Source organism: Neopelma chrysocephalum, unplaced genomic scaffold, assembly GCF_003984885.1.
Source record: "Neopelma chrysocephalum unplaced genomic scaffold, ASM398488v2 Primary Assembly neopelma1_45, whole genome shotgun sequence".
Classification (NCBI taxonomy): Eukaryota; Metazoa; Chordata; class Aves; order Passeriformes; family Pipridae; genus Neopelma; species Neopelma chrysocephalum.
In genome coordinates, this window is record NW_020897704.1 from 2062168 (window position 1) to 2206346 (window position 144179).

A 144179-nucleotide genomic window follows, 5' to 3' on the forward strand; every position below is an offset into this window, starting at 1 on the left:
GGGAAAGCAATATTTCATAACTAACTGTCAGGAAGGAACTGACTGAAAAACCAAAGGTGGGAAATAAATTGGGGATGAAAGTAATAATGAAATAACAGCCTTTTGCTACAGGGCAATTGGGAAAACAGCTTTGACACAAACTAGGGAGCTGAGACTGAGACCTTCTGAGAAGATAATGTAAGGAATTAAAGATGTTAAGTGAACTGGAAACTTTTGAAACGGACTGTTCTAAACATATAATGACAAAACTTGTTTAAAGAGTTCAGGAACAGAGAGCAAAGAGAGACATTATGTGCCTGTATCAGGAAATCTCCAAATATAAAAAAGGAATTGTATGATATCTGGAAAAAATTGCATGTGCTTGAGGATTGTTGTAAAGGAATAACAAAAATTTAGACTAATAAATTCAGGAGGATTTTGATGTGAAATATATTTCAGTTGGAGATGTCAAAGAAAAGTTCTGTTAAAATGTCAGAACTAAGAAGAAAACAGAGGAGAGTAAAGGGATTTAGTAAGCAAAAGAGAAGACAAGCTGCAGACAGTGCTAGAATATTCAACACTTTCTTTGCTTGAGTCTTGACAAAGGTAAATGACAGTCAATTAAATTAATTTTGACATGAAAAAGGGAATGCACTGTGGGCACAGTGCTTGTGGGAGTAGTGAATATTTAGATTTAGTATATGTATTCAAGTCAACAGTTCCAGATGAAATTCACCCATAATTCATGGGTGATAATTCATACAGTAATCTGAGAAATATTTTAGAATATATTTGAAGACATTTTGTTTTGCCATATATTTGGAAAACTGTGTAGTACTACAAGTTCCTAGAAAATTGGTCACATAAATGAAAATGAAATATGGCTAATATGTCACATGAACGCAAACTTGTTTTCTCTTTCTATGGAACAACTAACTTAGTGACCAAAGATGTAAACTGCATGCATTTTATTTTACTTTAGTAAAGGTTTTAGGTGAATTAAGGGTAATTCATAAGGATAGAAGTAATGCTCTAGGGGAAATTGCGTCTGTGTGCACAAACAATTTTTAAAAAGTTGTTCTTGAAGAGCAGTTGCAAATGTTTTATGTTCATACTTAGAAGACATTTCAAATCTGGTCCTTAAGGGGTCTATTCTGCTTAATTTTCTAGCCCATATTTTTATTAGTGTTTTGAATCATAAACTAGCAATCAGCAGGACAAAGATTAAAATAATACTTTCTAGACAATACTAGATAAAAGCTGTTTTTTCAGCATTCTCTATAGCAAAATGCTGTGTGGAGATAGGGGTGCACATTTCAGAAAGAAAGAGAAAAGAGGAAAAACTTCCAGTACTAATTCAAGTAAAATATTGCTGATGGAACAGTAGAAATAGTCCTACAGAATTAGCATTGAAATTCTCAAGCTTGTCTGCAGGTGCCTGGTCTGAGACCTGCAGTCAGCCACCACCAGAGATGGCCAGGGCAGAACTAGGAGTTAAACCAAAGAGGTTTACTTCCAAACTTAAGCTGAGATGTTTCTGGAGCAGTCAGGCTTTTACAGGTAACCTGAGAATACTTAGGTTATTGATTGATACTTAGGTAGATAATGAATTTGCAGTGGAGTAAGTTTAATGAAGGAAGGCTGAAGTCTTTCTGAAAGACCATGGAATTTGGAAGAAAACTTTCCTTACAGGCAGGAAGCAGGAAACAGGAAGCAAGGGTATACAAAGCTACTTACAAAAACTCTAAACATACAGCTCTGCATTCGAAGAGGAAAGGTGTTCTAATGTGATTTGAGGTATTACTGAATGATTATGAAAAAAATTATAAATTCAGTTTGAAAAATAAGGATGTATTTGCAACAATGGAAAAAAATAAAAAAAGAGGGGAAGTTTGTAGAGAGGACGAATATTTCTTGTTATACTACCCACTGTTAGCTGGTCTGGCTCAGTATTGATCCCTTAATCCCTAGCCTTCTTGGAATGCTTAATTTACTTTTGTTATGTTTTGAGTTAACTGTGGACAACTCCTGTGTATTTTCTCGGTAGCTGAATTGAGTTTTGTGGTTCATCTTTTCAGATGATTGATTCTTTTATGTTGAAGCTTTGTCTAGATAGCTGTATTAGCAGCTTGACTGAGGACTAATATTTCATACTTGAAGAAGGGGTTGTGTGCTCAAAACCTCATCATTGCCTGGAAGCAGAAGAAGTGTTTGAGAAAGAGGAAAGAAAAATTCCAAAAGCTGATTTTTCCATAAAACAGAGAAAGATCAAAGGCTTGTGTGGGTAATGAAATGGCAAGATGGGCATCATCACACCCCAATAGATATGATCAGTAAGACACTAGTCACGTCCCCATTGGTTAGAAAAAAAAAGAGAATCTCAAACTTTCATAGGCATTATGAGATTCTGTAGAATGCATATTCCGTGTTACAATCAGCTTATGAGTCTTCTCTACTGAGTGATCTATAAGAACTCTTTTGACAACAAGCCATGGCACGGATCAAACAGCACATAGTTCATGCAGTAGCCCTTGGGCCAGTCCAGACAGGACCAGATGAGAGAAATATGCTACTGCCGGGAAGCATGACTCAACTGAAGTCTCTGGCAGAAAACACCTGCAGAAACCCAAGGTCAAGGGTGTGGGAGCTATGGATATAGGGCAATTTTCTGAAAGACCTGACAGTTGATGAGTAATGTGGAAGAACGGGAATTTCTATTGTATATCCTGAGGAGATTGAACCCTGGGGGAAAATAAGGTATGATTTGATTCGCATATAATCAAGAATAACGTGAACCAACAGAGAATGAGCCTTGCAAGAAGACAGGCAAATACGGCAATGACCCAGCCTGAGCCAATAATTAAATAAAATATGTCATCTTCCCTGTCCTGAGCAACCACCATAACACATGAAGCCCAAGTCATGCATTAAAGAATTCAAAGGACATTTTGTGAACATTTTACAGGGATGATCCATAGACTAAGGGAATGATATCTGTATATATATATCATGTGACAGGAAGGAGAGGGGTGCTTAGTAGGGTTGTATTGTAAGACTTGATCATGACATACATTATATGGACTGAAAGCTGGAGATTGCACTGGGGTGGATGGATTTTGTTCATAGTAGCCTGTATGGTGCTGGTTTGGATCATGTGATGTTTTGGAAATGTGACTAAAAATGTAGATAACCCACCTGTGTTTTGGTTATTGCTGGGAAGTCTTGACACAGCATCAAGATATTCCCACTTTGCCCTCCCAGCAAGTAGGCTGGGGGTGTTCAAGAAGTTGGGAGGGGACACAGCAAAGGCAGTTGACCCAAACTTATCAAACAGGATATTTCCTGCCACATAAAATCATGCTTAGTAATAAAAAATGAAGGGGAGAGGTATTATAGGATGGCAGACATTGCTTGGAGGCTGGCTGGACATCGATCTATTTGTGGGAGGTGGTCAGTGATTACCTTTGCGTTAATTGTTTTATTTAATTTTTTTGTTCCTCTTTCCTTTGCTTATTAAATGTTTTCAACCCACAGGTTTTCTCACTTTTGCTTTTCCTATTCTCTCCCCTGTCCTACTAGAGTCAGAGCTGGTGAAAGAGGTCAACCCACCACACCTTGTCAATGGCCTTGTAAGTTACATTACCTCTCTACCATCCCGTGCAGTTATCTTTTGGTTGTCACAGACACAGCAGTAGTATTACTGTACAAAGCCAAGAGGAACACTTTAGTTATGCAATACTTCATGGGAATTTCAAAGCATGCAGATTTTAGTACAACGTTCAGCAGGGCAGGATCTGCAGAAATGTGGAGGGGTAAGAAAATCAATATTTCCTTGTCAAAGGTTGATCATGTGGGATTAGCAGAATGCCTTTATAGAATGAGATAAGTACTATTTTAGACTGGCACTCTAATCTAGAAGGAAAGTATTTTTATACCAATATATGACTAATTACTGTAACATAAAGGCTATTACTACTAGAAATGTAAGACGAGTAAGGTACTGTCCAAAGAGAAGAAATCAGAGGAAGAACAGTCAGGGCAAAGAAATGTTATGAAAGAAGATTCTTGAAGTCACATGAAGGATTTATGCTTATACAAAATTTTATTAATCATTCTCAAAATTATATGTGTTGATAACAGAAATGAGAAACATTACCAAAAAAAAGGTATTTTCTTTATATAAGAAGAACTTGGGGACTGGAATTATGAAATTACCATGTTTCAAACCATGTAGGGGACAGAGAGAAAAGCTCCAGAAATGGCCTGAGTAAGCACTGTGGTGGGATTCACTTCTAATTTTGCACATCTATGTTTAAATTGGTCATCATAACCTTTGTTTCACAATCTACAGAGAAATGTGAGTATCCCCACCCTCCTTAATTGAGATGCTTATACCAGGCTGAGGTGAATTACACAGAGTTTCTCTGTCTTATGCAAGACATCTAACTTTTAGGTGTCTGTGCTAGGACAGACATGTTTTATCCTGTGCTTGTTTGGGAAAAAGTCTTAAGAAGCTATTGGAAATGAAGAATATCTGCAAAAGACTTGGAGCCCTGAGCAAAGAAAAACTCTTTTTCCTTGGGTCTTAGAGTTTAGGCCAATGGATATAGCATCATTAAACAAGACGATATTGGAATTTTAAACTTCATTATTATTGAGTAATTAGCTTTCACTCCCTCCTCATCATTGCAAAAAATGGAAGACATCTCTAATCTTATTTGTGTATTAATTTACCTGTGGTTAGGATCAAGGGGTTTCATTATTGCCAGAGAAAATTAAATATCTTTACTAAGAACCCAACATTGATCACCACCTTCTGAAAGATATCAGTGAGAATAAATATTTGCTAAACAGAAAGCATGGAAATTAAGTCACAAGCACTAATTTTCCAAGATCTTGCATATTCTGCAAGGTTTTTAAGCAGCTCAGGAAATTCTGCCTGGCTGTTTCCTATTGTTGTTTCTTATTATTTTTCCTCAAAACATAACAATGATAGGAAAGTGCTGGACCTTGATCAAGATTTGCTGCTCTAAAAACCACAAGGGAATCAAAGCAATAGATGTTGAGAAAATGCAATAGCATATCTAAGATTTAGCACTTAGGGGTGTCAGATGAAATCCCACCCTGAAGTGTTCCCATTTCTAAGTACGTATCCAAGATGATAACAGAAAACTGCTCTGACAACTCTGAATGCTCTAAAAACTCTCTAAGTTAGTAAATCTTTATAGAAATGCAATTTGATGTATTTTTAACTGTGTTTTTCCATTTTTCCATTGGTCTTCTTTTTTTAAACTGTCTCCTAAGGAACAGACTCTTCTAAGCTTAGTAGAATGCTGTCGGGGACAATGAGATTTGTATGGAAAATGTGGTAAACAATCAGAACAAAAGTACCTTTCTGGAATTTTAATAGAACGAAAAGTGAGATTTATCTCCAGATTGAAGATGGAAGCTTCAGAAATAATTTGGGTATTGTATTCATATGTTCTTGGCCTGATATGTCAGAGTGGCTGTTAAAAAAACCCTAACCCCTACTTTTTCTTTCCAATTTTCCTTGCATTTCTGTTTCTATGTGACAGAACTACTGAGAAAGTGCTCTTTTGAAGAGATTATTGACAATTTTTAGAGAAGCATTTCACAGAAACCAGATTAAATTGATTTTCATTATGTGATGAGAGAAGAAACACATTTCATACCTACATTCAGGCTATATTTCTGAATGGAAAGAACCTGACGTTGAACACATTTCCACACTTCTTACTGCATAAAGGCAAACAAACAGAACAGAAACAAAACCCAGTTACTTGACACTGAGAATTTTAAAGACTAAAAAGTTCACTCTTCATTGCAACCACCTTCCTTTTCATTTTGAATAGAAACCTGCTGTGCCTAAAGGACACTAGTGTCATGATTTTTCAAGATGACCTGCAGTCAGAGCAATTTTCTTTGAATCAGTTCAAGTTCTTCAGAAATTTCTATACAATCTTCTAAATTTCTGAAGCAGAATACTCTCTTCAAATGACACTAGATAGCACAGAGCTCCTCCAATATACTCACTATTCATCCTGGGTTCTCCATTCCTATGATACCTCCCCACTGAAATTACTGCCCCGTGACACAAAGGAATATTTTCCAAGCTGTACACTACATATAAACTTACTGTTCCTGTAGAAAAATAGAATACAAAGGAATAATGGGATTTTTAAACAATAAAGAGCCCTGGTCTCTTATATCTGACTCACACCTTGTAAACTTAAAAAGGCGCAGTTATTTGAGACTCATTATACTAAGTCTGTCTCTACATCAGTCTGCTTCTCCCAAACAACTTCTTGACAATGCTTCTCTTCACCTCTGAAGTAGCTGTAAACAAGTTAACTTTAGAACTGAAAGCAATTTAGTTTCATCAACTCAGTATTGTGCCTACAGTAAACAAGGTCTGCCAAGAGTGTTTCCTGGATGGAACATGACATTAACCAGGTAAATCCAATTCCGCAAATTCAAAACCCGTCCTGGACACCTGTCAGGCAAGCCTGATATTCAGCTTCCACAGCATGTTATTTACTTGGCCAGGGTCTCTGTTAAGTACAATCCTCTTGATGAAGGTGTTTCTATGCTTCCAGTTTGTCCAATGTTTTGCTCCACCCTCATTCCAGAGGCTTCACTGAATGCCTCAGCCTCCTCTACATGGTTGTCCAATGTGGTCCTTTTATGGACAACAGTTATATGCCTTTTGGCAATTGATACTTATGCTCCTACATTTTGACAACTTCCCTTGCCAATAATCAGTATGCAATGAAAAAACCCTGAAGCCTTCAAAATCTTTCTATTTTCCTTCGTGTCCTGCTCGCTGATTGAACAGGCAATAATACCATTATTTAAGAGACATATCCTCTGGGCTGCTGTCATGTGTGTAGTGGTTTGAACCAGGTTTTCCCCCTGAAACTAAGAAAGTGGTAACCACCAGGGGGTGGTGACCCTTGGGGCTTGAACAATCAGTGCTCCTGCAAAATATAAACATATCTCTGGAGACCGAAAAAGAAGCAGTGGTACTTGTTGGGAAGAAGAGGTGGCCATGTTGTAGAGGCCACGAGGAGAAGGGGCTCCGGCCCCTTGGGGGCCTCTGCCCCCCCCCAGCCCCCAGTTGGGGGGCTGCAGGGACTTGGAACAGTGTAAGCTGGGCTGAGTGCCTGCGGCTAGGAGCTGGGGGAGTTTCTTCCCCGTAAGTAGAAGTGGGAGACGCTGGGAGCAACGACGGAGCAGCAGCGGAGACAGCAGCGTCCGAAGAGCAGTGGCAAAAAGCCAACTGATAAGGACCAAAAGGAGCAACACAAGCCAGTATGCAGCTAAGGCAGACACAGAGGTGTCTGAGGAGAAGGAAAAGCAGCAACAGGACAAGAGAACCAAGCCAGCAGTAGGAAGAGAGTTTCGGAGGGTAAGAACTGGACAAACCAAAACCCCCAAACTCGCTAGAGACCCCTCTGAGAAAGAGGAGGGGGTGGTGGACTGAGTGGAGTCCTAAAGTGCAGTATGCACTACAGAGAGGAGCTAAGAAGCTCCGGCCTCCTGAGAGCTCAGCCAGGATGGCCAAAGGAATGTGTGTGGAGGGGGTGACCTTGGGCCTTTCCCCCCCCTTGCTGCAGCTTCAGAGAAGCTGGCAGCCATCTTTGAAGCAGAGCACAGAAGCTCTGTGAAGGGGCTTGATTTCCCCTGAAGATACCAGACTGTCACGAAGACCCCCGTGTTTCGTGATATGACCGTGGTGGAACGACCTTGTCTGGGGTTACGTAGTCCACGGAAAGACCCTTCGTTTGGCGTCGAGGGGCCGAGAGGGGCTTGGAGACCCCCCTCGTGTGTATTGGCAAGGATCCAGCTGCAACTGCTGCCTGAAAGAGAAGAAGAAAGCCTACTGCCTAGAGAGAGACCTGTTGCTCAGAGACTGGAAGGGGTCTTTTCTTCTTCTTCTCTCCTGGACTTTTATTTGGAGAGAGAAGAGATTTGGCCCACTGTAAATATTATTGTCATGGTAGAGATAGATATAGAGTTAAGATTGTTTGTAATGTATTATAGTATTTATTTATGTGTATAGTCTTTGTAATATATTCCTTCCCCCATATTGAGTCTCGTGTTTTTGTCTGGAAAACCCATCTCACATGGGGTTGAGATGTGGGTGGGGGGCTAGGAATCAGAATTGGATTTTGGGCCTTGCTAAAACCATGACAATGTGGCTCTGGCATAAAACCAGAATACCTACCCTGAAGCATTTATAGGCCTAATTCACCATTTAATAACTTTTTGCCTCCTTAAAATATGGCCCCATGTTTATTCTTGTTGAATGATGGCCAAGTAGTTGGTGCTGTGTGAGTCCAAGGCTACTGTGTGCACCAAAAGCTTGAACCTGAAGTGGATCTGCATGGACAAGTCTTCTTATCGGAAGAGACACTCTCAAAGCCTGGGCGAGTCCATGAGCACACGAGAGTGGCTACAAGGACAGATCTGTTTGCCACACACCATGATCTAACTCTCTTCTGGAGTTTTTGGTATAGCCTTTTCAGACCTCTTCCTACTGGAATGTGCACGTTCTTCATACAACAAGGTGATAGAGATTTTGCTTAAGTAAACACAGATTTATAAGACTCTTCATTTCATGAGGTGCTAATAATATTCCTCAAACTTACAAAATGTAGGCTTGGCAATGAATTTCAAAATATATGTCTGAAAATAGTGCACAATTGTTAGCAAATAATCTGAGCTACAAAAAAGCAGATGTCATCTGATAAAACACCACACTATACTTTTGATTGTTATCATTTCAGAGGAGGAATTTTGTTTTAAAATTAGTTGCACGATATGACTCCCAGATCATATACTTTTGGAAGACTACATGTTCAAGGACAGGTTGGATGAGGCTTTGAAGAACCTGGTCTAGTGAAAGATGTCCCTGCACACTGTAGGATGTGGACTAGATGATCTTTAAAGGTCTGTTCCAACTCAAACTCTTATATGTTTACTTTTATACAGAATGCAAAAATAGCAGTAAAAATTCTGCCTGGAATGGCACTATAAAATGTGTCTTTGTTTGCAGGTGATTTCCCTTCATGAGAGCAAAATCTCACTTTTGTGGTCTTCCATCAAAAAAATTTTAGTCAGTAGTACAATAATGATATTTGTTGAGAAGCACATGAGAAGGAAAAATATTTACATCATTTCAACAATTGTTTGCTGGCTTTGGGGGTTTTAATTATTTCAGGTCACGACAGCAAATTGGAAGTGGTAGAATTATAACTTGTGTAGTTGATGTTGTATATGTATTGATGACATGCTAATGCCATCAACCATGCTGGCTTTTGTCTAAGATGTTTGATCTGTTATTGTTGAGGAAAGATGTTAAGCATCCCAAAGCATTGACTATTATATTTGATTTATACTCAGAGAAAAGTTCAACTTTCACTTCCTTGGAAACCGCAGAGGATAAACCATGGCAAAGAAGACAACCAAATTTATTCTGGTGAAACACAAAATTTATTAAAAGTAGTTTGTAAAAATTATGTAGGAAATTTTAATTGATCAATGTAACCATATGAAATTTCTCAGTAGTGTAATCATTCTAAACTGATCATTCCTAGACTTAATCTTATCTTTTTTAATTTCTTAGTTACTAATTACTTTAACAGTTTGTTTCCTTTCAGTAAAAGACATTTTTATTTTCATTTTATTGTTACACTTTAAAAGCTCTTACATTTATTTAATATTCCTCTAGCATGTAAAACTTATGGGAAAATAAATGCTTTTTTTTCCTCCAGATGACATTTTTTTAATCAAGTTTCTGCTGTATTAACTATATACTCTCCAAATTCAAGCCATGTGAGTGTAATTCCATTTAAACTTCTGGAATGTTTTAGAATTATTTATTAGATCTTCTCCCATCTTGGACCACACTTCACATTAATACTTTGTTCTCTGAAATGGTATCTGTTTTTCATAAATATCCACATGTAAAAACACATGAAAAAACACATCCTATAATGTGTAAATGTTGGACCTCATTTTACCTTTGAGTTTGGGAGCATATCCTTGTCAATATTCTTATGTACTTTTTGTCTTAACAAAGTTTACCAAACTGCTAAATTACCTCATCCAGAGTCTTCACATTGACAGGAATATATTTTAGTTAACCTTCAGTCCTGTTTTCCCATTTTTCTTCAATTTTCAGTCATCCTTTGTCTCTCTTGAAACTTTCAGTGATCAGTTTATCAACAATAAAACTGTGACAGTCTTTTATGTCCGTAAGGTCCTGAGAATATTTCATAGACAGATCAAAGCCAGGCTTATCTCAATCAAGATATTGCTTCCTAATCTTTCACTAATTTTGGACAATAAAGGTACAAATATATTTACTCAGGAATTCTTTGCAATCCTGACTTTCTCAGAAAAAAATTCTATGACATCTACCAGGAAAGCAAACCACACAAGTACTCCCATTGCCCCACACTGCAGCAAAAAAACTCAACTGGCAATAAAATTGGCTTGTGAAGTCTTGGACCTAGCTGAATATATTCCTCTTTTTACTCGTTCATGGGAACTCTGTCAACACCAGTAAACGCTGTACTGAGTTTGGGTTGGCAGTGTCTCCTATGCTGCCAGGAGACTGAGCGCCTTGCTGATAGTAAATGTGGGCTCATAACATGCCCCAGGTCAAGCAGTCCCAGTGAAATGGGCCAGGCTCAAGGAGTAAGCCGCTGCTTGAAGAAGAGACTAAGGTACTAGTACACATTTCATATCTCCAGCACCATTCAACATGGCCAAGGAAATTTCCTGTTAATAAATTTCAGGCTGAAACTGCAGCAATGAGAGAAGTCTGCAGCCACACAACCTCCACCGAGGTGGAGTAGAAGTCGGTAGAGACAGTCTCTGCTCTCAATTTCACACCTGTAGCCATCTTTATTTTATTACAAACTGAAATTATGCATAGAAAATATGTCTTAAGAACAGTCCAAAATGCAGATGCAGTGCTGGGATGTCTGCACATACATAAGCATTGTCCCACTGTTTATACACACTGTCCATGCTGAAAAACTTATTGCTGCCGTGTAAGTGAAAGGCAGCTCGACTATTAAGTTCTGCATGATAAGAATGCATTTTCCTAGATATTGTTTTTATTATCACAGGGCTTCTCTGACCGAATAAGGGAGTGGCAGGAAAAAATCACCTGAGAAGCTATTTTTGAAAAGGTTAATGCTTCTGATATAAAAACCAACAAAGTGCAAATTCTCTCATATCCACAAAATTAATCCACATGAATTAGCAGGTGTCTTCCTTAACTTAGGTAAGAAAGTTTCATTGAGCTGGGGAAAACTCCCCTTAATGTGTCATAAGATAGGCAACATGAGACTTATGCCATGTTGAGAATGTTTTTTTCTTTTAAAAAATTTGTTTCTTGTGGGATACAAGAGCAGTGTCATAATAAGAGAGCATATTTGTATCAATGTAATTTAATCAACAGTGAAGAAAAACGTATTTCAATGAAAACATATTTCAAGGAAAACAGTGGTTAAAGACTAAAATTCAGATGTAAAATCATGCTTTAAATCCCACTTTGAATCCTGTGTATTAACTAATGCAGAAGAGAAAAATATTAATCACTAATTGCCTAATCATTAATATTTTCTTTTAAAATAGACCAAGCTCAGAGATCAGGTCCAGAGTTGCACTAAACCAGATTTTAAGGCTCTTCTAATTTGCCTCATTTGAATTTGAATCAGTATTAAACTCTTATCAGCGTGAAAGATCAGGGAGCACTAATCATGAGGTTTGGCTAGCACCAATCCACTTCTCCCTTATTCTGAGATAATTACTTATTTCAGGTTCAAAGCAAGCTGTAAATTAATATTGTATGGTCATGCCATTTTTGTGGAAAGATTCATAATTCTTCATAATTGAACTTAAGAGGATATATAAGAAATGCATAAAGATGCCATTACTTTGTTTTTAGATGTAATTCTGAGCCTTCCAGGGAGCCCTGGAGCACCCCAGCTCTGTGCCAGCCAGCTCAGTGCCATGAGGCTGAGCCCCCAGCTTCCAGGGTCAATGGGCTCATGCAAGTTTACATCAGTGGTGGGCAAGGCTTCTTCAACAAGTGCTTTCAACAAATTTTGAGAGATGGATTTAGAGCACATCACCTATTACCTTTGTGCAGCAGATATGAAGCGGGAATAAATGACTGCAGATCTTGTCATATTAGTGACAGTGATGCACAGAAACTTAAGGTAGCCAAGCTACATTCCCAGCAGCTGCTGCCAGTGTCAATACCAGCTGAAAAATTTAATTTTGGAAACACCTCATGCCTCAGAAATATGTGTTCCTCCTCTTAAATTTCTAACATGAAAGATTTTTTTGCTTTTAATCTAGCTTCAAGTGTGACTCAAAACAAAGGTAAGTTTGTATATTAACAGCTCCTGTGACCTGGAAACACAAAGTCTTTGCCAGCTCTACTGACCCACTTGACATCAGGGAAGTCAAATCATCAGATCCAGTGTGTGTAAATAAGGAAGAAAGTGGCAAAAACATACTTTACAGGTCAGAAAACAGAAATGTCTTTTGCGGTTTACAAATCAACAGTATTTCTCTTCATTTATATGAAAGGTTCATTAGCTGTATATTTCCCATTCCCAAGAAAATATGAGGGAGAAGGAAGAGAGAAATGCAACACAACAAATATGTAAAGTATGGCAATCTGGAATTCCTTACTGAAATTAGTTATGGAGAGACACTAATCACTGTACCCTCTAACCTGGCTTCAGGTCACTACCTTTATTCTTAATCTTTGCAAAGATTAACAATCAGCCAATTTACATATACATAGCTCCGTAAAAGATTTACAGGTTCAGATTATACGAATGATCTCCAGATACCCCTGTGAACTTCATGTCTTTATGGTTCTTCCAAATTAAGTCCTGGATTATGGTCTCTTCCTCACCCCCACCCCAAAAATAAAATGAAATTCATCCAACTATAGTGGAAAAATAATTAAAAATAACACAAAACCTTTGTATTTTGTTCTGACTTTTTCAGAACAGGGTCGTATTTTTCCTAAAACATATCCTGAGTGATTATAGCTTTACTCATGAAAAAGGAAGAATACAATTCAGGGAGAAAAGTTGTATTTTTGTGTGCTGCTGGGTAACAAGGCACAGCAGCACTGGGCTTTCAAGGATTGGATTCTTACAGAACAAACTAAACTGCAGTAGCTTAACTTCTTGGCCAACTGTTGGATACACTTTAAATAAATTGTCAGCATTTTAACAAAATTAACCTTTTCTTTACCTTCCTGTTGTGTGACACAGTAACTTTCATGGAAAAAAACCACCCATAGAATCCCTGGTCAACTTCCCTTATGTTATGAAAATTATTGTTTCCTACCAGATTCAACAGTTTAAAATCTCACTAGAATGCACTTATTCATTAATACAAAGAAAATACTTCTTGAAAACAAGAATTACATTGCCAGCCCTGGTACTCAAAGCCAGATTGATCCAGCATCAACTGTTTGGGGTCTTTATGTTTGAGTCCCCGATGAGGGCAATACAACTCCCTTTTTCTGTCTCCTGTATTGAGATTGGCACAACTCAATGCTGGCTCATCCCAAACATCAGCTTTTCCTATGGAACATCACCACTAGGCTTGCTGCTTTTCCCTGAGAAGAGACAACTGCTGGTTAACAGCAATCCTTGGCGAGCAGGCACATCTCTCCTGCCTACCCAGAGCGGCCAGCAGGGAGCAGAGGCCAGCTCTGCAACCCAGGTCCAGAGGAGGGCAGATAGCCTGACCTATGGTTTTCGAAACCAAACCTGTCTCTTCTAACTGATGAGATCAAGAGAGTTTGGAATAGAGATTTCTGCTGTGTGTGTTAACAGCATCCACTGAAAGGGCTCCCATTTCATTTGGAGTGCTTGTGCTCTAGCTATGTACAGATAGTAAGTACTGCTAACCCACTCTAACCCACTCAGCCAAGTATGCTGAGTGCCATGATGTCTCTCTTAAAGGATATATTTGTTGTGTGTTTATGCAGACACATAACACTTTCCCCAGGTATTCTGAACAATGACAATGGGAGGTTAATGAGATTTTCTGTCAGATTCTGGAAACTGTCCTGGCTAATCAAGCAGTCTGCAAATTCCTCTGTCACAAGGTTCACTGCCTCCACATTCCTTTGCAGAGTGTCAGGGTGATCAACAACAGGAAACCTGCTGCTGCTGGTTGCAGAGCAACCAAGGAGAGAAATAATCTGTTATTATAACAATTTTGTCTTCAACCGGGCTCAAGTTAGTGTTGCTGGGGATGGGGAATAGCTGGCCACAGCTGGGTGATGAGAATGAAAGCTGTCCACTGCATTCAAGCCTCCTCTGTAAACTGCTTCCTTATAGGTCTCCTCAAAGGCCACTGAGTGGCTTTAAAGCATTAAAAAACATCCAAAACAACAACACAAACAAACAAACAAAACCATAAACCAAACAGGCTTTATTATGATATAAAGTGGGTCAGATAATATTTAAATAGAAAAAAAATCAGCTACTTAAGATGGTAATAAAACTGAATATATAGATTTCAGCTTGGTATACATAGCTTTTCAACTCCAAAACAGTCCTTTATTCTGATCTTGGTTTAGCTAGTTTTGTGGTTTCCTGTTAATAGAAAATTCTGCACAGCGTTTCCTGATGTGGACAGTTTTTCCTCTGTCCCTGTCAGGGGCTAGCCAGCTGCTCCCTGCTCCTTGCAGGAGTTCCCATCTCTGAGCTACATGTTCCCTGCTCCCTTGCTAACCATCCCTGACAACTCGTGAACCTGCCCAGTCCCTCAGCACACTTGCTTGAGAGCAATTTCCCCCATCTTGCCTTCTTTCCAGCTGGCTGCAGCCAATTAGGTTGCTATTTGAATGATCAGCATAAATACATCTGTAGCAACAAAGCAAATGTTAAATATGCCTGGTTCAAAATTTCTCATCTGTGTGGACCAGCTGGCTTTTTGGTGGCCAGTATTCAGGGTAAGATTAGTTAGACCCTGCTGTTCAGCCTTGGAGGCAAAGAGAACTGTGCTGTCCACAGCATTGTTAAATTCTGTTCATTCTGTTAATATCTTCCTCACTTGCCTTCTTTCTTGACAGGCCATGTGGCAAACTCAGCAAACTCAGCTCTGGAAAATACTTTCAGAGAGAGGGCAGGTCTCACAGAGACCCCATCAGGTCTGTGCTGTTACTGCCACATTTCCGTCACCTCACAGTCTGCTTTGCATCCTGGTTGCCTCCTCCAAGGCTGAGATGACACAAATCAGCCCTTTTCCCTGCAAACAGACTGCAAAAGGGCTGATATTGTACCCTGAATTTGAACAGCATCATCAAACTTTGAGAGAGGCGCATGCAGACCTACAGGGATATGTGTTAGATGTCTACGGATCTCATTCTATTACCGCCAAGGAAAACCATCGTGAGACAATAGAAGAAAATAAAATGTTCGGGACACGTGAAACTATGAAAATTGTTCCTAACACCAAAACCAATTAGACAGTAGAGCAGATATTCAGGGAGGTTCATGGGAGTACTAGGTGGAAGCAAGGCCTGAGGACAGACTAAGTGGTGGTAAGACAATGACACAACAATTTTTTGCTGTGGCTCTGCATATGTCTGGGTGTAGCAATGGGAAAGCAGAGGCAGTGTCTCTGTGTCTAAGTGACAACAAGGTGTGTGGGTTGAAGTTCCACCTGAATAAAAGGAAGAACTTTACTGTATGGGTGACGGCACACTGGAACAGATTGCCTATCTGGATGTGATTCTGCGTGCTGTGGTCTGGGATGACCCTGCTTGAGCAGGGAGGTTGGACCAGATGACTCACTGTGATCCCTTCTGATCTGACCTATTCTGTGATTCTGGTAGATGTACATCCATCTACCTATCTATCTATCTATCTATCTCTCTATCTATCTAAAGTTTCCTGTTGTTTGCTGAGCCAGTGGCTTCTATAGCAGCCTTTGGGTTTTCAAAAATTTCTGTAAAGTTGCCTACATATTTAACTGAATAAATATGATCGAGGGTCTAGTTTTCAAGAACACTTTGGTTTTAGACCACACTTCATGAATTTATGCAGTTAGCTTATGGCTAAAAAGAGACAGGCTCCTTAAAAGGACTACAACAGTATTGTGTGGTTTCTGCTCTAAAACTGGTTTCCTTTTTTGGTTCTCCAAATTAACTGTGTTAAGAAAACCACCACATGAACTGAAAGCATGAACAACAGGAGAACTTGTCAGGAAGGATGTTGCAAGTTATTATGGGAGATGTAGTCTTTGGTACTCTCACGCATGCTCAGTAGAGTGCTCGGATGTTATTGGTTGAAGGATCATGTGACACGTTTAAGCGCTGTATTTAAACTGTGGTCCTTTGCACTAAAGTTAATTCTGCTCTGGCACTCGATGGTGTCAGCAGTGGGGTTCATGAAGCAAAAGCACCTCAGGAGAATATGAATTTGGTACTGTATTCTATGTTCTTACTATCTTGATGCAGTCATTCGGTAAAATATGATGCAATGATAAAATAAGAAGATAAAATTTCAGTATTTGTCAATTATTTGAATATCAGGGCACTTGTTCTTCCCAGATCTTTCTAGGAATGCTGAACACAAACACCCCCAAGCAAAAGCAGACAGAACTGTAATTTTATGAAGAACTATAAAGGCTTGCTCTGCTTCTCAAGAGCCAGTTAAAAAAACAGCTGGTGGAGAGGACAACAAAAGAACCCCAACAACCATGATTCATCACTTCCAAATACTTTCATATTGCTTCATGTTGAATCATAAACAAGGATGTAACTTGTTACAGATTCCTTTGAATTCTGGGAATCGTTGTTTCCAGCTACTAAATTTTCACCAGCAAAACAAGCTGGAAAACCTTTTCCCTCCAGAGAACTGTTCAACTTAGATAACACTATGGAACGGGATACAAGTTACTAAATCCACTGGAGTAACTTAGCTAAATTAATTATGATCAAGGTTTATGTTCTCTTAGGACTTTTTTTAATCAGCCTCATCTCTGTGCTAAATTATTTATATTACAGTCTGGCCTACAAAACTCAAACTGAAGTTGTGAACACATTGCATTGAAGGTTTAATGTCTAGTTTCCTACTAACTTGAAAGCTTGTCTTTATCTTGAAAAGAAAGAAATAAAAATCAAACCCTGCAATAAAACAACCGCAATAATATTAAAAGTTTCTTTTAATTTACTCGAATGAAACAAATCTTGCTTTACCACTACAATAAGTGAGAGGGAAATTAGGACAGTTGTCAAGAGTCGAAGTACCATTTAGTCTAAAATAAAAACTTCTTCTTTTCCAGTTTCTTCTAAATTAAAGCTGTTTCACTGGCACAAAAGAAATAATGGTTCAGATCCTCTGCCTGAAAAAAGCAGATGCTCAGCCATAAAAAGAATCACAGAACACTTTACAGTTGCTCAGCATCATTTACCTGAGCATCTCATGGCACATCTCAGTGATTCACCATTTTACTGAGGCAGAAATCAAGGCATGTGGAGAGGAAGGTCTACAATTTTGAAAGCAGCCTGTAACTGGGAGTGCTTCCATGTTAGGAGGGTTAGCTTTCAGCAAAGTTTATTGCCAGTGCCTGAAAATTTAGGTTCAACTGGCATAATGTTTGCTGCATTACACATCTGCTTTTATTAACCAGGCTGGTGTTTGAGGGCCTTTACTTCACCTCTTTGTCTAAATTCCAACTACAGGTATCATAAAATTGTGTCCAAAATTTGAGACTGATGATTTACCACCAAGTGACTGTTGTGGTTTAACTGCAGCCAACAACCAAGCCCCATACAGCCACTCGCTCACCCCCCAGCCAATAGGATCAGGGAGAGAATTGAAGGGTAAAAGCCAGATAACTCGTGGGTTGAGACAGTTTAATAGGGAAAGCAAAATCTGTGCACACAAGCAAAGCAAACTAAGGAATTAATTCATTGCTTCTCATGGGCAGGCAGGTGTTCAGCCATCTCTGGGAGACCAGGATCCCATCACACATAACAGTTACTTGAGAAGACAAACACCACCACTTCAAACATCCCCCCTTTCCTCCTTCTTCCCCCCTCTTTATATACTGAGCATGATGTCATATGGTCTGAAACATCGCTTTGGTCAGTTGGGATCACCTATCCCGGCAGTGTCTCCCCTCAGCCTTGCATGCATCCCCAACTTCCTTGCCAGTGTGGCTGTACAAAAAACATAAAAGGCCTTGGCTCTGTCTAAGCTCTGCTTAGCAATAATAAAACATTTGTATATTATCAACTCCGTGTTCAGCACAAATCCAAACCATAGCCCCATACCAGCCACTGTAAACAAAATTAAATCTACCCCAGCGGAAACCAGCACAATGACATATTGTAAATTGTCAACAGACTGAATGATGGTCAGAAAAAATGGAAATCTGCAGTTCTGAACTCTGTGTAATTTTGCCTCCTCTCTCCAAGTCTTCTGATGTACTTGCAAACCTCCTCTTTGAATAATTATATTTAGGAGTTTAATATTTCAAGACCTAAAGAAAATTAAGGATAAAGCATTTTATCTCAAGTGTCTGCTTCATATGGAGTAAATTAGAAAAGCAATATGAAATAGTAATGCTAGGGATGAACATCAAACCACACTGAGTATGAACATCTGTCAGTGACACCTACATCTACTCTGGACCAAACATTACAGCTCAGTACGGATTTCTGCAAAGGGAATGAAATTGCAGCCCCTTATCATGTTTCCTACTGTATACACTGAGATTCTTCAAGGCAGAGTATAAAACTGCATACTCATACAGACAACTTTTGAGGATCAGCAAGTTATTTTATTTACTCCTAAAGCTGCTTAGAAAAGGGTCATGGCAAGCTCTGGGGCAATTACCAGACTAGGCAAGGGTAGGAGCAAGAGCAGAAGGATAAGTCCTAGAGCTCACATGTCTGACTGTCAACCTTCTCAATTGGTTTGCATCACTAAATGCGAGAATAACTGAAAAATTATTTGGCTAACATGGCACTTCATTCCTTTCAGAAGTCAAAATTCACATTCCAATCTGACAGTCCCTACTTTGTTTGCTAAATATTACCAAATCTCACTGCTAACTCCTTGTTCTGCTCAGGGTGAAGGGTGTGCTGTGAGAGATATGACAGAAACATTCTTCAAGAATAATTGGTACATCTACGTGGTACACTTCTAGCAATAAACTTAATTGAAGTTAAAGTTTTAAAAGTTCAATCTTCACTTATGGAGCTACTTAACCAGTTACTTGCATCCTTAACTGACTACTATTTGCATGAAGTGAAGAATAAAGCCTGTTGTCTTTGGTGCTTTGCTGCTAGAGATGTAGGAGAGAAGATTTTGCTAATGAAACAAAATAAATTTGTTTGTATTGTAACCTTTCCTTTTCCTGCAGTATTTGTAAGTCTGATGATAAGCCCTTTGACGCATGGGCACTGTAGCTCTCTCTGGCGCTGCCAGCGTGAGCCAGCCAGAGGAAATGGAGGAAATGATGCTCATAACACGAGGAGTCAAGGAGTAGTCTTTTCCTCTCTTTGCAGTGACCAGATCTAACTTAGACTGGGAATATAAGGGGTTTGCCTTATAAGGAGGTTCTCAATCCTGTCACTTAGCCATGTGCTTTATTGACCTCTTACTCAGTAGACCATGCAATGGGCTATGCTGCATTCCTAAGATCAGGCCAAATCTGAAGCCCACAGAAGAAGACAGAAAAAATTCCAATGCCTTCAAACTAGGTAATCATTTCCAAATTTTGCAGCCCCTTCAATACACTTATCATAACAGGGCACCTGCTGGTTTGTGTGGGCAGAGGAGAGTAGGGGACACCACACTGTGCTGGCACATCCCCTGTCATTACAAAAACAAGGGATGCCTGACACCTGAAAGAAATCAATGCCAATTTGCTCATAACTGCTTGGCAGAACAGCAATTACTTCACTGATTAAATCATTGGTTAACTAACAGGTAAAATTCAAAAGTTAAAGGAAACTTCACAGTGTTACTATGTAAATTTTTTTCTATTCTGTTTTCAAGTTGTTATGTGTTCTGGTAAAGTCCCACTTTGTCTCTCAAAGCCTATTGCCATGGAAGTGATTGAAATATCACACTCTAGCCTCTATTTCCTAAACAAATAAGCAGCTTTTCTCTCTGGCAAGGACTGTAAGTGGGCCTTGTGCCGCTCTCAGGTACTCATTGCACTTGCCAAATGCTTTTAAGCACAGAACTCAGATCTAAGCAATTGGGTCACCAAACAGGAAGGACCAGCTAGAAGGTGATGTCATGTGTGGGCAGAAGGGGGATGTTCTCAAGTTTCAGACTTCAGAGTATTTCCAAATCAGATCAGGTCAACCCTCACTTCTGCTGCTTACTCACAAACAGGTTCACTTCAAACATGGAGAAAAGAGCTAAAAATGTGAGTTTCAACTCAGGCAAAGCTTAAAGTCAGACATCCAGGTGAACAGTATAGCTCCATGAAGCAACAGAAGGCTCAATATTCGGCTGCCAAACCACTTTTACCTGCTAGGGAGTGTAATAATACCTTGCCTTTTTGGAGAAGAGGTGTCAGGAGCACCACACTGCAGAGGAGAGAGATATAAATCCATATCATCTTTGCATTAGCTCTCAGTTTTTGGGGAATAACTTCTAATTTTAGTGTCTTGACCAAACCATATGGCCTACATGTCATTTCAGATATAAGGTGTGCTCTTCACTTAATAGAAAACATGCTGTAGCACACGAGTAAATAGAGGCTATATTCTAACAAAAAAGCTGCAGTTTTACATACACATGAACCAATTTCCATCAATACATCTTGATTTTGAGACCTTTTCTCTATCAGAGGGTTGTATTAATATTTGGTGTGAACTGACTACCACCACAGCACCACAGCTGAGTGACGTTACAAAGTTCCTTAAGAGACATATCTAATAGATAATTGTTTAACACTGGACTTAATATTTAAAGGGAAAATACCATCCTTCTTCCAAATACATTAAATCAATAATATGCAATGACAATAATGAAATTATTTCACTTAGAACACTAATGGCAGTCATCATCTCTGTTGTAAGTGCCTTTTAGACTCTCTTTCCTACAAAGGGTGCAAAGGGCTGGAGTACAGGTTCTACAGCAGCTGAAGTGTGCTAACACTTGGAGACAGGAGGCCCTGTATATTACACTATCAGAGAAGGGCAAAAGCTATAATTTTTATCACTATGTAATTTCCAGGTACAACATAAACAGCTCTTAGAATCAGAGTCCCATTGCACAGGAGCTGAATCCAGCCCTGGATTTGCAGAAGATGCATACACTGCTGATTAGACAAGGGACAGATTTACTTAATGAGTAACATGCAATCTTATTGAATCTTTGAAGTGAAACCTTTGGCTATTGCAGATGAAAACAATCACCCTACTGAAGGAGGTCCTCACCTTTCTGATAACGTAAAGCGGTAAAAGTAACTGGCTCAAGTGTTAAACATGAGTTTCATAGTAAACCAGAAATAGTAATTCATCAGGCAAAAGCCTGTGTCTTTCTTAATTTTTGGACACCAATTTTATACAGGGAATATTTTTGTGTAATTCAGAAAACTGATCATTAATCTTTAGCTCATTTACCTGTTGTCAGAAGCGTGCTCAGCACAGCAATCTATGACCACTAAGCCCTTTTTGCCCCCTAGAACTTCAGAGTGCTATAAAAGAAATTATAGCAGAAATGGATTCAAATTACGTCAGAATATGAGCAAACTAGAAATTCCCTGGTATATTCAATAAAGAATCTTTTGTGCTATTTAAGGAAAAAAAAAAAAACAACCAAAAAACCTCCATACTAATTTCCCTCCATTTAAGTATCTATTAGCCATTTTTAGACCACAGAAATTGGCAGCAGTAAGCCATTAAGGTCTAAATTCTGACCTCAAAACCAGTCCGTACACCAACAAAAAGTTATGTGAAATTCTAAATCAATGAAAATTGATGCAACTGCTCCACTCTTGCTGTATAAGTACATATCCATGAAAGCTCTACAAGCAAAAGTAGATCATCTATTTTGTAACTGTAATACTAATTAGTTATAAAAAGATTTTTCTACTCAGAATTCAACTTTCTGTTTCAAAAACTCTGGGATACAATTCTGACACTTCATGGAGGCGGTAAGATAAATGTGGTATAGCTGCAGGATTCCCTTCTCCCACTCCCTTTCAGCTACCTCAGAGCTTCTGGAGGGCAGCCAAAGCAGTGACTCCTGCCTTAGTTTGCAGACAGCCCCGAAGTGTGGTTCTGGGAGAGAAAGCCGAAGATTGGGCAACCTTCCAAGACAGCCCAGCATCACAGGTGTGCACTTCCTCTGGAAGTGGCAGGGCCCTTTGTTGCCAGCCTTGCTTTTCCAGGCAAGGGCTCTGGCAAACACTTAGAGGTGCAAAGATCCTCACTATTGAGGATCAGAGGATTATCTATTGAGGAAAAGAGGATGATCTGTATTGCCTTTCCTCTTCCACATTTTTCCTCTTTTCCTTTAAAAAGATGGGTTGAGACTGTTGGGGGCCTGGGACATCCCTGTTCAACAGTAGTCTGAAAGATACAGAACAAAAAAAGGTGGCCAGAGATGGATCTTGATGCTCTCTGTCTATCTTCTGCCATGGACAGTCTTTAGGAGTCTTTGTAGCAGGATATGAAATAGAGCACTCCTGAACTTGTCCTGGCACAGGTTATTATCTGAAATGTGTTGAGGCACACACAGATAGAAAACACATTCCCTAAAGTGGAGATAGTCCTGCCTCTCAGGCTATCAGTAATGTGGTCTTTGATCCTGAAAAGGCACCTGGCTATTTGCGTGCTTTGGTTTCCCCCTTTGACAGCTAAAATAAAAATCCTTCCCCAATATTGCTATAATATTTTAAGAAATCAGTGTTTGTAGCTATCTGCTTTGCTCCTCTGCCAGGATTTTATTACTCAGCAGCAGGAATGACAGACATAGACAAACATCTGCATCTCAGCTACTCTAGTGCAAAATATTATATCTTTGGTGGGAAAAGGGAGCCACAGCAGTGTGGATTTAACAAACAGCTGAAGCACAGGTATACATGAATGAAAGGCAGGGTAGATAGGGACAGTAGTATCTTAAATCAAGCCAGTACAGTGAAAGATATCGGTTAAATAGCTAAAGTGATCACTCTGCTATCTATATGCATCCATATTTATCCAGAATAAATAGGATATACAAAATTATAATTCAAGCATTCTATCAGAAAGTCCTTAACTTATCCATCTTCCTAAATTACTTCCATGAAAGCATCTGTTGGGAGGGTTTTTTATGTTGCAAATATTGCTTTTGCACAGTTTTCATTAACTAAAGATAGTTGCATATGATGTCATGGAGACTGTACACCATTCATTTTGTGTTGCTTCTACACAGCTAAAGAAGTATTAAGACAGATTAAAATGGGTTTCCCAGTCTTCCACTGGACATCCACATTGCTATTTGCAAAGCAGAAAATATACAATCATTCAGTAAACTATTTTCCATTATGGTAACAATGAATGACACATAAAACAATCTAAAACTAAGCTCAGCTATAATAATTCAAGAACATACCAGCTCCAGGAGTTACAGAGAAATCCAGATAATCTGGAGCAGGAAACATGTGTTCACACTAGAGGTATAAAAATAGAACACAAAGAGTTGTGGTGAGGAGAAGGAAGCCACTTCATTTGTGGGACATCAATAGCAGCCGATCTGCTCTTGGGTTCAGTCACTGTCGTAAGTCTCCTTTCCACCTACACAAGTAGGAAGATTAAGAAAAACACCATCCTACATTGTGGCAATGAGAGGCTACTTGCTTAGGGAACCACCCCTTGGCAAGATCTTTTTGCCTTTTTTTTTTCCTCCCCTCCTCTCAACAATTTTTAAGCCTGAAATCTGAGTCCTGAAGAAATTGTTCTTTTCTCTTTGATTTTGCATTAATTTTGATAGGGAATGGACTAATCCGAGAGTAGGACCTTTATTAGGAAACTGAAGATCAGGTTTCTTCACTGAAGATGTTAGACACTACAGGGTTTTTTGGCATTTGTGCAGGCTGAAGGCATTGTTTTAATTTTTTTTTTCACACAATCCAATTAATTGGTAATAAATTAATCTTCCATAAGTCTGTTTTACCCATAATGGTAACTGGTAAGTGGTGTCCCTGTCTTAATCTTGACTCACAGGATTCTCCATCTTATTTTCATCCCCTGTTGAGGAGGAGGAGTGAGACAGTAGCCAAATGGGCATCTGACAGCCAACCAAAGTCAACCCTCCACAGGATGCAAGAGATAAAAACAGCCTTCAGGGAATGGAATCCCTGGCCCTCCTGTGTGGGTTGTCTCATCCTCTTGTGCAGTGTAAGGGTAAAATTGTCACTACACTTGACCCCACAATCATCATCATGTACTGAGACTACTGCTGGGCCGTTTTCAATTTTTTTTCCAGCGCTGACCAACACTCAGGCTTCTTTTATCTATGATTATCTTAGGAGTTAACTTTTCATGGTCACTCCTTCTTTTCAGCATCAACTTTCTCCTGCTTGACCTCAATTTATACTAAATAATGACAGAATCCTCTAATGCTTGGGCACCGCCTAGTAATTCAGCTGATTTAGATTTGCATATTATTTAATCATTAGTCACACAGAAGGAAAGGAGGAGCCAATTACTTCATTGAGTTTTCCCTTGCAGATGGAATGACTTACCTTCTTCCTTTACTGCCTACATAAAAATACTACTCTTGGACTATTTCTATTATAACTCAGGGATTCTAGATGATTTGTGAAATAAGTAATTTTACAGGCAGAGAAACCAACAGATCTGGACACAGAGCAAACCTGCATCAGAAGAGGATGTTCAGATTCTAGCTTCATCTCAACTAGCCCTTCCAACAAATGATTACTCCTGAATTTTGCAATGAAATACCTTAACTTATGGCTTCAGTATTTTTGTGTTTAGATTTGGGGTTTCTCTGGTTTTTATCTTGATTCTTCAAAGTTAAATTTATTTTTTCAAGTTATGTCATAGTTTTTTGATATTTTCTGATATTTTCTTAATAAAATTTCATTTATTTATATATTTGAAAAAAAAAGCTTTTACTTTTCTAACTGATGCTTTTACCCATAATCTCCTCCATCTTTTTTTTTTTTTCAGTTGGTATAGAAATAAGATAGCACTCAGAGAGGTCAATACTTCTGATAAATTCAGTGAGTTCTGGTAAAAGTTCTGAAGGCTCACGCTTTCCAGACAGAGTTCATATTCTGTCTGGAACAGCTCCCAAACCAGGCATGTTTTAACAAGTACACCTATGATTAAGCTGAATTGTGGAATCAGAAGTACACAGAGCTGGAAAGCTTTTTAACTTCATTCAGAAAGGGAAACAAAGAAAGACAGGGGCCAAATCATCCTAGAATTTCCTGAGGCCCAATCCTATTTTAAAAGAAGGGATCCATCACTGCTAAAATAAATTATCAGTGTTCTGTCTTCAGCCACAGGGCAGCGTGATATACTGCTACAGTGGTTTGAGCGGTCATGGGGACTCCAGCAGCACACATGGCCTTCTGAGGTGGTGTATTGGTGTCTGTGTCCAGGTTTTGGCAGCAGGGGTGGCCTCTGTGAGAAGAGGCCAGAGGTGTGAGAAGAAGTGTCTGACAGCAAGCCAAGGTCAAGCCCCCTATCCTCCATGTGGACAGAGAGCAGTTGATCCTCTTCTAAGATGGACTGGCCTTGTGTCCAAAGTCCTGTCCACATGGCCCCAAGGACAGCTAGAGCTGTAGACAGTTCCTTTCTTTTTCACAATTTTTCCCAGCACAGATGTCACAAGGATAACCCTACCACATCAAGGGCTACAAAATGTGGTTTAATCTTTCTGTAACAAGGATATCCCAACTCACTACAGAAATAGGCTATATGCCTCCACAGACTCTACTTGCCAAAGCATTCATGGGATCATTTTTGTCAGTGAAGATAGAAAGAAAAAGCTTTTTTTTCATTAAAAATGCCTTCCCCTTCACCATGGCATGTGTAATATCAAACACAGCAAACAGCTCTTCTGGAAGACGCTTATGTTTTCCCCATGGTAGAGGGTATATGAAACTGTTTTCTTCTCCTCTTCTCCAGCGTCCATCCCAGGCAAGCAAGAGAGTATATAAGTATTTCCAGTGCCATACTACAGTCAGGACACTGTGCACTCTCCTAGCATCCACTAGGCTCAAGAGAAAGCTGAACAAATTCATGGGCTATAACTTTAGCCAGAGTTATTATATACAAAGGCAGCTTCTGGCTAAGGAAGTACCTGAGCTTAAATGGTGGAGAATGGGAGAAAATCTGCAGGAAGTACTACTAGGTGCTCACCATACTCATACCCCGGCTGGAGATAGTATCCTGAGCTGGATGGCCTTGTAAAGCTTTTCTTCAGTTTTTATATATCACCATTGTTGAACAAAATCTAATTTTGTTCTGAATTTTTTCGAAGCTAGATAAAAATCATAAGAAAGCTGTCTTCCACAAACCATGTCCTTTGTTATAGCCTTTCTCTCTTCTAGTGATCAGTTGCATGACTATTATGTCAATTTTCAGTTGTCTTATTCATGCAACTTGCTTTGAAAGGAGAATTAATAAAACAAGTCCAGTGGTCTCCCGGCAACTAATTTTTGCAAAGAAAACATGCCTTTCTAACACAGAGATTTTGTGCAGATCAAATGCATTATTGAGTTTCTGAAAAACATTTGAGAAAAATATTACAACAGAGGAGACACCTCTGGTAGTTACATGATAGCTTTCCTTTTGTTTTCCAGGTCAGGACTGAACAATTCAGGAGGAATAGCCTCAGACAGCATTTAATTTACCTTTTGGACTGCATAATAAAAATGTGACATCCAGAAACAATGGATAGAAACTGTGGTCTATCTAATTAAATAGTTGATTCTAAATGTCTTTCCGGTGTATCATTCTACTATGACATGGATCAAGATCAGAAAAGTTAGAATTTTTCTCATGTGACAAATGTAATTTTGTCAAAATTATATTTTTGGGGTTTTTATCTACTAATTGAACATACACAGTCACAACAAAATGTTCCAGAAGAAAGAATAAAGATGTTGTTATTACCATTTCTTACAATTTTGCCATTGCTCTTTTACTATTTCCTAGTTCTTTATAGCATTTAGTAATTCACTCCACAGTCAGATTGTCCAGTGAGAAGATCCAGTATCTTTATTAATTGCAGAATAATACAGCACACTGTGAAGGTTTTCGGGTTTCTGGAATCACTGAGATGACCATAACATTTTTAGGCTTAAACAGTACATTAGCACAGTGCTTCTAGTGACTTTATATAACATTATTTTTCTTTCTTTGTATGACCTTCATAACTACTCCAAAGATACCTGGGAAAGGCGAGATGCTACGAAAATGACCTTATCTCTGTTAAGATGCTGTCTGCACTGAATCATAATAGGTTCTGAACTTGAAAAGTTGCATTCATTGCCATGACATCAAGTTTAATTTTGTGATCAGTTTGGACAAGATGGATCTTGCTCCATCAGCTGTCCATGGTTAAAACAAATAGGAGTCAGTGTTACTCAACGTAACTCTCACAGGCATAAGACAACATTAGAGGGAAGCTAGGCCTTCATCTGCCCATTCTCCTTTGTGATACCACATCTGAACAAAGTGATGTATTTTGAAAAGGTTCTCAAGACCATTTAGTTAGTGACTTACTAGCTTTATTAGTTCTATCCATTCGTGGATGGTTTACTCAAGAGAAAAAATTACAAGACACAGTTCAGCCTTTTTAAGATGTAGCATCATCATGACATACTGAAGAGACTGTAGAGACACCAGTATTTTCAATATATAGTTTCCCATCAAATAAGTTATTTATCCTTCACAATTATCTCTGTCATGATATCCTTTCTTTGCCAATAATAGTTAATTTGAAGGCAATTTTTAATGGTCTTTCTAATAGCCAGAGAGAGTAATAACCTCTACAACCTCACTTCAGAACCTTAACACAGACAGGTGTTAACAAATGATGGTAATAAAAAGTAGATTTATTATTGTTTCCAAGCATAGGGATCATTTTTATATGTAGTTTAATTATCTCTTTCTGCTATGATATCTTTTTAGGTTACACATATTATGAAGTAGAAAGGTTATAAAAATCATAAATATCAGACTAGGAAAAGCCACAGCACCATTGAGTGAGTCCATGGTTATTCTGTCTGAGGAACTGACAGAGCCGGACCTTTGGGATCATCGAATCTGCTGTTTGTTGTGAGCTGCATGATCATATGGATTCCGTAAGTCAAGATCCACAGTAAAATTACAGATGTTATCAGGCCCATCCAGATTCCAGGAGTGAAGAAACCTGTACAGTCACTTGCATAGGAAAACTGGTTGTTTTCAATGTTGAAGCCTTGAATCTGAAAATGAAAGAAGCTAGATTAATGAGTGCAATTAAGCTTGGAGCGTAGTCCCTACTTTCAGGAAATATGTGGTAATTACAAAAAACCACACCTTTTAATTACCAGTCATACCCTGCCCATTAAAAAGAGTGCAAACAAATCCTCTGCGTAACAATTTTCCAGGTCTCCTTTTCACCCAGGAAATTAAAGATGCAGAATCCATCTCTTTGGCAAGAAACAGGTTTTCTGCTTCAGAAACTTGTATTACTTTTAGAAGTAAAGTCCCAAAGGGGAAATGTGATTAGTATTCTGCATTCATTGTAGTCAGGTCAGTGTATCAGTATTTGTTGATCATCAGCTCAATGACCACTTCAGAACCAGGAAACTCAAAGCACTCAAACTCATGAGAGTTAAGGCCTCCTCAGATCATGAGATTTGTTGAAATACCCTGAGAGATTTAATTAATAGCTCCTTCACAAACAAAACTCCTGGAACCTACTTTAAAACACACCTAATGAAGATGACCTTTTATGGCTGAGTTTTAGTGAAAGTTCAAGGAGAAAACAGTTGTTAAACCTTTCTTCCTCCCTTCTTTGACATCAAAGACTCAAAATGGGAGGGAGGACTTGCTTTATTGAGGTATGGGATATGTGTTGTCTACTAATATGAAACCTATATAAGCTTTTCCAGCAGTTAGAAAAATCTGTAAACTCTCTGCTTTGACTGAATTCTCAGTGTCTGCCACTGACTGAGCTCCTACCATACTATTTTCTTCAGAAAAACCAACTGATTTAGAGATATATAGCCCCCAATTGTACAAAAAGTGAATGCCTTTGATATCACTAACTTTAGACATTTTTTTCAAACTAAAGGATTAGAAAACTATGAAGAAAGTCAAGACAATGCCCGCTCTACATGCATGTACATAATGACATAAGCACTGATTCCTTCAGAGGGAAGGGAATCTAACTGGTTGAAGAAGAGGAAGGAAAGAATTAATCTGATCTGGTTTTGAGTCTTTCCTAAATAATTTCATAAAGAAAACTGAAGACTGGGATTCTTATGCATTTACAGAATCTTTGAAATGAGTGTGTAAGGAAAGCACCACACATCATAAACCCACTGTTAAAAAGTAAAAAAAACAAACTAAAAAAACCCCTTAAAAATTACTATTTCCTATAAAATATTATAGAATAAAATTAACAAGGGTTATCTTATTTAAATCTCTTCTCTCAGACAGTATGTAAGAAAGCAGAAGATCATGGATTTCTACTTTTATGTAGAAATGTATGTTCCCACTCCATGATTATTCTATAATTCACAACAAACTGAATAGAAAGCTTTAGTTTATTTGTGATAATATAAGAGTTTCTACTTCTTAGGAAAGCTGTTGATACAAACATTGAACAAATCAACTTGTGGCTTGCATACCATGCTACACCAGTGAGCACTCTGGGTTTGAGTTCACTCATAGCTCAGGTGCCTGAAGTTATTGTGTACATAAATATGTCTGTTACGACCAATGTCTGTACCTTCCAGAGTGCTCATTAATAAAACCATTATTAAACACAGAACTAAGGGCTCTTTAGGTAATATGGAGGTTAAGGAAATTTTAGCAATTCAACCTTTTCTAGGTATTTTAGAAGCATCTTCCCAAGTCAGATCACAAAGACTGTGCTTTCACCAAAGGTAGTCAGTCTTCTGATTAAAGCAGGATTAGCGAAAATAAGCTTTTGGGCTGGATAACTGCTTGCATTGTTTTAGGGAATGCAGGTGATTGCAAAAGCCTTTGCTTGTTAAGCCACTGCTTCGAACACAAATGAGAATGTGAATAGGAGTCATGAAATGTAACCTGAAAGACTTATTTACAATAAAAACAGAAAGCCGCTGATGATTTATGTCATTTGTGTTCAAAAAATGGATTGAAATTCTGGAAAACAATATGCACTTCTTATCACATTGACAAGGAATCTCTGAATCTCTTACCAGATATACTTGGTTAAGAAAGGCTTTGCCACTTCAGATTTAGTCAGAAACACTTAATTTTTTTATTTCAATCCTATTGGTCTTTTTTTTTTAGTCTGGATTGTGCTTATTGAACCTTTGAGGTGAAAGATTAAATTGTACATTCTTAAAAAGCTATGTCTACTTTTAGACAGGAGATTAAGAAAATGCAGGGTTATTTTATTGTTTTTCTGAAGCTTCGTCATTTCTGTGGGGGTGCTAGATCACAGGTGGGAACTAAAAATGTGACTCCAAGCAGCATTTCTACCTATAGAAAAGTTAAAAATACTTACATGTGGTTCTGTAAATTTTATGAATGTAAAAGTCTTTTGGATACAGGCCCCTGTACTGCAGAAGTTTCAAATTTAGTGTTTGGTCTAGCATCATTTCCCTTGGTTATACAAGTCTTTATTTACTGTTAGTTTTAAAAATATTTTTGAATGGAGTTTTCTCATCATTTGACCCTTGAAAAAGCTTTCAAGTAAAATATGTTGTTTTCATGGCTCTTAAGTGTACACTGAACATCTAATTTTTGAACTTAGAAATATTTTAGCCACAAAGAATCTGAACCAAACCCAGAGAAGTTTTGGTGCTGTGAACAGTTATGAGTGGTGACATCCTAAGCTATGAGAATGCCTAGACAGCATCCCACAGAGGTTCTTTAGATAGAAGTGAATGACCTAGCTCCAAAACTTAAATGAAAGGTTGCATCAGTTCAGCCTTGCCTTGGAACAAGCTATGCAAGGCTTCCCTGTGCAGCTGCCATGCCCCTCTATGATACTGTTTTCAGGACCCAGCACTGCAAAGTGCTGGGTACCGATTTGATTGGCATTGGATCCTAGTTTCTAACTCATTGCATAACATTGACATGAAAATCATGTTCCTCAGTTTCAGCAACAAGATTTTGTGCTGGTTGCAACCACTGAGCACATCCCACATGCTTTTTTCACCATGCAACAGAGTTTGGGGGTTTCTAAACCTCATTCCAGAACAAACTCTGATATTAAGATCACATTTCACTATGTATCAGTGGAAAATATCTGGAAAAGTATAATCTAGTTCAGACAGAACTTGAAAATGTGCCCGGAATGGTGACTTTCTGTTTTCTCACACAACAATAAAAATTAGAACAAGATTTTTCAGATTTTCTTCCATGCTTAGGGTTCAGTCAGAGAAAAAGGACTTTCTCAAGAGGAACTGTGAGTTCTGTTGTCTGAACAGTGGAAGCAGCTACTCCTTCAAATCAATAAGGAAGGTGGGAAACCTACTACTTCTGGTATTGATTAAGACCACAATGAAAGGATGCTTACTAGGGATGGAGTAAAGCCTCTTTAAGATTTAAGAAGGCATTAGTTTCAAAGCATATAGAAATTCAAGGAAAAGATAAGTGTAAGAGAATACTTTGTATTTTCATTGTTCATGTACTTTTATATCCCAGTGATGCAAAAGTCTAACTCCAAAGAGTTGACTAGGCAAAGTAGAGTTGCATGAACTTTGGTATTATCAGGCCTTTCCATAAAAAAATAACATCAGAAGGAACCTTCATAACAATGGTATATATTGGCACATTTTTTCTCAAAAAATTGTGAGACTCGATACTGGAATTTGTGGAAATCTCAGCAGCAATGATGTTCCTTTGAGATTTCCATTATTTAAGCAGAAATGTCAAGTCTGGAGCCAGATTATTGAGGTTTGGTTTGTTATCAAAATCATAAATACAATTATATCAATATTTGTATCTAGTTATCACAGGGTTAGCTCATGTTTGGCAAATAGACTACAGTTTCAAATTATTCCTATCTCTTTCATCAAAGAGATCCCTTAATGCAATATTGTTTTAAGATATAAAAGTTGACATGCTTCTCCTAATTCAAGAACACAGCTCAAAATAATACAGATGTAATCATCTACATCTCATGTATGTAGTCTATACTACTGTACTAAATGCACAGAAAAACTATGTCTCATTCAAAAAAAGCCAGTTGCTTTCCTTCTCGGCCATGCAGGGCCTATTGTTGCTCTTAATTGAAGTCCATGGCAAACCTTCCATTAAATCTAATTACACTGGCCTTTGTTTCTATCTGTAGGAGTACAGACAGTCTATGTCACTGGAAACAGCAACCACACTAAGCTGTATTTTCCTAGGTAAACAAAGTGCCAAGAAATCAAATATAAACAAAGTAAGCAGCATAAAGCCACCCACCTAAGAGGCCTCTGTTTCCAAGAGCAGCCCAATTCATTAAATCAGTCATTCTTTGCCTGATTAAGTACATTTGGTTTAGTTGGTTTTTCTTTTCTGTGGACAACTTCATAGTTTTGTTTTTCAAAGCTGTGCTTTCATGTTCTCCTTGTTCAGCAGCTGGTGTCTTTTTTACCCTTACTGAAAAGCTCACACAAGGGAACAGCTTTTTTTTTATATTTTCCCTCAGGCTGAAATGAAAGTAAGTGCATTATGAATGTGTGTCATTCAGCATCTACAATAGCAAGAAATAGTTCTTGCAGTTATCTCTGAAAGGGCAATGCATACTCACCTGCAACCTGGAAATGAAAACATCCCAATTTTTTGCCTCATTGTTGGCTGGAATCAGCCTTGCAGGATAGAGATTGCTTGTTCCCACCAGCTGACAATGAAATGAATACTCTGCAGGAGCAGAGATGACAGAAACATTAAATTTAGCAAACTTTTCTCCATCTTGTATGATCTCCACTGAATCTAAAGTGGACCATTGTCTAGCTGAACCTTCATAGAACTTGTTGGTCATTAAAAACCTAGAAAGACAAAGAAAAAAAGGCAAAAGGTTAGAAGTAAAAAGTTAATATCCATTTGATAAAGTACTAGTGGCAGATGAGGTTCACTATTGCTGGCTGCAAACATCACAGCTGCTGATGACATGGCCAATCACGTCATTGGGATTGATTCTGTGAATGTATTTACTACATTTTAGAGTTTCATCTCACAAGCACAGCTTTCCACAGGTGTGGCAAGCAAGGAGCAAATGCAATTTCATTTTTTAAGGGCCTCTGCCAGTGCTGTATTTCATAAGTTACCAACAGTTTATAATCAGTGGAGGAGAAGCTGAGAGACTGTCAGAAAGCCTGCAGTGACTCTGAATAAACATTTTATGGTATTTTTTTGAAAATTGCTTTTATGATAGGTACAGGCATGATAGCCATTCTAATTTATCATTGCAATTCTTTCTTGGCTCAAATGGCTAAATGGCATTTTCCTTTGCAAAGGTCTGAGTTTGACATAGAAGACAGCATTTTCTCTCACTGGAGGGTGGGGAGGGTTTTGTCAGCTCTAGTTTCACAATTTGTAGTAGGTTAGACACAAATAAGTATTCCTCATTTTGAAAACATCTGTGTATGTGTGGTATTGCAGCAGTGTCCAGTAGTTTACAATTATGGAATTTATATGTATGTTACTACCAATACTGTCTGATCACCTCTCAAATGTTCTGAAACAGAAATAATTGAGAACATCCAGAAGCACATCCTGATCTTTTACAGATCAGGACTATGTCCCAGTCTTCACCACTTTTTATCCAGTTCTAGGCATTCAAGCTATCTCATAAGGAAATGATAAACCTTTCTTCTTATTGTATGTTGCTTAATACTTTAGCCCTACTTGGTCTACACATGTATTCCCCTATACAGTTTGCCAATGATTTGTTTTGACTACTGGTAAGCACAAAGGATTTAGAAAAGGAATCTTTTAGCAATAAATGATACCTGTTACTAAATGAAATATTCTAATATGCCTATCCCCCATGGGTAACACTGTATATTGACTTTTAAATTTCAGGTAATACCTTAGTTGCAAGAATGATAGGTTCAAAAAAACAAGCATTCATCTATAAATGGGGCACAATGTAGGCTGTTTTATATTGTATAGGGTGTCTGCATATACAGGGTATATGTATATATAGAGAGAATATTCTCCATTGTAGAATGTTGCTTGTTTGTTCAAATTAGTTACTTTCAGTATCATATCTTCCACAAAAGACAGAGTCTAAACACAATTCTTGTCAGGTTGGGTTACTACAGTAATTGAACCCTTTCTGTCTTTTTTTTTCCTTTTATTAATAATCTGTGGCTTTTGATTCATGTAACTTCAAAAACCTCAAGAGTTTCAAAATGCTCAGAAGGAATCCTAGAACTCAAAGTGTCATTAAACTGAGAAAAGGATGTTTTTTCTTATGGCATTCCTTAAGTTTTAAGTCTAAACAGGTCTATCCAGACAACATTCAGCTGCAAGCATCAGTGAAAAAGAAAAAAAAAATCATCTAGTACACATTCACAAATATTTATGGACAAAATTCTATTGTTATAGAGTTACAAAATTAAAACATGTATTAGACCTGATATTAATTGCTAGAAGAAATGAATCTTTTTCTGATATACAGTACAATCTGAACAGAATTTCCATGGTGTCCCAGTAGCAATGCTACAGGCACTAGTGGAAAGCCAGTTATAAACACAGTTATAACCTTAAATGTTTATGCCAACCACAGATGCTGGATATGGTCTGTGCTTTTGCTGAGAGGATGAGAAAAGTGGTAAACAAGGCAATTGCTTGTAAACTTACCATATGAACAAACAAGTTTTATAAGGCCATGCATTCTCCAAGAGAATGCTGTCTTCACATTACATCAAAGACTAAAATGTTATGTTAACTTGCAGAACAGGCTTTTATCCTCAGCATTTTTCCAAACAACTGATAGTGAATAGCCTCCAATAAGCATGCACTAAACTGATAACTGATGTAACTATGACTCATTAAACTAAAAAAAAAAAGACAAACAACAAAAATCTATAGATTTGCTTCATTTAGTTTAATATTTTCTCAGATGAGCAGATAACAAATAGAAAGAGCACATTACAGCAAATGAATGACAAGGAAGGGAGAGAGAACAAAGGCTTTATCTTCAGAACAGAAAATACCTTGGCTTTTATAGGATGTTATGTTTGCATTAAACATTAGAGACAATTATGTATATTAGAGAATGCCGACGCCTAAATGGTTCCCTACAAGAGATATCGTGTACTTTATGTACGGTGGCACAAAATTTCCTGGTCATGGGCCAGGCTCCCTTTGTGCCAGATAACTATATGAACTCTGCCACCACCTGTTACTGATCACATCTCACATGGCTAATCATTACAAGCAGAGATATTTCTGAAAAGGAAGATAGCTAGAATTACTACTGTTTTAAAGATTCAGAAAGAAACATAACTGTTAGGTAAAAGACTTTAAAATGTGTGGTTTGCATCAATTCTATTCTTTACATGCTATGAACAACAATAACAGTCAAGTATGTATCAATGTAAGTGTGGAAAATACTAATGCTCTGCACTTCCATCCACTTTGACACTTTTTCACAGAGAAAATGACAGACAAGTGATTGAACAGCTGGTTATCAGTTTATGAGAGAGCTGAGACGATGCTTCTTCCAGCAAAAAACCTACAGCTCCCACTCCTGCTGCAGCAATAGTTCACTTTTCTAACACTATCACAACACTCTACAACCACTCCCTAACAGCTCCCCTCTCAGTGGCAAGTGCAGGAGGATGAGTGGGACTGTAGTTCTTGCTAAAGAGAGGGAGAGGGAGGTGACAGCTGTTTGCACAGGATGAAGCAGCTATCGCAGCTGCTAGGAGGAGGTGGGATGTGACCAGCTGCTCAGTACATGGGGGTAGACTGGTGTTGGTAATGGGGGCAGGCTCTGGATTTGGCTCATACTGATGAAGTTAGAGCCTCTTTTATTGAAAAATAAATTGAGCTACTTGAACATGATCCTCTCTGGAGTCACTCTGTCTCTTCACAGGATGCTCTCCTACACCTATAAAAGTGGCCTTTATAAGGTGAAAAAATTCAGTTATGGCTCTAAGCTCTGTTCCTTTCCACCTCTTTGCCCTGATTGTGTCCTGTTTATTAAGGCAGACCATAATCTTACTAAGGTGTAATCTTGAACAACAAAGATAATCAAAGTTTATCAGAAGGGGAAAGCAGAGGTTGTACTGTATCTCTGTAGATTTTAGAAGCCCTTGACAAGAGACATGCTAAACACGGTACACAAGGTGAATAAAGTGTTACTGAATCATGAAAAAAATCAGTGGCTTGCTTTGGTTCTGCTGAGTATATCTTATTATTTGCATTACCATGATACAATAGTGTATCATGGTAGCTAAGAGAGGCCTAAAATGACACCATTGTCTCATAAATCAAGTGAAAATCCAACAGAAAGCAGCACAAATAACCAGGTGAGTTTTTAGTACTATTTTTAATTTATAAAGGCTTCTGAGGTGCTGTGGGTTGAGACCAGACATCAGTCAAGCACCCATATAGCTTTTCCCTTACTCCTCATCCTCAACTGGATGGTGGGGGAGATTAGAAAGAGCAAAACTGAGGAAACTTGTGGGTCAAGATAAGGACAGCTCAAGAAGTTAAGGAAAGAGGGAAAAAAAGCAATAAAGGAACAATCACATGCAGGTCAATGCACAATGAATGTCCAAGCAATGGTTACTCTGGAAGCTACTCCGGAAGCTAGCCCCTACATTTTTTCTCTATTCCATTTTTTATTGCTAAGCACCTGTGTCACCCATAAAAAATTGTATCTAAATCCCCTGAGGGCCTATTAAAAACTTGGATCACACATGACTGCATGGAATAAATCAAAATCTTCTGCAAAACACAGCCAGCCTATGCTACTTGCTGGGCATGACAACACTCAGGACTTTACCTGAGCACTCTTTTCAAGTCCTCACCTATTGTGGAGCCTGAATTTTTTATTCCATCTTCAAGGGATGTTTATGCATTTTGGTACTTAGATATAATATGTTCAAGTAAAAGCAAAGGTCAAGAGAAACTTTGTGAGTATTTCTACCTTTACTAAAACAGTCTCAAAGAATATAAAAAACGTTCCTTTAAATTTCTTCTCTTAAATTTCTTCTCTTCAGATACACCTCAGATTCATGATCACATTAAAGTTTTCGTCCAATAATTAATTAAAACTATAAGTTTTTATAATGACGACTAAACATAAATGTGAATAACCTTCATTAAGTCCATATATGTGCACTAACATCACATCTGATCTTCTTATGCTTCAGAAAACAAAATGTAAGATAAATGTTTCAACTGCCAAAAGATTCTGTGTCTGTTAGTACTATTGACTACTTTAAAGAAGACAACACTTTTAAGATCTAGCACTTAAATAGTTTTGAAGCACAGGGTCATGCTCCATAGGATGCTTTATGATTCATATTATTTTCTTGGAACTGTAATTTTACTACAAACATGATATTATGCTGAGGATGTCACATTCAGGACAAATGTAGAAAACAACCAGATTCGTTCATACAGAAAGAGATTTCAGGAGAGCAGCTAAGACCTGTACTAGGATGAGCAAAGATGCAGAATGAAAATACAGAGCACTGTTTTGGAGGGTCTGGCTCTATGAGAGTGGAATAGAAACAACAACGAATAGCCAGAAAAGCACCAGGGCAGCATCAGAGAAGGTGATATTTTGGGACTTACAGTAAAAGGAAAAATACAACTTGCACAGAGACTTAGTTTTAGAACAGTATTTTTGGAATGAGATCCAAGGAAAATATTTACTTAATTCCCCAGGGTGTTTAGGGAAATACATGTCCCTTTGATAATTTACAGTATTGAAACCAAGGCATGCCTGAAACCATCACCAAGGACAGTTCTCAAGGATCCTATACACAGCTAACTATAACAGTCAAAAAAGTAAAAATACTGTACTAACAGCAATCTTATCTGTACACTTTGTTCTTTCACAAGGCTGCAGATGCTTGAAGGAGAGATATTAAATAACAATGCATGTCTGGTTTTTTGCCACCTGCCATGGTCTCTGATAATGACTATAAGTGTGTCTATAAGTGTCTCTATGCACTCCAAACACAACTTGAAACACATCACTGACTCTCCTCTGACAAGTTCTGGAGATTCTTTTACCTAAATGTAGAATGTCCTTCTGTCTCAGTGTAAATAATGGTATTTATTCATTCAAGCTTATAATTTTAATGTCATGTGCCTCTTTGGCTCTTTTACCAATATGTTGTTCAAGCTTTTGTTGTCTCCCTCATTATTACTTTATTTTCCTCTCTTTGGTTTCCTTGGATTTCAATTCCCCTTATTCAAGATGTGAAAAGCGTTTTAGATGGCAAAAGTCATGTGTCTTGCTGCCCAAGCAAACATCCAGTTCATAATCTGATATACAGAAATTTAATTCAGTGCAAGTTCCCTGGCCAAATCCTTCCCAAATAATTTTAAGCAACTAACTGAGGTACCAAAATGAAAAGAGCAGGCCACATTATCTTTGCCAGAGCTTAAGAAAATAATCCTTTACTGCTGTTCCTGCTGCTGAGGAAAGAATTTCTTTACCAGTAGCTGAATGACAGCATGCAAACACTAGCAGATGCTTTCCTCATCCATAGAATCCACTAGTGAGAACAACATCTGTGAATTCTCAGAGTGGCAGTGAATGAAGTTAAATCCAGCTGGCAGGCAGTCACAGCTAGTTTTCCTCAGGGCTCAGTGTTGGGGCAAGTTCTGCTTAATATCTTTATCAGTTATTTGGACAAGGGGATTGAGGGCACCCTTAGTAAATTTGCAGATGACACCAAGTTGGGTGGGAGTGTTGATCTGCTGGAGGGTAGGAAGGCTCTGCAGAGGGATCTGGACAGGCCGGATCCATTGGATCCACTGGATAAGACCAGTATGAGGTTCAGTAAGGCCAAGTGCCACGTCCAGCACTTGGGTCACAACAACCCCATGCAGAGCTACAGGCTGGAAACAGAGTGGCTGGAAAGCTGCCCAGTGGAAAAGGACCTGGGGGTGCTGGTTGACAGTCAGCTGAACATGAGTCAGCAGCATGTCCAGGTGACGAAGCAGGCCAAAGGCATCCTGGCTTGTATCAGAAATAGTGTGGCCAGCAGGACCAGGGCAGTGATTGTCCTCCTGTACTCAGCACTGATGAGTTCACATCTCAAATCCACTGTTCAGTTTTGGGCCCCTCACTACAAGAAAGACATTGAGGTGCTGGAGTGAGTCCAGAGAAGGGCAACGAAGCTGGTGAAGGGGCTGGAGCACAAGTCTTTTAAGGAGGGGCTGAGGGAGCCGAGTTGTTTAGCCTGGAGAAAAGGAGGCTGAAGGGAGACCTTATCGCTCTCTACAGTTACCTGACAGGAGGTTGTAGTGAGGTGGGAGTCAGTTTCTTTTCCCAAGTAAGTCACAGGACAAGAGGAAATGGCCTCAAATTGCACCAGGGAGGTTTAGGTTGGATATTAGGAAAAATTTCTTCAGCGAAAGGGTTGTCAAGCCTTGGAACAGGTTACCCAGGGAAGTGGCTGAGTCAACATCCCTGGAGGTGTTTAAAATCCATGTAGACGTGGCACTTAGGGACGTGGTTTAGTCGTGGACTTGGCAGCATTGGGTTAAACATTGGACTCAATGATCCTAAAGGTATTTTTCAGCCTAAATGATTCTATGATTCTCCTTTTGATTTTTCTTCACAAGTCTTCCCATTCCCTTGCTTTTCTTCCCTCTTCTCATGGTAGGAGAAACATTGTCTTGTGACCACCCATGGAGCAGAAAAATTAAGATTTTTTGCACCTTCATTAACCACAAGCTAGCACTAATAGAGTGCACTGGCAATCCACATTAGGAGTAAATACAGCCCTGCCCATGCAAGTAGACTTCACTCTCTAGAATATTTTACAAATCACAGTTAGATTTGTCTGAGACAGGATCATGGACTGATCCTATTAGTAAAACAGGATGCTGCATATACCAGTAACATACAGTATGGATTTTTGCCTACAATATTTTTTCAGAACTTTATCTGAGCATATTAATATATTTTCTATATAAAGATTGCATTATTGTTCTCCTGCACCCTAACTCCTCAGAAGAGAAAACAATAAATTCAAAAACATTTTCATTTAACTTCTCCTCTTTTTTTTCCTCCTAATTTACAAACAGGTGTTGTAAAGATCTATTTAAAAATAAATCATAAGTTACCTTATCTCTAGACTGCTGATTCCATTCACTGGCTTTGTGTATTTTAATGACAGTCTAAGAAAAAGAAACAGATTTTTAATGTTAGAGTAGTCAGCTTTAATTAGATCATTGTGACATTTCAATTGGAGGGAATATTCTAAATCAGTAAGCAATTACAAAAGTCATATAGCAAAGGTTCAGTACACAGAAAAATATGACTAAATATTTCTAGGGTTTCGTTTACCCAAAGTTTCAAAGGAAAGGAAAACTGAGATTATGTTTCATTAATGTACTTCCAGCTGAATTACTAACTAGTAATTGGCAATACTCCCCTTCAAGGGAATGAAATTATGATTTCATTAATGCAAGTACATTTCTGTGATTGTGAGATCAGGCACAGGGAAACCTGTTTGGACCAAATATAAACAATCAAGGAAGTAAGGAGCATAAGAGGGAAAAAATGTGAAAATAATAGGCTGCATCTGAGCAATTTTTGTGGTCTTGATTTAATTTTTTTCTTTTAAGGATATCCAGGGTTTTTTTTAATTTTGAATGCTTTAGAAGAAGAAAATTAAACTAGCACTAATTTGACATTGCATTATTTCTGATTAGTTTTCAGAATCACATGTATTATGAAATTTCTTGTGCTACTCACGTTGTGTTGCTGTCTGAGCACTCAGAGGCAGAAATATCCACATCCTGTGTTACAAATGTTGCATTTGTCAAATCTACAAAAACTGAACTGTTGGCTTTGAGGCTGAAATTACTTGCATAAAAAAGGATGCATGTATAATTTCCAGCGGTCATATTCAGAGGAGGATATGATAAATCATCTTCTTCCTCAGTGGCCATTAATTGACGTCTCAATTCTGCCACCACATTGGTCCTTCTAGAAATCTGGAATAACAGCACATTAAAAATTCATCTCCTTTGTAATAGTTAATATCAACTGAACACTGATCTTCACCATTCTGTACCATGAGCACCCATTCTTCTTAAATCCTCAATCACCCTCAGTGTTTGTTATTGTCTGTCTATTTAACTGGCGGTGTGGAGGCTAATGAGGCAGTGTTAACCTTGGTTCCCATGGCCAGGAGTCCACATGTGAAAACAACCACCACTGATACTAGGCAAACCATGTTGGTAGTGTTGCCTTAAGATAGCAGTATGCATTAGTGCTAACAGGTAAAAGAATTAATTTTCCCCCAGAAGGATATACTAAAAGAAATTAATGTTTTTTTCTGCACTAAAATCACGAGAAAATTTCAGCTTACCAGTTCAGAGACCATCACCCCTTAATAACAGTAATAGTTTTTGCACTCCTCATTTTAACAGGCATGAAAGCAGACTACTTAACTACAGCATGATTTTTTTAGACTCTTCTGATGGCTTCTGGAAAAAGAAGACCTATGCTTATTTGGCTGATGTGGTGAACTTCTACAAGAGACACATTTGCTTTTAGGAGATTTCAAGGAATTCCCTTTAGTAGGCAATGTTTTAAAAAACATGCCCAGAGCATCCTTGGTAAAACAGCCCCACTGATATCAACAGTTAAAACTAGCTGACCTTATTAGACAATAACTTTATCCTGTTCATGTCATACTCCTCACTTTTTACTCTGTTCATATCTGGGATATTCCACATATTTTTAAGTCCCATGTCAGCTTTACAACTTTGTATGCTACAAGTGGTCTCTACCCTTGTATAACTTTGGGGTACAAGAAATGAAAGGCATCCCAGGAATTACTAGAACTATAATTACATAGAGCTATTGTCTGGAACTACTTTTAATGGGTTTAGAGACAGTCAAGGACCATTTTCCGAGTCTGAAACAGAGGGTATAATATCACTTTATAACCTGCCTGTGGAGAGGAGCCCCAAAAGATTTTGTCACCTTAACCGCTGCTCTGTAAATGTTATTTGCCATCTGTTATTTATAACATGTCTTTGCAGATACCTCATTCTATGAATAAAACAGAATGGGCTACATTAAAACCCTTTGACTAAATGCCCCAGTGAAGACTGCAATCTTCCTCTCCCTTACATGCGTACTTTATGAATTTCTTTTTAATTTAGAGTAGTCTCTTTTCAAATACATCAGAACATGCATTATTTTAAATTAATACCATTTTCTTTAAAAAAAGAGGGTACAACAAAAGAAAATATTCAACTTTTGATATAAAACTTTTAATCTTTCCTTAGGCTTTCCTGAAATGTAACCATTTTATTTCAAACTGAGGGGAGAAGCTGAAGTCTAAATTATATCCTGTCTAACTATTGACTTCACTATGTGGGCTCCGTCTATCGCCTAAAGAGGGCTTAAAAAAACACCTACTAGTAGCTGAAAACAATGCTACATTGGATACTGTCATTGGGAGAACTTGAGAGATTAGGTTTAAGTACCTTAAAATAAAAAGAAAGCTATTAAAATACAGTCATAAGACTATGGCTTTATTTCTGTTGCTCTCCTACCAGTATTTTGTCATGAGGTTCTCACATAGATATTCCCTTCCAGCTCTGAAAAAGCATATGAACCAAAAGAGTGTTTGTCCAGGAAGAAGGCGTTTCAGGGACAAAGAAATCCACTAGCTTTCCATTATTAAATCTGTTTTAAGGAATTTGCCCATGCTGAAGAAGGAAGGCAACACAGCTTCCCAAAAACACTCCTAAAAAGGCTTTTGTTTCCTTCATATTTGTGAATGACAATATAGGCATCCGTGGACTGTGCAGCCCAGAGAGTCTTTACTTGCATAGCTATAGGCAGGTAGGATCACTACACTAAACAGGAGCCTGAAATTATCAGCTCTCTGAAGAAATGTCCCCCAAACACTCACCGGCCTGTATATTCACCCCTTTAGCCTGGAGATGCATTTCTCTAACTTACCTGTGGGTGAGGTAATTCTTACACTGAGTTATTGTACATCAAATTAGATTATTTAGGAACAATCCATAGTGGAAGTGTTGCTGATCATTAAACCATACTTAATTCTGTTGTTTAGTGTGCCCTACACCTTTACCTAATCTGAGCCATAGGATGTGTGAGTCACCGTCTTGTTCTCTGGATTTATCAACGGCATTTTTGATCTCAGATGTGCAATGAACAACCACAAGAACTGATTAAATAAGATACAGAAAAGAAAGGTTGTCATTTACATTTTCCTAAACCAGAACTTAGCTGAACCTGCAGTAGAGGTAGCCTGAACAAAATTCTTCCTTTTGACATGTTTTGTAATCCTTCTAATTCAGATTATTCTCTCTAGGAAAGGAGAAAGGAAGCTGATCTGGCAACATCCTGATGCACCAACACACTAATCTTTTTCAAAGCAAACAGACCTTACATCCAAAATTATTCACTTGTTTTGTTGCTGTTGCCACAGTTTTATTAGCTGTTCCAACATAGAATGTCTAGAGACAAGAAAAAAAGATTTGGGGCCATTTCATGTAATTGAAATTACAATTGAAAACAAATATAAATCCAGTGGTTGTAAACACATATGAGAAAAATACAAAATGCTGTGAAAATGAAACTTTCATTCACTGAAATGATGAATAGTAACGAACAGCAGAAACAAGCCACATTTCACATGAATTTTAACATAGGACTTAGTGCAGTATAAGAATGAGATATTGCTTAATAACATTAAATTTCACAAATGAAGAAAAGAACCTGGAAATATTTTGAGAATGTATGTATAGGCCAAAGCTCAAAATACATTGTGAAAGAGGGGGCCAAAGAATCCTTTGGGGCCACTTGTGATGGTCTGAATCCTGAGGGGAAAGTTCCAGTAGGAGAGGGCAGGCACTGCAACTGCTACCCAGCACCTCAAATACCTGTCATCTGAATTGGATTTTGGGTTTAGCAGCTGGAACTGCATCTACATATCATGTACCAACTGCAATTCTATTGACAGGATACCAAATTGACTGTATGCCTGCATTTGCTGTTAAAGCAATTTTTCATAAATTGCTTTAACAGGGACCACTAAAATCTTTTTTTGCAAGGTATCCTTTAAAAAATGTCACTAGGAAGCTGCTAAGTGCTCAGTGCAGGGGTACTGCAGAATGGCAGATCATACTGCTTGCTGGGGTATGGCTGTGCCACATCAGAAGCCACTCAGCATTCACATCCCAGCCAAGTATCAGCACATTACAAGTGCTTTTCCTGAAATTACCATTTCAGATTTCTTCCCACGCAAAGCGGACAGTTTTCCTCCATGTTTTCTAGCTGATGTAGCATCATAGCCTCACTATGGATAGTATCACCACGCCCTCTCCTAATACATCCATTTTTCTGAAGGATAGTGTACCACAAATCTGTGGTACAGGCAATGGCTGGTTGTATCTCACTGCTAAAGGTCAACAATTTGAAAGTCAAACATTAGAATTTGGTATAACTGTAAAAATGTTCTTTGCAGTGTCAAGTTTATAAAATCATGCACACAACAAATAGGAAGAATGTATTTGATTGCACTTATTTCATTCATCTGTCAGTGCAAGACTGTAGCATAACAGTGCTTTAAGCTGTCAAAATCTAGAATATTAAGCAAAGAGTTACCAATTATCTCTATTTTTGAAAGTTTGAACTGTTTACATTTTTATGATTTCTAATCTTTTGGGGGTTTTGGTTTTTAATTCTCCTCTAGGCTAACTTGCGGCTGCCGCATTCTTGGAAGTGCTCAAGCCCAGGTTGGACAGGGCTTAGACCAACCTGGTCTAGTGGAAAGCGTCCCTGCTCCTGGCATGGGGGTTGGAACTGGATGATCTTTAGAGTCCCTTTCAGCCTTATTTCACATATTTGTACAACAACTGTAAGCCTAACCAAGATATCAGAATAAATGTCAATAGCAGGACATTTTGTCCAGAAGAATCCTTCATCTCTATTTTCCATCTTTATTAATATTTTGATAAAGCAGGAGAAAAAGAATACACAAAAATGAGGTACATCACATAAATAGCAAACATTTACTAACAATGATTAACATCATTTTAGTGTCTTGTAGGATATATGACCAACCTTAGTATCTCACATTATTATCTGATGTCCTGTCAGACATCACACGCCCTGTCCAAGCACACATACTTCTACCAGAAAGCCAAATGGCTTGGGCACTGTGACACTCAGCTTGTACCTGGTTCTGCATCTCCCTGGGTTTTTCACAAAAGCAAGGCTGGGACATGAATGTTTAAGTCAGAATGTACACCTTACAGTAAGGGATAATGATCTCACTGTAAAATAAAATATTTTCTTATAATTGATAGAACTTCTGTGACTTGTGGAGAGTACCCAAGTCATGACCAAATGCTTCAGGAACTTCTTTTAGAAGGGACAATAAATCTGCAATACTTTTTATGCTGCTCAGTTTAGCCATGGCCTAAATAAACACAATCTACAGTGTCAGCTCACATGCTTAGGGGCCAGATGGGCTTCTTCACATGCCTGTCCTTTAGCAGCACTGGGCTATACAAAAGATCTCTTGACTGTGATATACAGAAAGTGTGACTACCCTGTGACACCAACATTTTGCAGAGACAAGTGAGTTAGCAGTGACCATGAAAGCAACAGAATCCACTGCAGAGGAAGGTGGTGCGATGCAGCACTTGTGAAACCAATCTTCTTAAAAGGCCTCACAAATAAGGCAAGGAATTTTTGCATGTATGGCACAAACACACACATCCATAAATGCCAGAGTAGTCCCAATTTTCTAAAGAATATTATATTTCCTGTTATTTTCTTGCTACAATTTTTATTATGAAATTCTTCATCTAACTTCAGAAAGAGCAGGAATTAGTCTATAAAAATATCCTGAATTTAGAAAGTAAAACAGAATATGTATAACCTGTAGTAGCACCTAATTCTCCACCATAAATTTCACTTCGGACAAATAAACCAAACACAATTATTTCAATGAAAACAATGTCTTGGTCATCTTCAAGAGTGTTAAAATTCATTTACACCTTTTTAGTAAATCTGATTTTGCAATGCAATATACAAAAGAGAAAAAAATGTATTAGGAGCTGCACTGTAAAACAGAATTAATTCTGAAAGGAATCTACCAGTTGTGTGATTCAAGGAATATTTACTGATGACAATCTCCCCAGCTTTAGCATTAGATTTCTGGTGCTGTTTCAGGCAATTCTGCCATAGAGATTAAAGAAGCTACAGATTTTGCATAATTTTAGACTGCCAGGGGAATACCCACTTCCAACTGGTTGTTTTCCCCACTTTCTTATGTCCATATGTGGAATTCAAGTTGCCATGGGAGATGTGAAAAAGGATAGAGGAGTGTCTGCTGCAATAAAAGGAAACAGATACTTAATGAGAGTTGGACAGAGGTTATGTGGGATCTGATGGGTTACCTAATTGAAAAATGCAGATAGGAGCCAAAATGTGTTCCTCACAGTGCTAGGAGAGTTGCCAGCACTGTTTGTCCCAGATGTAGGCTAGTCACAGCAAATTAAAAATCTGAAGACCCCTAAAATTTTCCCTTCCTCTACTTCATATTCTGATCCTGCAGCACTTTGGAGGACTAATCTGCAAAACTGGGGAGCCTGTCTCCCTTTTTTCCTAACTTGAAGAGAGATGTGTGGACAACAAAATAACATTACATATTACCTTCAAATTTTTATTGATAATTCAAGGAATTTACTTTTACATCTTTTACTTTAAAAAAATTACACTTAATTCCTACAATTCCTCGGGTCTGTCTATAATAAATTAGCTGCATATTTTTCAGATTCTCCCTGTAAAAATACTGTGTCCAGTGTGACACCACTTTCTTTGCTTTCTGCAATTCTATCCGTGTGTGACAACTCTTTTGGAGAAAACAGAGAAAGACAGACCTTGCACTGCAGCAACTTGCCAGGGGAGTCTAGCTCTCTCTTCTGAGTTTTACTGAATCAAAAGGTAAAAACCAATAAATCTAGAAAGATGGATTTTCTTCACAGAAAATCTATAAAAAGGTGCTTCTACTCTGCTTTCTTGCACTCAATCTCCACGTAATTTTTCTGACAGTAGTGTATGTCAGATAGAAGGTATCCATATAAGTAAAATCCACACCAGAAAGTCTAGATAAAGATAATCTTAGACATAATATCCATGCTTTTTTGAAGGATATTACCATGCTTTCATTTCTCTTGATAAGCCTTTTCATTTCTTCCAAGTTTGTCTCAAAATAGATGTGTTTCCACCAACCTAGGGGAAAAGTCTAGTTAAAACTTCCAGTTAACGGCTCTCAACCAATGTCAGTAATCTCAGTTTCATAATTCCCTTCATCTCCTACCAGTCTCTAGCCCAACAACCAAACCAAGACCTAAGCATGCAACCTTTGCCAGCAGTTAGGTGGAACTGCCACATCTGTGGCTGCCAGCTACTGATCCTTGTCATGATGCTTTGATATGAGACTTTGGTAAATTGAAATTTATATGGTGAGGCATTTTAGAAAACAAATACCAACTTTCTTCCTGCATTCCTGTGGGATTGGTTTAGCAGCTTGGTGCCCATTGCTGTTCCTACACCATAGCCAAGCTTCTACACCACGTAATGGCAAACCTGGTTGGGAATTTGCCTCAACCATAATCAGTTGCTCCTGATGGAAGTTCAGATCCTGAGAAAAACTGTGGATCAGGACCAAGGAATATTGTTACGGTCATAATTTGATTTCCTACAGAGGGAAGGAAGACAAGAAGTACTGCAGGTAGATATTTAGGGCAAGGCTGCTCTGACCACATTCAGAAGCTACCTAGCTGCACAGCCACACATCTCTCAGCTCCTGGCTTTTCAGCCCTAGGGCTGTCTTTGGAGGATACACATACACTGTGATTCTCTGGGTAGATGTGATCATTTCCCATTTCTAACCCTTTGCTTCCCCAAAGTGCCCAAAATGGCAACATATGTCTGCTTCTGAAAAAGATCATGCCTATGGGCTTTGGTGACTGGAGATGACACCGAAGACACCAGTCTCTCTGCTCACCAGTAGCAACGGATGGTGAAAAGATTCAGAGGTCCCCCAGGCAATTTGCAGATGCTTAATCACAAGGATCTCGAGAATCCAGCCAGTTTCACTTAAAGTAGGGAAGACTGCACCAAGCTTGAGCTGCCACCTACCCAATTTCCAGCTGACAGTCACTTCTTGTTATAGATTTCCTGATTGCCAGCAGAACAATTATTTACGTGCAGCAGGCTTTTTCTTTTTGTACGATGTGGCAATTATTTTCATTTTCAAAGGTGGAAATTCTACAACAACCTAACAGGTGAGCATGAGGAGGAGAGTCTGTGAGATTCTTTTAGTACAGCTTTGCTTAGTCTGTTGGCTGCCTCTTCCGGCTCTTGGCCTTTAGTTAAATAAGTTACATATTACTTTTCACAGTCCTGTCCCAGAGAAATGCTATGTCAATATCCCAAACTTCCACTGCCAAGACATGAGAACTGTTAAACTGCTTGAGAGCAAAAGTCCACCTAGCTCACAACCAGTGTTCTTGATTGTAACTGGCAGCTAAGATAAGGTAAGGGTAAATACAAAGAATACTTGTCCTGGGATGCCCTCTTTGAGTTCTGTAATCATTGGGTTAGAAACCTTCAGAGCTGAAGGTTGCATTCAAATGAACACATGTATTAGGATCTTCTTTCCATCCATCTTTCCTATTTTTCTTCCATTAGTTTATCTAGTCACTGAAAGCTATGTGCTTTTGGCATCCAAAACCAGTTTACTTTATTTCTTTAAAGGAACTTGGTTCCCCTGAATTCCTATGTTATGATCTGTGAGTGATGACAGTCATGAATACTGTCCAGAGACAGTAAGTAATTATTTCGTGTTTAGCCCATCCATGTTATTGGTGGTTTTATTTATTATTTCCCTCTTGAATTGTCACTTTTTCTGCCTAAAATATTTTAATCTTATAGCTTTATTGTAACCTTTGGACACGGGAGCCCAGAACCACATGCACTGTTCCACTGGCAGACTTGGACTTACCAAGGTCTTAGTGAATTAATTGACGCTTGCTACTTTGCCCTCCTCCTTTCCAAATGATGGGTAACGCTCTGCTTGCTATTCATCCAGCTGCTGACTGCTGGGGTGTTCCAAGATATCTACCCACGTTTGCACTGTGATCCCTCTTCTGAGAAATAGCAGCCACTCACTACAGTGTAATATGCATATTTAAGGTTTTCCTTATGTATTACTTCTTTTTCAGACCGGATTGCATCTGTATTTCTATCACCCAGTAATGCAGTGCTGTGAGTGGTTTCTACAACTTGTCAGTACATCAGCAAACTCTGGCACCTTCGTATTTCATCCCCCTTTCCATAGTAATGACTCTCTTGAACAGCACAGGCATCAGCATCAATCCTCATAGAATCCCACCGGCAAGTACTCTCCAGTATGAACATTAATCCTTTATTTTTACCCTTTGCTTCCTATCTTTAATTTTTTTTACGTCTTCTTCAAAATAATTCTACTTTTTTACCTTTTTCACTCTAGCAACACAATTACTTTTACCTGCACATTTTATGCCTCTCAGAGAACACTGAATCCATATTGTATTTTCTTTATATATCCACATATTTATGACTTCAGTTTCAATGAATTTTGTCAGTATGGAAGGTAGGCTTTCTGGCTGTATTTCTCCAGAGATACGGAGCCTCTTTCCAAATCCCATGTCATGCTTGAAAATTCCTCATCCTCTGAGATGAAGGCCAAACTATTTTATAATTTTCATATATATTATACAAATTATAATTTAAAAGTTGTATATTAGAAATCACGATGACAGTTTGGCAGTTTCCTATTTTAAACTTAGGTGAAAAATATATGACCTTGATCATATGACACTATTAATTTTATTGATTTATTCTGAAATCTCTTCTATTGCCACCTCAGTAGCAGAAAAAGCTCTTGATGCTCAATGATTTTTGAAAAAAGTCTTTGAACTGAGAACTTGTCTATGTTCTACTATAGCAATAATCAGCACACAGGTCATTTGGCTTTGCATTGTAATTCATTTTTCTGAGTTCTTCTTTTTTATTAGATCCAGACCTCTCTGAAAGAATTCCTGTCTAATGTGTTTTTATGAATAGTTTTTATGTCTTGTGCATGTTATTCCTCTGAAACTCTTCAGGTCTGTCATAAAATGGTACTAAATTTGCAAGAATTTATATTCCTTTTAATTTTCCTTATCCATACAGGAGTGTGCTTTTTGAAGCATGGCTTTATTACTTCTATCTCACTCTGCTAATTATGGCACAGTTTGGTATATTTCCATGTGGGGAGGAGGGTGAGGGGAAAAATGCTTTTTTACATATATTTTGACCTTTTAATATGTTGTGTTAAAACTGTTTGTATTCCAGATAGAAACAGTGTCAGTCAACATAATTAGTAGGGACTACTGGACAATTCATCAGATCACAGATAGATGGATTATTTAGATCTTTAGGTTAAAGTCATATCACCTGAATGCTGTGTTCAGCCTTAGTCTTCAAAGACTGTTCTTAGAATAGGACTCTAGAATTCTCAGAATATTTATCTTTGTCTCCTTGAATCCTAACTTCTTTTAAGATACAACAGCAGTCCTTTACAGATCTATTCTGTCACTCTAATACTTTTTTAACCTTGGAATTTTCCTTCCTGAAAGTTTTTAGCATGCCTACCAACATTTCATATCAATATGCTTGTTTACAGTTACACACTCCATATATTCTATCCTATTTTAGCCTTATCCTTTAATTTTATTCTAAATTATTAATTTATGACCTCTGCTCATATATGAGCATATATATTTATCTTTTAGAGTATTCATTGAAATTTTTATACCTGCATTTTACAAATTCCTTTTTATTTCTTAGGAGACAATTCATCCTCACCTGTGTCCTTCTCCACCATCCCTCCTCCACTTCAGTTTTCCCAGTCCTTAGTTTTAAATGCAAAATAAACACAACTTGCTAATTTGATCTGTATGGAACATTTGTACAGGCCTCATCTATGCCTTAAAAAGTTGACAGCAGAAAATAACAAAATTGTTCTGATCAGATAAGAATAATAGCTTACTTCCATGCTGCCCTTCATTTAGCAGTGAAGTCAATAAGCATATATATATACAAACATAATGTAAAATGTAAGCTAAAGTTGTAAAAATGCTTAAAGTAAGTGAATGTTAACTCACCCTAGTGCAAAGTCTAGAGTTAAAGGTTTTCAGTTAAAAGTTTTCAGTTATTTCTCTGAATTCCCCACTAACACATGGTATGAATCATACAGAATTGCTAACAAGCATGTCTCACATCTGTATCATTCAATTTCAAAACTAATTTTGCTAAATGTTTTCCTCTTTCTTTTTTCCCTCCTAGCATGACAACTAACTGGCTACAACCAGCCTTAAATTATTCTTTTGTAATTATTTAAAAATATTCTACCTGTATTAGAAAAATATACTCAAAACTGAGTTCTACCTGTATTAGAAAAGAATGCTCAAAACTGAGTTAGATAGGAAATAATCAAGTGTACATTCTTCATCTACAAGTCAAAGCTTATTTTTAATTATAATGGCATTCTTTATGTGGGGAGAGGAGAGGACTAAAGGATGAGGAAATCCTCTGGTTTCTTCTTTTAGGCTGGAAACACCGATGCTTTATTATACTATGTTAAACAATAATTGCTCAAATGTAAAAATACAAGACTAAATGAATAAGGCAATTCCTGTATTCAACGATGAATGAGGATATTAAAGCTACACCCCTGCAACTCCTGCAAATGGTATTATAAGCATTTTTCTAATGTTTCATTCATGGGGAAGTTCATTTTATATAATGTTTGAGTATAGTAAATGGCCAAAAGCATTCCATTAACCAGAAGCCGTGAAGTCAGTGGGGTGGCTGTTGCAGCATTTAGTCTCCTCAGAGTGGTAAAAGGAATAGTCAACAAAACAGAGAGGAGCTGGATCTAAGTGGAAGATGAAGCAGAGCAAAATGTGATGCATTTTAAAAAATATGTTAGGTAGAAGGTAGAAACAAAGAAAATGTAAGCACAAGCACTTGCCAAAGAACATAAAAACTTTTCATACTCTTTTCAGCTGGGGTGCACATCAATAGCACCTCAGGATATCACCAAGAGATGTTTTTTAAGAGTCAAAAGCAACCACTTGTGCTGCAGATTCCAATGTTACTTTTGGCTGAATAAAGTTTCTATAACTCATATTGCTTGGATCTGAGTGGAATCAAAGACTTAACACACAGAAACACCAACTAGATCAGAAAGCTTGTAAAATGAAGCAGCCCAAAACTGATGGTAGCTGAAGCTCTCTGAAAATGTGGAGGCAGCAGAGAAGGTTCTCAGTGCATTTCACAGTGCATCTGTAACAAGTGAAATCACCAAAATGAATATCAGCTGGGACATAGCCATAAATCTCCTTTTAGCAATTTGTAGTCCCTTAGCATTCAATTTAACTGGAAAAAGATGACAACTATAAAACTCTCTTGCAGCTTCAGAAGAAAACTAGTAAAACTAGTAAAAATGGGCACCATGAAAATCTGAAGGATGGGAAACATGATGAGATTTATGATTTGAAGCATTAACTTTAAATCACTGCAGCCTTTTTAACCTCTCCAATTACAACAACAGGGTAAAATTATGCATTACAACCACAAGCAAAAAAACATAACTAGCAGCAAGCACAAGTAGAAGGGTGACCTTGATCAAAGACCCCAAGAACACAGAAATTTATATATTCACAAGAACTACTGATGCAAGAGTGGAACAAGGACTGCAGAGGCGTTTGGTTCTCCAGAGGAAAAATAAGCTATCAAATGAGTTTCAAAGGAAAGAAAGGTTTTGGCAGGAGACTCCTCAATTCTTGGGACAAGTTTCTGTTTTTTAATGGAAAAAAATATGAGAAATGTTGAGTGAGAGTTGTCTGACTAAACATATATATCAAGATCTGACCTAAGCATGAGGACTGCCTTTATGGTTGTCAGAAACAAAGGAGATTATCATTCTGCAGCAGTCCCCTACAAAACAGTCAGAAGGATTATACCCTAAAAAGTCCTTGATTGTAAAGAGAACCTTGATTGATAACTTCAGATGTAGACCTATACGCTTCACTTGCTCAGAATTAGGTGTTACAAGTCACTCTCTCACTGTCACCCCAACTCAGCCACACCTAGAAGGCAAAGCATTTCAGAACAAGAGTCATAAGTCTTGGCACTTGCTTTGTTGGAGGAAGGCGGCTCTTTTATGAGATGATGGGAGGAATCATGAACTGCTTAGTGAAACCATTTCAAGCAGGTCATAAAGTAGTTTCTCTTTCAGAGTCTTAATTCTGCCTTCCAGCTTCAAATCATAGAATCACAGAATAGCTTGGGTTGAAAGATACCTTAAAGATCATGTAGTTCCAATCCCCTGCCGTTGGCAGGGACATCTTCCACTAGACCAGGTTACTCAGAGCCCCATTCAACCTGACCTTGAACACTTCCAGGGATGTGGCATCCACAACTTCTCTGGGCAACCTCTTAAAGTGCCTTACTACCCTCACAGTAAAGAATTTCTTCCTAATATCTAATCTAAACATACTCTCTTTAAGTTTAAAGCCATTCTGCTTTGTCCTATCACTACATGCCCTTGTAAAAAGTCCCTCTCCAGATTTCTTTTAGGCTCCCTTCAGGTACTGAAAGGCTGCAATTATTTCACCCTGAAGCTTTCCCTTCTCCAGGCTGAACAATCCCAATTCACTCAGCCTTTCCTCATAGGAGAGGTGCTCTAGCCCTCCAATCATGCTGAAATTGGAACAGAACAAGAGCCAGCCTGAACAAATCTCCATCATGCACTGGAGTAATGAACTGATAATTATGATAGCCCAAAGGCATCTGTGTCTGCACTGACTAAACCAAGCAGCTCTTTCTCATCAAATCAGAAAAGAGGCTCAATCATAGGGGAGTTTTGCTTCCTGTCTCATTAATTCACTTTCTGTGAAGTCAATATCAGTCTGGAACCTTTTCCAACATATGCATTTCTCACGTTTATTTTTCTCTGCTTGAGGCAACGGAAGAACAAATGAACATAATGTGATGAGGCTTTTAAGCCATTAACTGCCCAACAGCAAGGAGGTAGAGCTTCTGGGAGAGAAGCGTCTCAAAAATGCCCATTTTTGGGAGCTTCATCGTATAAAATTAATTTAAGCGACTAGAAGGAGCTGTCCTTTTATTTCTTTTAAAGTGTAATACCTAAAGCTGATCTCCTTCATCACTGAGAATAAGGCAACTTCGTAAATGCAAATCTTTCATACCGAATGACTGCTACCGATTTGCAAATGCACTAAGTAATCTAAACTCTTTCTCAATATGATTAAAGCCTTTTACTTCTCATATATATTGATCTTGGCTATCACTATGGAGCTTCTAGATCATACAATAGAAACTTTATAGCTTAAGTGAAGGGAGTCAAGTACTTTTGCTTATGGTTATTAAACAGTTCTTATATTTCATGGTTCAAGCACAGCCAAGACATGCAATACATGCTAAGAAAAGTACAGACTGATGAACCCTCAAAGATACATTATGCTGCCTTTTCTAGCTCTGTACAGAAGTACCTTGAGTGCAGTAAAATAACTTAAAGTTGTCATGAGGGGAAAAAAATGTTTCAAATGGTTTTATATAGCATTGAATTTTATACAATTAAGAAAAGTTTAAATTGTTAATTTTTAAAAAATGTAGAACATCTTAAAAGACATTGATTTAATTATTTAGAAGTGCTTCAGTTGCTCGAACTGTTACTTTAATTTAGAAAGCCTTTGAAATATGTAGAGATTTAAAATTCAACAAACTTTTAAAATCTATCAAAAAATTCCTTCTCTTAACTCTATTCTTTCATTAATTAAAAATATTTTTCATTCCAATTGTTCTAAATGCAATTTTCAGCTAAGAATGCCCATGTGCCTTTGGTTTCAAACAGTAAAGAGCCACAATAATTAAGTAATTTTAATTTCTATTTTGGATCTTTGTTAAAGAAAACAAAACAAAACAAACTCAGAGAAAAAAATATTTTATGACCTTTGCAAGAACAGGCAGGCAACTCAGGAAGAGTACAAGGATGTCATTAGGTCACATAGAGAGAAAATTAGAAAGGCAAAAACTCAGCTAGAACTCAATCTGGCAACTGCTGCGAAAGATAATAAAAAGTGTTTTTATAAATATATTAACAACAAAAGGAGAGCCAAGGAAAATCTCCAGCCTTTATTGGATGCAGGGGAAAGGGGGGAATGTTGTAACCAAGGATGAGGAAAAGACTGAGGTACTTAATGCTTTCTTTGCCTCAGTCTTTAAAAGAAAGACCAGTTATCCTCAGGGCAACCTGCCCCCTGAACTCGTAGACAGGAACTGGGAACAGAATAGAATGCCTGTAATCCAAGAGGAAGTAGTGACCTGCTGTGTCACTTGGACACTCACAAGTCTACAGTACCAGATGGGATTCACCTGAGGGTATTGAGGGAGCTGGTGGAAGAGCTCGCCAAGCCACTTTCCATCATTTACCAGCAGTCCTGGCAAACCAGGGAGGTCCCAGATGACTGGAGGTTGGCCAGTGTCACATCCATCTAGAAGGGTTGGCAGGAGTATCAAGGGAACTACAGGTCTGTCAGCCTGACCTCAGTGCCAGGGAAGGTTATGGACACAGATTATCTTGAGCGCAATCACATGGCGCGTACAGGAGCACAAGGGGATCAGGCCCAGCCAGCACAGGTTTAAGAAAAGCAGGTCCTGCTTGACCAACCTGATCCCCTTTTATGACCAAGTGACCCACACAGCAGATGAGAGAAAGGCTGTGGATGTTGTCTACATGGACTTCAGTAAAGCCTTTGATACTGTCTCCCACAGCATTCTCTTGGAGAATCTGACAGCCCATGGCTTGGAGAGGAGCAATCTTCACTGGCTTAAAACCTGACTGGACAGCTGGGCCCAGAGAATCGTGGTGAATGGTGCTACATCTATTGGGGTTCCCCAGGGCTCAGTGTTGGGCCAGTCCTGTTTAACTTCTTTATCAATTATCTGGACAAGGGAATTGACAGCACGCTCAGTAAGTTTGCAGGTAGCACCAAGCTGGGCCAGAATGTTGATCTGCTGGAGGGTGGGAAGGGTCTGCAGGTGGATGGGGACAGGCTGGATTGATCGGCTGAGGTCAACTGTAGGAGATTCAACAAGGCAAAGTGCTGAATCCTGCACCTGAGTCAAAACAATCCCATGCACCACTACAGGCTTGGAGCAGAGTGGTTGGAAAGTGGTCCAGCAGAAAAGGACCTCAGAGTGCTGGTTGACATTCAGATGAACATGAGCCCAGGTGGCCAAGAAGGCCAAAGGCATCCTGGGCTGTATCAGAAATAGTGTGGCCAGCAGGACCAGGGCAGTGATCGTTCCCCTGTACTCAGCACTAGTAAGGTCACACCTCGAGTGCTGTGTCCAGTTCTGGGTCCCTTATGACAAGAAAGACATTGAGGTGCTGGAGCAAGTCTAGAGAAGGGCAACAAAGCTGGTGAAGGGTCTAGAGAGCAATTCATATGAGGAGCAGATGGAGTTGTTCAGCCTGGAGAGGAGACTCAGGGGGGACCTTCTCTCTCTAGAACTATCCGAAAGGAGGTTGTGGCCAGGTGGGTGTTGATCTCTTCTCCCAGGTAACTAGTGACAGGATGACAGGAAATGGTCTCAAGCTGCACCAGGGGACGTTCAGGTTGCACATCAGGAAGAATTTCTTCACTGAAAGGATTGTCAAACATTGAAACAGGCTGCCCAGGGAGGTGGTGGAATCATCATCCCTGGAAGTGTGGAAGAAACTGGATGTGGCGCTTAGTGCTATGGTTTAGTTGATAGGATGGTGTTCAGTCAAAGGTGATCGGTCAAATGATCTTAGAAATCCTTTCCAACCCTGATGATTCTATGATTGTGTTACCATATCAGGAGCTCAGATGTGTTAGCACTGGAACAGATGGATGTGTTTCTTTCAAAGTTGCATTTTTTAGGATTCAGCACATCCCTTGTATGTTTCTCTTTATAATGGCAATTGGATTCTGTTTTCCTCAAGGCAGGACTGTCTTCCATTTAATCACATTAAAATTAAAAATTGAATATTTTTTGATTGCAACCTGAATGTCATACAAAAAGGTAACTCTTCATAAATAACTATTCTGCATTGCTACTTACTGTTAACATGATATGATGTGATCTATAAATGATGTTCTGATTATTAGCAGACTTTACCTTGCAGTTGTAAATACTAAGTACTGACTAAAAGGAATGAAACCAATTAATTTAAAAATGGATACATTACTAGCCTTAAATTAATTAATAATACCGTTTTTACTGACCAGCCACTCCAGGAAGCTTGATAAGGTTCCATGCAGAACTCACTATGAAACCATTAGACTTAAATGGAGAAAAAACCCCTTAATTTACAGTTCCTAAAAACAATAATAAGTTCTAAAGACAATGGCAGATTTATGGTCTCCTAGAACAGTAAAACTTCTATAGTTAGGGGATATAGCTATTGTACATGAAAATTCGTGTAATATTTTCTGGTCAAAACCTCATGTAATACAGATTGCTTTCCTGTGTAATCTTGAAAATCATCTACAGCATTTCTCCGTAAACATTAAGTTGTTGAATGATAAAAATCTGACAGTTCTAGGCACTGAAGATTACTCACCCTTGAAGGTCTCACTGCAGTATAAATTACTGAAAAATGAATCCCTCGTTCCTGCAGATCCATGGTCACTCTTCTGATTATTTTGTCTGTAAATAGAAATATGCATAATTTAACAAACTCTGTAAGATGAGAAAGCTAAAATCTTACAGTAGTTGGAGAAGTAATGAGCTAGATGTTTAAGCTTATTTGGTCTATTTAAGCAATTTAAGTGCTCATACCATTTATAGGTCAATAGGTAAAAATGGGATGACGTTCATTGTCTTGACAAATGAAAAATTTCAGTGAAATAATACCAAAAAAATACATTACAACAGTGCAGAAAAAGGAGTGATTTTGAAACTGAAAAGTAAGTATCACAGAAACAGTACCCAAAAGTTTGAACTTTGGGCAATTGAAAACAAGAGCAGAAGAAATCACTTAAGAGATGAGAGTGGGATGCATATACTGTTAGTCAAGGGACCAATTAATAAATAAATAATAAAGTTTAAGAAGTATTATTCTGTGAATTACAAAGTATACAGAACCTATCTCTGAGAAACAATACTCAAAATACAGTGCTTAGTGTGGAGTATGATATGCATAATATTGGCAGCAATATTTCTTTTGGCTTCAGTGGATTTAAAGCCTGATTCTGCACCCTTAGTAGGATACAGAAAATTTTGCTGTTGACTGCAGTGGAGGCCAAAGGAGAAATACAGTGGAATATTTCTGGAAAAGGAAGGAGAAGTCTAGTAAGGAAGAGAGGACCTTTCAAAGAAGTCAATTATGCCTCTACAGAAGATCCTCCTTTAGTTCTGAAACTACAGGCAGTTGCAACAAATACTTAAAACGAGTAAGTATTTTCAAGGTCTATGCAGAAATATTAACATCTGCTTATGATAAGGAGCATAATAGTTGTAAATCGTGAACCATTATTAGTCTTGTTATTTGGACTGCTAGAGAAACAAGCAAGCAGACTCACTTTTACTGTTTCAGTGCCTTCCCACTTTTCATTCATGTACCAGCCTGGTGAATGGATATTTTATGGCCTGGACACACAGATTTCTCAGGTTTTGAGGTTACATTTTACAGAAATTGTGTTTTATTTTCACGTACTGGAAATGGAGCTTATATTATTATCCTCTTTAATCTCTTCTATTTACCCTAATTACGGTCTCCTGGCTGAGTAAAATGTTTAGCTTCTGTAAGAATGCAAATGCATTGGTTTTTCTGCAGGTTTTAACCAAACTGATTGCCTCATATCAGTCAAGAATCATAGCTATGTAAATTTTCCTTCTAAAAATTATTGTTAAAAGGATCTACAATAAGAAATATGCTTATTAATCAGAAAAACAACTGCTTAACTACTACTAATGTAATTATATTGGTTGTGGAGATCTAAGGCATTACATAACATAGATTCATAGTTTTTGGAAATGCTCATCAGATTCATAGATTTTGGAAATTCTCATCAGTCTCAGCCAAAATTTGCAGAAGAAAAAAATAATACTTATAAAAATGCATAGATTGACTTTGTTTTTTTTCTTTCATTAAAGAAATCAATTGCTTTCTGCAATAACATGTTATTTGCATTTCACTTCAGAAAGGAGCTACATGTAACTATAGTTACCAGTAGCATCTATAACTCTTGCCTTTGGGAAGATTCTAGAGGCAATTCCTTCATTCAGAGAAGCTTTTGTGAACAGAGTCGATATAGATCTTTGTCTGTGATCAGAACTCTACCTTGCTCATGAAGTATTTTCAAATTCTCCAAGGAAAAGGGCCCAGATTGTCCACCATACTTTAAAGCCCCTAAATTATATGCCTACATGAGAACAGTAGTGCAGATTTTGCACTTGGCCATGCAAAGTGGCACATCTTCCCTGATCCACACATCTTTTTCCCAATTAACAGTTAGCTGACACTAACCCAAGAATTGGGTTAACAGGTCACTTGTTAACTTTGCTTTTCCAAAGCAAAGTGGCCTGAGACAACAGTGGCATGAGTAGACAGTGTGCCCTGGCCTCCAAAAGGGCCAGCTGTGTCCTGGGTGCATCAGGCAAAGCATTGCCAGCTGGTCAAGAGAGGTGATTGTCCTGCTCTGCTCTGCACTGGGGCGCCCTCACCTTGCATATTGTGTGCAGTTAAGCTAGACATTAAGCTATTAGAGAGTGTCCAAAAGAGGCCAATGAAGATGGTGAAGGGCCTTGAGCAGAAGCTGCTTGAGAAGTGGCTGAGGGCACTTGGTTTGTTCAGCCTGGAGAAGCGGAGACTGAGGAGAGACCTTGCTGCAATCTTCAACATCCTCACAAGGGGAAATGGAGGGGCAGGCACTGATCTCTTCACTCTCGTGACCAGTGACAGGACTGGAGGAAACGGCATGAAACTGAGCCGTTCAGGTTGGAAGATTTAGGTTGGATATCAGGAAAAGGTTTTTCACCCAGAGGCTAGTTGGATACTTGAACAGGCTCCCCAGAAAAGTTGGTCACAGCACCAAGCCTGACAGAGTTCAAGAAGAGTTTGGACAATGCTCTCAGGCACGTGGGGCTGTCCTGTGCAGGGCCAGCAGTTGGACTCGATGATCCTTGTGGGTCCCTTCCAACTCAGCATATTCTATGATATGGGAAGCTTATTCTGCAGTCTGTCCAGCTGATGACAGAAATGTCCCATAAAGAAAAAGCCAATGTTTAGCCAAGGCCAACATTAAGCCAAGGCTTAATTAAGCCAAGGCTTAATGTTCTGGGGACAAGAAAAGAGAACAAAATAACTCCTCTGCCATTCAGAGATGGAAATTCAACTGCTTGTTTGAGTATAAAACCCATTCATTTTGGAGTACTGCAAAAACATAGAAAAGGACTCACCAATGATTTCAGTACTAAGGTACTTTTTTTCTTCATTTCAAATCTCCTTCTGATTTTACACCCCCAGTTCTAAACAGAAACAGTCATTGGCACCAATAACACTGTTTAATTATCAGCCCACTACACTACACTGTGTATCCCCAAAACTACCATGTCAGTGATTTGCAGACCTTATAACTCAATCCCTAATTTAGAGTTGTAAGTGAAAGCCCTGCAAAAAAATGAGATGCCTCTCAGTGCCTCTTTGGTGTATGGCACCTCTTTTTCAACCAGATGCTAGGGAAGAAAAAGGTTTTTTTATAGTGTCATATGGAAGGATTCAACTCTAACAAGTAGTATTTAATAACCGCAATTCTGATAAAAGACTTTGATATCAAAGGCAATGAACTGTTTTACAAAGATTAGAAAAACATTTCCTATTCATGCAGACACCCTCTGTTGAGATCAAGGCCTTGGAACTGCTGGATGAGCCTGGCATCTTCAGCTCCCAGTGTGCAAGATGAGAAACAAGGAGGCAGTCCAAGCTGCATGGAGACACAGGGTTCCTACTCAGAGCACGAACAAAGGCCCATGCCTGAAGCAGAGAGGAATTATCACTACATTTCAGGTCACAGAGCCGTATCCAGTTTGGTGGATTTTGAATCAGACACTGTAGTGGTTTGAACCAGGTTTTCCCCCTGAAGCTAAAAGTGGTAACCCCCGAGGGGGTGGTGACCCTTGGGGTTTGACCCAATCAGTGCTCCTGCAAAATATAAACATATCTCTAGACCGGAAAAGAAGAAGTTGTACTTGTTGTTTGAAGAAGTAGTAGCCATGTTGTTGTAGAGCCACGAGGAGCCGGGGCAAAAGCCCTGGGGGCTCTGCCCCCCCCAGCCCCGGTTGGGGGGGTTATGGGGACTCGGAACAGTGTTAAACTGGGCTGAGTGCCTGTAGCTAAGAGCTGGGGGAGTTTCTCTCCAGTAAGCAGCAGTAGGAGACACTAAGAGAAGCGGCAGAGCAGCAGTGGACGGAGAAAAAGCGGCGGCACAGAGCCAAGAGATAAGAACTGAAGAAGCAACAAACAAGTATGCAGCAACACAGAGAGAACTCCTGCAAGGAAAGAGAGAAAAGAGCCAACAGCAGAGAGCAGGATTAAGCCCTGCAGAGAGAGAGTTTCGGGGTAAGAACTAACAACCAAAACTTCCCCCAAACTCCTTTGAGACCCCTCTGAGGAGGAGGGAGATGGAAGAGCCTCAGAGTGTTACAACACTGCTGAGAGAGGAGCAAGAAGCTCAGGCCTCCTGAGAGCTAAGCCAGGATGGCCAAAGGTATGTGTGTGGAGGGGGTGACCTTGGGGCCCCCCCCCCCCTTGCTGCAGCTTCAGAGAAGCTGGCAGCCATCTTGAGGCAGAGCACAGAAGCTCTATAAAGGGGCTTGATTTTCCCCTGAAGATACCAGACCGTCACGAAGGCTTCTGCACTTCGTTGATATGAGCGTGGTGGAGCAACCTTTGTCTGGGGTAACGCAGCCCACGGAAAAACCCTTCGTTTGCATCGAGGGGCCGAGAGAGACTTGGAGACTCCCTCGTGTGTATTGGCAAAAGTCCAACGACTGCTGCTTCATGAAAGACACAGAGAGACTGCTGCTCTAGAGAGACCTGCTACTCAGAGACTGGAAGGGGTCTTTTCTTCTTCTTCTCTCCTGGACTTTTATTTGGAGGGAGAAGAGATTTGGCCCATTGTAAATATTATATGTCATGGTAGAAATAGAGTTAAGATTGTATGTAATGTATTATACTATTTATTTATGTGTACAGTCACTGTAATATAATTCCCTTCCCCCCATATTGAGTCTAGTGTTTTTTGTCTGGAAAACCCATCTCTCACATTGGGTTGAGATGAGGGAATCAGGAATTGGATTTTGGGCTCTAAAACCATGACAGACACTCAGTATTTCAACACTATGATAAGTACTACAGATGGGGGGGAGTAAAATCTTTAAATAGTAAAAAGCAAAGACCAAGAACTGGAGTACACCATCAGCTCCAGTGACAACACAGACTTAAATGATGAAATGTTGGTTATATCTTGGTCATATTACTTACCATTTTCAGCAACTGCTTCTAGGGTGGAAATCTCTTTTAAACCACTACAGAAAGAGTGGGAGAAAAATAATTAAAAATCTTTTCTAGGAAAAACAATGAGAACCACAAATGTATGAAGACACTGATTAGTAAAAGCATTACTGTCAGTGTCAGTCCCTCCATCATGCTCTCATCTCCTAATGACCCTTTTCTTCTGCAAAGCCATTAGAAGTACAAGGACCATATCTTCAGCTGATTCCTTAAACCCCTCAAACTTCCTAAGCTACTGATGTTATTTCAATCAATCTTCGAGCAGCTTTCTTTTCATTTGGCATTGGCCCCTTGTCTACCATTAGTACAAGAGCTCCTTAAAAAAAAGTATCATGCCTCTTTTTGTGCAGTTATGTGACAGCTAGAATTGCATTTCTTTCGGACACAGATATATGCACCTTACATTGATGTGTGTGTCATGATGTACAAATGCCCAAGTTAAAAGGCTGGGAAGAAGAAAGAGCAGGAGCAGCTGCGCAACTATGCCTTATATTTTCTAATTATACATTCACCTGAAGGAACAGTCTCACTCTCCATCTGTTAGATCACAGTCCTCATAGGGCTGGAAACATGAAGAATTATAGCCCATCTCTTCCTTCCAGAGTGATGAAAATCAGTCTCTATTCATATTAGCTTCAGGTTTGTCTGTATGATTAGTTGCTTGCTTATCCTGTCAGGTTTTTTTGGCCCCTGGTATGCCTTCTAGCAATTAATTCTGCAGGTTAATCATGTGTTGAGTAAAATAATTGAGCCTTTCTGCTAAAGGTGTGTTGCCATTTAGTTTTATCAGCTGTCCCTTTGTTCTCATATAATGAGTCAGACAAAATAGAAATGCCTGACTACCTTGCTCAACATAATTCATCTATTACACCTGGTAAGCTCATCAGGGGGCTTTGAAAAACACTGAATTCACCCTTGTAAGAGCCCTGTAAGCTTCTATTCTGTTTTTTGAATTTCCTGAATACAACTGATGTTTTCAAAAGCTCTAAAATTCATGCACACATGTGGGTCAATTCTGTTTGTGATAAGCTCCTACCTGACAAGTGGTTGTAGTTGAACCACCAGTAAGTTTCCTTCGGATGCATTCACTTCCAGTTGAGACACATTGAGATTAGTTACATTTGTTAACTTCCAATCTCCTGACTCCTGAAGAAAGCTCAGAAGATACCTGGTAGCCTCACAGTCAACAGCTGGCAAAACTAAAGATGAAGGAGAAGACTGAAGAATTTCCTGTAATAAATTTATGAACAGTTTATTTACTTGCTTAATATTTAGTTGCTTAATAATTACACACAAACCTTCTTTTTTTTTTAAGTATCCTTAATTTAATATTCAAGGTGAGGAACCACCATGGTAAACATCACGTGAATTCTCATCAGCCTGATGCTGGCTGCAGCCTGCTTCTGGAAAGGGGCAGTGGAGAGACACTTGTGTTGCTCTTATTCCTGAACATTCTTGCAGCAAGCTTAAAGTGCTCAGTAACACCATCTTCTTACTTGTCCTTTCCACACGTGTGATGTAAGAGATGATGTAGAAGTTCTCAAGCTAAGAGTGTACTGGAGATGAGTGTACAGGTTTTGAACGCTCACACGACCCTCTAACTAAATGCCCTCATGAGTGACAAGGAACAATGTCAAACATCTCCAGTTCCAGCAGCTCTGTTCAGTAGAGTCATACTTTGCATAATGAACACTGTACATCCTAGTGGTACAGCACATGGTACAGACAAGTGCCTAATTTGTAACTACTAATTAACAAAAGCTACATATTTCAGGATGTACAGAGCCTCCAGACACAAAAACAAACAAAGCTCATGTCATGTACTTTCTACTTGAAGTAGAAAAGTAGCTTTGTTTGTTTATAAAGCTCAGGCTGAATTGGTTCAGATGATAAAGCATCAGGGTATCCATCAGCTTATTTACAATTCTCATATCTGAGTTTCTGAGTGAAATGAATTGAAAAATATTCTCATTCTGTAAATTTGAAACCCTCATAGTCAAAAAAAAACTTTTTCAAAGATTTTTCTTGATAATAAAATTAAATATTTGGGGAAACAAAATACAAGATGAAGACTTGAAAATTATCAAAATTAATGTACCCCAGCTTTAATGTTGTGGTAGGTTGACCCTGGCCTGATGCCAGATGCCAACCAAAGCTGCTTTGTCACTGCTCTCTTCAACTATACAAGGAAGAGAAAATAAAAGGCTCATGGGTCAGGAAGAGGTCACTCACTAACTACTGTCATAAGAAAAACAGACTTGGAGAAATTAATTACAACTTGTTAACTTTGCTTTCCCATTTTCTACATTTAAGTCTAGACTAAGTCTGTCACTTAATCCAACATTCAGATATTCATGTTGTTACAGACTCTTTCTCTCCCTCTGATGCAAGTGTTGTAGTGTTGCTAACACTTTCCTCCTACTGTTCTTTTTTCCTTTTTGTCTCTGGCTGCCTACCACTTTTTTGACCTGCTTTGGTTCTTTCTAATTGTTCACATGTTTTCCTTCCTAGGAAAAGGCTAGTTATTTTCACATTTCTATAGATGATCATAAGAGAGAATTATGCATTATTGTCTGACTTGCCAGACTGATAAATAAAAAACTGCAGAAATTGAAATAGAGCAGAAAGCACTGATCTTGTTCACAAGTCTTTGAGTAGTAATTTTAGCACCACCTGGAAGGAAAAGATGAATTTTGTTTTGTTTACAGATATGAATTTAGGGCTGAAATTCTGAGCATTTCAATGATTTTATTTTATTTTCAATATTTTAATCCCTTGTCCCATAGTAGCAGCCAGAATGACAGCAGTCACTTTTTCCAAGGATATATATTAAGCAGATTATTCATATATTGTAGAATAAGATATAAAATGCATCATTACTGAGTAATAACTGAATTGTGCCTCTGCTCCTAACCAATCCTACACTGCCACCTGCCTCAGCATCCAGCCATTGGTATTCAACTGTTTTCCATCTGAAGGGTAGAAACAGCTGGATATCAATTCCTTAGCCTCAGTCATTCTAATCACACACAGCTTGTTAGTCCATCTTGACATTTGGCAACAGTGCACTTTTCTCTTCAATACCCCTATGTTGCTTTACACATTTTAGGATTTCAGTTACTATGCTTGTTCAAAATATGAGAACTCCAAAAGAGGGTGGAGAATGAAGAGGACTACTGAGAAACACCTGATTTTTCATTGTGCTAAAGAAAAGAAGTACAGCCACACAGCAGCTAGGAACAGGAGAGGGAGGGGGAGATGGAGAGGGAGAGACGGAGAGGGGAAAAAGGAAAGGGAAAGGGAATAGGAAAGGGAAAGGGAAAGGGAAAAACCTCCTATTGACCTGTTGGATTGACAGCAGAACTTCCTACACTAAATGCAGTATCTATAACCTGTCTATGGGCAGCTTACTCTGATTATGAGCACATTTACTTTCTTTAGTGTCCCTTCAAGCAATCTCCTTAGTGAAATAACAAGAAACATCACTCTTGGATGATATATACCACTGTTCAGGGTTTTTTGAAGGTAGGTTTGGGACGGCTGTCCACATTTCTAGCCATCCTGAAGTAGCTGCATTAGGATAAATCTGTGCCCAGACTTACTTGCCCTTACTTCAGTGTTATAACTGCATTGATGTTACACCTAAGCCATTTGAAGCCTGAATGGAGTAAATTTAGGTCTATCACTAAGAACTTATTGTTAAAATCTTTGTTAAAAACTTATGCATTTGTCTATAAAAGATCATGTAGGCCTACTCATGGTTCTGAATTAGTTCGTTTGGCATCAAAGTTGATAGACAGTCCTATAATAAAAAATATTAGTTGGGAAAAAGATTCCTGTTTGAACTGCAGAAACATCTGGAAACCTATGTTTGAAGCAGGCAGGTTCTTCCATGTAAAAGAAATAATTTGATTATTTTTTTTAACTGTATGTCATTTGAAATATTAAAGTATTGTATTTATTTTCTACAGCATTGGTCAGTGGGTTATCTGTAAAAAAGAAAAATCTATTCAAACAGATTATCAAGGACATTTGTTTCTACACATAGTGATAACTGCAAAGAAAGTTATAATTGTTTAATTTTAACTTTCCAATTACTATTTATCTTACAAACTCTTACACTGTAGGTGTATCCTTCAAATGTATGCATAAAGATATACATTATGATTTTAATGAAAACTGGTCTGATGTTCTGCTAATAAAGTGTATTGCAAATACAGGAAGTACTGTTGAACAAACCTCCATACTACTATGCTGTATAGTGGGAAACATGAAATGAGATTTTTTTTTTCCAAGGGTTACAGAACGATCCAAGGAACTAGAGAGAAGAAAACCTGAAGTCCAAGAAAGGGAGGAAGTATTCCAAAGAATTAAATACAGACTATAACAACAAGGAAGGATTATACTGGGGAAAAGCTTGACATGGCTTTTGCAAAAAGTTTTGCCTCACAATTCTGCTGAAAATCTCCAAAGGAGTCAATAGTCATGCACACTAGGAAGCTCTAACTGGCACAGTCCACTTGGATCCACAAAAGGCATTTGGCAGTCTTGAAGCAATGACTGTTAAAGAAATGAAGCTGCTTTGGCGAGAGAGAGGCAGTCTTCACAGGAAGGTAGGTAAAGGATAAGTAAAGATACAGCAAGCAAGGGGTAGAAAAAATATGTGTTACTGCACTCGAGTCTGTTCTGTTCCATGTGTTCATAAACTATATGGTAAAATGATATAAATATTGAGCTAATGAAATCTACTCATTATGCTGAATTATTCAAGGCAAGGGCTGACTGATGAACTACAGAAGCAACTTCTGGTACAGCCTCTCGGGCAACAGAATGATTGATAAGATTCAATGTAAACTGATTTTAGCGGAGCGCAGGGTGAGAAGAAAACAAACCTAATTTTATCTACACAATAGTAGGTAACAGAACTGGGTGTCACCCTTCAGTAATGAAACCTTGAGAGTTACAACAGTTCTTTGAAAATGGCAATTCAGAGGCTGATAGTGATCAGAATTGGAAAAATCAAATATTAGTAATGTTTTAGAACAGGCTAGAGAACAAAACATCATGTCACAAAATAAATCTATGACGAACTTTTATCTTGATTATTATGCAGTTCTGCATGTTTCCTTGTCAAAAAATAATATAATAAAACTAAAAGAAATGAAATAAGGAAGATCAAAACTATACTAGGACCTCTGTATCACATGTGACTAAATAGCACTTCTCAGTCTATGACCACTGAGTGAGGATAAGATGGAGTTATAGGACCACGAATGGCAATGACTTAAAATCATAATTATCCTGTTGCACAGCTGGCCACTAATTGGAATTTGCTACCATACATTGTAGTTCTAAGGAGCTGAGCATTATCTAGGGAAAACCAAAGCTAATATTAAAGAAAAACAGTTTGTAGGGTAGGTGACTGCTTGACAAAGAAGTTCCCCAAATGCTAATCTTTGTATTTTATTATTTAATTTAAAAGTTGTTTGGAAGTTCAAGATAAATGATCTACCTATAAGATTCCTTTTGTATTAACTGGAAATATAATTCTTTTATAGCATACAAACCCACTGATACCAAAAGCTCAAAACAGCTGCTAATGTAGCTGAACAAATCTAATATCTGAAAATGTCTCTGAGGTTTACAAGCTTATATCTCTTTTACAAATAACACTTTCTTATTGCAGTACACATGCTGCTACATGCACATATACATTCTAAATGAAATCTCCAGTTTAGGTTTATGAATACAATTGCAGTTCTGTAGTTCAAAAGGAGAATACTTGAGAGACATGGAACTTCTGTTGTAGCTTAACAGATCACTTGTATAATGTAGACTGTGAAGGTAAAAAAAATTGTGATTATGCAATATCAAAGATTCTAATTTCCTCAGTAAGAAAACTCAGACGTGACCTTCATTTTGTCCTGGGTTGTGTGAATATTATAACAATTTTTCATAGCAAGATTAAGAAAGGATTTCTTACCCAAAGTATCTCAAATTAAGTGCAACTAATACAATAGCAACTGAGCAAACTTTTCTAAACTCTGTTACATCCAATATGGAACTGGATGATTGTAAAGATCCTTTTCTGGACCTAAAAACTAAACCCTATGCAATAAAAACTAAACTCAATGCAATAGATACTGACAAAACTCTGTATGGGCACCTAGGTGAAAAAGAAATATGCAATTTATACATCTCATTTTCTCTCACTCATGTTACAGCACCTCACCTCCCCCAGGCTATGCTAGAAAAGCATCAAGATTAAAAAGTCCAACAGAACAAATCTAGGAAGTGCTGGAGTTAAGGTGAGCAATTTGTCAAAAAAAAAACCTTTCCAGTTTTAAAGAAGCCACAATGAGAAAAAATTTCTTAGCTCTAAGACAGAGAGGGGACAGAGGCAAGGTTAGAAAGCAAACAGTAGCTGACATTTATTGACTGTTGAAAACTTGGGTTTAAATCTTTGCTCTGCCAGAGACAGACCACAGATTTACTTCAACATGGTCTTTTGTTTATCTGAGGACCTCCTCACCAGCTCTCAGTAAGTCTCCAATCCACTCAGCATACTGCCTGACTTCTAAACCCGTTAGTCTCTGGACTCATCTCTAGCCTTTAGAGCCTCTAATCTCTATCTACAGTACTGATGGAGTCCTGATTACAAGGCAAAAGAAGAAATTTTTATATACTTTGATACCCCTTCTCTTAAACATCCAAGGCCTACTTAAATAAGACCACCACATCATTAGGAACTTGCAATGCCACCCATTGCAATGCATTTCACACAGCTTCTGAAGTTAAACCAGTTTTGCAGTCAGACAGCAACAAAAATTTGCTCCAGACACAGCCTTGCAGAGATGTTAAACCCAGAGAAAATAAGGCATACCAGAGAAGTACCAGTGCATCTGCCTGCGGACACAATCACCGATCCTTACACTGATTATGACTCCTATTCATTCCTCAGAAAACCCATGTATGTACTCTGAATAGTTGTTTTTTTGTTCCAGCATCAGTGTTAAAATGCTGTTATGTGGCAAAGAGATAAAGATCTCCAGTTTCAGCCATGCAAGGAAGATGTGAGATTCCTAGTATAGATGTAGAGATAGGTAATGTGTGAATATTTATGTATTTAATTACACATAGTGCTTGCTGTGTAATGCTTGGGAATTTACACTTCTTTGTGTGCTCTAATACCATTTACATTAGCTCTGTTCATCCTGCACTGCCTCCAGGAATATCTTTATCACTTCCATGTGTGAACATTTTGTCTAATTACACTTTGATAAACTGTCATATAAGTACAATCATAGATGCTGTGCCCAAAATCTGTAAACCTTCTCAGTGAGGACAGAAGTTGAAGTTGCTGACTGACTCAGGAGCACTCCATTTTAAATTATGTGCCTGGAGTTTATTTCAAATTAATCAAGTAGTATTATATTTATTATAGTATCTATTGATATCTTAATTCAAATATGAAACAGTTAACTCCCTGCATGAGCTTCAATTGCTATGAAAATAAAATAGGTATTAAATTCTGAAAGGAATAAATGATTGATTCCTATAACTTCTTTTCTTCCTGTGGCTTCAAAATAGAATTCTGGGGTCTCAGTCTTGAAGTTTATATTGTTTTTTACAATAGAAAATTGCAGCATGTTTAAGAACAATTTTGTCAGTTATGATGAATTCTGAAAACTTTATCTTTAGAAATAAAAGAGCTACAAAGTACTCATCTGCAAACTCAGTTGATTTCCTTTAATATATCTGCTTAAACTGCAAAAATCTCAATAAATAATTTAAATAGAAAAACTTCTGCAATTCAGTTCCATTTTCCCAATTATTATCTGTTTGCATCTTTCTTACTTGTTTTTTTCTTTTAATTTTAAATACCGCATATAAAGAAATAAAAGAGAGAAATGCTTGCCTGAACATTTTCAAACGGATTCTTGTTGCCATAGGATTCACTGAGGTATGTGAAATCATCTACACTAAGCTGAAAAACAAAGAGAGTAGGTTGGTGAGAAGGAGCCATGGCATTTCATTTAGGTAGACTTGTACTCAGCATTGGTGAGAGAAAAGGAATTGATGTCACATACCCTATCTTGCAGAAACAAGACGAGGTTTCTGGAGTTCTGGGTAAAAAGAGATTGCAAGAGTACTGTCAGCTCCTGTGCTGAGACAACGTGCCCTTCATGCATAGCAGTGTCTGGATTCCACTGTGATCTACAAAAGAATAATTTTTTTCTGTAAAATTTCCTACCAATGATGATACCTCTTCTTTCTTTAAATATGCAGCAGCAGATAACGATATCCTCATTTTTAGATTAAGTTTACAGTTCAGTTTACTTTCATTCTACTCAACAGAAAAAACACTTGCCCATTTATTTCTGTATCTGACTGATTGTGTTAAAGCAGGAATGAATTTCATCCAACAGGGTAATGTCTTTCTCTATTTTCTTGTTTGTGTGCAACAGCACAGTTGCATCTTTCCAAAAAAAGTTAGTTACTAAGTGGAAAGAAGAAGAATATGTTGAAAACCTTCAGAGAGAATTCTCAGAGGCAATCTGAACTCCCAAAACACTTGCCAGCAGGTATGTTGCTGGTCAAGAAGAGTAGAACTCAGACTAGACCACAAGTTGTCATAAACTAGTACTTTTTAATAAAAGCTTTTGTTATGTAGAAATGTCTCTTCAGTGTTATTGTAAACATGTTCTCTCTTAAGGTTTTCACGACGAAGGAACCATTCTGCAGAAGCCACTCAGAAAAGCCACCTTTCCAGCACCAGAAGCTCTTCTGAACGGAATGGTTCAAGACACCAAGAAAAGCTCACAATTCTTTTGCCACCTTGCTAGTTGGGAAAAGAGATCAACCTGCCTACAACCTCTATCAGATAGTTGTAGAGAGCGATAAGGTCTCTCATCAGCCCCCTTTTCTCCAGGATAAACAACCCCAGCTCTGTCAGCCAGTCCTCGTAAGACTTGTGCTCCAGCCTCTTCACCATTTTTGTTGCCCAGTCAGTATGTTTTACTGGCTGGTTTACTGTGAATTGCAGGGTGAAACAGAGATATGTGACTGCCACAGATTGTGGATACACTGATGGTGTGCCTTACTGAATGCAATCAACCAGTCCATCCCTTTGAACTCTTCACCTCAAGTGATCAGCAAGAGATCAGTAAGCAATGACATGGGGTGAAATGGGCAGTTGGCCAACACACATATTGATTGCTATTATTGATTGCTCGCACAAAATTTTATGTCCCAATATGCAACAGCCTTGTGCAGTCACCCACACAGCAGGTGCATCAGACTCACCACCACAGAACCATCCAAAGATGACAAGCATCTTTGCTAATGTAGGTGGTCTCCTGCAAATAAGTTTAAGGAAACTTAAAGCAAAGTATTAATTTTTCTATATAAGCATAGCATAAATGAAGGCAGTAATATATTTTCAATTACTATAGGCAAAAATCATTCCCAAAACAAACACATGAGGGGGCAATTGCAAGACCTAATTTTAATGAATTTATTTCCTCAAACTCCCTGTCTTATCTATGGAGGGAGAGAAATTCTTTTGAATATTGGTTCAAAAGGCTAAATCAAATTTCTTCTGTCTATCATATGCAACAAGAATTTCTCAATCTCTCCTGCTTTGAAAAGCAACCAGAGAATATTAGTTAAAAGGCCAATTTTAGGTAAAGGCAAATTTTTCATGCCAAGGTTATTTGGAGAATATCCAGTGATACATTAGTATTTCTTTGTGAAAAGTACAACATTGTGACCTACTGAGTTATTCCCAAGTTGAATGGAGAAAGATTGTTGTTTTTTAAAAATCACTTTTCTCCAAGTAGAGATCTGCATTTTTTTTTATAGAGGGAAGAGGTATTTGATTTACTAATGTCTCTGTAAGGACTGATATCACACTTCCCTTATGCTTTGTGCACTACATGTGTTTGTCAGCTGCAGGTTTCATCTCTAACATTATCTTTAATAGCATGATTATAGTACAATAATAATGCATAAAAGAGACTTTGAAGTGTTACATTTCATAATACAGCTGAGATATGGCTTTAAAAACTCTGACTATTTCTAAATAAGAACAAAATGTAGTATGCTTCAACTATTCAATATCAAATCCTAACAGATAATGTGGCAAAGGGTGATGGAATAGATCAGTGAATCTCAACTTCTATTGATCAATGAAGCATTAAACTTTTAAACTAGTGGGACATGTTCCTAAAAAGTAAATAGAAATCCATTGATAATTGCTGCACTTCTGTAGTTAACTTTCCTAAAATTCTTAATAGTAGTTTCCAGATTTCATGGGCCTGTAGATCCCACACTGCAAACCTTGCATCACTGCAAAGTACCAAGATGTAAAGCACAGAGTTAAGGGTTAGCAACCAAAAGTTGCTGTTAGAGTTAATTTATTTTAGAAATAAATAAATGAATAAATATATAAACCTTCTTTTCAGTTGCTTCATTGACCTTCACTAGAACTAATTTCAGCTCCACAAGAACTTCTCCTTTCAACATGCAAATGTTGTGGCAGGAGGAACATTTCTTCCAGAAAATTTTCTATTTCTGAAAACATGAAACTGGCTTAACCAGTCCACTATCCTGATTTTCTTACTCTAGATCTGTATAAACCAGAACAATCTGCAGTAGAACAAGCCAATAATTGCATCTCGATGGAAAGTTTGCTTTTATGACCATGAGGGAGTAACTGATAAGATTTTGTTTATATTGACAATAGGTGTGTTGCTTATAGAAACTAGGAAGTAGGACAAAGGATCTTTTCTTAGATGCTTAGGATCACTTTTATGCTAAGAAGAGCTCTTTCCAACACGTATTTTGTTTTTAAATACAAAGGTTTATTACTCATACATATGCCCATCTTATATAGGGGTGAATCACTAAGTATTTTGAATATAAAAAAAACCCTTGATGTTGAGATATCCATTTATTTTTTTCAGGAAAAAAAAGTCAAAGCTACCAAATCAAACTTTTTCAAAATTTTCAGATTTCTATATGCAGTGGTCCCCGCAGGGAACAGAGTTTCAGGTTTTGGAAATGCATAATAGATGAGTAGACATATGTCAAAGTCAGTAAATAAGTGGCCCATAGTCTTCTGACAACTTTACATATCCAGTATCAACCTGAACTTGCCCAAGTTGCCATATTTCTGGAAATCCTTAGTAATTACACAAAATCCTTAAAGTCTGCATGAATAAAATTCCTGGTTGGAAAAAGAGGGGTCTATATCCAGTTCTTTTAAGACAGTTTCACTCTTATTTCATAAATTATACACAAACCCCTGAATTTCATGTGTCTCTTTGGATCTGTCAAGACTGCAGTTGTTTCTAACAACTGGTACATATACGTTCAGCAGTGTATTCAAAAAACTGTATTAAAAAGAACATTAAAGTGAAAAGTCAGAGTTCAGGAGTTAGGAAATGCAAGGATTAAGGTTGCCTACACAGTTTTTGGTCAGCTCCTTTTTGTGACACTGCCTTATGGCGTGACTTTGAGTCACGATGTCTTCAACAGTCATGAGACAGACATCTCAAGGATGCCTTAGGGTGAATAAAGCACATCTACTTCAGATTTTTAGACCATGGATTTTATTTACTTCTTTCTGCCCGGTTTAGAACACTAAAATTATAAAAAAAAATGGGTAAAATGATCTACTGGGTTGTTTGATGGCCAAGAGGGAGATTTATTTATCGGAAAATTTTATTGCCATGAGCTGATTTACCAGAATCGATGCTACACAATATATAATTCTGCGCGCACACACACAGAGCAATAGCATAAGCAGGAATGCATTCTATTAGATTTCTTACCTCTGAGTTGACCAAAGCAGCATCGGCACATGGTCCACTGACAGAGACATTTTGAACAGCATAGCAAGGGTGCACAGCAGCGAGGCTGGAGCAGTACAGTAGAGCTGTGCCATGGCTCCAGGCAAGTGCACACGGAACTGGCCAGCCACAAAAGAAAAGTCTGAGCGTGTGCACAGCTGCACTTCCCGGTTGGGTTGCTGTTATCCAGATTCAGCCAGGCTGCTGGGTGACGTAGCTCTCTAACAGCAGGGGGAATTTTCAAAACATGAACTTCCTTCACTTGAACTTAGGAGTTACACATATTTTTAATACTCTTGGGTTTGGGATTTAAGCAGCTCGTAAAACTCTCTGCAGTAAAAGCATAGACTGTTGCCTCTAATGCAAGGGAGAGTCATAAGTCCAAACTCCTGTCCTACACAGGCTGATAAGAAAGTTGTGCAACTTCAAAATGGAGTTTATAGAAAGTTTTCTCCACTGCATAAAATGTATCCTGCAGAACTTCTCTCTTCTTCCCCTGTTACATATTATCATGTCCCTCAGCTTAGTTCTTTCACATGTATTGAGAGCTGGTGTCACACATTTGGGTGTTGACAGGTTTGAAATCTGCAACAAATCTACCCATTGCAGATTCCAGCAAGAAGCAGGAGAGAGAGAAAATGTTCAGTGTATCCACTGAAATATGGAATTGTTAAGCTATCTTTTGCATGGAGGATGCTATCCCAGAAATCAAAAATATCTAAGTCAGGGGCAAATTATAATCACTTCAGAAACTGACATGAGTTCAGTATTTCACAAGTCTCATGCATGATCAAAATAGTCACGGAGAATTCCTTCATGCCAGGAAGCAAATTCCTCTGGCACACATTTTTGTGCCTGCCAAACACTGAGCTGTTTCTACACCCCGTGACTACATTAGGCAGCAGCAGTCTTGACACGTGTTAGGTACTGGGCACTTCACCATCAGAACAGGATGTTAGAGACCATACACAAAAGAAATTCTGAGGTTTGTTAAAACAAGTTGTGATAAGGGAAAAATAAGGAACCACAATGAAAATTGTACAAGAACTCACAAACAGATATCAGAAGACATGCACGTCTGGATCTGAGCACACATAACTGGATCACTTAAATCCACTTGCCTTAGCCCAAAGCATACTGTTATAGTAAGGTTGTCTAATATAAGGCAATTTGTTCATCAATTCAATCTGAAATCAAATTTCTGGGACAAAAATAAAAATTTTGAGGGAAGCAATAAACCAAACTTCTACATGTTCCTTTTCTTTTCCATATTGATAACACAAAATTTAGCTCTTTAACTGCACTTTTCTCTCTTTTTCCTCCTCTGAGATACATTAGAAATCCTACCTCTTCCCTTTAACAAGCTAGTGTTTGTTCCCCAATAGTCACATCATGTGACTGAGAGTATAATCTAAACGATTCTTGAACTCTGGCAGGCTTGGTACTACGACCACTTCCTTCCACTGGGAGCCTGTTCCAGTACCCAACCACCCTCTGGGGGAAGAACTTCTTTCTAATATCCAACCTAAACCATCCCTGTCACAACTTCAGGCCATTCCCTCAGGTTCTGTCACTGGTCACCACAGAGAAGAGATCAGTGCCTGCCCCTCCTCCTCCCCTCACAAGGAAGTTGTGACTGCAATGAGGTCTCCCCGCAGTCTCCTCCAGGTTGAACAGACCAAGTGACCTCAGCTGCTCCTCACACGGCTTCCCCTCAAGGCCCTTCACCATCTTCGTTGCCCTCCTCTGGACACTCTCTAATACCTTAATATCTTTCTTATACTGCAGAGACCAAAACTGTGTACTGGGTCTGTACAAAACATTTCTGGGCAACAAGTAGAAGAACAAGACCATGTAGTTTCTACCCTGCTTCCTGTTCCTCCCCAATACCATGGCAACACAAACCACAGGACCTCCATCCAATTTCTGTATATGCTCTAATCACTGTGGGCCTCATCATCACATACTGAGCTTTGGATTTTCTTCACTGTTTTATGCTTCCAACATGGACAGTTGGTGGGTATACTTTCCGTATTCTACCTTATAAAAACAGTCTTAAAACCTGTTGAAACAAAACTAGATTGTTTACTCTCAGATTACCACATTACTTATGAACAAACTTTTAACCAAAACCAAACTGACTTCCTTTTTAGTATTTCTCCACAAACCACAGTTTAGGAACAATTGAAGTGAATAAAGCTTTGAAAAAAAGCAATGAAGAGAACCTATTGAGTGAAATTTTAATTTGCCTCCCTTGGTAAATTTAGCTCATAAATGTATCTGCTTATATTTTCTCCTTTTTTTTTTACTCCTAAAGGGTTTTTTTTGCTAAACAATAAGAAAAAATATACCTATTGCAAAGATATTTTAAAAAATATTACTTTCGTTCATTTAATAGCAATTAGATGATCACAGTGGATCTTTTATCTGTGAGCAGGAATCTAAACCCACTTTTGATTACTGTAAAAAATCTGGATTCAAAAAGAAGTGTGAATGATGAAGGTAAGTCCTGTAAGCCAGACTATAAGGGATGACTCTTGTTACAAGGACAATTGACAGTACAAGATAAGCCAGAGAACTGTGCATACACAGGTGACAAAAGTAAGTCCCATCCATTTTGCATGCAAATTTGATCCTTAAGCAATAGATTTGGGAGCTAACATGATACTACAGCAGCATATTAAAGAACTTCTGGTGAGGCCACATCTCGAGTACTGTGTCCAGTTCTGGGTCCCTCAGTTCAGGAAGGATATTGAGGTGCTGAAGCAGGTCCAGAGAAGAGCAACAAAGCTGGTGAAGGGACTGGAGCAAAAGTCCTATGAGGAGAGGTTGAGGGAGCTCGCGTTGTTTAGCCTGGAAAAGAGGAGGCTCAGGGGAGACCTCATCACTCTACAACTCCCTGAAAGGAGGTTGTAGCCAGGTGGGGGTTGGTCTCTTCTCCCAGGCAGCTATCAGTAAGACAAGAGGGCATGGTCTTAAGCTGTGCCAGGGGAGATTTAGGTTAGATATTAGGAAGAAATTCTTTACAGAGAGAGTAATCAGGCATTGGAATGGGCTGCCCAGGGAAGTGGTGGATTCTCCATCCCTGGAGGTTTTTAAGATGAGACTGGATGTGGCACTTAGTGCCATGGTCTGGTAACCATGGTGATGTTGGATCAAGGGTTGGACTTGATGATCTCAGAGGTCCCTTCCAACACAGCTGATTCTATGATTCTATGATTCTTCTCTCAGCTCAGATAATACACATATTCAAATTTAGGCTCTTTAAAAAAATAAATAATATTTAAAAGAATCCATGATTTGGATGATTTTTTGTTTTTAATCTCAGTTACTATTAGTATAATTTCCTATTGAAAAAGTATTTTCTATATGCCAAATAGGAGTCAGCAACTTTGTGCTACCCTGACATATTTAATTTATAATCCTGCTTTATCACTGTTTACAATAATTTTATTATCTAAGAAGGCAACTAATATTTTGTTCATTAGGACATCTTTTTAGGGCAAGGAGCTGGGGGAAACAATTACTCTGAGTTCTTCTTCCTTTGAGACATAAATAGGGAGATTTACATCCTGGAAAAAGCATGGATTTTCCTCTTGGAGTGGGAAGGCAAAATGCATGTGTTTCCTTGCAAATTACCATATTACTCACTTCTGCATGTGGGAAGACAGCTAGAATTTTCCCTCTGAAAATGGATTGCCAGTGGTGTTGGAGGTGGGTCAAAGGCAAATTTTGCTCCATGTTCCAAAACTCTTGCTCACAAGAGTCCTGTGAGGAAAGCAGTAGGTGTTGATGGGCCTCATGTCTCTGCTAGTGCAGAAGGAGCAATACAGGCCTTATGGGCCAATCCCCTTTACCTGGGAGTGAGAGTCTTTGTCCAGGAAAGAACTGAATCAAACACAGCATCTTTCATCAGCCTTTCAGGAGGGTTTCAGGAGTGTGAATTCCTCCTGAGCTTAACCTCTGAGCTATGATTTAAGAGACTTAATAAGCTTATCACTTCAGCCACTTATCAGAAGTGAATGGAGAAGGTTAGAATTTCACCTCTCCTTTGAAAAGGCACTGACACTTTACAGTCATTTGTTCTCATTATCCTGGAAGTATCTATGCTCCAAAGCAGAGGCCTTTGGATCCTAAAACCATATTCTGAGTAACTCTCTGAAATTCAAGCAAAGATGATCAGCTGTGCTTGTAAAGAATTTGATCAGTTCTATTAGAAATTGTCAGGTCTGACCTTTTATCTGAATAGTTTTCTTTTCCTGATAAAATGCAATGACTACTCCTAGAACTGTAGTATCTTTACTCTTCCTCTGATCTTTTCAGTCAGCTTTCCCAGTATTCTCCATTGTCTGATACAGAGAACACTTTCATTCTTCATACTTGTCCAGTACCATTTTAATATCATACATAATCTACACAAACAGGGGAAGCAATTCAGTAACTATGGGAGAAAAGTTTCAAATTAATTCCTTTTCAAACGCAATACAATTATAAATGCTACGGACAAAAAGTGGTAAAAAAATCATTGGTTTTAAATTCAGTAACAATATCAATAAAGCATTTATAATGATCCAAATTAACAATTAAAGACAACTAATGTGAAGGATTTTATAGTGATTTCAATTATGATACATTTTTTAAAAAGCTATACTATTGTAATTATGTTGGCTTTACTTGGCTTTGCCCTAGCAAGAGAACTCAGATATCTGATGTATTGAAAATACTTTTCCATTTTGCAACAGCTCTCTTTCCATACATTGTATCCTCCAAAACTTTCAATCTCTATGCTTTCAAAAGCCATTTTTGAAACTGATTTGAAGGACATTAGTATTCACTTTATACAGGCAGATACTTATTTTGCAGACAGCCATGTCCCAAATATTAGTCAAGTATCCAATTCACTATAATTACAAACAAATTTTAACTATTTACACAAGAGCTTTTACAGTGTGATTAAATGGCACTGCCATTGTTAGGAACTACCAAATGCTGGTGATGAATGGAGTTACATCCACTTGGTAGACAATCACAAGAGCTGTTCCCCAAGCCTCAGCACTGTGATCAGTCCTGTTTAATGTCTTTATTGATGATCTGGATGAGGGATTGAGGGCACCCTCAGTCAGTTTGCAAACAACACCAAGTTGGATGGCAGTGTTGATCTGCTGGAGGGTAGGAGGGCTCTGAAGATGGATTTGGACAGACTGGATCAATGGGCCAAGGCCAACTGCAGGAGAATTAACAAGACATAGTGCCAGGTCCTGCACTTGGGTCACAACAACCCCCATGCAAAGCTACAGGCTTGGGGAAGAGTGGCTGGAAAGAAGCCCAGTGGAAAAAGACCTGAGCATGCTGGTTGACAGTGGACTAAACATGAGCCAGCAGTGTGTCCAGGTGGCCAAGAAGGCCAAAGGCATCCTGGCTTGTATCAGAAACAGTGTGGCCAGCAGGACCAGGGCAGTGATGGTTCACCTGTACTTGGCACTGGTGAAAATTTCTCAGTATTAAACTGCATTTGAATACGGTTCTGGGCCCCTGTAGTGGGTTGCTGTGGTTGGGTTTTGGTAGCGGGGGGGGTGTGGTGCTACAGGGGTGGCTTCTGTTAAAAGCTGCTAGAAGCTTCCCCTGTTCCATGGAGGCAGTGCCAGCCAGCTCCAGGACGGACTTCCTGCCGCTGGCCAAGGACGAGCCAATTAGGAGTGATAGTAAGGCCTCTGTGATAACATATTCAAGAACAGAAGGTTGTTGCGCAGAAAAAATTCCAGCCAGGGAAGAGCGGAGTGAGAACATGGGAATAACAACGTAGACACCAAGGTCAGTGCAGAAGGAGGGGGAGGAGATACTCCAGGTGCTGGACCTGTGGCCCCTGCAGCCCACAGAGGACCATCAGGGTGCAGAAACCCACCTGCAGCCCATGGAGGAGCCCACGCTGGAGCAGGTGGATGCATGAAGGAGGCTGTGACCCTGTGAGAGGCCCAGGATGGAGCAGGGTCCTGCCGGACATCTGCAGCCCACGGAGAGGGAAGGTCACGCTGGAGAAGTTTTTCCCGGGTAGGACTTGTGGTCCCTGTGGGGGATCCATGTTGGTACAGCTCATCCGTGAAGGACTGCAACCCATGGAGAAGTGACCCATGGGACAGCAGTTTGGGAAGAGCTGCTGCCCGAGAGATGGACTCATGCTGGAGAGGTCCATCAAGGACTGTCTTCCATGGGAGGGACCCCAGAGGAGCAGGGGAAGGACTCCTCTCCCTGAGCAGCAGCAGAAACAACAACTGACCGTAACCCTCATTCCCCATCCCCCTGCACCACTGGGGGGGAGGAGGGAGAACATGGAAGGAAAGAGGTGTGGGGGGAAGGTGTTTTTAAGACTGTTTCATTTCTCACTCTTTGGTTCTTGTCCTGTTAGTAATATATATAAGTACTATACTTTGAATCTGTTTTGCCCATGAAAATAATCAGTCACTGACCTCTCCCAGCTCTTATCTCTACCCATGAATTCTTAGGTTTTTTTTTTCTCTCTTCTCTGTCCAGTTGCAGAGGGAGAGTGAGAGAGTGGCTTTAGTGGGTACCTGGCATCTGGCCTGGGTCAACCCACTACAGCCCCTCACTACAAGAAAGGGATTGAGGTGATGGAGCTTGTCCAGAGAAGGACAACAAAGCTAGTGAAAGGTCTGGAGGGACAAAAGGAGATGGCCTCAAGTTGCACAAGACGAGGTTTAGGTAGGATAATAAGAAAAATTTCTTCACCAAAAGAACTGTCAAGCATTGGAACAGGTTGCCCAGGGAACTGGTGGAGTCACGATCCCTGAAGATATTTAAAATACGTATAGATGCAGACCTTGGAGACATGGTTTAGTGGTGGACTTGGCAGTGTTAAGTTAATGGTTAAACTTGATCTTAAAGGTCCTTGCAACCTAAATGATTCCAAAAAATTCCACCACCACATTGCATTGAAATCAATGGACTACTGGCTTTTCGCATTTGTTGGAACTATTTCCTTACTGTTTATTTAAATCATCCTTCTGGGGTTGTAAAGTACATTTTTAAAAATCTGTTTGATAAGAAAGGGGACAAAGTTATAAAGAGGCAGATTACTATCTATGAAACTCATGTTTTCTTTATTGCCATTCAACCATAATTTACTTCAAAATTCTTTTTATCACTCTGGAGGAAACTCAGTATTAGCAGCCATTCCTATCTTAAGGCTCAGATCTTGGAAAGCACATAAGTCCACTGTAATGATCATGTGCTCCAATTCTACAATTAGTTCAGTACTAAACTAAAATTCAGAATCTGAATAGTAAAATCAATGGAAAGGCTCCACTGATGTTAAAATGCACAGTCAGACCAGTACTGGTTCTACAGTTCACGTTCTTTTGAGGGAGTCAATACAGTTTTCAGCTGTTTGCTGCTAAATACATGCTTATTTCTGCTTTCAAATGTTACTGGTTTTTCCTAAACACTTTCATTTGTCAGAGCAAAAGACTGGGTCAAAACAATCTCTACAACAGAGGTTTCAAGCAGAACCTTGCAACTTTCCGTAGAACTTTTTGAATTTACAGTATATCATGTTTTTCTCTGTAACTATAATGAAACATAAACATAAACTTTTAATTATGGAGGGAATTTAGTTCTTCAAATAACACAAGCTCCTCAAAAATAAGCATGTTCCAGACAGTCTGCACTGTGCACTTCAAATTATAACTATGATTAACAATCATTTCAAGATCTTGCATAATATAATATAATTACATGCTGGCAGTTCCACTATGGCCATCCAGATGAGCTAAGAAATTAAAGTTTTCTTTTGCACAAATGTTTGCCAGGCAAAGCAGCTACATTTGCAAGAGTATATCTATTCTCTTCTCATGCTGGAATTTAGGGTTCAAGAGGTTTTCTGCCTTACATACTTAAGATGAGAAAAATAAATTTAATACAGTGCTACAGTATTATTTTTCTAATTAAAGGGTGACAAAGAACTAACAGAATTCACCCCACAAGTATATTACACTATAGACAGAATGTTCCAAGCAATGCAGGCATATACAGAAAAAGAATCATTGCTCTAAAAATTTAGAATTTACAACATTCATTAAAAACATTTCATTTTTTAAATAATGAGGTTACAAAACTTGAAATGCAGTTATAATAACTGACCTAGATCAAATTATTTTATCCTCAAAAGTTTATTTTGATCACTGTAATATATTTAAAGTATTGATGAAAATGTGTATTTCTTTAAAACCTAAGAAATGGTATTAATAATTTAGTGAACTTCTTTAACTTCAGTAGACTTCATCGAAGAATTATGCGTTTTGTAGGAACTTGCATTAGCCTGATTGTCACTCCTATGCAAAAATGATGACATCGCTGGAATCTGAGCAAAGTAGTTTTTTGCCCGGATATGCTTCTGTTTTATTCTGAAAATAAATGCAGCTTCATAAGCCTGAAAGGAAAAATAAATTCAAATCCCATCAAATACAATTAAAATATCTAGAAATCTGTATGTTGCTTCATATTTTAGACAGTATAAATAGTGACCCTTTAATATACTAAACCCGATAATTTATTTATATATGATAAATAATGAATTATTTTGTAGTTCTATACTGCTATCTTATGGCCCAATAGTGACAATTACTAACCACTCCTTGTGAAATATCAGTCACATTTTAAAACCAGAATAACTTTTTTTATCAATTCAAGATAAAATTCATTTATTTCTCTTTTTCAGGTAAGAACATTTGTACTTACATTTGAAAATTAAATAAGGCAATGCTTAAATATCAACATTTGCAAGGTGATGAGTACAGGGAAACTCTCTGATAAGAACCAAAGTCATTATCTACAAATAATCATGGCAGCAAGCATTTTGCAGCATTTCAGTCAGCGTTTGCATGCAGTGGTGACATTTTCCCAAATTTCTAGTGATTAGCAGTAGTTTGGATGATGTAATAAACCTAGAATATTTAGTTGAAAAAACTCTTTGCTATTGCAAAAGTCATCATTATCAATAACTGCTATTAATGAAAGTGCATGAGAGGCCTAAATTTTTGTTTCAGTGAATGAGAAACAATGGTTTGACTTACAACACTTTAACTTTGCCTCAATTTCCTTATCTCACACTCTGTTGTTTTGGGTTTTATTTGAAACAAAGATTTGGTCATTACCAGTGAAGAAAGCTGACTCCTATAGCTGGCTCACTTCTGTTTTTGTAACAAGAGCTAAAGAAAATACCTTACGATTTTTAGGTAAGGTTGTGTACCTTACCTGCTGCTGTTCTGACCTAACTCCCACCTCCACTGAAGCTCTGGACCTAATCAAGTTAACGGCATCTCTTTGATTACGATACCCAGACTTGTGGCATTAAACTAGCTAAGTGCTTAATCAGCATCTCTGCCTGCCATAATGCTAGTAACAGAAATTTATGGGTGCTGAGGAACATTGATAGATTCAAACTGTCTGAACAGCCTTATTGACTCAAAGTGAGACAGAGGAGGCAATAAAGGAATTTTCAGTTTCAAATTGATTTTACCTTCTAAAGCTAAAGTTCACATAAATGTGTCTGCTTGAAGACACAGGTTGGGCACACACACACGCAAAATACCACGAATGGCAGAATTCCCTTTACATTTAGAATTCCCTAACTGATATATTTCATCCATAAAGCAACTCATTAAGAGAGCAATTAACTTGCTCTGTCAGTTTAGTTATCACATCTTCTTAAGACTTCCAAAAAGAAGGGCAATGCATAACAGCTGAAGCTGCACTTCTGATGCACACATATTGCGTTAGAAATTGAAGAACACCCTGAACAAAAGGACACTAGGCAAGAATGACCACAGATGTCTACATACATAAATCAATAACCTAGAGGTGAAAGCCTTAATAATCCATTGCTAACTGCAGAACAAACACAGCTCACAGGATTCTCCCGTGCCTTACAAAACTAAATACTTAACATATATTTTCAATGGAGTGAGATACTTAATGGACTACCATGTTTAGACATGGAATTTGGTGTAAAAATACAGTTTTGATGATGACTAACACATTCTAACACATTGAGTTTTTTTAACTCAAAAGAGAAACTATGTTTTTATTGCCTAATTGCAAACTGTAAGATTGCATTGTCAGGGGTACTTAAGTGACATCTACTTAAGAAAGTAAACTGAGATCAATTTTATGACAACAAATGGATAAGTTCTAGAAAAAGAGCCATTCTGCTATTTGATGAGAAACTTATAAGGCCAGAAACTAAAGAGGCCAGAGCATGTGCAAGAGCTCAGGCACACAACTGTCATAGTATTTATGGGTAGTCTTTACGCTTTTCATCCAGGCCAGCTGTTGTCTGACCTCATCTGAGGAAAGGGCATATGCATGGCACTGTCCTCAATAGGCAGCATGGATGAAACCACTTCTTGCATTACAGGAGGGAGAATCAGGGCAAGACAGAGTTCATGTGCATGGAGTGAGTGGTACATGCCAGATGGCTTCTGGATTGATGTCCATTTTGTTTAACAGTACGGATGTAATCACTTAAATAGTCACTATGAGCCAATCTAAACATGGACAACTGTAATTACTAAATTTGGTCCAACTAATTAGTCACAAGATTCTATTAAAACATAACATAAATAACGTAAAAAATCAAGCCCATCAAGTTTTACCTCCTGAAGATTACACAGCTTAAGATGTGCAACTGCCTCTTCTTCAGTGAGGAGAATAGTGTTCCATGGAGACCACTCATGCTGCTTATCCCATCTGACCATAACCAAATCATACAGTTCACCCCAGGCACTGAGAGCTGACTGACAGTTCCATATGTTCTCAATCATGTACTGCAAATCTGGAAGCTGAAATGAAAAACAGGGTTAAGAAGGAAGAAGCATGTTTCATCTAGACATACACATCTACTTTCAGCATGGTGTAGCAACTAACAACTGCATTTTTCTTGTATCATCTCCAAATGATGCTGCACTGCACAATGAATGAAGCAGTCTCAGCTGCTGCAAAAGAGTTTTAGCTGTGCCCAATTCATCTCTAGGTGCCCCAGAACTGTTCTGGATATAAGTGCAGAAGAGGATGGGGTTGTTGGGAGGGAAAGGGAAAAAAAGGCAAGTAGCTCATAAGAAAATGTTAGGAAAAAAACTAGGAAATTAGTGATTTCAGTTACAAACCTCTGTTGTTTAGATACTTACAATTCCAGAGAAAATAAGTTAATTTGGAAGAAAATTACACAGTATCTAGAGATGTTGCAATGGTACAGTCACAAATGGAACTGCAAGTGAGGGCTTATGGTCTCAGCAGTTATGAAGCAGTCATGTTTCAGTGCATCAATACCCACCAGCCATCACAAGTGACATGAGAGATTTTGAAGGATGTTTACATATTAAGATGAACTAAATTAGACAGAGACAAAAAAATTTTCAGCTTTGGTGAAAACCAGTATGGACGAACAACATCTATGAAATCCAGGTTTTTTTGAGACTATTTCTTAATTCAGGCATGATAATTAAGAAATTCCAAGCTTCCTTTTGGCAGCACATTGGCAAAGTGCTAAACCACAGCATGGCTTGTTTTGGTAGCAGTAGGATATTGATGACTGGCTTTTGATTGCTTGGTTGTTGTTTCAAAAATACTGAAAATATAGCTCAAAGATTATTCTATGGATGTTGATACCGTAGAGATTTTTACTGCTAAATCTCAGAAAGTTCAGATAAATCTTGGCTGTTCAATAGTTTTAATACTTTGCAAATATCTAATATTCAAAACTTTCTCAGTGGATATTGGATGTCAAATTCATTTGCTGACCTAATAACAACTAAAATAGAGATTATGCTGAAGATAGATGCAAGAATTTTTTTTAAAATGGACCTGTTCCAGTAATGATTATTACATATTGAAACATATTACAGAAGATGGTAAAAAATGCAGAAAATTAAAATATTTAGTGAAGCCATCCCCTAATGAATGCACACAGCAAAATTTCCAATTACACGGATATTCTACTGACAAAGAACAGGAATGTCAAAACCTAAGTTCCATTACTTTTTTTTCCAACAATTCAGTTGTGTTACTAAAACCGTCCAAATAATGGGGCTCAGGAGGTGCAATTCAGCTTTCAACTATGCTTCAAGAGCTTAAGCTGCTTCTTTATGGTATGGAACATCCCATACCACAGGAAGAAGTTGTAGCTTTTAGCCTATTTCTCAAACTCTCAACAACATAACACCAAATAAAGGACAAATAGTCAAAGCCACTGGTTTCCATTATTAGCAATGCTCTTTCCAACAGTACCTGAACTATGGAAACAATTTTACTATCATCCTGATAATCAGCTTCAGACTTCCTGAGATTTTCTAGAATAAGTCTGTACTTCAAATATGATTCTCTTCGCCGAGCCTCATTATCAAGCTTGTAACACAAGCGACATCTGCCAATGGTGTGGGAATTAGCAGGAATAAGAAACTCAGTAGATGGTAAGTAATTTTCACAGCTATGACAGAAGTACACATTTTTATAAAGCTTTAAAGGATCTTGTGGAACCTAAAAAATAAAAAAAAAAAAGTTAATTTACCACAAAGTATCTTTGTATTACTTGTGTGTCACAGTCTGTCAGAATACATTTTGCATATCTTCATGCAAGTATTCTAATATGCAGCAGCTAGTAATATTTAGTTTTGAAAATACCCAAGGTGTTGTGATTTTTCTTAGATAGGATACCAAAAACAACTGTGTTTTCTAATTGTACATGTTAAAATTGGTTATATAAATCAGTCAATTCATTTTTAAGCTATACGAAGATCCTAAACATCACCCTCCAGTGTTCTTGCTGGGGCTTTTATGTATGCAGATTGCCAGCCATTCTGGAAAGATGACAACACAGAAAAAACAGAAACTACATTTTCTGCATTTAATTTTTCACGTACAATCTGCCCTTTATGTCAAAGATAAAACCCTGAGATTATGGGCATATTAGTATTTTGGCATAAGAATACAAAATCGTCAGAGCCACATGTCCTAAAACAACATAGGGGAAGACAATAAACTAAATTTGTTAGTGACCTCCTCATTGTCATATTCCTTCATGGGTTCTGGAAAGAATAGAATGTAGTCTGTGAAGAGGGACCAAGTCTGTAACTGGACAGTCTAAGTAGTCTGATAATCTTCAGTCTCTGCTATCACACATGGAGGTAGCCCTGCTAATAAACCTAGTGTAAAAATAACTGTTAGTTGGTTCTAAATTCTGACTAACATTTATCGACAGATTCTATGCTCCTAAGATACCATCAACCCCTGTACAAAGAATCCTCTTCTGATAGGTGCAGAACAGGTGTTGCTACTTAAAGCAGCAACATATGATAGTGAATCATATTTTTCATTGTAATCTGTAGTCAGAAAAGAAAAACAATCACACAAATCTAATTACATCTTCTCACACAGTAGCAACTGATTGTACAACAGAAGCCTGTAAGAGTTCTTGCTTAGGTGCAAGTCATTAGACGTTACTTTGACGATGGCTATGTTCTTCCCTCCTGGAAGCATGGTCTGATGCCCCTTGACCAGCGGAAGAAATATGAATTGCTCTATCTATTGGTACCCCTTTGCATTTTATTCATACCATCCCATAACATCTATCATTCAGAAATGCTATTTCAGACACAAGAGTTCCTGAGCCTTCTCAGTAGTAGCAGCCATTTGTCAGGTTCTTATAACCGTGTCCATGCCCCATGCTTCCTGTATGACTATTTAAGCTTATTTGTGTGAAGCCTATGTACTTGCTATATTTTAGTTCTTGAGGAACTCCTCCACCAATTCCACAGGAAAATGTGAAATAAAAAAGCTTTTGATGTTTTCCATTCCCCTTCTCCTTATTTCAATGGCCACTATGTCAGACTGCAAAATAGGGATAATACCTTAAGTAACCCAGCAACTTGAGGGTTAACCTTTGGAATTTTAACATACTGAAGAAATAATGTACAAATTCTTTTCCTCAGTCCTTCTAAGTTGCATTCTTTCACCTCTCTTGACATAAGATCAACTTCCCTGTCAATTAGTTCCACTATTTCCTGTGTTAATTTACATTCATGTTCCTGAAAAAAAAACCACAAAGAAAAACAAATTTCACAATAATAAAGAAGCAAGCAAACAAACAAAATAATTCGATGCATACATGAAAGCAAACTGTGGATTCTATGCCCATTACTATTCATACCTCTATGTTCATGCAAGAACATGTCCACAGAAAAACCCATTCATATCTCAGGGAAACAATCTCCAATCAAACTAATATGAAGAACTACAAAAGTGAGAATGCTTACAGATTCTGTTTTAAGAGGCCTGTATATATATACCAAAGCCGTAAGGAACTGTAAGCATGGAGGCACTAAAAAATGCTTAGCAGAGATATACAATACATGCAAAATTTTCAGTCTCCAAAAGCCCAAAGAAGTATCTCCCTAAGAAGCTTCTTTTTATGTGCTTGGAGGTGTAATGAAGATGGTTTAAAAAAAAAAAAAAGCCATAGAAAAAAAAAAAATCCACCACACAAAAGGCATGGGGGACCTTGAGAGGATGCCTGGAAATTAGTTATTTTAATATTTCAAATGCTTGTCAGGAGATTCTTCAGAGAGAGAGATGAGAGGTGAATGAGTTCAATTTTTCTCAGGTAGAAGAAAGTGCTAATTTACAGAAATTCACTTGTTCACTACAGCAATGTTAACTTGTATTAAGATGGGCAGGAGTTCATAAACCAGCAGTGCTCCCAATGCCATATTGACTTTAGATCAAATACTGGCACTACTAAAGCAAACAGCAAGATGTTTGCTTGTTTTAATAAGACCAGGAAGCAGCATTCTATTCTAGTCTGATGTCAATGGTATCATCCTAAAAGGAGCTTAAAGCTCATTCTTTTTGTATGTGAATAAATAAATAAAACAAATACAAAAGACTACAAGAAATGCAATCAACTTCTAATTCATTTGGAACACCGGCAGCACCAGTGAGGGTGGGGGATGAGGGACAAAGAGAAGAAGACAAAAATCAGTATTTGCCACCCCTAAAACTGATAATCCAAACCAACAGAGAGATAAGGTTCTAAACAGACATTTCAAAAAACTTAAAAAAAATAAATGGCAATAGCCACATATATTTCTGCCATGAATCTCATAAGGTTGCTATAAGTAATTAAACTACACTTTGTACTAAAATTGTATTATGTATTAATATACCAAAAAGTCTAAAACAACAGGGTTAAAATTCTAATAGACTTGAAGAAAAATGCGCACATAACAAAGTGAAATATGAATTCTGAGTATATCTGGAATGTAAATTATGCTCTCATGCCAGACAGTACACTAGGCTCTCTTGCTGCCAGCTGATCATCATGGCACCCATCTGTCAGAAGTAGCATTACTTGTGCACCAACATAATTAAGTGACAGTATCCTTGGGAAGCACAGCTTCAAGCTAAACATAAACAGAAAAATAAAACATACCTTCACTGTACATCTAAGTGTTAACAGCACAGCTGTTCTCTCATCTTTTGGGATGTCCTTCGTGCTAATGCTGCGGTAGATTTCAAGTAGTTCTCTGGCACGGAGCGTGTCCTGTGTATCCATTTCAGTGATTTTTCCATCATATGCTTTCCATCTCTTAGGTTGTGCACACTTCAGAAACAATTAGTAGAATTCTGAGCTATTACAATCTGACCACCAGGTGAACAAGTGCATTATGTTATATCACGTTTCATCAGAGCAAACAGGACTTAACATTAATGCCTGATTAGTGCAAAAGGCTAATTCTAGTGACGATATTGATACAGTACTTCTTCCACCAGAGTAAGCATTCAATTGCACACTTTATTTGAAGCTGCAGGCCATGAAAATTTCGACTTACAGTATATTAGAAGTAAATAATTCTTCTACAGGGATATGCTCTACCTCTTTAAAATGAATTTACTGACAGTAGTGTTAGCATACATTTGCTCTATACTTCACCTGGCAGTTACGAATCCCTCCAAACTATCAGTAAAAATCAATGGGTCGGTTGACTGTGTAAAGATTGCAAATTTAAGACCTTAGAGTCTCCAGGGAACTGTTCTATTTATGCTAGTTGCAGAGACAGATAGAAGACATAGACTTTGTTAAAGCTAAGACAAGGTATGAGTTTACAGCTTATCAGACACTTCACCTAGCTTCTTGTTTCTGAATGTAACCACATGCCATATACCTTATGCTTCAATTACCTCTTCACACATCTTTAACTTTTAGAGACAGTGAGAAGTTACATGATGTCAGCTGCCCCAATTTGTTTGAAAAGTCCAACCATTCTCCTCTTTCCAGAAGACTGGGTTTGGTTGCCAATCACACTGTTACATAAGGAGACAGGTATCCAATTCCGACAGAAAAAGAGTTCTCAAAACCCTCACCCCATCATTACCTAATTCTATTTCTTTTCCTTAATTAGGACAGGTATTTGAAACCTCATTCTGTGTATTAATTAAATTATTCTCTTTACTATATTTGGAACTTGAATGTTCACAAACACTCATGAACTTCACCTTGCAGTCTCAGCATGAGTTAACAACAGCAACGCTTCATGAAGCATTCACATGACTACTAGTTTTCTGGATATGACCCCAGCATTGATGTAATCATTATTTTAATCACATAGGCTTGCTATGGTGCTAAATCATAAAAACACCATAAATATTAGATAGTTAGAACAGATATGATTAGTCATCACCACAATCAAAATAGACTTTTCCTCATTTTGAAATAAATAAATTATAAAGTTAGGTAAGCAAATGAAAGACAAAATAATTGAAAAAAGGATTTAACACTGAATAACTGACAAATAATTATTTTATCAGTGGGGGTAGAACTCTAGTTAAAGGGGGTATTGCTAATCAGAGGTCACAATTTAGAGCCAAAACTAAGAAATGCAATAGCAAAACCAGACATTAAAAAGAAAAAACAAAGCAACTCTTAATTCCTTAATGAAATCTTTGAATTTCTGCAAAACTAGAAAGATGTGATTTCCCCTCTGTCATAAGTAGGGAGCATTCTACTGTAACTTCATTCCTTTGTTTCACTATCTTTGTGCAGTGCTAGAAATTCTTTAAAAGAAAAAACCCACCCCACACATAGCCAAGCAAACAAGAAAACTCCAACCAACTTAGGTCTATCATGCTGTCACTCCTTTGTATGCTAGACTGGGAAAAAAACACTTCTTTCCACATAGCAGTTAATTCAGTACCTACATTTGAATCTCTTCAATGAAATCTCTTACAGTAAGAGAGAAAGGTCATTTCCTTATGTTAGGGACAATCAATGGGCAGAGTTTACCCTAGAAAATAGTTCCTAAAACTAGATTTTTCTGATAAATTTGCAAACCCAAATATGTGTAAGCAGTCTTGTTCTCCCAGTCTGCAAATGATCTTTAACATACACCAATTATATTATGATAACTAATTCTTCAAAGATATATCCATAACTTCTGTAATTTTTCTTACTATCTCACTATAGATGGGTATTATATAAAATAAAACCTATAAAAAAATATGCAGTTTTTTACTGAAAAAAAAAACAGAAGTCTCATTAATATGAAGATTTCCTATGTTTCAGAAAGAATCACAAGCTCTCTGATTTCACAACTATTTTTCTGTACTAAGACTGATGCGAGAAAAACTAAAACTTTGAGATCTGACAGCTTTTTCTTGTCTTTTAGTCTGCTGGCAGTGCTGTGAAATTTGCAATAATTCTGTTATTCGTACTACTTTAGAAAGCAAGGCTACTGTAACTGTACTCTGCTGCCAACACATGAAAGCAGAAAAAGTGCCTGAGGAGAGAAACACACCACCAGAGACACAGAGAGAAAAAGGTAAGTAAAATAAAAAAAATCCACAGAATGTGTGCAGAAACAGCACAAAGCATGAAGGGTATGAACTGAGCGATAGTTTATAATTACACAAATCCCTTTAAGGAAATATGATTGCTGTACAAAAGCTTAATCAAATACTTTCTCTTCAAAGTACAAATCCTGAAGAAGAACGAGCTCAGCATAAAAGAGAAGCCCCTAGAATGTAGTGCACACACAACCAGTAGCAACCTTTGTAAAAGCACACATGCCTTCAGAGATACATGCTTAAAGGAGCAAAGAAGGGAACAAAGGTTTCCATGGAGAAGCAAGTTTCAAATCACCTTGGCTATTGCAGCTTGCAGCCTTCAGATGTGAAAGGTGTTATTTCAGCTTTAACTGGCAAGTGTCCAGATTAACATTATCAGCAAAAAATCCAAGAAATAACTGAATAGTCTGCAATCTAGCACTCCAACAATAAACTTCATACTGCAATTTAAAGTGCTTCAATTGTACTTTCACAGACATAGCAAATGAGCCACTTAATTTTGAGATTTCCAAAATGGTATTTATTATTTTTAAAGCAGAAATTATTTTTTCTACTTCTGAGTTAGGCTGTTATCTAGCAGTTTAGAACAACACTGTTACCCTATAGCCAACAAGATAAAAAAACATGAAAAGCTGCAGTAGTTCAGAAGCTCATTAGATTTTCAAAATAAAAAAAATAGTCTCTTTAATGAAAAACATAATTTTAAAATTTAAAATATGAATAAATAAATTAGTAGTGCTTTAGAAATATGTCCATTGTTTGGAAAGAGGGAGCATCTCTTGTCTCTGATGTGTCTCCTGAATCTCCAAACATCAACTGTCACTAAGAATTCTGGTACTGCAAAACATTTTGATTCTGATTCTAGATGTGAGAAAACATCTTGTCAGAATATATACTAGAAGTAAACTGTATGTGGTAGGACATTAGAAAGCAGTCCTTAAGGGAAAAATAATGACAGAGAGTCAGTTAAGAGAGAAACATATTTGCTTTGACTGTTTCAGGCTTCTTTTTCTTTGAAGAAAACAGAATATATTTTAAGTAGTAGAAACAAGGCTTTGATATCATTCCTAACCATTTAGTTTTCTGGGCTTTTTTGCATTCTTGAAAGTAGTAATACAGAATACAATCACACCACAGCAAAAAACTTGGTAACATGCCACCAACTTTTCAGATAAGCAATTTGTTCATAATTAAAAATATAACAGATTTTATCACATCACCTTTTACAGTATGGTTCCCTGGCATCAGTAATGAAAAGAATGAAAAAAGTCTCTTTTGGATAAAATTATTACTTTTACTTTTGATCACTAAATAGTCAAAATTAAAAAAAAATATCAGATAAAACCCATTTCAGCTGCAGTATTTATTTTCATAATCACATCACAATACTATGAAAACAGATAGAAAATAAACTATTTTTTTTTCTGAGGGGATGGATTGCTGAACATCTACCTAAAAAGGACTGGGTTTTTTGTATTTTATATTAAGGTGCCATTGAGTCTAACGCCATACTAAACCACTTTGTGACTGAAGGAATTCCTGTATTTGCTTTATAGAGTAAAGCCTGAAGAACACTTGCCTCAAATATCATCCCCAAGATAATATAAGAACAAAATCTCAAGTTCTAATGGAATAGAAACTAGTGAGTTCAATATAAGAATTAGTCAAAGTTCTTCTTTGTACATGAAAACAGAATAAGTGTTTTCTTTAAAGGCAGACATGATGACCAGAGGCCTGTGTTCAATTGCGAAATTAATGGCAAATTTACTTCCTGAGGGATAAAATTTCCAAGGGAAGAAGAAAAAAACATATATTAATCCATTCTGCAGGGTTAAAATTTAATTTTACAAGTACTTACTTAAACATTTGCATTTAATTTGAAATGAAATAGCAAACTTTTCATTATAGAGAGCAATGAACAGAACACATCAGTGAGAAAAACTCTTAGTCATTACTTTTGATGAGTATTTTTGAAAGAGAAGCTAATAGGTTTCCTTCAGCACTATAATGCACACAATACAGAATATTGAATGGTATGCAAGATCCTGACAGTTTTTAACCTCAAATTAACCATGCTGAATTGTTAGACTGAGCCTTTAATGCTGTTAGCAGTACCATCAGAATCATGTTCTTTATGCAGAATAGTTACATAGTATAAAATTCATCCATTCAGGGCTATAGTTTTATATTTCTTATTTACATTTTTTATGGTTAACAGTTTTCATGATGCACTGTTAATCCCTCAATCATTTAGAGAGCTACAAAATTCTCAGCTTGGAAAAATAAATTTACTGAACTGTACTGACATGAATAATTACATAATTTGGATAGTTGTAACATTAGCACTCAAGTGATTAACCATCAAAAACTACAAAATTTACTTTTGGTGCTTTGCATGTGTATTTTCTGTTCTTGTACTTTGGTATTCTTTATGTTCAGCCTAATGACAGACCTTATCCAGAAGGTGCAGTATTGCTTTGTGTTGATTCTCCTCATTGGCATTTAGTTTGTGTCTCCCAAAGCAAGCAATGAGCTGTGCCTCTTGTTCCAGCAGTGCACAAAGTGCTGCCTTTCTTTCAGCTCCAGTAAGAGTTCTGTTAATCCGCTCAGTCTCCTCCTGCATCCATACTGCAGATACAAATATTCTGGGTATTTGTTACAAGATACTTTCCAGTGAAACTTTGGCTTTCACATTTAAGAAATAACATAACTGATTTTTAATATTCACTAAAAGTCAGTTCCTATGCTACGGAATTGATTCTTATGCATATTTTCAATACACGTAAAATGGCCCAGAAATGAATGTAAATTATACAGATGTTCTGTGAGAGTATGTGTGTGTGTACCTCAATTCCAGATCGCCAATTTTAAACTCAAGGATGGGTAGGAGAAAAAGCAGCTCTATGTGAGAAAAGGAATTTAGCTCCTGTGGAAATGTGTGATGTAATGATTGCTTCAGATTTTGCATCTAAAAATAACTGTTTGAGACTCAAACAGCTCCAAAAGGTATGAGCAATATGAACTTTTTAAACAATTTCTCATCAAAATCACAAGTAAAGGTACTATGGAGATCTCAACAAATTATCTTACTGTGGCACCACTAGTACTCAGTGCTGATAATATTCCTGCTTCTCCCTGCATAAATTAGTAAAATCTAAAGAAGCTTGAAGTCCTTCAAAATTGAGATAAAACTTGACTGACAGTCACATTTAGCACTCCAGGTCTTACACTGAATATTGCAGTGGTATCACCTTTTGCCATCCAATGGATGCGCAATAATTATTAGACAGTCATGGCTTTACTCCCCCTTTCCTCTTCTACAACATAACCCTTCGCATGTGGCAAGAAGTGGCATGGGAGCCACAGGATGGTCATGACAGCAGCACATGGATCAGTACATGTTGTATAAGAATCTGGCCTTCTGACTCTTATGCTGCTGATACACAGACAACACGGCCTTAGAGAAATCTGTTAGTAAAACCAAATCGTGTTTATCGAATAGAGTCTACCTCTGCTTATGTTGTAACAATTCTTGGCTTCTCTGAAGAGCCTGATCCTATTCAAATATCTCTGGAGTTTTGTGAGGAATTTTCTAAAATCCAAAACATCAACATTTCTGAATAATATCTCAAAGTGTCGCTATCATCCCAGAACAGTTATGCAAAAGCAAAACCCGGTGTAAAATGAAACAAACCAACATGTGGTGCACTGAAGAAGCCTACAGCATCCTGGATCAGGTAAGATTAGAGGCAGGATGAGGCAAAGGAGGAAGGTTTATTTTCTGCCTGTGCCTTTCTTGTCTACAATACCTTACATTTTCCAATTTTAAATATTTCAAATCATTTCCTTTAGGTTCTCCAAGCTGTGGTATTAATATGACAGCTGTCTGACAAGTTCTGAGAATGCAAAAATATATTTTTAAATAAAGCCATTTGAGCAAGCAAAAGCATTATATAGAATTAATTTACATGAAGCTTTTTATGCCTGAAGGGGGCAGAAACCTCTAAGGTAGAGGTAATAATACAGTAAGCCATTTTATACTTTCAGAAATGAAGGAGCTCTCAGTTATCATCGATACTCAGCTCGTGATTCCACACATACATGCAACCAAGTTAAAATATTCCTTAGATTATGTGTTCTACAGGTAAAGATTTTACTCATTACATTTTACTTATTATTCCAGTTTTTATAAAACAAAGTAGTTCATACTTTTAAAATAATGAATGCCCATATGCAGACAAACTGAATATATAGATACATCTCATTTGCACCATATAGTCATCAGGCATGTTTTTGTACCACCAGGAATTGCTTGTACTGGCTGACCCTGTAATAGTACACCTGTTGTGATCAGCAGCAATAACCTCCACAGATTCCTGGAGGTCAACAGTCTCATTCTATTACCGTCACAATGATCTAGCTTGTGTAGACCGTTGGCACTATAAGAACGTAAAAGTAGTTTCAATGCAGGTAGGAAAAAAATCCCAACTTCCTAGAACCATTAAGCTCTATTAAAATGAAGAGCATGACTGCAAATCTCCATGTAGAGAAGCAACTAGTCAACGTCAGTAAACAAAAACAAAACAATAAGATTGATACCAGACCATTACTTTTAAGAAAATGTTAATAAGACATTTCAAATACTGAAGTTGGCTCTGTTCTGTTTTGAAGTGGGACATATTTTTTCATTGCCTAGATATGAAATTCCTGAGTATCCATTGGTGAAAGTTTTATTATTTGAGAATCCAAAGGCATTACATTAAGCAAGAGACAGTTATATAACCATAAGTTTCAAATCTAAAAATTTTGTGAGTATTAGCACTCTTCCACAACTTTGAATCAGCTTTGCTGCTTTTATTACAAATAAGACACTTCACACTTAAAAGAAAAAAAAAGTGGATCATACATCTGATAGCACATTAGCTATGAAGCAGCTTTTCAAAGAAAATATTACAGGAAATTAGATGCCAAATATTAAGTCTTGGTATAAGTGGTATGAAAAAAACTATTATTTGAGTAACCTGTCTTTTGATTACCTAGTCAGTCACACCTTTAAAAGGGCATGATTCTTGTGAAGTGAAAAGCTAACTATCTACAAAGAAAAAGGAGGGGGGGAACAATCCCAAACAAGACACAAATCTCACGAACATACCATTCCCACAATTCTAAAGTTCAAGACAAGCAGTAACTTTTACATTTGTCACAAACAGTGATATTTATAAGTAATTTATTCATTCAGACAAAGCAATTTGTTCAATACCACACAAAGTATGACAGCATTAAAAGATTAGTGTATAACTTGGGAATTCTTGGATCGTGATCTTAAGCTCTATAAATAACACATGCCATCAAATTTATGCTCAGTGTGACACTGAAGAAATAGCTGAGATGGTTTAAGGTAGGGCAGGTGGCTTTGCAACAAAGTAGATAATCCATTAGATCAGTTCTGCTACAGGGACAACAGTAACCAAATTGCCAAAGAGCTAGACCATAAGCAAGCACTGTAGCCTAGATAACATAAGAGTTGTTACAAGTCACAGCGCAAGACTCTTGCTTTATAAGAGACATTGTAAAAAAAAAAAAAAATTGCCATTTCATTATAGATTGGTACAAGTCTACTGCTTTAGATTGTTTTTATTTTTCCGAAAGGAGATACTCTCAGTTTTTTGTTCCATTTGCAACACTAGTTTCCTGGAAGGCTTTATATCAATTATCTGCAGCATTCACATTATTTTTTTCTGGAAAAGTTTAGAGGTACTTGCCTGTATTAGACATCTACTCCAGGAACAGGAAAAATATGACTTTTAGGATGCTCTGTAGGACTCTTAAGAGATTTTTAAAATTTTGACAACACAGTTTTGTGAAATGTGGAATGAATTAGAAAGGAGAAAAAGCATCAGTAGATGACTAGGACAAAAGGAATAACTTCTGACATATGTTCTAAAATTCTGTGCAAAAATTTAACCCATTATAAAAAATGTCTATATCAAATGATGAATTATGGATCTTAATAGTAATTTCTTCATGGAATTGTTTTCAGCATCTTAAACGTAGAGTAAAAGATCAATCAAGTCTGAGCTAAAAAAACAACTTCTGTTCCTCCAGCTGACCTTAGGATTAGACATAAATTAAAAAAAAATTAATAAAACTGCCAAATAGCACTATTCTACAAGCTGATTATTTCTTAAAAAGTTGTACTGGTTTTGGCTGGAATAGAGTTAATTTTCTTCATAGTAGCTTGTAAGGTGCTATGCTCTGGATGTTAATAACAGAAGGATGTTTAGTTATTGCTGAACAGTGCTTTTTAATGTTTCTAGTAAAATATGAAAATAAAATAATTATTTTTAAATTAATGAAATTTCATTGTAAGTGAAAAAAACATCATGGAAATATCTATAGAACATGTAAAAACATAAGTTTGCTATAAACAAACTGTACTATTTTGCTGATTTAATGGTATCTCTTTAAGACAACTTACATTCCAAGTCATGGTACAGTAGCTCAAAGTCTTCTTTTGTTTTAGGGTTCAGTTTTCGCTCATACTCCCTTCTCAATTTTCCTTCTTTCTCATTTTTTTTCCGTAATTCTTCATATGCCTCCCACGCCAGCCTTAACCTCTTCTGTTCCCTCAGATTTTGTACTACATTTATAGCATGCCAACGACGGAAATATTTCTGTAATACTATTACCTATATGTGATACAATACCAAAGAATTGTGAATTTAAAACAAAATAGATGTGGCACAACACCAAAGAACTGTGAATTTAAAACAAAACAGCATAGTATTTTGCTCTTAACTGTTCTTTTTTTTGTAGATGCCTAACTATGTTTTCTAAGATTTGTCTTGTACTGAAACTAATATAAATGTTACTAAATCAGTCATGTACTACTAGTTTAAGCATTAGCATGCTTACTCATTTAGGTAACTGCCAGAGTCTAACCAGTGAGTACAGTGGATAAACTAGGTTCACAAAATCAAGTCAAAATATAAACTACATTTAAATATCCATTTTTCTTTTTCAAATATCCCCTTAAAAAATGTCTTTTGTCATGTATTGCTTTTATTTTTTTCTCTTCCTCATCGTACTATCAATTTACACAGTGGGAATGTAGACACATATTTGCAAAGTTTCTTTTAGATTCCTAGATACAAAAATGAACACACACACAAACAAAATCAACTGCATTTTATTTGTAAACAAATAATGAAAGTGAAGTTACTAATGCTGTTATGACAAAACTTAAGAAAGAAAATTAAATTATCTACCTTCCCAAGCTGTGGGTATCGGAGACTAAGGAAATGTCTACACTACGTCAAGGGAGGATAATGCACAAGCCTCACCCTCTGCCAGCTGAGTTAGCACTTGCACTACAGTCAGTTTAGTCAGAACAATACCATGAGCTATAGCATGAAAGCTAACAGGCACAAAATTATACTAATGCAGTTACACTGTCTCTAGTGATATCTTAACCTAACACTTCTCTTGAATACGTCTTCGGATTTCAATATGGACCTACACTGCACTGTGCAAATCCATCAACTTGAACCAATACCAAGTTGATATCTCTCTATTGTGCATTATAAATTACTTGAGAGATACGTTCCAGATTTCAGTAAGTGTCACTAAAGATCATAGTAAGACATATTGGCAGTCCTGAGAAAATGGTTACCTATTTGAGTTCTACAAGATGCTTATTGCCATCAGCTGATGCTGACTGATTCAAGAAGTTCTTACAGAAAACTTCTACCCAGAATATTTCAAAGATCTTGGCAACCACGTTCAATACAATTATCAATACAACTATCCTACTTAGACACTTGGGGAATCAACTGTTAGTCCATTCAGTTAGATTTAGACTGCCTATTTTAAGCAATCAAATAAATAACTAGAGCATTTACAAAGCAGTGTCACACCTAACACAATTTAGAGTGTTCCTGAGTTCCATGTGCAGTCACTGAACACATGTTTTCCAAAAAGCAATTCAGAATGCCTAAATGGCATCCTTTGCACAATGAACATACAGAATCTGTAATCAGAATCGCCTGCACCTCAGTGCACTAGAAAACCCCATAGACCCACTGCATGTATTTGAACAGCCCAGTTCTACCTTAATGTCAAAGGAGGGACCTTGAACAGAATCCAAAATGGATCAGTTTGCCCAAGGTAACCTACCAAGACTGTTAAACAAACAAACAAACAAACAAACAGAGAACACAAAACCCAAAAGCTGGATGCAGATCTCGTGAATCCTAATCCAATACTCCATCCATTTCAGGCCATACATTAAGCAAGTACCTTAGGTTCTTCCAAAGAGATCGTGAGAATATTGTAGGGACAAGCCTGTTTAATCCCTAATATTCTACATGGAAACTTAACTGTCAGTGTAATACAGAAAACAATAAATTCAGAATTCTTAATATTTAAGAAGTCACAAGGTGACAAATGTCACTAAAATCACCGAGCAAACACAGGCTTCCCCCATATCTAAATTTTTCAAAACATGAAGATGAGACATTTTACAGTTCACTTCACAATCTTTGAACACTCTAAATACTCTTTAAATATTCAGATAACCTTTGTAATACATTGCTTTACAGATAGTTTGAAACAGATGAGGACTTACTGCTTCAAGTCTACGTTTATGATATTCTTCCGCTGTAAAATACTTTCCAGGACTTATTAGTTTGTCAGTCGTGTTTGACACATAAAGGCCAATTTTAGTCATCTGTGTTGATGTTGTATTTCTTGTTTGTTGTGGTTTATTTTTTTCCCAAACCGTCTGGGGAAAAAATGCATGTCAGATTATAAAAAAATACACAGAGATTTTTTGCCTCATTAGAAAAAGTGGTAAAATTAGTTTTTTGTAATAGGAATCACAACACTAATATTTATCCACTAAATACTTCCATTTGCATGCTTATTTCTGATCTACTTCCTCTTTCCTATCAGAAACAGTGTCAAAACCAACATTCTAAAAAGACAATACAAACCCATTACCTGTGTTTCCCTACAAAATGACTGAGTTCCTTTGTTAGGTCGTTTTTTGCATCTTGTTTGCGATCCTGCATTATGAAATTCCACTCCTGTTCTCATGCTCCTAAATCCACCAAGAAAAGGTTTATTATAGGTAGGTCTTTCAATTTTTACAGCTACTTCTTGGAATGAATCAGAATCTGTTAAAACGGAAGTTCCAAAATAGAACTTTTAGTTTCTTTTAGTAACATGTTGAGATTAGAGCAGAATTTATACATCAATACACGTGCAAAACCAGCATTTACCTGTTTGTACTCTGACAGTTATGACATCAGGCATGTGGTAATCCTGTTGAATGACTTTCCCAGGAAAATGTTCCTGATTCTCAGACTGCATAGTTTTCTCAAAGTTAGGCCCAGTCCTTCTAATTGTTTCATTATCCTCAATCATGCTTTCTAAAAATAAAACCAAAATTAATTCCTGATCAGCTTCTCAAAACAAACACGTAAAATCACTCCTAATTTACCCCAGGATGATTTTATTGAAACACCACAACACAGAATAATCATAGTTTTTTGAGCTGGAAAGACAGTCTACTTGAAAGCTGAAGCAGTATTATCACACAATTTTAAAAGAGATAAATAATGTAATACTATCACCACATAAAGTCATTCCAAGCCAACTATTCAGAATGAGAGCATCTGAATGGAGCCCAGACAAGAGGAAGACAGTGAACAGGCCCATACTCCGCAAGATTATTCACCGTGCTTACCTGCTGAACAGGATTGCTGCCTTCTGCTCTGAAGAACTAAGAAAATGGGGTGCTGAACTGGGAAGAGGAAGTGACAAAAGACACCCAGAACACAGAGGAACAGGTGCAGGAAATGATAGAGCATTTAGGGAACTGCAGAAGAAAGGCATGGATAACAAAAGAGTGGCATGTAAGTTATAGAGGAATCTGAGAGGTAAAATAGTAAGCGATTGCTATGATCTAGTTTAAACTGGTTAAATGCACATACAAAATGTGTAAACACACACATTTCTGGAAATAAGGATCATTCTATAAAATGCCATCTATAAATTGCTACTGTAGCTTGAGATAAAGAATACATTCCTTACCTTTGGAGTATGTTTTATATGAGAATTTAAAAAGTACTTCAGGGCCAAAACCCAGCAAATAAGAACAGAATGAGGGTAGGGGGGTGCAAGAAGCCATAATCAAATTGAAGAAAAAATATCTCTTTAAAGCCCTAATGTCCAACATTTTAATAACTTCTTTACCTGTTACTGTCCCCCTTGCTGTATTCTTTGGTAGCACTGAGTTTTGAGAAGTTTGTTCTTCCCTTCGCATTTCTTCAGGTCGTTCCCACTGTGCTAAACTTGACTGCTCCTGTTCCTCCAAAACTGACTGCTCTTGAGGAGACATCTGCTCGCAGCCCTCCTCTGACTGTACAGTGCCTGAAGATTCTGGAAGCAGAGGCTTCTCTGCTGCATCCCCATTCTTGGCCTCTCCGACTGCATTTCCCTGTGAGGATGCAGGTGGTTGCTCTGCACCTGAGCCTTCTGGTGGAACTTCAAAGCAACTATCACTTGCATCTTCCATGTCCTAAAGAATTGGTTGCACGGTTTAACCTTTCTGCAAGAATAATCACAGGATCTATTAAAAATTAGATACTAGTCTATTTCTACTACCAGATTTACGGGTAACTATATCCTGAAAAACTTTTCCCGTATGTATTCCCAAAGAGACTATTCAGAACAGCATTAAGTCTTTGCTTCCACCAAACAGGAAGCGCTTCTGGCAGGTGTTTATCAAACGTAATACTCCGAGGCAGGCAGTCAGCACAGTTCGTTGTGTTTATCTCTCGCTCTCTACCTATAGAACAGGACTGTCCAGGGGGGCATTACCCAGAGACAGCACACCTCCAAGGTTTTCCGAGCTGCCACTGAAATGACACAGGTTGGAAGAATCCTAAGCCCATATTCCTGGAAAAAAAAAAACAAAACACCCACAACCCCCCCCAAAAAAAAACTCAAAAAAAAAAAAAAAACCCGGCACCAACGGGGACGCAGCTCCCGGCAGGAGCTGTCGGGTGATGCCCAAACAACCGCCCGGGCGGTCCTTGGCCCGGGGCGCTCGGGGCCGGGGCTGCGGCCGCCGCTCGGGGCACGGGTGGGACCCCTACACACCCTCCCGGCCCCGCTCCCGCCATTGCCCCCCCGGCCCCGCAGGACCTCCCGCGGCCCCGCAGCACCTCCCGCCCTGGCGGCGCCCCGGGCGGGCGCGGCTTCCGCAGCGGCGGCTTGGTATCCACAGCAACCCGCGCGCAGGAGCCTGCGCACAGCGGAGCGGGCCCGGCCCGTGCTGGTCGCACACGGCCCGGGGACGAGGGTGCCGGAAAGAGAGGAAAGGGAAGCGGTGCCCGGCGGCCCCGCCGCACCTGGGGCAGCCCGCGCTGGCGGCTGGGAGCGGCTCCAGTGCCGGCACACCCACACAGGGGCCGTTGCTGCGCTGTGACCGACGGAGGGAAAGGTGGTGATGAGCTCTTACCAGCCTATAGCAGCATTAATGTTTGAAAACACACTTTTTCCTTGCAATTTATACTGTAGATAGTAGCAGAAGTTGTACTGACCCCCAGAACTGTTTCCTGGATATCATGAAAGGTTGTATTTGAATGTTGCCAGCCCTTCCACTACACCATCATTTCCCAGCGGTGTGTGGCAGCACCTACCTGTGAGATGGGTTCAGCCTAAGAGTGGTGTTGTACCCTGGAGGTCTGTGGTGTGAGGACTAAGGCTGTTAACTGGAAATTAAAGACACTTAAACCAGAATCAAAACAATATGAAACTGAATTTCCTAGTGTTTGAGGTGACATTTCTGACACAACTCTTGCAAATGTTTCAGCATGCTACAGGAAAACTGAGGGGACACACTCACTTCACACGACTGTTTCAGAGGTGAAATATACAGTTCTGTGCTGCAATTCTGGAGAATCCTGAAAAAAGTATTTCAGCAGGCATTGATGTTATATCCATACTCAATAACTATATACCATGATCACTGTTACTTTGGTTCACGTTGTTAGGCACCTGAACATGGGCCTGCTTCCCACCAAAAGGACTACTGAGATCCCATTACTACTGCCTAGTTGTCTTTTTTTCTAAAACTTGTACTCAGGCTAGAATAGGATTAGCATTAATCCTATAGAAAGATACTGTCATTTCTGACACTTTTTCACTATTAAACAGTTGACTGGGTTAAACATTCAACCTCATTTTCAAGTTGCAATGATTTTTCATTTTTTTATAGTGAAGTATCATGTAAGCTGTAAAAATTAAAATAAATTTTTTAAAAAGCAGCTTTCACTCATCTTCCTTTGAACATTGTCAGAAATTATGCCAAAGATTAACATAGTGTCACGTTCAGAACACGGCCACTCAGGGTAGGTTAAGCAGCACAGATGGCAGGTTAGGAATGACAGAAACCTCAGTACTGCTGCTACCTGGCAATGGGAAAGTTGTTTTTCTGGTTTAACAGGCTCTGTCTCTATTAGGTCCGATCCTTGGATACAAGGTGATTTTTCACTCACATGACGACTTCAATTAGATGATCTCAAAGTGTTTTAAAGATTTAAAGTTTGTTAACTCTAGAGCTTGCAGTGATTTACCTTACCACATTACAACAGATAATGATAAAATCTTTTGCATCATCATGTATTTCCAACAGTCAAAGGAGAAAAATCAAGCAAAATCATTAGTCAGTCTTCAAATTATGCCTTGCTAGCATATTCATCTTGGAATAAATCAGGGTCTGTATTGAGGACATATTTGTGCACTTGTGAAAAGGAGATGATGAGAGAGCACTTTTAGCAGTAAAACGGTTTTAAAAGACCAGATATCAAATTTCAGCAGCAGTAGGCCATGAAAAAAACTTCCTCTCCCTGAAGCAGAATTCATGAGCTTACAGGAGAGTTGTTTTAAGTCACATGACAAATATGTCTTTAGAAGTGGAGAAAATAACTAAGCAAGAAAAAAGTTCAGCGAATGTCTGAGTTATGAAAGAGTAAAAAAAATTCCAGTAGTTGTCAGCGTATTTGGGCAACTTTCCTTCCCCCCCCCATCCATCATTTCATGACAGTATCATTCATACTAGGCTTTGGGGGGCTTTTTATTTTGATTCCTCTCAGGTCAGCTCAATACTTATTACCTAAACCCATTTAATTTTCATTACTCATGTGACACCATTCGCCCTCATTCAAGTCTGTAATCTTTTAATATTTCTCATGTGAAAATTGTTTGTTAACCTTAGCAAAGTCCTCTTCTGGAATGCCATCTAGTGGTTTTATCTGGAAGAGACCAGCTTCTACCTCTGTCAAGACTGAAAAAGCCTTCAAAATCAATGAAGGAAACAAAGTATTTTCCACTTTTTCAATTTTATAAATCTAAAAATTTCTGTAATTATAGTAATAATAGTTGGGGGGAAAAAAACAATAATAAAGAATGCGGTGAAAATAGTTGCTGCAGTCAATACCCTAGGAACACTGTTTTTCTCTTCTACTGATCTACTTCCCCAATACCAATTGCATAAAATCTTATATAAATATGTAATTAACCATTTATAATAATAATGTCAGGTAAAATTATAGGCCTAATGACTGCGATAAAACTGCTATGATTAAATGCGTTAAGTATTGCATATATATTTAATAAACTGCAGATTTTTATCATATCACTATATTCTTATTTTTAAACTTGCAGGAACTTTACTAATGGTCCTTAAAAAAAACATGGCTAAAGGCAAACCTGCACAGTACCCTTAGATATAGTTTGCATATTTTAATTGGAGCTTATAAGCTTAAATCTCTAAACAAAAGCTTTCCAAAGAATCATAACATATCCTGCATTGAAAGGGACCCACAAGGATCACTGAAGTCCAACTCCAGGCAATCCCAAAGAACACACAGAAGTGGGGAAACAAAAACCTGAATTTTGATATAAACTGTATCAATCACTTCGCTTTAGTTACAGATTGGTAGTAGTGCATGTTTTATTAAAGGACAGGGTTTCAGGGAGAACTCAATGCTATTCTGAAACTCAGTGTGATCAGTTTGCTTACCAGTTATGGAAAAGAGGAGCTCAACAGCAGGGCAAAGGAATTATAAAGAAAAATTTGTCCAGAATACGACAGAATGACAGCTTTACAGACTATGCTGAATTGGAAGGGACCCACAAGGATCATCGAGTCCAACTCCAGGCCCTGCACAGGACCATGCCCAAGAGTATCATCCAAACACTTCTTGAACTCTGTCATGGTTGCTGCTGTGACCACTTCCCTGGGGAGCCTGTTCCAGTGCCCAAACACCCTCTGGGGGAAGAACTTCTTTCTAATATCCAACCTAAACCTCCCTTGACACAACTTCAGGCCATTGCTTCGGGTCCTGTCACTGGTCACCAGAGATCAGTACCTGTCCCTCCTCCTCCCCTCACAAGGAAGTTGTGACAGCAATGAGGTCTCCCCTCAGTCTCCTCCAGACTGAACAGACCAAGTGACCTTAGCTTCTCCTCATATGGCTTCCCCTCGAGGCCCTTCCTTCACCATCTTCGTTACCCTCCTTTGGACACTCTCTAATACCTTAATATCTTTCTTATATTGCCATGCTCAAAACTGCACACAATATTCAAGGTGAGGCCACACTAGTGCAGAGCAGAGCAGGACAATCCCCTCCCTCGACCGGCTGGTGATGCTTTGCCTGATGCCCCCTAGGACACGGTTGCCCTGGCTGCCAGGGCACTGCTGACTCATATTCAACTTGCCATTTACCAGGATCCCTGGGTCCCTTTACCGGCACTGCTTTCCAGCATCTCATTTCCCAGCCTGTATGTACGTCCAAGGTTGCCCCATCCCAGGTGCAGAATCCAGCACTTTCTCTTGTTGAATTTCATATGGTTGGTGGTTGCCCAGTCCTCTAATTTGTCGAGGTCTCTCTGCAGGGCCTCCCTGCCTTCGAGGGAGTCAACAGATCCTTCCAATTTAGCATCATCGGCAAACTTACTTAATATCCCTTCAAATCCTCTATCCAAGTCATTTATGAAGATGTTGAAGAGTACAGGGCCTAAGATGGAGCCCCACTAGTGACACGCTGCCAGCCTGACGTTCCCCCATTTACTCTAACACTTAACACTCAAGATCTGAATCAATAAAATACAAATATACATGTCTACACAAGGCCTTTGTAAGATTCCAATACTAAAGCTTATGCCACGGGTGTTATGCCAAGTATGGTAACCTACCTGCTAACTAAGAAACCTCTTGCTGCGCGGAGTCATCTTCTTTCTCCCCCTCACCTCTCCAATCTTGGGTAGTTCCAGCACTTCCCAGGAGTCAGAAATAGTGTTTAGCTATGTAGGCAGCAAAATCAGCCAGTTCAGGATAGGAATTATAAAAATAACTCAGAGTGAGGCAGAAATACTCTGTTAATATAAACTAAAAAAAGTAAATAAACCAAAGGTTGCAGAACTGCCAAAAGAATTTTCTTAAAACCATATTTGCAAGAAATTGGAAGCAGTGTTTAGACTGCTAAATAAAAGTGGACTTTAGGACAAAATATATTTTAATGAAGTGATTATCTTTAATTTAAAGACAACTGTCAGTAACAATAGATTAATAATTAAGTTTTGTTTTTACAGAGGTTACACCATTTTGAAAATTATATTGGCCATCTCCACTGGTCAGAAGGAGGTTCTTCAACTAGAGGCTCCCACGGTTTCCACTGCATCATTTTTCTTGCCAGGGAAAGCTCATTTTCAGCCTGTTAATAAACACCATACACAAATTCTTAAATTCTATACAATTGCGAAAGTATTAAATTAGCTCCATTTCAGTTCATTGTCTCAGTGATGTCACTATCTATCATGACCACAGATTACCACAAATTTCACCTACAAATATCAAAAGAAACTGTATGTTTTGGGGGTTTGTTTTTAAAAAAATCATTGAATCCCCCCCCAATACCCAAACAGACAGTCTCAGTCTGTTCACCTAGACACTCCCAATGACAACTTCATGATATTTTCCAGTCTATTTGGATTATGCCCCAATATTATTCAATCCTCTTTTGCCCTTTCCACTGATTTAGACTCTGTAAGAAGCAATGTAGGTATACGTGTATATCTGTAAGCATGATACAAGAAACAACTGTTAACTGCATTAGGTTTTAGCATGGTCATCCCAATCACTGCATGACAATTTGTTTTCAATTTCTTTTTCTGTTTGATTGTTTTGTAGCAAAGGAAGATATGCAAAACTGCCAATTTCCTGAACAAAAGTTCAGCCAAAGGAACACTGAAAACCACTGCTCCCTTTGTACTTCATCTTAAGATTCCTTGTTTTACCTGTACAATGACTTCTTCTATGTGACCACTATTCAGTTTGTCCTGTAGTTTTTGCACATCACTCTCCTGTGTATTCAAATACATATAAACAAATGTTTTACTCAGAAGTAGAAAGCCTATATAAAGCATGAAAACAGTAGTTTAACCAGATCACACTCCAGTCTTCCTCAGAACTACCGTCAAATTAGCTGGTTTCTATCATTTTACATTATCAAAGAAATCTCACACTCATTTGTTATTGAAAAACAAACATCAAACTCTCGATGGTAAATACAAAGAATAAGTACTATTTAGTGACACCCAAAGAAGTATTAGCAGGTAAGGGCTTTAGTATACACCTTGAAAAAAAGTCTTGTTCTTAGAGTTTTATAGAATTATATGCAAACTTTCAACTACCACCTTAAATACACCAGTATTGCATAGTTTAATGTATCAAAAAGTGTTTTAAAATATTGAAGGCAAGGATTGTACTAAGATACTACAATGGTAAGAGCACGTGAATTTTTCAGTGCAAGTGTGTAAAAATTACCACTTTTCTACGAATCTTAAAAAAACCTGTTTTCTTCTAATTTTCACAGAACATCAGTAGAAAATTAACAATTGCTTTTACTTTGTCATAAAAATATCACAAAAATAAACCTTGATACTTCAGTTATTTCTCAACTAATACCTGAAAGTTATGTGTGCTTCTGAAAAACAGCCAGGCCTTTTGAAAATCATTCTTCTCATCCTACAAATTTTTTCATGTGCAACATTAATGAAATAGCACTGTACTTACCTTTTTCACCAAATCAAATCGCTCATTTATAATCTGCTCAGTATATTTCCTATATGCTGCATCTTTGGGAATGTTTTGCAGGACACCAAGGATTTTTGAGTACAGAATTCGCAGGCGCTGAAATGATCAAAAGACATGGTTAAAATACAGAACTACAATTATTTAACTTCTTGTCTTACTTCACCTATTAACTCAATATCTATACACAAAATATAGAAGATTATGGTATTCAATCCAGAAGTGTAGGATGAACTAATAACTAAGTCTGAGCCACTGAACTCTATCTTGGGTAAAACTGGGATTTATCAGGACTGAAAAGTTATCACGGTCACATTCCTCAAAGAAAAAAAAGGAAAAAAAAAAAGAAAGTTGCAATCCGAAGTACATTTGATGCAAAATGAAAACAATAAAAGCTGTGTTTCTAATACTAAGTACTCTGAAAGTTCTGAGTTACAAATAGATTTAAATTAAACCAGAAACTTTTATTGCTGGATTTAAATGCAGGATAAAGGACACACTGGGGTGAAGAAACTGCAGCTTTTGGACTGGATAACTATATCTACATGATGAGGAATGGATGTCCTGTAGAACAGTAAGAAATAGCAGCAGAATACAAAAAAAATACAAAGAAAAAAACAGGAAACAAAAAGGAGACTGGCAACAAATCTATACTTCAACTAAAGCATCGTCCAGTTCTCTACTCTTGGCTTTCAAGTCACTGAAAACACTAAAATGTAGTAAGTTCACCCAAAAGGTCTGATAAGGCTGTAGACTAAAGTAGAATCATTTCTATGGAACAGAAGTGATTTTTTCAATGGTTTTTTTTTAACAGTATTCTTACGTATTGAAGTCAAAAGCATTTCCGAAATAAAATTTTTGTATAATATGAAATTTCAAAGTGGAGAACTTAAAGAATTACTGAAGGTCTTTCAAAGCTCATGCCTCCTGAATAAGCATGATGTGGCAAACATATTTCCATCATTAAGCCTGAGAAAATAAAAAGCAAGCACCAAATTGCTACAAAAAACACCTAATGCAGTTCCCAAGAACCACTGAAGTATTCCAATCTCAACAGTGCTTGCCACCAACAGGGCCTTGATGTGGCTTTGCACCCTCTATCATGTAAAACTTACGAAGAACTGAATTTAAAGAGCTGTTCTGGCATTGCAGATGAAAGAAGTCAAATACTGGTTGATAAAAGCAGTTACATTAAGGAGGTTTTTGAAATCAGCACATGCCACTAAAAGCAAATGTATAAAATAACTTATAATAATATACATTAAATTTTTAAGAATTAATCTTCTTCCTTTATCGCTGTGGAAAATTTTTACTGTTTCATTAAGTTCGCACCAGTTTAAGGTACAGAGCATACCTACACATGCAAATACATTACAAAAACCTTAGATCTCACTGACAGCTTCCATTAGCGACAGAACAAGACGCGTGACATACCTCATGAGGATTTTCAACTACAGCCAATCCTACAAGTCCAGTGGTCTGCACAGAGAGCACAAACATACTTAGCATACCTAAGCATCCATTTCCACGCTGATCATTTTGTTTTGACTCCACACACACCTGACGGGGGCCATTCCGAGGCACCAGCCGGGCGTCCCGCGAGCCCAGGGTCGGGCAGGGCGAGTGCCGAGCGTGACTAGCTCACCTCACCAAGCGGCTGCCGGGGCAGCGCGGGCGCCGCCGGCGCCCCCGCCGTCCCACACCGCGGGCCCGCCGGCATCCGGGCCTGCGCGGCTCTCGGCCTTTCCCTCGCGGGGGGTCCCGCTTGCTCTCTCCCCGCCGCTCGGGCACCCCCTGCCCTAGCCCCAGAAAGAAGGACCCCGCGCTGGAGCCACTGCAGGACGCGGCCGAGGCCCCCTGTACCAGCTCACCTTCCGCAGCGCCCCCGCCATGGCCCTCAGAGGACGCGGCGGAGGGCGCGGGCATGCGCACGCGCCAGAGCGGCCCCGGTGGGCGGGGCCGGAACAGCGCGCGTGCGCGGGTGTCCTGGCTGGAGAAAGCCCGTCCCTGGAATGGAGTCCGCAAAGGCCGATTCGCCACCCGGTGTTTCTCGGTTGTGTGATCAGTTATTAAAGAAAAAAAATATTGATTGCAAATAGAGAACTTATTTTAAGGGGCTTGATATAGAGACAATGGGAGAAAAAGAGCAATGAAAAGACAGGTTAAATAATTGGTAGAGATGAACATGATGTTCATTTGAAGATCCAATTGTCCTGTTAAGTCTTATCCTTATGCCTAGTTGCTAATTTAAAGGGTCAGTTTTGCATAGGGAGTAATTCTTTATAATAACTGTGTTGTAACTTTCTAAAAAACATGTTAAGCTGTTAGCGTCCAAAGGAAGGCATTGAAGATGGTGAAGGGCCTTGAGGGGAAGCTATGTGAGGAGCAGCTGAGGTCACTTGGTCTGTTCAGTCTGGAGGAGACTGAGGGGAGACCTCATTGCAGTCACAACTTCCTTGTGGGGGGAGGAGGAGGGACAGGCACTGATCTCTTCTCTGGTGACCAGTGACAGGACCCGAAGCAATGGCCTGAAGTTGTGTCAAGGGAGGTTTAGGTTGGATATTAGAAAGAAGTTCTTCCCCCAGAGGGTGTTTGGGCACTGGAACAGGCTCCCCAGGGAAGTGGTCACAGCAGCAACCATGACAGAGTTCAAGAAGTGTTTGGATGATACTCTCGGGCACCTGGACTCTTGGGCATGGTCCTGTGCAGGGCCTGGAGTTGGACTCGATGATCCTTGTGGGTCCCTTCCAATTCAGCATAGTCTGTAAAGCTGTCATTCTGTCATATTCTGGACAAATTTTTCTTTATAATTCCTTTGCCCTGCTGTTGAGCTCCTCTTTTCCATAACTGGTAAGCAAACTGATCACACGGAGTTTCAGAATAGCATTGAGTTCTCCCTGAAACCCTGTCCTTTAATAAAACATGCACTACTACCAATCTGTAACTAAAGCAAAGTGATTGATACAGTTTATATCAAAATTCAGGTTTTTGCTTCCCCACTTCTGTGTGTTCTTTGGGATTGCATCAGAAAGACCTGGGGTTTCTTTCCAAGGCACAGAGACACTCTTATCAAAATGATGGTCTTTGGAAGTTTCTGCATTTTTTAAATTAGATAATTCCTGCATTTTCCCTCTCTCTCTTATGATCCAAACAGATGATCTCTCTTCTGATTACACTAGTCAACCACAGCACAAATTGTTCTGTGTCAGGCAAGATTTTAGCTCATTTACTGTTGTTCAAACAGTAGTTCTGATTGTCTGTTTAAACAGACCAAGCATTGGGTATCCTTGCCACATCCTAATATAAAGAGTATAAAACAGTAAGTCTTGTTGATGAAAATGTTCATGAAATCAATCCTGAAGTGATACTGTAGGAAGTTCCTGGAATTGTCAAATTCTGTTTCAATACATTATTTATTTTTAAATATAACAAAGCCAAGAACTAAGAAGTATTATCAGTGTACATTCAATAAGTACATGGTTTTGAAAACGAACCAAAAAAACCCCCAAACCACCCACATAGCATTTCACAGTTTATTTATTATCTGTTTAAGACTGGGGACTCTGTTAAGAGTATTATTCTGTGTGTTAATACACAGTATGTAGGCACTCTAAGAAGGCCTTGCTGTTGCTGTGACTCCTTATCCCCTGTTTGTCTTACCAATGAGTTTATCTCACAGTGAAACCTTACAAATTGCCAAATGATTTGGTATCTGGACAAAAGTCTAGTGATGTATTATGGTGGAATCTGCCACTAGTTAAAGGCTAAACTGTCTCAGATTTGTTGTGATTTATGTAAATATGCTGCCAGATTTTGTTAACATAGCCCTTGAGAATAATTGGCAAATAATTTATTTTCTTAATGGAAGTTGTTTAACCAATGGGGACACAGATAATCTTCTTATACCTCCCAGACCTCGTGTTACATTTGATGAGATTTTAGAGAAGTCATGTGTAATACTTTCCTGTGGGTCGAGTCAGCTTATGTTACAGTTGTACAAGGTCAGACCTTAATTTATCTAGCAACTGTGTGTTTAATTTTAGAAGTATCACAGGACACCTCAGCTTGCAGGGCACCATTCCTGGCTGTTCAAAATGCAAGCCCCAGAGTAACAGTGGCAAGATAATGGTTTGAAAAGGTGAGAATATGGTATGCTCGCCAATTAGACTAACAGAGAAATAGTTTATAACTGTAATATTCACTGACTCCAAATTTAGATTGCTATTAATTATTTTATTGCTATGAATAACCTCTTTGCATGCCTAAGGGCCTTCTATTTATAGAGTGAAGCTGAGGTTGTCTCGTTTATTTTAAGGATAAGAAATTAGAATAACATTAACTCTCACAAAACTTCACATGTTTAAAAGCAATGAACACTTGATACACTTCTTTCCAAGGAAGGATGCAACTTCCATGATTAGCAAGTGGTTTATATTTTTTCCAATGAAAAAACAGTAATTTAGAGAGCAACATCAAGAAGTAATACCTAGTTTTTCAGTCATGAACGTAAAAAAAATGAGAAAAATATCAGGCTACTCAAAATGTTGTTTAAGGAAAATATTCTTGGTAATACAAAAAGTAAAACTCCTTTAGAGTAAGCATTTGCAGTTGTTTCCAGTGATCTAGTGTGTGGGTCTAGCAATTGATAAACAGCCAATGGTAAATGGAAGAAAATTTTGCTGCTACTTAGCCTTTTCATTGCCACGTAATGTAGCAGGGATGTCTCTGCTGCTGCTCAGCCAGCCATGCTGTTGTGTTCCCCTGTGATCCATGTAGAACATCCACACTTCAATCAGACCTTGTCACCTCAGCACAGTGTATTATCAGCAGTGATATAGCAAATCAGGCTCTCGAAGCGCGTATAGACCCCTGACAATGTGTCCAGCACTTGTGCTGTGCTGAGCTGTTTGACTTACACTCACTCTACCCTGTCACAGTCACTTGCTACCTTACTGACTTTCTCATTTTATAATATGTTAATGTTTGTGGGATAAGAGAATTTGAAAACAGTACACACAACTATTCTGAAACACTGCTCATCTGAGGCCTTACTGGTTAAGTCTGTGTTCAAGATCTTTGTGTTGCCTGTGACATAATCAGTCAGGGGAGTATAGCAAAGCAGGAGATAGCTGCCACATGGGTATGGAAATTATATGACCAGAGAAAAGTTTCTGTGATGGCCTCTAAACTGATTTATTCCTCTTATCTTTTGGAGAGAAAGGGGTGACAGAAATTTCTGAAAATAAATGGATTTTCTCACTAGACAACTGTAATGCTCAGTGCTCTTAACTGTTCTTGGAATCACGGATGTTGGAGGGTATTGATCATCTCAGAGGACTAAACTATATGTGAACAGTATTATAGGGATACTGTAATATACTAAAACAGACTTATTTTCAGAGAGTTTGCAATGTGAGACTCTGATCTAAGGCCTGTATAAGTCTTCAGGAGCCTTTTTGCTTCAGGCTCTAGGGAAAATATGATAGGCTGCAATATAATAATTGTCAGTCTCAGTTCTCCTAAGAACAGCAACTTCAGTAAGGCTTGCAGGACATGAAGGTCCATCCATGTAAATCCAATAGGGTGGTCATGACTCATTAAAAAAGATTCTTCAAAAATTTTGTCAATGATATGAAGTCTTCAAATGTAGCACTTTCAAAATGAAAGGTGTGAAGAAGGGGAAGGTAACTTCTGTTTGCCTCAAAGCTGTTTTGGTGAAAATGAGATCATGAATGTTACAAATTTTTTCTTAATAAATTATCTTATTAATAATAACTGTTATCTTATTAATAAATTAACTGTTTGTTTTCATTAGGAGCACCTCTTAGCTGCCAATGAAATGTTAATGAATTCTAAAATGTACTTTCCTTTTAGTTGATGGGAGGCTGAGGTTGTAGGTATGTTTATTGAGATATGCTTCTAAAACTGCTAGTCCAAGAGAGATTTTATCTTTGCTGTCTAAAGGGTTTGTGAGTCTTCAGAACAGTGTGTATTTGTGGATTAAATGATGGAAGCTTTAAAGTATCATCACAATTAGAAAAGTTCTTATGAAAATGAGAGGATAAATACATAAAAAAACCTTGACTCAGAATTCTCCTGCCTGTCAATAGAGTGCATAGCCCACAAGAGATGAGGGAGAGCGGTATGTATGTCCACATTGTGATGGCCAGTTCATCAGTCTAACTTACGTGTTCAATCTTTTGGACTGTTATGCTTCAGCCTTGATTAAAGACACAATAGGAAGGAAAAGAGAACCTTTCAGAAAAGCATTGTCTCTTATGAATAATATAAATCTCTGTTCTTCTAAGTCCCGAATGAAAATGTTTCTGTGAATATCCCTTTATTCATGGACTCCTTTTTTTTTGTGTTCAGAGATGACACTCAAGACCAAAGTTGTATATTTTTTCCTTCAGATAAAATGGGATTGAAGTGCTCATTTTTTCTACTTTCCTTTAGATTTCCTTCCTTGCAGTTAAAAATCAGACCATGGTTCCAGTACATATTGAAAAGAGGTGGGAAACCGTATTATGTGGGAATCGGAATCCAAGAGTTTCTGAGTCAATCTGACTGTAAGCCCTTACTAATTTAATTTTGGTTTGCAAGCTTTATTATAATATACTAAGTAATAAAGTATTTGTGGATGGGATTAAAATACTGGCTATGGTACTTTGATTGACTTGCTGCTTATGAGAGCAATGTAGAAATTAATCTAAAAAGAAAGCTGATTAATACTTTCCCTTGAGAATAATTTTCAGAAAATGTCCTCCAAATAACTTTTCCAATGCTTATGTTGTTTAAATGTTCAGGCAAATTTTCTAGTTTTGGAAAAGTTGCATCAATTTATACCAGCAAATAACTTGGACCATTTTTAACATTTTGTTCAGAAACCAACAGACAACACAAAAATTACTATGTAATATTCAGTGTGTTTGGCAATACAAGCTAGGTTAACATAATTACAGGTGCTATTCATAGACTTAGTGTTTAAGGATTTCTGATTTATGTGTGTGTTAACAGCCCTGTGCTTTAATTTTGTCTTATTTTTTTCCCTTTCTTACATCTTATGAAACAATGTTGGAATACAAAATATGCAATGGAGAAACAGCATTAAGCTTGGCAGCAAAAGCTGGCTTTGTGGAAAATGTGTGAATGTTACTCGAAAACAGTGTTTATCCCAATACCACAAATTACAAAGGAGAAACTCCACTTCTTATTGGTAATTGCCTCCTCTCTCTCAGTTTAAGCAACGTGAATGGCAGCACTTCCTCTCTGTTACGTACTTACCCCAATACTCCCCTTGGCTTGCATGGTTTAGATGCTGGTCATCTTTTTAGATGAAACTAAATGCCCAGCACCTGGTGAAATGTACCCAGTGTTCAGTTCAGCACTCATCATACTTTAGGTGATCACCAGGCTGATCTTAAACATGCTTCTTCTGTTTTAGGTGATTGCTGAACTGCTTCTGAGAAAATGGGGCGTATTTTTTGTTCAAGGTGCTTTCTCTGTATCTTCAGATGCTATAAGACCTTTACCAATGTGGTCCTATTTAACCATCTTAAGGTACAAGAACAGTACAAGAATAAGCCATTGTTTTAACTGGAATATGCTTTTTTCTGCAGATCTGGTGGTCAGTGGAGATTTTTAGTTTTATCAGATGATTTGTTCAGGAGTAGGCAGATAGTTTTAAAAACCTCTCATCTCATTTCCCTCCCCTCTTGTGCTGAAAACAAGCTTCAAGTGCATTTCTAAGTAATACCACAATCTAAAGAAAGATGATTCCTTTGGAAGATATTATGCTGTTGGTAGACTTAAATGAGCTTTACTATTCCTGAATAATTTAGCTATACTAACTTCCAGTTTCTGTTAAATGTCAGAGCATCTTCATGCTTCTTAAGAGAATCAATCTGTGAAATTAATATGAGAAAATACAATATATAATACAATTATCAGTATTAATATGTTCAGTTATCTGAATTTTTATTAACTCTCATCAGATGCTATTACCCTATTACCATTTTGAGGTGCTGAGACATTTGTAAGGGGTTCTTCTGCAATACCCTGCTTTTCGTTGCTTTAGTTCTATTCGATGATTGTAGGTCTGTGAAACTTCAGCTATTTTCAGCCGTTGCTTTTAATGAATCCTGTGAAGAGTTAAGTAGTGCTGATGAAAAAGGTCTTTCCCATTGTAATGACAATTTACTTTCCTAAGTATTTCTCTATACAGACTCCTGAAAGTGAGGTCTGTCAGCTTCATATGGTTTCTGTGATGCTTTTTATTTTTTATGTTTTTCTGTCACTTAGCACTGACTGTTGGATGTAGATATTGTTGTCCATCATACATTTCAATCTTAGTTTCAGTGAAATAGAAGATCAGGTGCTTAACACCACTTAATAGGTGATGCTTATGATTTATTTACTTCTTTTCATTTTAAAACCGATTGGAGGACTCTGTAGTAGAAAGGTAAATGCTGAAGAAGTATCTATCTAGTGGGATGATCTGGGCTTTCAGGTACATTTGGTAATACTGTACTTCAAAGCAATTGTGGATAATTATGAAGACTGTTGACTCTTAAAAACCTTCTTGTGTAATGGGACATTCACAAAAGTTAAATTTGCTAACCCTATGATGCTTATCTCCCTCAGCTGCCCCACCAGTCAGTGGACATATCTTCTATTTCAGAGGGTAGTTTAAAAGTAAAATTAGATTCTTACTTAGCATCAGTCTTTTACATGTGAATAATATGCAGGTGTAGTTATCCATTAAAACCATGGAACCTCAAAACTAGGGAACACGGCCTTTAAGTATGACAGATGTCAACTGTACTTTGGTTGACAACAACCACTGTGTAGACATTAGGATTAGAGCTACCAGGTGAAAAAGAAAGTTAAAGGTGGAATTTTCCAGGGACACTGTAATGTTTGCAACAACTTTAGACATAATTTTGATATTGTGTTATTTTAATTGTTGTTTTCCTTGTGATACACTTGCTTCTGTTTTCTCAGAATCAAAGTGTTGCTGCTTTTGCCTTCCATGCCCCAAACTGACAGTTTTGAACTTGTGTTCGTGTACCTTGATTTCTGAAGCAGCTGAAATATTTATTTATTTACCAAATATTGGATTCCCAGATTTCTAGGATTGGAAATCTTTTTAAATTCTTTATATTGGAACACATGGAAAAGCTTTTCTAAACTTATTAGATGTCTTTAACTTTCAAGACAATACTTGAAAATGTAATTATGTTTTTAGCTACAAGAAGGGGCTCTTTTGAAATGGTATCCACTCTGATTAAATACAACTGTACTATCTACCAGCTGTGCATGAAATGTTGGTCAGCAATGCATGAAGATGCAAAACAGAGATGCAAAGACATTGTTGATCTTCTGAAGAATGGCGGAAATGTGAACATTAAGGGTGAATATTGAGTAACACCATTAGGTGTTGCTGATGAATATGGTCAATGTGATGTGCTGGAGCATCTTAATTATAAATGTATGTAGTCAGGAAAAGAGAAATACACCTCTACCTGGCTGCTCAGGTGTTTCAGGGTGATCATGGAAAAGGGAAGAAAGAGGAGTGATAAATGAGAAGGGAAGAAAGAGGAGTGATAAATGAGAAGATTTGGTTTCTTAGAAGGAAAGGAAGCATAGGTGAGCATTCCTGCTAGACTGGAGTGATGCTTACAAGTTTCCATAGTACATGTGAAAAGAGTGGCTCAGTCAAGGAGAGACTTACTGCTATATATGCCCTTCTTGCCCTTCTATATTTCTCTTTACTCCCTTCCCTTCCTCCTTCCCTTCCTTCTTCCCTGCTTCTGTCTCTCCCTGCCTTCTATCTTTCCTTCCACAAATAGAATTATATTGGTATTAATTAATGAAATGAATTATTTTTGAAATATGCCAGTTTGAAAGTCCTCAGTTATAACACTTAGCGTCAAAGCAGACCACAGTCAGGTAAGCACTTGAGCTTGTATCTGTACACCTCTTGTTTTGCCTTTGAGTTTTAAATTTGCCACAAGAAATATTTCTTGTTTTAGTAAAGTTTTAACTTAAATATATCTGAAAATGAAGAGGAAAGTACTCTGGGTTTGCTTTTATGATCAAATCACTTTGGATATAGGTTCTGTATCCTCCTTTAGTGTGGAGATGTCCAGGCCTTAGCAGAAGATCGTGCATCAGTACTGTTTAAAGTAGCTGGAGGAGGTAATCCAGACTGCATAGCCCTTCTTTTGGAATATGGAGGAAGGGATAATGTGCATAATGAGGCCAGACTGCTTCCCATACACAAAGTGGCTTATTAGAGATTTAGGAAGGAAGTTTTAAGAAATCATGAGGCAGGATTCTGGAATTTCTCTTTCTTTGCTAATTAATGGAATAGATGTGTTTCCAGAGAAATATCTCTGTTGAACAGAACAGTGATAAAAATTAATATTTTAATTTTTTTTTTTCATTCAGGCCTGTTTGCATGAATTAAGGGTTCACAAAGGTTACAAGTCAAAGAAAATGGCTTTTAAAGTAACATTCCTAGGTATCATTTTATGACTGTTGAAGGTCACTGCTAAAGCTTTGTTTAAATTATCTTGTCTAATTGCTTTAAAATTTTGGCATTTTTCTGCACAGATTTTGAAATTACCACTTGATGTGTTGTCTCTTTCAGTTCTGTTAGTCTATTGTTGTTCCTTGATTGAAACATTTAGCAGGAAAAGTGGTTTGTGTTTTTATAGATTGCATGGATTATGTTCCTTCATGCATAAGAATGAAGTTTTTTCTAGAAACACAGGAAGAATGGACAGAGATACATCAGATTGGGTAAACGTCTAACTTCCAGTTAATAATGTTATGATATAGGAAACTTAAATTGCTTATGTCAGCTCGTGTTCATCCAAAGTGTTTTAGCAGTCCAAATATGTACTAGGTAAGAACCAGGTTGTGCCTGTCATCCAGTCCTTAGATTGAGATGATCTTTACCTATTAGCACTGGTCATAAATTAGTTAATTGGACTGCAATATGGCAAATGTGCACCTGGTACAAATTAATCTCATAAGGAATTTAGGGCCATGATTTAGTGGTGGACTTGTCAGTGTTATGTTAATGGTGGGATTTGATCTTAAAGGTCTTTTCCAACCTAAATGATTCTATGAGTCTGTGAATGTCACTTTGTATGGGAAGCCTTTTTAGTTAAGCAGGGCCACTGAGGTACTTATCAAACTCCTTATTAACTGACATAATCCTAGTCATTGCACAGCTATAGGGCACAATGTTTTTCTATTGAGGAATATTGCTCACACTTCCATCCTTCTTTTTGCTCTCTTGACCTCTCAAGTCTATTAATTGTTCAAGGATTATCGTAAGGCATGTTTTAGATCCCTTATGTTCCAGGTGGTACATGGTGACAATGGGTGTGCAATCACAATGTGTATAATTTCCTTACTTTGATTTACACAGTAGACAATCTAGAGTTGCCATTATTAATACTGTCATTGACTATTTCTACTGGGTGCTTTAATTTTGAATCGTCCACCATTGGTTGCACCAGAGATAGATTTCACCAACCTTAACTTAAAAAAATGAGCTGGGAAATATACTAAATGTTCTCTTTTATTTGACTTTTAAAATCATTTTAAATAGAATTTGATTTAACATCAGCTGTTAAAAAACATATTTAGGTGCAAAACTGGTACTCTGTATTTAATTTTTGCTTCAGTATTTTTCGTTGGCGTGCAGAGGAACTTTTTTTGTGTCAGAGGATCATCCAAAGAATTTGGTACTCTTCACTGCTGATATTTCAAGTATGGTGCAAGTTTTTTTTACGTTCAGGAAGGCTAAGTTAAATGAAATCTTTGACTGATATCAGTAGCAGAAGTATTTGTTCAGCATACCCAGCAGGCCTGAGGATGGTAAGGTCTGGTCCTGCTGCCTTATTGATACAGCAGAAGTAGAAAGTGCTGTGGCTGTCCTCAACATGCAACCTTTAAAAGGTGCACCTAGGGAAAGGAGAGATTGTTCATCAGTGTGCATATATCCAAAAGGGAGACAATAATGTTGAACAGATATCTGACAGAAGATGTTTGATTAATATGGGCATTGTGTGTCACCACAATTCTGAAGTTCAGTGGTATTTTATTCAGAAGTAACAAAATAATAATGCCTCAAGGTAATAGATTTTTATGTTAATTTTATTAGAGCATATTTTGGGATTGTGAACTAGCTTACAATCATTGTCAATGGCATTGATTTTTCCACCATTTTTCTCTCACTTCTTTAGATAATCCTTTCTTTTCGAAACATCTGTGTTGTCTGAAAATATGTAAACTCATGGGGTTAAAGAGACTCCAGAAACTGTCATCCATGAAGAAATTTCCACTTCCACCAGTTCTCAAGAACTTAATTCTATATAAAAAATATGATCTGCATGGAAAAGGGATGTATTTAGAATAGTTTTCAACTTTGAATGACAGACCTTCAACTGTGAATGACAGAGAAGGTTTAAACCAGGATTAGGCCACCTTCTATAACAGGCTACTAAACAATAAAAAGGGCCCAGATGTATTGATAAAAAGATAAACACAACAATACCACGTCTTTTTACCTTACCTAATGATATTCAAAAGACTAGTTCATGATGTTTTAAACACTTAGGGTAATGTTCAGTCCTAGATCTGAATGCTTTGATGCTGCAGGCAATGTAACTAGGGCCTGAGGTGTGTATAAAGTCCTAAATATAAACCTTTGCCTGTGGACTAAAATTACTAGTGGAATTTGGCTCTAGCCACAGAAAGGGTTTAAAATCTCCTGTCTAAAGCCCTATTTGATCATGTTTCCTTTGCTGGTTGCAGTACACGGTATCAAATAGGCAATTACCCAGACTCTTGCATTGTGGTCACTGTATTCATTAAAATTACCACAATTGTCATTAAGCCCATATTTCTGTTTAGAAATTCCCACACAGAAATATCAGTTTATAGGTTATGAAGCACACACACATTTAGCCTGGTATGTCCAGGATGTATTGGCCAGTGGATCCCTGACTTGGAGTCAGCCCTGTTGGTCCACTGGGCTCTCTACGCTTAGGCTATGCCTGCAGTCACCTGGGGCGTCCTCCTGTCAGAGGCCAGGCCCAGATGCCAGATACCTAGAAGTTTTTCAGAAATGACCAAGTTATTCTTCTTCATCCTGGTCAAAATTTCTGGCAAAAAAACAGAGGATATGACTTCGAAAGCCAGCTGAATAGTAGCCCTTCTGAGAGCACAAGGAGGAATTAAGATTTCTGTTCAAACTCCTATATGTCCCAGACCAGTAATTTTCACTCCTTCCATCTGATCCAGTAAATCTGTTGTGAGGAGGGACGGACACACAAAGGACTGATATAGCTGCCTTTGGAAATGGAATTTACATCTCTGACTCAGAAGTTAATAAGTTTTATATGACGATGACATCCAGCAAATAAGGAGAAGTTCTGAAGAACAGGGAGAGCCAGTGTAGGGAGCAGGGCAGAAGCACACTGGAGCTGACCTTTGGGTTGTGTGAATGTATGTATGTGTGTGATAACCAGCATATCTCTTAAGCAACAGGTTGCCCAGAGATATTGTGGCTGCCCCATCCCTGGAACTGTTCAAGGCAAGGTTGGACAGGGCTTTGAGAAAACTGGTCTAGTGAAAGGTGTCTCTGGCCATGGTAGGGTGGTTGGAACTAGATAATCCTTAAGGTCCCTTCCAACCAAAACACTTGATGCTGTGTTTAGCTAAACTGACTATGCTCTATGTAATCCCGACATCTGCCAACTGTAATATTTTCTTAGTTTAGAGGGTTTGGATTCTTTTTTCTTTCCTCAAGATGGAAGGGGTGGTAGAACAAAGGGAGTAACTGCAATCAATTTTTAATTAAATATTCTTTAAATTTATTCTATTAGATTTTTTTTTCTAGATGTGCAGAGGAATACTTTGAAGTGTACCACAGCATCACTGAGAGTGTTGCTTAGTGTGGTCAATAAAGAAGTGATCTGCCAAAACTCTGAAGGAACCATTATTAAAGGTACAGTATTTCTCAACCAAGGGGATATGCTACTTGATTTCCTGGTTCGATTGCCCATCAAAATCTACTCTTTCTTTAAAAGAGCCTACTTAACGTGCCTCAAATTTTGCCAAGCCTTGAATCATGCACATACAGCAGTTGTAGCCAGGAGCTAACATTTGGCAAAAATACCTTTTAAGTATTTAATGAATTTTTTACAGAACTATGATCTTCAAAGTACAAAATGTGCTATATTTCAGGCCAATTACATGACAGAAATGTGCATTTAGTGATTTTTTTTTTTTGCCAAGCTAAATTAGACATTTATTTTCTGTTACAGATAAATTAATGCCACTAATGGAGAGCAGCAACCATACTTCTCATCTTCATTTGGAAGTCCATCATGAAAATTCTTCTTTTATCATTTATTCATCTGAATTCCTATTTAGAATATACTGTTATACATAATTATTACAATATCCATATTCTGATTTAGCCAATATTTGGATAGCACAATATTGTGTTAAAACATGAGTTTTAGCATTCTAATTTTGAAAAGAAATTTGTTCCCATAAAGGAACTACTAACAAAAAAATCAGAATGTTGTGAAGCTATATGAAACATCAAACAGTTCTTCGGTTCATTAAAAAGAATGAAGAAATTAGTCAAATTACAGACTGTATACAGTTATTTTTAAAAACTATTCTAAATAGATGACACAGATATTGAAGTTAAGTTGAAGCTGCCTCCCCTCACCCCACATGCTAAAGGAATTACAGCATTATGAGAAAGTGTCTTTCGTGTTTTCGAGGCATCTGTGAACTCACATGTTTTCAAGGCGTCTGTGAATGGAGGTTGGAGAAGCAAGACTTTATTTTAAGTGGAATATGAGGTGAGAAAGTCATGGAAAGGGAGCTGTTTTCCCCAGGTCATGTTTATGGTACAGCTAGGAATTGAACACAGGTCTTTTACAGCCAGACCACTGAATAAGACTTTTATGTACTTGAGTATGTGGTGGTAGGAGCAAGAAATGTAACTGGACCAGGACTGGTGATTGTGCAAAAAGAGGCAAAGGCATCAGCCCCAGCTGGAAGAATAAATTGGTAGGAAAAAACTACTTTTTATTTTCCCTGCTTAGACTGTGATTGAACCCTTGCAACACTGGAATTTAATTTTCTCTGCTATTTGGGTGTGTCTCACAGAGTGTTCCACGGCAACCCAATTCCATGGCATGCCCCCCCCGATGATGTTGTCTAGAAGTAATTAAATGCTCTGGCACCGATTCAGGCGTGCTCAGGGGCAGGGACTCCTATGGATTTGAGGACAATGTTTGAAATCAGAGGTATCATTTGGTCTCTGTTTCTCAAAAAATCTGACACAAGCAGCTGCAGCAGACGGATGAGCTCTCCAAGAAGCCAGACATTCAACAGTGGTTACATCAGCCTTTGCAGCACCCATGGGATGGACTTTGTAGCTGTCAGTATTTTCATATCTCAGTGAAGGAAGGACCAAACCATAGCCATGAGTCCTGTATATGACCAGCTATTCACTGTAGGGGCCATAATGTCTTGCGGGTTATCCATAAAACTCCATGCACTGGCTAACCATCAGATTTTGGCAGCTGGCATGGCAGAGCCTCTGCTGGGTATCGAGGTGGTGGGAGTATGGTGAAGGGGTGGGCAGCAATTTTACTGTTTGGCTGCAGCAGTCTGTGTTCTGGCACAGGCTCTTAGTGCCTGAGCTGCACTTTCTCAGACTATTGCCATTAGTACAAGAGTCACACATGAAAGAACAGTCACAAAGTCACAAGCTCTTTTGTGTCTGCTGTGAGGTAGAGCAAAGGGATTTTTTCTAACCCTTACTTGGGACAGAAAAAAAAGGCCTTCTAAAATATCCAGCTGTTTGGCTATGATTTGCAAGGAGAAAAGTGACATAAATTCATGATCATTTATCTCTGTAGAATAGATCTTATCTCTTACTTTCCTTTCACTCCCAGGCGCTGGAGCACAAGTCTTATGAGGAGCAGCTGAGGGAGCTGGAGTTGTTTAGCTTGGACAAAAGGAGGCTCAGGGGAGCCTTTAATGCTCTCTACAGCTACCTAAAAGGAGGTTGTAGCAAAGTGGTGCTCGGCCTCTTCTCCCAGGTAACAAGTGACAGAACAAGAGGAAATGGCCTCAGGTTGTGCTGGAGGAGGTTTAGATTGGGTATGATGAAAAAATTTTTCATAGAAGGCATTGTAAAGCTTTGGGACAGGCTGCCCAGGGAAGTGGTGGAGTTACCATCCCTGGAAGTGTTCAAAAAACATGTGGATATGGCACATGAGGACATGGTTTAATGGTGAACATGATAGTGGTGCTGGGTTGATGGTTGGACTTGATGATCTTAAAGCTCTTTTCCAACCTTAACAAGTCTATGATTCTGTGATTTAATATGCATCTAATCAACAGCTTCTTACCTTCACCTCTGTGTCTTCTGTGGAACCAGCTTTGCCTGTCTGGTGTACTCTTCCACTGCTGTCATCTGCCTGCTAAATCAGTCCTTTTAAAGCCTTCCCCCTACTTTTTTATGTCATATGAGCCTTAGGACTGATAGACCTCTGCCTTAATGGTCCTATTATGCTTTTTTCCCCCTGACCTTTCTACTGGAAGTTGTTTGTTTAGGCTGCAGTAATTAAAAATGGCACCTTGCCACTCAAGATGTCTGTCCTTCAGCGTCCACTTCTGTGCCCTACGGATAAAGATCTTAGCTTAAAAATACACCATCTGTTTCCAAATGCATGGAGCAACTTCAAAGAAATCCAACCCTACTGATTACCAGGACAAATGCTGCATCTGAAAGAAGTGCATGGGAAAATGGACAAAATTGGCTGTATAAATATTTAAAGATATATATTGCGATGGGAATAATTTTCTATCCCTTAAGTGTCACTCACACCAGCAAAAGAGGTACTTGGATCAGGAAACATATTCCTCAAGGAACTTGTGTTTTGTGGTTCTGAAAAGCTATAAAAATATATTAATGAATGTTTAGTAATCATAGGACTGCTATAACAGTGTAGCTCTGGTGACATGTACAATGTGTTTACATTTAAGTTTAAAAATTAAAATTTTTTGTAGAAATCTTTACATTTGATTGGGCAAACCCATTGCCTTTTGCCCACATATTCTGTATATGGTAGATACAGTGCCTGGAACTCCCATTGTCATTAATATGGACTAAAAAAAAAAAAAAGACGTAATTAAAGACAGTAAAGTAGAGAATTTACCTGGTTAGTACTGCTGCTTGTATTTAATTCCCTATGAAGTACATCACTTGTTTATATTACTGGCATGTCCTTTTAAAAGAAAATCTTCATAAACACATACACAAGGAAATGTTAAATATGGAAGTAAGTAACTGTCTTGCTCTCTGTGTATAAATGAACAGAGTGATTTTTTAATCTGAGTGACAAACCATAGGTTTGGCTAAGCTACATGGGAGAACTGTCTGGGACTAAGACATTAACAAAGGATGAAATCCATGTGCTTTTTATAATCACTTATAGTTCAATAATTGCCTGACCTGCACATGCAAATTACAGTGTATTTGCAAATACCACTGCAAATAATATAGTGGTTACATTGGCAGATTTTACCTAGGTTATTATGCTTTTTTTTTGAAAGAATAGGCTAACTGCAGATGCCAAAAGAGAATCCCATTGCAATTGCACTTCCAAAACTCATGGTTTTTGTGCATAGAGCAGTTCCTCTACTACTTTCTTTGCAATACAGCGGCCTCTACTTCCTGTCTGAAGCTGTTGAGCAATATCACGATGTAATTCCAAACAGCTGCTGTGGTCACCCTATGTCTGTACATCAGTAGCGAGTGAAATGATTTCTATATATAGTTTGTAAATCTGTTGGCAACGTTTGTAAAGCACACTGAGATTCTTCCTGAGGAATAAGATCAGCTATATGAAAGCAAGAGCATTAAGACCATTATTGCGTACAAAGCAGTTTATCATTTTGGTGTGGCAGAAATGAGGAATTGGCCAGTCTGCAGAGATGTGGAGAAGCACTTGCTTTGGGCAAAACCCTGGCAGGAATACTTTGTGCTGTCAAAGATAAGCAGGTTCATCTCAAGCTGTTATTACAGAACATGACATTGTACTGACACAAGATGATTAAAAAGTATTGGCTCTGTAGGAAGGAAAGAAAACTGGGAATGGAAATGACATCTATTCAATAAGATTTATTTGTCCCCCTTGCCTTCCAAATTTTAGTGTGATTCAGGTACACAAAAGGAGCAATAAATCCCAACTGTGCTGCACCTTTGGCACCCAGCTGCATGACTCTTTGTATAATAAAATAAACCTTCAGGATCCATGCACAAAGGACACTAGGTGCCTTTGCAGTGTGAGCAGTGAGTTTTCCTTCTTTTAATTAAAGGCTGAGGAATTTTTTAGTCCAGAAATGTTCTTACTTTCACCTAGAATAATTTTTCCCTCCAGTGCTTCCCTGCAGGCAGGTCGACCTCTTGACTCCCCTTCCAAGATGCGTCCTTACTCTCTTCTCATCAACAGCACCAACAGAGCCCATTCACTTCTTCACTTGCCATGACTTTTCTGTCTTGCTAAGTAAGGCAACCCAAATACACCTGTCAGCAAAATACATCAGATTAGTGGTTGCCCCATGGCTTGTTGGTATCGAGTGTATATTTATGCCCCCAGCAACTATTAAGAAAGCTGTTTTCAAAACTAATCTGAGCAATAGGGCAGCCCACATGCACATGTTTTTGAGTGAAAGCTGATCACTGTTTGTGATGGTCTGAGTTGTTAAACTGCAATCTAGACCTGGAATCTGCCCTCCCGGTAGCCTGGGGTGTATTGTAGGGGATCTGTGGGAAAAATCCATATTTGAACTAGCATGCTGAGTCTGATTTTCAAGCAAGGACTGGTTTTGATTCAGGGTCTTCTTTATACTTACCCCACTTTTTGTTTCCCCAACAGGGATGAAAAGAAAGATCTTTTTTCTTCTGTGTGACTCCATGTTTACATCATCACCAGGAGAGATGCACTGGACAACGGAATCATCTGGCATAGAGAAAAGCAGCTGAAAAATTGTTCCTTCAAATGCCTTCAGTGCATGCTTCATCCCATTTGCTCTGCTGATACCACTGTTAAATGAAGGTGATGACACATCCTTTTCAGGCACAGTACTGTGTGCACAATTTTGACAAGTTATGTGAGTCTCCCAGGGTAAAGAGAAGCAGATTGTCCCATCAGTCTGCCTTGCGGTCCTGTGTACTTGCCAGGCTGCCTGACCCTGTGTCTCTCCAGGATGATTTGAATGATGCATTCAACCTTGGCCTATACAAGCAGCATACTACAGAAATTGAGACACGGGGACAGATAGATAGATAGGTAGATAGACAGATAGATAGATAGATAGATATAAATTGCTATGGTGGGAGGGGGAAGGCAGGGAGCAAGGAACACAGGGTCAGGAGAGAGGGGATGCGCAAGGAGGGGAAGGAAGGACAGGTCGGCAAACAGGCTGTGGAAGTGGGTGAGAACAGCAAGGGGCTATTCATGGAGGACAGACAAGGGTGGCCTGCAGGGCTGGGTACAGAGAAGGCAGTGTAGGAGCGCAAGGCACAAGAGGAGGAGGTGGGAGAGCTTGGGGGCTGGTGCCTCAGCGTCTGCATGGGTGGACAGCAGGAGTGAAGGAGCTGTTAGGTGCAATGAGGGGTAAAAAAGCTATGGGGAGAGGGTGGGAGCAAGCAGCACTGGAGAAGGACAGCAGGAGAGATGAGGAAAGCCCAGCCGTGCTCTGGTGCATTGTTTTTAACGTGCTCTATGGCAATTGGACCTGTTCCTGCAGTGTGGGACTGAGCTCAATATGAACCAATGCATCTGTCTGACAGGCTGTTCTCAGGAACTATGACTGAAATAGTCACAGTCTCATGCCTGAGGACAAGGTTGTGCAGCCCTCTTTTTGCTTGCCTGTAGTTTTCCCTGCAACTCATCCAAGTGGAAATAAACGTTAAACTATGAGCTTTGTGCTGCAGGGGAGCAAGCACCACCTGCCACGGTTTGCTCATGTCCTTTCAGCAATTGTGACAGTGTGCCCCAAATGTGGAAATGTGAGAAGCAGAACAAAGTCCTCTAGGCTGCTGCTTGAAATAGTTAATTGCTTGGAAAGGCAAAAAGGATGCTTAGAAGAGTTTCCTCTTTTCAAACCAAGAAAATAGGCCTCCCAAGTTAGGGAAGATTGAAAGTCTTGTCTGCAATCTAGCTGCTGCTGAGTAGACTCTATCCCGCTCAAAGCCAGGAACCTGGGTGCCAAGATATACAATGACAGAGTGAATCCTGCTCCTATAAAATGGGCACTTCCAGTTCTCATTTTCACTCATTAGCTCAGGTCCTGCAGGAACAAACCTTTTAATAATTCCATTGATTGAGTGATGAGTTTTCATGGCCTATTGGTGAAATAGTTTATTTCCTGCATAGAGGATTTCAGCAGGGCGTTAGGGAAGAGAGTTTGGGTCTTCTGTTAGAAGGTGGCAGAGCTGTCACAGATTGATGTCATCAAGTCAAGGAATCAGAGAATAATTTAGGTTGGAAAAGACCTCTTAGATCATCAAGTCCAAATGCTAACCCAACAGTGCCAAGACCACAACTAAGTCACGTCCCTAAGTGCCATATCTACATGTCTTTTAAATACCTCCAGGGATGGTGACTCAACCACTTCCCTGGGCTGCCTGTTTCAATACTTGACAACCCCTTCCATGAAGAAAGATTTCCTAATATCCAATTGGAATATTCATCCTAAACAGTGGACAATGAAGTCAGCGTAAACCTGCCCTCCTGTACTACATATGGTTCACGCCCTACTCTCCTGCCCTCTGTGATGGAAGGAAGTCCACTGTGCCACCTCACTAGCAAAAGGTCTCTTCCTAAGCTGTTTATAATGGTGTTCTTGAGAACATAGCCTGGGACATATAACAGGATGCTCAGACTGCTATTTTTTTTCATTTTTTTTACAGAGAACATTACAGAAATCCGAACATGTATAGCACCTGAGAAAGGGGACTGTGGAATGGGAACAAAATGCTTCAGGCAAGAATGCTAATAACAGGAAAACACAATCACTCCTGTCTTTGCTGCAACAGTTCCTTTTCGGAGTTGAAACCTGTGATCTGAAATGTTGCAGTGGTGGGAAGCTTCAGCTGTGGCTAATGAACCACAGGAACTGAGCCCTGACCAGTTGAAGTGCTTGCATAATGCCAAATACTGCCAGAAAGGGAATCCGAAACGCCAAATTAGTGAATACTTTCAGTCTTAAGGTGTCTGTACCTCTGTTCTTTTTCCTCACAAAGGTAGTAACACCTTCATGTCCCCTGAAATGGCCACTGGATAATTAAAGACATTGGTAGTCTTATTATGCTGAAGAAGAGGGGCAAAACAAAATGCTGAAAGGCTGTTAAATGTGTACGATCTCTCCCATGCGCTGAAAGAGAGTAAAGGTTCTGGGTGCTCATGGATCTAGGATCAAAGTATATGATTACAGAACCATGGAATTAAGGACTGTGTTTCAACGCTCATCAGCAGGAAAGAACAAATACTATTCCCACATTTTCTGATCTGTGAGTACTTAGCTTAGTCTTAGCATCTTTTTTATGTGTGTAATTGGCCATGTGCTACAGCCTTATTACTTTTATTAAAATTGTCCTAGAGAGGGATTATGGGTCTTCACCCTTGGCCATTCCCTTGTAAAGAATGAGTACTAAATTACCATAAGCGGCGTATAAGATCAAGAAAGGACATCAGCCACTCATAACCTCACCTACTTGTGCCAGTTTCCCCCCTACTTCAGGGGACACATGTACAAGAAAATACCTAATCCATGTTTAGTAACATCTTTAAATAATGTCATGGCTAAAATGGATATCACTGACATTGTATGTGTAGAAAAACAGCACCACTAGCCCAGTGTTGTGTCCTTGCCTCAGCAAGGAGTAGCATTGAAAGTAATATTCATGCTGTTAAATCTTCCTTTGGAAAATTATTTTAGGAGTAATGCATGTTGCTTCTTCAAGTTCCTTTGATTTTGGAAAATTTGATTTATACATAGAAAATTTCACATAGATAATTCAGATATCAGTACGTTTGTACTTTGTATTACAGACTCTTAGCCCAGGAAAATTCGGAGACTTACAGATTTTGTTGTATCTGAGAAAACATAAAAAGCAGAAAGCTCAGAATTTTTGTGAAACAGTATATTTGAATAAATTTCATTTTTAAAATAATCTTTTCGCTTTTAATATTGTACATGTCAGTGTTGTACATATCAACATTGAACTAATATAGTGTATTTCTAAAAGCATTTTGGGTTCAGTCAGGATTTTCTACAGAAAATCTGTCCAGTGCAAATTTCCTAACCAACTCCATCAAAAAATGTGTACAACAAAATGTTGTCTGCAAAAACACACTCCAGAAAGTTAGTTTTGTTGTGCTGCTTCTCTGGCTAACTCCAATGATAACAATGTGAACCTTTGTCCTAGACATACTGAAGAAATAAAAATGCTTGGAGTGCTGTTATATAGAACATCAGCTCTATCTAAAAGCATTGGTGATGCAACACTAAAATTAAAAAGGTACTTATTATTTTTTCCTGTTTTCTTTCATGTTTTACAGAATTTGGCCCAGGCTTCATTCTGCAGGTGCAGCTGAAATAGAGAGCAGAATTTCTACTGATCCACTGTCTATATGCAGTTGGTGTGTCATTGTATCTTATACTGTCAAGGTAATTCTCTTAGCTCAGTAAGCCAAGCATCTTCTTCCTTTTTATTTAATCCAAAGATTTGGTCAATATAAATGACCTGCAAATATTTATTTGTTTTACGATGTACGATATTCCTCAGTCTGCTTTATTAATGTATTTTGTGTGTTAGAGAAGACTAAGCTTATGAGCTTTCGTACCAATTCTTGAGCAAGATAACTGCATGACGTTCATATAGACAGATGAGCAAAGGAAAAATATAATTTCTTTATCGAATCTATGTGAAAACCAAGCTTAATCTCCTTTCTCCATTGTCAGTAAAGCAGTATGCAGAATAATAAAGCTAAGTGAGCAGTTTGGCTAAACATCATACATCAGTTCATGTGTCCAATCCATACTAATCAAAAGAAGATGATGGACAAGAGCAGTACTTAAATTATTTTCACTTACATTTTCATTAAATATTGGTTTGACTGTCTAGAATGCACTGTGTGTAATCATTTAAGAAGGCTGATATATGTTGTTATAAATGCGTTCCTACTTCTCTGTACCAAAACCAACATTCTCTCTGTCCTTCTCCCTTCTCTCTCTCTCTCTCAACATGGGTTCGCAAATATTGCTGGCCTTCATATTTCAGGAAACTTTTCTAGTTCACCATCATTTACTGATAATAGAAAAAAATAAGAAACAGTGCAAAGTTTAACCTTTTTTTCTGTAGTTTCTTACACAGGAACATACCTGTCTATAAAACTAATATCATCATAATATATCATCTCTTAACAGAAATGATAATGTGATAGACATGTAGAATAAAGAAATGAAGGGCACACTCCAGCTGGACACCAGTCAGTGACAGCAAGCAATAGCCATTAATAGAATAACCACTAGAGGCCTTCAGTTGCTTGGGCTGTCAGAAATTATGAAGGCAGAGCCCTGCTGCCTACCCAGGGCTTGTTACCCCTAAAGTTCTGGGGGCCTCTGCTCACTCCTCCCAGCAGAATGCAATTCTCTGCATGAAAAAAAAATTTCACAGGAGCTCCAGATGGGCAAGCCAAGCTGATTCTCCCTCTGATCATCCTAGAAAAAAATAAGGGAATTAATAAATAATCCAGTGATTTGTTACAGGCACAATGTGACATTATGGGAACAGTGCTCCCCACAGGTGCTGGCAGGCCAACCTCCTCCCCTCGGCTGCCTTTCCAACAATCCCAACCGCCTGCAAACACCTTGGCGGGATAACAGCATGGTTCCACTAGAAAACCGTGAAAGCAAGAGGAAGTCTGCTGAACAATGGCAAGGGTGTTTTACTTCCAGCCCCTGGGACAACTCAGGATTAAATGGATTTTCATTGTTCTTTCCCTCCTGCAATTTGGACACAACATTGGTGTAAGTGCGCCTGGGGTTTTATTTGCCGCTGCCCCCCCGTCTGCGAGGCTGGTATTCTCCCACTAGCTGCCTGCTCTAAATATGGCCATGGCCAGTGTGTCAATAATCCCCCTCTTTAAGGGACCTACAAACACTAGTGTTGGGACATTCTTGCTGTTCAGATGTCTAGCTGACGTCTGATGCTTAAAACAGAGCATGCTTTCATCCCTTCGTGCATTGTCGTAAGCCCCTGATGATTACTCTTAAAAGGGTGCCTCTGCTATGCAGGGAAACAGTTGCTGACCACACCAGACACAGCTTGCTCACTTGCTTCAGCCTTCTTGAATGCCTGGTCACTTCAGCTTTGTACCAGCCTGACGAAGCAGGACCATGTCTACTTTTGGCTACAGAAGAGAGCTCAGTAAATATGAAGACATTGATGAAGATGAGCTCCTCGCTTCTCTCACTGAAGAGGAGCTGAAGGAGCTGGAGCGGGAGCTAGAGGACATAGAGCCCGACCGTAACCTTCCAGTGGGGCAACGGCAAAAAAGCCTGACGGAGAAAACACCGACAGGGACTTTCAGCAGGGAAGCGCTGATGGCCTACTGGGAGAGGGAGACCAAGAAACTCTTAGAAAAAGAGAGGTTGGGTGCATGCGACAAGGTAAGATGCCAAGGCATTTGCTGTTCCTGTAAATATTTGGGATTATTCTTCATTGGCATGATCTTGCTGACTGATTTAATTTCCTTTCAGTCTCTTGTAGCATTTTTAAGAACACTGTTAGCCATACTTCTGTGCCTGCTAAAGCTCTGTGTATTAGCTCAGACAGTTTTTGCTCTTTCTGGAGGTACCTTAAATGCTCTGTTCAGAACAGAAGAAAGTGCCATAAAAAGTGATTAAAATATGGAAAAAATTAAAGGGCATGTTAAAAATTATTGATAGGTAGCAATATGGGCTTTTGGATAGCATTTCATTTTTTAAAACAGCTACAGAAAGTGCCTTTTCCTTTTCTTAAAAAACAATCAGTACTGGCTGCACAGAAGCACATCAGGAAGATAATTTTGAATATATGTTATGTCAGAAGTTTACTAAGCGGACACCAGGCTTTGTGCTCACTGGAAGGAAGCTGCATTGCAGTCAGCAGCTTGTGTTGCTTTGTCCCTGCTGAGGAGCCTTGGCACGGCTTGGGAGTCTTCTAGCAACTGTTGTCAGAGGGTTACATTATTTAAAAAGTGGCCTGGGGTAGGGTGATCAGCTGAACCATTTAACTGTATTCCCAAAAAAACAGCCAATAGTGTTTGTTAGGGAACTCATCCCCCAAAATAAAAAAGTTAATAATAAAAGCCGGTCCCTGAACTGGAAAGGAACATTACAGCTGGTCAGGAGTGAAGGGCTCAGTCTTGGCACGCAACAAGCACTCTGTCTCAGCTAAGGTCCATGTTGGCACCACCGGGTCCTTGCTAAAAGTATTTGTGAGACTGAGCTCAGTCAAAAAGCAACTTCTGTTTTCGCAATGGCTCTGTGTGGAGACGTGGGAATTTTTAAGTGCTGCTTCATACCAAGCTCTGACTCTGTTTATAGGGACATGTTTTCTTATGTTTAAATAGAAAATAATGCAACAAAGGGAAAGTCAGCAAAAGTGGACTCAAAACCTCTAACAGCCCTGATTCAGGAATTTGGTTCATTTGCAAGGCAATAATTGCAGTCTATTCGTTAGCTAAAATATCCTTCTAGAGAAATATCAGGTGGATTAAAATACCCTGCAATATCCAGGATGTTTTTACATATGTTTTCTCCTGCTTGTGAATGGTGGTATAACGTCTTTGCAGGCAAGCGCACAAACCAGTAGCTGTCATCAGACCATTAGTGTCAGCTTGCAGTCGTTGACTTCACTCCCTGTTTGTCAAGTCCTAGGGAGGCAATGGCAAGATTAATGTTTATTTCCAGCTAAGCCTGGAACTCGAAACCTGGGCACTTCCAGAAAACCTTCTGAACAGGTCTAGTTCTGTGTCTTATATAGCAGCAGGATCTTTCTTCCCTCCCCCCCATATTTATACAGAATTAATGATGGGTTATGGCTAAACCTTAAAGTGCTGGCAAGCACATCTATACTTTTTGATCTAAGAAGAAACTTCCTAAATGCATCCTTAAATAAGAAAATGTTGACATGCTCAAATAGAGGGCACAAAGGTTCTCTTCACTGAAGGCAGTAAGAAAGCTCCTTGAAAGCAATTTTCTTCTCGCTTTCAACTGCCTGGAAGTTAGACACCTTTATCTAAGATGGTTATTTGTGCTCCTTCTATAGTTAGCGGTGAGAGATCAGCTGCTCCAGAAGGCAAACAAGCTGCAGATAGCCTTTTTGGGGGAGTAACTTGTCCTCCAGAGATATTTATCTCTGTATTGACTGTCTTAGTCCTAAATGTTTGTTGAATTACTACTACAATATAAGGTGAAGCCCTGCAGGCTGCCTGCAGCAGTCCTGTACCGCAATGCTGCCACAGTAACAGAGTACATCTCTGTGGATCTGCAAAGAGAAGAGTATTCGATTTTAAAATTATTGTGCAGATTGCTGTGACACCAGACAATGTATGTGACAGGAAACTAAACTCCCCCTTTGGGCCCAGAAATGCCAGTCAAAAAAAGCCCAAAAAACCAAACCCAGGTATTTTTTTTATTAATCTAGTGACATCAAACATATTAAGAGTGCATTTAGAGGCACTACCTTCTGCTCATCTACAACTGTGTTGAAGGCTGTAGTATATATTCCTAGAGAGAGAAAAGCAAAGCCATGAAGATAGATTCCTGTATACCTGGTGTTTTCAGGTTTTTAAACTCTACACATATATAGAAGCTACAGATATAAATCTTAGTCCCAATAATAAACCTGTAGGTAGCACAGTATCTCTCAGTCTCTCTGCATAGGGGCCTTCCTGGACATGATCCACAGGAGAAGTAATGGGGCTGGATCCTGCAAGACCTCTATGTGCAGGTCAATGTGATGGGACCCTGCAAGCCGCCCAGGTGCTGAATGCTCAGCTCAGGAACATCAGGCGGGAACAGCTTGATGTCCTGTTTCATTATGAGTCACAGTTCTGCGAACATTACAATTAACATCTGTTTTGCGTGTGTCACAACATAGAATTCTGCTTAAGATTTTGAAACAGTACAATGCAATCAGTCACTACTGTTATTTTAACCTTTCCCTGTATTTTCAGAGCTAGATAATTAAGCAAACCTAAAACTACACAGGTTGTCTAAAAATAGGCTGTCCTGTTAGTAACACTTCTGTTTTCCAGAAACCAAATTGCTGTTTCTCTGCAGAGTATATTTACTTTGGAAAATACCCTCTAGTATTTTACAAAGATTAAAAAAAACATTAAACCCCACGAACATTGCTGACATAATGCATACCGAACAATTATATTTCATCCAAAATTTTATAAACATTTACAATGGTAAATAAAAAGGCATAAGCTATGGCTTGTCCAGTAGACAAAATATGACATGGGAGATCTTTTGGGGCAAAAGGCGGGTGGTACATAGATCAGTCTATGGCACATAGATCAGTCATGGCTCATACATCCCTGCTGCACTACTGGAGTCTTCCAGGTGGAGAGTGAGGCTTTCCTGGAGCAAAGACTTTTTCCTGCTCCTGTGCAGAGAATTCTCTTTTGCCACCATAACTGCTAAGGGCACCAGGCAGAGCTTTAAGACATGGTTCCAAATTTGCCTTCCTGGTGCCCACCAAACACACTAAAATAACTTTAAGTTTCAGAAAAAAATCCCTTTACTCTCTAGACAATGAATTACAATGATTCACAGTATGGCAACTGGCCTGCAACAGCTGTTGGTGAGCACAGACTTAGCTCTTGGCAAACATGAAGAAATTTGGGGCTTTGTGACATGTTACCTTGCATTCCTTGTTTTCTGTGGAAATGCATCTGAATCCTTTCTTCACAAATAGTTTCTAAGTACATACAGTCCATGCAGTGCACCCAGAGTCTTTTTGACGTGACTCCTGTAATTCTGAATTGTTTTGCATGCTGGTATACATGATTACACATGCAGACACTATTTGTATATTAAATCATGGCAGTCTTTAACTTTTTTAGGTGTACTAACATATGCAAGGAAGTCTGAGCATTGACACAGATGTCTAATCCTCATGAAATGAAGAAGCTTGTTGCTCATATCCATTCTGAAATTGTTGTCTTGTGTTTCTGCTGGCAAGGGTACAAATTATATCTCCTTGCAGACATGCCAACACAGAAAACTTGAAGTATGTCCACGTTGTAATGTCTTGTATCAAGTTTTCTCTTGGTAGAAATTACTGAGATTGGTTAAATGGTTGCAATTTATGCTGAACATTTTCTAAAGAATATGAAAGAAGTAATGTTAAAAAGGTTTTAGGTGGTGCAGCATTTTCTGTTCTCCTAACTGTATCCATTTCTGAGGATTTATTTTTAGGTTTCAATATTAACATATAGTCTCAATATAATTGTTATTATGCTAAAAGGAAGTAGCTACATTATTTCAATCATGTTTAACACCCATACCTACATTCCTGTTCAGGATTCTGAGCAAGAAGAAGACAATTCAGAAGAGCTGCAAGAAGAATGTTTCACAGAAAGCAATAGTGAAGTCTCTGAGGAGGCATATACTGAAGAGGATGATGAAGAAGAAGATGATGAGAAGGAAGATGAAGATGAAAGTGATGATGAGAATGAGCAAGAGCAAAATGCTGCAGGTGGTGAAAGACCTGAGAATGGCAGGAGTTCTGACCACATCAGACGCAAAAAGTGTAATGGCGTAAAAGACAATGAAAACTTACTCAATGGCCATGATGGAAAAGACAGCAATAGTCAGAGCTTAAAAAGCAGTGCCATTCACCCTTGTGGAAATCCAACAGTTATTGAGGATGCTTTGGAAAAAGTTAGGAGCAATGACCCTGACACCACAGAGGTCAATCTGAACAATATTGAAAACATCACTTCACAGATGCTTATACAATTTTCTCAAGCCCTGAGGGACAACACAGTGGTTAAGTCATTCAGCTTGGCTAACACCCATGCTGATGACAACGTGGCAATAGCTATTGCTGGTATGTTAAAGGTAAATCAGCATATAACTAGTTTGAATATCGAATCAAATTTTATCACAGGCAAAGGCGTGCTGGCCATCATGAGAGCTTTGCAGAATAACAAAGTTCTAACAGAACTGCGGTTCCACAATCAAAGGCACATCATGGGCAGCCAGGTGGAAATGGACATAGTTAAACTGTTGAAAGAGAACACCACTCTGGTCAAGCTGGGGTACCACTTTGATCTTGCTGGCCCAAGAATGAGCATGACAAGTATCCTGACAAGAAATATGGATAAACAAAGGCAAAAGCGTATGCAGGAGCAGAGGCAACAAGAGTCAGGTTGTGATGGAGCCATCAATCCAAAGACCAAAGTGTTGCAGAAGGGAACACCTCGATCCTCACCTTATGTGTCACCCAAGAGCTCACCATGGTCTTCTCCAAAGCTCCCTAAGAAAGCACCTCCAGTGAAAAGTCAGCCTCCAGCTCCAGCTCCCGCACCTCCCCCTCCCCCACCACCCCCACCTCCACCTCCACCTCCCCCAGTTATTCCAGAGAAGAAGGCACCAACCAGGAATATAGCTGAAGTCATCAAACAGCAAGAAAGTGCAAAAAAAGACTTACATAATGGACAGAAAAAGAAAAAAGGCAAAAAAAGCAGAAAGCATGAGAACAACATATTGAAAGAAATTAAAGATTCTCTAAAATCGGTCTCAGACAGAAAATCAGAGGAAGGTTCACAACCCTCCACCCGTCCATCCACCCCACAAAGGTCTCTCCATGACAACCTTATGGAAGCGATCCGGGCAAGCAGCATAAAGCAATTAAGGCGGGTAAGTGAGAGATCCTTGTTCAGTAACTGATTGTGGCCCAAAAATAGCACAAGCTCAGGTAATTTTAGTACATATATTTAATAAATGAAAATTCTTAGAAATGTGAGCATAATAAAGCACTTGGGAGGAGGCTTTCCCCTGATCGGGCTTTTCTCAGCACACTGATTTCTCTCCAACTGTGAAAGTGGGGCACTTTCCCAGGTTCTGTCTTGTTATGGGAGAGGGTGGATAGCACACGGCTTTTGGGAGTGTATGTCTGGTAGGAATGTTGCCATCCAGACTGTACAGCAAATGTACTGAACACCCTTCCCACCCCTGTTTCATAGGTGGAGGTACCAGAAGCCCTTCGGTGAAAGCCTGGATGACAGAAGAAGCAGAACCCTGCAGTGACTGAGGGGAGGCTTCTTGTCCTTTCATTGGCGGTAACATAGACTGTCTAGCAAGCTGCTTCCAAAGTACACTCTTAGATTCAAGCCATTTCCCTTTTATTTCAAAGAAATAAAACCGCTAAATACAAAATAATGCTTTAAGGATCCATTTGCCTTGTAATCTGTAAATATGGAAATAATTTTCTTTTTTATTTAATGAGATTTCTATTGAGAAATTGCTTCTTATTTAGATATTCTTGTCAATATCTTGCACATCACTTGGCAAGTTCTTCACACTGAGATGTAATAGTTTAACAGCCTGTGGTTTCTTCTGGTTTTTCCATGAATTTACAATAAATGTGGTTTGAAGCTTTCAAGCAGACACATAGTCCTTTATTTCTGTGAGTTAAAACCCACCAGACATTTGCATCATGTTCATGAGCATTCAGGAAGTCTCCTGGGAAAGAACCTGAGATCTTTCTCAGCTGTACCTGTGCCTGTGTGGAGTATAGTACCTGAGCCCATATATTAGTGCAATTCCATACTGACATGGGAAAAAATGGTTCATAAGGCTATGTACGACTAAAACTAAGATATGGGCTTTGTCAAGTCATCGGTGTTGCATACCAGGTCCTAAACCTTGGTCTAAGAGAAGAAGTGGGAGATGAATAGATACGTAGTTCGTGTTGACTTATGGGTTAAATATTAATGCCAATATTTTATGGTTGTGAAAGAATTATTCAATTGAGATCCATTCAGTCCAAGTGCTGTATTTAGGCAGAACTAACCCCAGCTGAGATATCCAGTCAGACAGAGAAACTTGAAAAGCAGTCTGCCATTCAGGTGGAAAAAGGCTTTCCTATGGTATCAACTGAACAACAAGCAGGGTGTGAACTGTCAATATGATACAGTGGAAGGAGAGCCAACATCATTTGGAGATGCATGGCTGGAGGTATCACATCACAGGCAATGACATGAATAGCCCTTCGTCATGTAGCACTAGACATCTCCCTTGGTCAGATTAGTTATGGTTCTGGGTGCTTCAGCTAGTGTGAAGGTAGTGATAACATGAAGAAAACTGAGTAGTGGCCAAAATGTTGAAAGGTGAGAGAAGAGATATGTTCAGAAGCACTACTAAGTATTAATTAGTTTGCTCATTGCAACTATAAATAACAGAATTAGTATTTCTTTTACATAATACCACATCAATGAAAGTAATTACTTAAAGTTACTCAACACTGCAGTGGTACTGAAAAAAACACAGGTAAGCTTGCTCCTAGAAACATTAATTAGACAGATTTCCCCAGAAATAGGAGCAAATTGCTGGAGGGAAATGAAACGTAAGGGAGAGGGGATCCTTTAATGAATTGTCAGGAATGTAACTGTCATAGCAAGAAAATGGTGAAAATACCTTTTTGCATTTGTATTTATTGACTAGAACATACCAAAATCAATATATAACTAACTGAGACACATTCCAACATTTTTTTTCTTGCCTCAGGATCACAACTCATGAGTTGTTTCTAGACCCAGTGTCACAGGAAATATGGTACGTACAATTAGTCTTTAGCTGCCTTTATAATTGCATAGGCTTCCGTAGCATAAAAATCAACCTATGGTCAGTTTTCCATGACCAAATGGAAGCTGGGGCTTCGGATCTTCTGAGGATGGAAGCAATACTGGAATGCAGACAACAGTCAGGAGTAGACCTGCGGCCCCAGACCTTGTCTCCAGAAACTTTGCGAAGGATGAGAAACATCCTGGATTTTTAATCAAATGGCAAAAGCAGATAAGCAAGGGAAAATAAAAGATAGGGAGGGAAAGCAGGAAAAGCACAATGGAGAGGATTTGATGGGACACAAGAAAATGTTTTTAAAAACCAAAATCATACTTTTAAGGAAAGAGGGAGAGTGAGAAGTGAGGAAACTATCTGTATGGGAGGTGAAAAATTATATAGAAAAAGAAGATAGAAAAGAAAATGAATCCTGAAAAATGACAGATGAGAGAAGAGAAGAATGTGGAAGAAGAAAAAAGCCTAGAAAAAAGGAAAAGGGAAAGTAGAATTCATCTTTCAGGTTGGTAAGAACTACTCTTTTGCAGAAGGGGAGGGTGATAGGCAGAGTCCTTAAGAAAATTTGGCCAGAGCTCCTGACTGTGGAGGCTGTGAAGTAGCCATCAGCCCTCTCAGGTGTGAGCCCTGCTCTGATGTATTGTAATGGAGGTGGTGACCATGTGTGGATACTGAAGCTCCTGCAGCACACTCGCTCATGAAGGGTCAGTCCTGTGCCTTAGCCAATGCACAGCCAGTGCTATACTCCCATCAGAATTGGACACAGGAGCCCCAGGATGCAGGTATGCTCCTCATTTGGACTTGTAAGGCTCCGGCAGTGGGTGGCCATCCATTTTCTCTCAGTCAGAGAAACAAACACACCAAAATCTGTCATCCATGCTGTGTAAAATGGAACAACTTGGCACCTCGAATCCTCTACCCCTCACTACAAGAAGGATATTGACATGCTTGAGCACGTCCAAAGAAGGACAACACAGCTGGTGAAAAGTCTGGATCACAAGTCCTCTTAGGAATGGCTGAGGGAGCTGGGGTTGTTTAGCCTGGAGACAAGGAGGCTGAGTGGAGACCTTATTGCTCTTTACACCTAGCTGACAGGAGATTGCAGCCAGGTGGGGTTGGTGTCTTCTCCCAGGTAGCAAGTGACAGGACAAGAAGAAATGGCCTCAAGTTGCACAAGGGGAGAAAAGAAAACTCTCTTCTCCAAAAGGGTGGTCAAGCATTGGAATAGGCTGCCTAGGGAAGTGGCAGAGTCACCATCCCTGGAACCGTTCAAAAAATGTGTAGACATGGTTTAGAGGTGGACCTGGCAGTGCTGGGTTAAGGGTTAGACTCAATGATCTTAGAGGCCTTTTCCAACCTTAATGATTCTGTGATTCCATAAAAGAACTGACCTACCAAGCACCAGAAATATCAGAGCCTGACTGCTACCTGTAATTCCAGTATGTGGCCCTTTAATTCGTGCCTCATCACCCAGGGAAGTATCTGAGTATATAGAAAGAAAAGGAGCTCATGAAAGTCCAAGAAATTTTATTTCCACATCTTCTGGAAGTTTCCTGTGTCCTGCTGAGTCCCCTGTTGATGTTCTGGATAGTGACCCACTTTGCTGGTATTTAGCTGAGGGCAGAGGCGCTGGTCTGACTCCCCTGCAGATGTGCTTCCTTCCCACCAAACAGGGCAGGTGGCCCTGGAGGCTCCTGCCAGGCAAAGCCACATCCATTTCTGGAGGCTGAGTCTGTGCTGCTCACAATGGGAGAGCCAGAGAGCTGGTCCAGGATAGCCCCTGCATGGTATGGTGGGAGAATGGATATCCTTGGAAGCTGCAGGCACAGGGGAGCACGAAGATACGGCTAAGGCCTCTCCCTTGCCCACATGCTAGGACAACACAGTTACAACCCTTGCAGAACAGAGCAGAAGCTCTGAGTATTCCAGACTTCCACACCACCACTCATATGTTTTCCTCAGAAGTCCATCAGGTCTATGGAAGTAATGATTAAGGCAGAGCAGCCCCACAGCCCAAAGAGAGAGGACTTGTCTGTAGGTTGTTTTGAGAATTACATATAACTACCACAAGTTAGCCATGAAGAGGGGATTTGCAACGCCTGGATGTAAGGTGAGCGGTAGCTCCAAACCTATTCCCGGGTGCA

General features: G+C 38.5%; 5 protein-coding genes and 1 long non-coding RNA gene across 12 annotated transcripts; 2 read left to right on the forward strand and 4 right to left on the reverse strand.

Annotated features, from left to right (window-relative positions):
• Positions 1–27256: 27256 nt before the first annotated feature.
• ATP6AP1 (ATPase H+ transporting accessory protein 1) lies at positions 27257–75163 on the reverse strand. Its single transcript, XM_027679170.1, has 10 exons — positions 74961–75163; positions 71214–71340; positions 71042–71110; positions 64160–64353; positions 63094–63137; positions 58171–58256; positions 41157–41398; positions 40523–40576; positions 33003–33240; positions 27257–28485 (listed from the first exon to the last, which is right to left on the reverse strand). The coding sequence occupies exons 1-10, from the start codon at positions 75071–75073 to the stop codon at positions 28276–28278; spliced, it is 1377 nt and encodes a 458-aa protein (XP_027534971.1). The 5' UTR covers positions 75074–75163; the 3' UTR covers positions 27257–28275.
• LOC113965575 lies at positions 46152–48693 on the reverse strand. The gene is made up of 2 exons (XR_003533576.1): positions 48606–48693; positions 46152–47693 (listed from the first exon to the last, which is right to left on the reverse strand). It is a non-coding gene; the product is annotated as an uncharacterized LOC113965575 (long non-coding RNA).
• A 6818-nt stretch (positions 75164–81981) lies between the features above and the next one.
• On the reverse strand, positions 81982–104211 carry IQUB (IQ motif and ubiquitin domain containing). Of its 3 annotated transcripts, none has more exons than XM_027679171.1 (12): positions 104117–104211; positions 103143–103467; positions 102167–102316; positions 101886–102061; positions 101512–101667; positions 99364–99574; positions 95338–95513; positions 90475–90645; positions 88895–89071; positions 87276–87524; positions 85646–85831; positions 81982–83421 (listed from the first exon to the last, which is right to left on the reverse strand). In XM_027679171.1, the coding sequence occupies exons 2-12, from the start codon at positions 103462–103464 to the stop codon at positions 83242–83244; spliced, it is 2154 nt and encodes a 717-aa protein (XP_027534972.1). In that variant the 5' UTR covers positions 103465–103467; positions 104117–104211; the 3' UTR covers positions 81982–83241. The 3 variants fall into 3 exon arrangements, with proteins under 3 accessions (XP_027534972.1, XP_027534973.1, XP_027534974.1); XM_027679172.1 differs by having other exon boundaries at positions 103143–103497; positions 104117–104156; XM_027679173.1 differs by lacking the exons at positions 103143–103467; positions 104117–104211 and adding an exon at positions 102634–102772.
• A 4243-nt stretch (positions 104212–108454) lies between these two features.
• NDUFA5 (NADH:ubiquinone oxidoreductase subunit A5) lies at positions 108455–111999 on the reverse strand. The gene is made up of 5 exons (XM_027679175.1): positions 111921–111999; positions 111484–111528; positions 110032–110148; positions 109254–109319; positions 108455–108670 (listed from the first exon to the last, which is right to left on the reverse strand). The coding sequence occupies exons 1-5, from the start codon at positions 111939–111941 to the stop codon at positions 108569–108571; spliced, it is 351 nt and encodes a 116-aa protein (XP_027534976.1). The 5' UTR covers positions 111942–111999; the 3' UTR covers positions 108455–108568.
• A 3787-nt stretch (positions 112000–115786) lies between these two features.
• LMOD2 (leiomodin 2) lies at positions 115787–140845 on the forward strand. 5 transcript variants are annotated; one of them, XM_027679176.1, is made up of 7 exons: positions 115787–116618; positions 129045–129224; positions 130768–132694; positions 133945–134205; positions 134595–134847; positions 138757–140097; positions 140424–140845. In XM_027679176.1, the coding sequence occupies exons 3-7, from the start codon at positions 132621–132623 to the stop codon at positions 140448–140450; spliced, it is 1956 nt and encodes a 651-aa protein (XP_027534977.1). In that variant the 5' UTR covers positions 115787–116618; positions 129045–129224; positions 130768–132620; the 3' UTR covers positions 140451–140845. The 5 variants fall into 5 exon arrangements, with proteins under 5 accessions (XP_027534977.1, XP_027534979.1, XP_027534980.1 ...); XM_027679178.1 differs by having other exon boundaries at positions 130768–130985; XM_027679179.1 differs by lacking the exon at positions 130768–132694.
• ASB15 (ankyrin repeat and SOCS box containing 15) lies at positions 117121–122670 on the forward strand. Its single transcript, XM_027679590.1, is given in 6 exon segments — positions 117121–117265; positions 119297–119539; positions 119966–120000; positions 120186–120338; positions 120713–120854; positions 122310–122670. Coding segments are annotated over 6 exon segments (894 nt in total). The 3' UTR covers positions 122486–122670.
• Positions 140846–144179: the final 3334 nt, after the last annotated feature.

Excerpts from the sequence above, each read along its gene's own strand:
- LMOD2 (XM_027679176.1), top strand. The coding sequence starts at position 132,621 with ATGCTTGGAGTGCTGTTATATAGAACATCAGCTCTATCTAAAAGCATT. Across the intron at positions 134,206-134,594 it reads AATTTGGACACAACATTGGT|AAGAGAGCTCAGTAAATATG; the intron begins GTAAGTGCGCCT and ends TTTTGGCTACAG. Across the intron at positions 140,098-140,423 it reads GCATAAAGCAATTAAGGCGG|GTGGAGGTACCAGAAGCCCT; the intron begins GTAAGTGAGAGA and ends CCTGTTTCATAG.
- IQUB (XM_027679171.1), bottom strand. The coding sequence starts at position 103,464 with ATGGAAGATGCAAGTGATAGTTGCTTTGAAGTTCCACCAGAAGGCTCA. Across the intron at positions 102,317-103,142 it reads AGCAAGGGGGACAGTAACAG|AAAGCATGATTGAGGATAAT; the intron begins GTAAAGAAGTTA and ends TTTTATTTTTAG. Across the intron at positions 89,072-90,474 it reads CACTTAGATGTACAGTGAAG|GAACATGAATGTAAATTAAC; the intron begins GTATGTTTTATT and ends TTTTTTTTTCAG.
- ATP6AP1 (XM_027679170.1), bottom strand. The coding sequence starts at position 75,073 with ATGGCACAGCTCTACTGTACTGCTCCAGCCTCGCTGCTGTGCACCCTT. Across the intron at positions 71,341-74,960 it reads CTGCTTTGGTCAACTCAGAG|ATCACAGTGGAATCCAGACA; the intron begins GTAAGAAATCTA and ends ATTCTTTTGTAG. Across the intron at positions 71,111-71,213 it reads TCTTGTTTCTGCAAGATAGG|CTTAGTGTAGATGATTTCAC; the intron begins GTATGTGACATC and ends TTTGTTTTTCAG.
- NDUFA5 (XM_027679175.1), bottom strand. The coding sequence starts at position 111,941 with ATGGCGGGGGCGCTGCGGAAG. Across the intron at positions 111,529-111,920 it reads TGGCGGGGGCGCTGCGGAAG|ACCACTGGACTTGTAGGATT; the intron begins GTGAGCTGGTAC and ends CTCTCTGTGCAG. Across the intron at positions 109,320-110,031 it reads GATTTGATTTGGTGAAAAAG|GAGAGTGATGTGCAAAAACT; the intron begins GTAAGTACAGTG and ends TTGAATACACAG.